The sequence below is a fragment of the Ctenopharyngodon idella genome, chromosome 18, assembly GCF_019924925.1.
Source record: "Ctenopharyngodon idella isolate HZGC_01 chromosome 18, HZGC01, whole genome shotgun sequence".
In the NCBI taxonomy this organism is placed as follows: domain Eukaryota; kingdom Metazoa; phylum Chordata; class Actinopteri; order Cypriniformes; family Xenocyprididae; genus Ctenopharyngodon; species Ctenopharyngodon idella.
This window is the reverse complement of record NC_067237.1, coordinates 9,531,672-9,655,837: the sequence shown is the minus strand read 5'-3', so window position 1 is coordinate 9,655,837 and position 124,166 is coordinate 9,531,672. Positions and strand designations below refer to the sequence as shown.

Here is a 124,166-nt window from a genome sequence, read left to right as displayed (position 1 = left end):
CATTTTTGTCAAAAATTAAATATGACACTATAGCCTGATATGGTCTATTGCCGAAATTCAAAAGCAGTCTGCAGATTTGGGTTGACGGATTTCACAGAAAATAGTGGGCACAGACTAGAATTTTTAACTTCAGACTCTGATTCCAGTCCAAGAATATCAAACATGTATGGTATTTTGAGACGATTTTAGAACACATTGTTTTAATTTGTCATGTCTCCTTGCAATGAGGCTCTGTTTCTGCGTCTGTTTGTTGTGTTCAATAACTCAAAAGTCTGGTGATCCTCAGTAGTTTATTATGTTCAGTTTTTTATATGTAAGCATATCAAAAAGCAGATGTTTTAGCCGTTATGTCCTGGATTTTAGCACATACCCACTGTGGTTTGTGATTTATTTTCATGAATAATAATAATAAAGAAAACCTTATTTATCCATGCGTGTGTGTATGTGTACGTATATGGGCTAAAGCAGCAGAAGACCACACTGAGTGCCACTTCTATCAGCTAAGAACAGTAAACAGGCTACAATTCACATGGGCTCACCAAAATTAGGCAATTATTAGCATTTTATATATATATATATATATATATATATATATATATATAAAAAGGCATTACTGGTGGGTATTTTTCAGTCATTTTGAGTCATTGAATCATTCATATATATAGTCATGCTCAAAAGTTTACATACCTCTTGCAGAATATGCAAAATGTTAAAGGGGTCATATAATGCCACTTTTACAAGATGTAAAATAAGTCTCCGATGTCCCCAGACTGTGTATGTGAAGTTTTAGCTCAAAATACTCCACAGATCATTTTTTATAACATGTTAAATTGGTCACTTTTTGAGGGTAGGCAAAAACGCTCCATTTTTGGGTGTGTCCCTTTAAATGCAAATTAGCTGCAGCTCCCAAGAAGAGGGCGGAGTTTCAAGAGCTAGTGTTAGCAGCTCCGATTACCTCATGAAAACTCAGTGAAAATGTCAGAAACTGTTCAGCCTTTTATGTTCAAACCGGAGTCGAACAATGATGGAGAGACTCAAGAAGAAGTGACAACATGTAGAACGCAACAGGATGTTTCTGAATGGTTAGTTGATGAATTTATGTAGCTGATGTGGAGTTAACTATCTTAAAGTCATTGATTAGCATATTCTAAATCGCTCTTGTGGGAACTGTTGTAAGATCCTACAGAGCCAGAGAATATATGCTGCATGAAGATAGAACAGGTATAGTTTAGTATAATTACGGTAATAACTTGTCATATTGTCATCTTGCTTTTATGACATGCTATGGCATTTGTGTTACGTACTGTATTGCAGTAACATGGCCTCGTTGCGTGTTCTCGGGGACAGGGTTTATGTAAATTTTAGGGTTAGTGATGTCACTAACCTGGAAAGAAGCTTGTTGTAGTCCCTACCAGCTGCTTGTTGTAGCCCTTAAACAGAGAATTCTTTAAAATAAAGTATCTCGCTTTGCTTTGAACTTTGAGCATCGTAACTTTGCAGATAGTGTTTAATGTTGCTGTTAGAGCATAAACAACAACTAAAGTTAAAAAAGTAAAATCATAATCAACCACCCCTTTAACTGGTTTAACAAAATAAGAGGGATAATACAAAATGCATCTTATTTTTTTACTTAGTACTTTCCTGGATATTTTACAGATGTTTACATATAGTACACAAGACAAAAAAAAAAAAAAGCCAAATTTATAAAAAGTATTTTCTGTAGCTTCCGTAGGGCAGTACTAAATGGGGAAAAAAAAATACTTAAAATTGTACACATCTTCATCCTGTTCAAAAGTTTACACCTTGTGGACTATATGTAAACATCTGCAAAATATCTTATTCAGGACAGTACTTAAAAAAAAAAAAAAAAAAAAAAAAAAAAAAAAAAAATATGCAATTTGTATGATCCCTCTTATTTTGTTAAAAATAATTAACATTTTGCAGATTCTGCAAGGAGTATGTAAAATTCTAAGCACAAATTATTCAGACACTAGATACAATTTTTTATATTTTTTTTTTTACTAGTGGGTGGAGGACACTATAGTTCATTTATGTAAGTGAGGATAGCAAAATAAAGTAAACTTTGACATATTATACCCAAAAATTCTTCTACAGTGGACTACCATTAAACTTTGGGACCAAAAATTATCCAGACACTTTGACCTGACCATGTTTTCTTAAGTGTTATCTGACATAATTAAGATTATTTTTTTCTGACACAGTTTAACTATGAGATCTTGTCATATATTATTACCATTTTTTTAAACTATAGTGAATAAACTGTAATAATGAATGAAATGTTTAAGGTGTCTGAATAAATCTTGGTTTGACTGTATATATCCAGTCTGTACACTCAACAGCCACTTTGTTTAAGTACACCTTGCTAGTCCTGGGTTGGAACCCCTTTTTGCCTTCAGAACTGCCTTAATTCTTCATTGCATAGATTCAACAAGGCACTGGAAACATTCCTCAGAGATTTTGGTCCATATTGTCATGATAGCATCAGGCAGTTGCTGCACATCCATTATGCGTCTCTTATTCCACCACGTCCCAAAAGTGCTCTACTGGATTGAGATCTGATGAAATGGAGGCCATTTGATTAATTAAACTAAACTATACATGTTCTATCTTCATGCAGCATATATTCTCTGGCTCTGTAGGATCTTACAACAGTTCCCACAAGAGTGATTTATATATTATCATGACAGAATATGCTATTCAATGACTTTAAGATAGTTAACTCCACATCAGCTACATAAAATCATCAACTAACCATTCAGAAACGTCTTGTTGCATTGTACATATTGACACTTTATCTTAAGTCTCTCCATCTTGGTTCGACTCCGGTTTGAACATAAAAGTCTGAACAGTTTCTGACATTTTCAGTGAGTATGCATAAGGTAATCGGAGCTGCTAACACTAGCTCTTGAAACTCTGCCCTCTTCTTGGGAGCAGCAGCTCATTTGCATTTAAAGGGACACACACTAAAAGCGTTTTTGCTCACCCTCAAAAAAAAATTTAACATGCTATATAAAATGTTCTGTTGAGTATTTTGAGCTACAACTTCACATACACATACTCATTTTAAATCTTATAAAAGTGGCATTATATGACCCCTTTAACATTTTGCATATTCTGCAAGGGGTATGCAAACTTTTGAGCATGACTATAATATATATATATATATATATATATATATATATATATATATAAATGACTCAATGACTCTCAAAAATACTTGTCACCTACTGTAACAATATAACCAACAAAAAGGGTCCACCAGTAATGCCTAATGTGACTTTTTTTTTTTTTTTAATAATAATGCTAATAACAAAAATAGTAATTGAATACAGACATATTACAGAGGGGTACAAAGGAGTTGTGCACTATTGCCTTCCCTTCATTCAACTTCCTATATATTGTAATGCGTAAAAAAGTAAAATAAGTAGAAAAAAATGATTCCACTGATCCTGCTTATATAATGATTTTTTAAAAAGATGAACATGTCACGCTGTCTGAGTTTTAAAGATACCAACCATATTTTGGTTCTAAGTAATACAATTAGAAAAGGGTTGCAACAATAGATTTTTTTTTCTTTACTTTATTTTTCTTTTGTATTCAAAGTGAATCTTGACAAAACACCATGAAGTTTTATTCACTCACCAAAAGTCACCTGGAAATTCAGTTTAATGTGACTAAGTAGAGAAGGCTTGGTCACATCTTTATTCACTGAGAACTAGAGAGGAAACATCAATTACACTCTGTAAAGACATTATATCCAAAGGGTTACATTTCCCCAGTCCTCATACTGTTAAATATTGCACAGTGCAAGTGCTACGTGACAAACTAGTGTAGCATCAAACCAGATAAGCAAATGAAACGAAACGCTAAACAAAAAGCGACAAAAGTATACACATATCAAAACAGTGAATAACAATTTAATTTGATCAACTCTTAATTAACCAAGTAACTGAAACATGAAATCCATAACTTGCAGTGTGAAGTAACTTCTTTGACAAATGATAAAAATGATATAAACCGTGGATCTGCTTATACACAGATTGAAAATCATCATATTGGGAAGTGAATTTCAGGTTGAATGGTAAATAATTTAGACAAAACAATTTTATAAATAGACCCAGATGTAATTTTGCCAACACAGTTTCTAAAATAAAAATGGTGGTGTTAACGTTTACTGAATACTGTTATTAGAAAAGAGTTCAGCAGAAATCATCCATATCCATTAATTTGTTTAAATATGAACACAATAAATATTGAAAGTGTTGAGTACAGTCTTTTCTATATTGACACATGATGTATTCAGGCTAAATGCTGGTGAATGCCATTTCACAGGGATCGAAACATATGCACAGGGTGCAACATTAACATTCTTAATGAATCAAAATGAAAGGCTTTTAATATTTAAAATTAGCTGGCTAAGATTAACTAGAAATATATTAGTGATTGATAAGTCTAATTAATATTATTTATGATATATATATATATATATAAAAAAAAAAAAAAAAAAAAAAAAAAAAAAAAACCTCGATCCCTGGAATGGTACTTATACTGTTTGTTCTTTCTCATATTTGGTCTGGTCAGTGGGTGAGCTGAACACTTGTTTTTGCAAAGTGAATGTGTCATTACCAATATCTCAATCAAGGCACACACAGTGTTGCTTACACTGATCAAAGAAAGGAAAAAAGAAAGAAAGAAAAAAAAAAAGACATGACCAAACATGAATATAACACATCAGCTGACATCAGTGATCATTTGTTTAAAAACATGTTTTCAATTTTCAAATGACAAACATTAATAAAAATCACAATTCAGTTGGACACTAAATTCATTTAATCACAACACTGTACTCTCATATCAAAGAATGGCCATGTGGTTACTGCACACTAGCCTTTTAATAAGTGCTCAGTGGCATGAGGTTATGGGGCTGCTTATATTAACCGAAAAGTCCTTGACAAATATACTAATGTTTGTATTTCTGAAACACAGCAGAATATTTGGATAAAGTTAAATCAGTCCTGCAAGCTATTACAAGTCAAAAACATAGATAAACAGGTAAACATACACAAATTAAGTTACACATATACATCCATTAATATGCAGTGATGAGCCAGAACCGTTATGAAGATACAATACTGATTTGAAAAAAGAAAAAAAAAAATTCTAAATGTCCATTATCAGCAATACAGTAGTTACAATAACACTCCAAACATTGAAGCAAAATGTACTCAAAATCAAAATCCACTTCTAGTTTAGGCAATCAGAGAGACTCGTACAAATAAACAAATGCAGATATGAACTAGTCTAATCTAATTTCACAGCTATCTGAAGTGGCAATCAATATATAGCAGCTTGTCTATGATACATTCAAGATAGATGATACGACTTATTACTTGTTCAAAAAGCTAAACATAACCTCACGGTGCATTCACACGGAGCATCGGCATTAACGTTTCTCTTTTACTTTGAATGGGTGATGTCATGCATTGCCGAACTGAATTGTGGGTTTCGTTGCGTCGCTTCACTCGCGTTGCTCGCGGCAGAAGTTGAAAATTTCTCAACTTTTCAAGTGCCAACGCAGGTGTCAGCCAATCAGATCGCCTTATGCAAATACCCTAGCACAGACGCTAGCCAATTGCGTTCATGCAGCACCTGAAAGTAATGTGATTGGCTGTTGTCACTATGATGGTCGCGTCAACACTAAGCTTCAGACACGTACTCCATCAAGTGTTGATGCCAACGCTCTGTGTGAATGCAGCGTCAGCCTTTTTTTTTTTTTTAAATACAATTTTTGAAATTTACCCCATGACTATAATTACTACAGTATACGTGAGGTCTATGCGGACAGAGTAGCTACCTTGCTAAGAGAAACGGTTCTGTTCCAAAACCTAACGAGCTGCCTTGAGTTCTACTGACTTCATACGCAGCCAATACAGAACGTTCTACATAAGCAGTAAGTCATACAAATAGCCACCTTCTCACTAAGAGGCTCAACCCACAATTGATTGCAAAACTCTGAAGTTAGCATGTTGCTAAGCTAACAGCTCTTACTCTTGTAAGCACAAAAAATTGGCTAATCTTCAACATGTTCTCCACTAAAGATTCATTTTGGATTGATCGAGTTCAAAATTTTAATTGTCAATTTTGTGATAGGGTAGGATTCCGTTTATGGCACTTCTCATGCTGTATCCGCAAAAACGTTTGACCGTTGTACAGGGTTGCCAGGTCTGCGTAACAAAACTAGCCCAATGGCCAATCAAAAATAGCCCAAAAGTAGCCAAATGATATCCCAAATATCAAAACACAAAATGTGCCATCCCCATACTTAAAATTTATATTTTACAGTTACTGTTATGCAAATTGAAAATCACTATATCATAGTGATCATAAACACAGCTCAAAGGCTCTCTCCCAGTGGCCCTCCTTCAACCCACAGCAACAGTTTAAAAGTAGCCCAATTCTGCTGGAAAACTGAAGACTTGGCAACCCTGCCAGCGACTCAATGACGTCAAGGCTATAATATGATTGGGTTTATGAGGCACCCGTGATGCAAGTTGACAGTTAGGATTTTTTTTTCCAATGGTAGAGCCAGGGAGGATGATTCTTTCTATTTAAGAGAATCTCTGACAGCTTTTGCATCAGGAGTTTAAGTATGATGCCTTGAAATATCGCTAGGTTCTGGAACAGAGCCTTCAAATTACAGTCTTTGGTGGTGCACAAGCAAACTTCATTTGAGAGGCAAAAACACAAACCAAGCAGAACAAACTGAAAACAAAAATGCACACTACACACACACACAATATATTTATTCTCCCTGACGGAATGTATAAAATGCAGTTGACACCAACAAGCTTTCAAAATATGATATAATTGTATAATAATTAAGAAAAAAATCAATTCACACATGCATAAATGAGAATTGCACACCTTAAACCGTGTCAAGCTTCAGCACTAAAAAAAAACTAGATCTATTATATATATATATATATATATATATATATATATATATATATAGTATTTGGTGTCTATACATCAAATACTGCATGGTCTGCTCAGGCTAAGATGAATCCATGACCCTGAATCAAAGACCGATAGTTGCATTTGTGTCTTCATCTAGTCGAAGCCATGCCCACCACACAAAACAAACACACACACACACAAACAAACCCAAAGAACTAAATACACAGACAAAAAGAAAAACAAACCTTTAACTATATAGATTGTATTGCAGTTTTACTAAACAGTACAAATACTGTTAGATTTTTAGATTTTTCTGGATAGAAATTCAAAGAATTCTCTACACAACTAGTGAATTCAAGATAAAAAAAAAAGAAGAAGAAAAAAAAAAAAAAAGATTAAAACAAAATCAACAGCAAGCATTCGCAGCAGCAAAAGCATGCCGTTCTCCAATGAAGTAACGAAAAGTAATTCACTACATCTCAAATATACACTGGATCCAAAAATAAGCACTGCAGTTTGTGCAATGCAGTACATTGATGCCTATCTATGCATGAAATAATACACCAGTGTGTATATACATCACACACACACACACGCACACACACACACCACACACACACACACACACACACACACACAAAAAGAATGCACGGACTGATTTGAATTGCAAGTGCTGCAGTCCAGGACACATACACACACAAACACATTGTATATACACAGAGAGAGAGTGTAGTAGAACACAAACAACTGCCGATATATATAAGGCACTATGGCTGGGGACAACAATGCAGCGAGCCTCTCGACACATAAAGAGCCCCTATAGGCTTCTCTCTGATCAACATCATGCAACACATGCAGAATGTGACGAACGACTCTTTTAGGAGACTCCATTCCAAACGACACCAACGACAGAGAAAAGTACAAATACTTGGAACGCAAGAAAACACGGCAAGTGGACACATTTTATCAGTTGTGAACAACATACTGGGCTGTCTTTACAAACAAAGATGTGTTGTATACAAGGTAAAGGCAATGTATAAAAATAAGTTGACGATCACATGATTTTGGACACCATCCTTTGTTGATATTCATTAGAGGAGCGCTCAAATCTGAAGAGCTGAAAATCTGATAAGGTGATCAAATGTGCAAAACAGTTTGTTTCTTATTTATCCAATCTCTTGCTTCTCAACCGTGCGCTTTCTTTATCTACATGCTAAACACTTTCCATTTTTACATTTCCTTTTTAAAGCTCACTTTAATTGCACTCAAGTCTATGTGATTCAGAGAAACTGCTTCCTTTCTCTTTTGTGCCATGGCTTTGGGTGCGAAAACCAGGTGGTTTGTGGTTTCTGCAGAAAGCCTGGCCTTACGCCTGCCATAGGGCTGCAGAGCGAGTGTCAGATGTACGGGTATTGGTTTAGTTTGGTGGGACTGAGGGGGAAGCCTGCGTATGCGGGTGATGCGATGAAGGAGTGTGGCGGGAACAGGGGCTTGAATTGGCCTTGAGGGTGGAGGGTGGGTGAGGGCAAGAAGCGGTTGAGCCCCACAGTGACCTGGTGCACGAGGTGGCCCGCCGGATGGGAGAGGCCATAAGCAGGTTGAAAGACGTGATTCCGTGTGGACCCAGGTGAAGCCAAGAGGTGGGCCATAGGGGCATTTGTCACCAGGGGGCCTGAAGGGGGGTAGGACAGTAAAGTTGGCTGGGTGTGAGGGTGGATGCCCAGGTGCGATTGAGGAGGGTGGGCTGTGTGGGTGGGACTACCGTGAGGCAGAGTGAAGGTGTGGCCATGTACGGTGGGCGGGATGAATGCTTGAGGGCGGCGGTGGCTATAGTTTCCGTTCCACTCCTGGTGGGCGGAGCCATAATGCTGCACCTAAAGCACAAACCAATCAGTTTATTCCAAGAAAGAACAAATTGCAAGTAAGTCATAGCTGTAAGACTGACTCAGTCGTTGTAAGTAAGGACACACCAATATGGAAGTCAATCAGACAATAATTATTTTTGTTACAGCCGAGAACAAATAAATGGCCCACCATATTTTGTTTTAAAGGGGTCATGACAGGAGAAATTAAATTTTTCTTAATCGTTTGACATAGAAGAGGTCTTTGTAACATTAGAACATCCTGCAAGTGTCAGCTTTAAAACAGCAAGTACAAAAAAAAAAAAAACATTAATGTAACCAAGCTCCAAAAATGGATAGTTTGAATTTTGTGGGATGTATGACATCATATGTGCAAGTACATTTGCATATTACTGCCTGTAGAGCAAGGCATCAACTAATCTTTTTACATTGTCACACCATTGGCCAAGGCCAAACTTTATTATTATTATTATTATTATTATTATAAGGAACATATTAAAATAATTTTTAAAAATCCATGTCATGACCCCTTTGATAAATATTAAAATTCACATTTTTTTAAAATTAAAAAATAACACTAAAATCATTTATAAAATGTACAATAAAAAAAAAAAAAAAAAAAAAAAAAAGATATTCATTTTGAGATCTGCTAAAGATTATATTTAACAATATTATTCTTTTTTTCCCTTTTTTTTTTCTTTTTTACATTGTTTTAATTGTTTTAAAATAATTATGGCTATAAAATCTGTGGAAAAATTCACGCAGGCCTCAAGAATTTTATTCAGACATCTCAGCTTATTTTTATACTTTTTTGTTATATGTATTATTTGCATTAGTACATAGCAGTAGTATCTAAATATAATATATAACTATACAACAACCAAAAAATAACAAGTGCAGCAGGTTTAGAAGCAGGGGAGGAGGAACTGACCTGTCCAAAAGAGAGCTGCTGTTGAGAGGGCTGCAGGGGCGGGAAAGCCGGTGCAGTCTTCTGTTGGCGATTCACCAGTAATGTTGAGTAGGGCGGCTGTCTGTTGGAACCACTGCGGCCTTTGGGTGGACATGATGGCTCTATAACTACAACGGAAGAAAGAGCAGGCAAACTTAGCCATCACTCCATGAAAGCTTCATGAAATAGCGCTAGATGTGTTTACACTTCTTGCAAAAGGGATTCCGAACAACAGATAGCAAAATGACTGAAGTTCATGTAGGGAAAAAAAAAAAAGAGAGAGAGAGAGAAACATTAAAAGAATCAAACTTGCCCTTTTTTTTTATATTTACATCAGAGGCATTAGCTTGGAGTGAACCTAGTATTTAAAAATAGAAGTTGAATTTGAAACTAAGCTGATAAGCCTATTTAAAGAATTGGGTCCCACCAGAAGTAAAAATGCAAAAAAAAAAAAAAAAAAAAAAAAAAAATCAACCATTTTCAGTCATTTGCATCATATACATCAGGAATTCCCAAACTGCAGGGGATCTGAAAGTTGATGAAAAGCTAACAATTAATTAAATCATAATGTACAATTTAAGTAAATAAATTAATTAAAAATAACAACAAATCAAAATAAATTACTTACTAAAAAAATCAATAATTTTATGATTGTACTTTGTTGTGACTGTTGTATGTTATTCAAACCAGGAATTTTAACTGGGTTTGTCAGTGATGTATTTTGAAAGGTTTGGTAGGATGGGTTACCTGTGCGGCCCATCGGCGCATTATTCTGAACCCGCATGGGCGGAACCACCATGGTGCGGATGGGCAGCTTGGTAGACTCAGTCTCTGTAGTTACATTGGCTTTGCAGTTCTGGTTGTTGTCATTAATATAGGTGGCCTCCAGGAAGGGGCTGTCAGCTCGACTGGAGGACACTGATGCGGGCGAGCCATCCACCGTATCACATCCACTTTCGTGCTCATCATCTGACATACTGAACACAGACCAAATCAATCACTCTCAGACACACAAAGCAAAGAATATAATTACTGATAAGCAGCGCTCAGAATGGAGCACTAAGTACTGATTTAAAAAAAAAAAAAGTATGTGAAACTATGCAGTATGCGACAGTCTATAAAATGCTACATTGTTGTCACATGGCCTCTTTACTTTACATGATTAGTGAAGCATCAAAAATAGGGATATCACGTTGCATTTAGTTCGCAATTAGTTGTAAATTTAAATAAAATCACTATTAATTTCAATTTTTTCAGAATAACCAATCTGTTAGGTAGCAGATTAAAACATTACAGGGGTATTTTTACACCTAATATTTTAAATATTTGAGGCAATTTGGTATCTTTCATTGTCATTTTTGACCGAGGCCTAGTTAATTATAAGGAAAATCCTCAAATGAAAAAAATAAAAAAATAAAATAAAATATGGCTTTTGAGTAGGTTCGGGTTAGTCAGTCAGTAATAATTATAAATCGCTTTATATAAACAGCTGAAGTTTTGTTCACAACAACACAAATGTTAGGCATGAGAATTCCATCCGATCTTTGCATGTGATTTGTCTGTTCAGTGCAATGCATAAAAAAAAAAAAAAAAAAAAAATGCAGACAGACTGAATGAAAATGCAAATTCACTATAGGTAGAAAACTACTTTTTTCTGAATTTTCTGAAAAGAAGGGAATGGTCCCTCTAGAACACAAAGCACTTAAACTTTCCATTTCTGACACCCGATTGTCATGGAGAATAAAGGAAGTTTTTAAACAGTTGTCCAGCTTTTTCAGTTTGCTATGTATGTTGTGTTTATCAGAGTACAGAGAAAGGGAGCCGGTTCCAGATTCTTCCTCTGCTATTCACTGTCACTTAGCAAAATGTCTGTTTGTGAGCACCACCAAGTTGTAGTTTTCAATAACAGCAGTTCCATGTGACCAAAGCATGTATCAAACTAGTTTTCTTTGCTGTCTGATGGAAAAGAGATTAGAATATCTCTTCTTTATATAAAAAAATCTAGCAACTTGCTTTGATGCCATGTGAATGTTCATGTTTGTCTGAACAGCCATTTGTCTTGGTGTGAAGAGGCCTTAAAGGCCCGGGTATACTTCATTTTTCACATTCCGCTCCATCTTGCATACATTTGAGTGTGCGAGACTTTGAAAGTATACTCTTTTGGCCGTAAACGTGCAAAGACAATTTGGCATGTGCACACTATCTAGCAAACTTTGTCACTCACACTTGCGCTGTTGTACGCGCATCGTCTGCACGGCCACAAAAATTGGGCTGCACGCAGGCGATGTGTGCGGATATCCACGGACCCTCCTGATGACGAAAATTACGTCACACGGACAGCGCGCGGACTGTCGCGGAATGCGGTTGGCTGAAGTATACTCTGGGCTCAAGTCCTCATTCAGACAGCTAGTAAACGTGTGTGCATGAAAGACGGACCTGATGGGTCTCTTGCAGGGGGAGGAGCTGGACTGCTCTGAAGCCGATGAACTGGTACTAAGGGTTGAATCGGGACTGCTCAGGGAACACACGCGCTCCATATTGAGTGTGCTCTGACATGCCTCACACTCCGGACTACCTTTACACCTGAAACGCAGTGTGTGCATACCCTTTAGCACTGCTTTTACAAGCCATTTAATCACATATACAGCTTATCTACATTGCAACCATGTCTCTAATGATTTGTATTGAAATCAGAAGCCTCAATTTATCAAATTCAGCACAGGTTTTCCAAATATAACATAGTTCAGCATCATAAGCCATGCTGAAATGTTTTAAAGGGAAAGATCACATGTTTCCTTCCTTCCATGGTACACTGAAAGAGATATTATGTATGGCAAGTAGTATGTGGAGAGGTTTCCAGTAATTCAGTGTGTAAAAATCTTCAAATCTTACTTCCACCATGTGCTCCATGAAAGAAAGAATTTTTCGAGCACCATAAGGGTGAGTAAATGCTGACTGAAATTTAGTCAGCGGTAAACAAACCCTGTAAAACTTCTAGACATGTATTAGACGGTCAACTCACTCTAGTGAATGTTTCTGAGTGTCCGGCCCCTCCTCATCTGTACCACTGCTGATACTGATGACGCTGCCTGCAGGGCTCGGAGAGTCAGCGATCACAATGGTCTGTCTCTGCTTCTGAGACACAGTCGAGTCCTCGTACTCTTGTTTTGCCTTACAGCATGCAGGCTCCTCCTCTGGCACCGCCTCTACTACACAATCCGCAGCCTCTTCCTCTGTGTTTTTGGCACCGTCTACCATCTTTGGGGACTGGCATGATGAGTTTTGGGAATTGGTGCTGTGCATGAAGTTGTTACTTCTGTGTGGGATGATAATGATGAATTAGATAGGCATGACAAGAATGTAATAACTGATGTTAACTACATTTGAGCTTGCTGATAACCACTTGTAGCAAACAAAGCACAGTGGCAAATGTTTGATAAATCTAATCAAGACATATATCCACCAGTGTGGAATGCAAAGTGTGTCATTTCAATTAATTAAATTATTTTGAAAATTAACAAACTGACTTTTAGGTCTGAAATCTTCACTATATTCACCAAAAGTAAATTCTCTTTAAAATGATATTTTAAAAGTTGCATGTAAAAAGATTATTTAAATAAATATTAATTTATTGATTTAATACTTTATTTAAATGAATATTTATTGATGCATTTATGTTTAATATATTGCAGGGTTCCCACTCTAAGCCAAATGTCAAATTCCCTGACTTTTCCCTGACTTTCACTGACTAAAAAGCTGAATTTCCATGACCTATAACAGTGGTCTCAAACTGCCGGCCCACGGGCCATTTAGTCGCGAGCGTCGATTTAAACCACCGAAATGCGTCCGATGCTACCAATAAACGTTACCGATGCTCAAATGGCATCTTGGACAAATGTGGCTCAGCTGTGTGAGCAGTAGCACTACCAGGTGTCTGGCAAGAAATAGAAGAGTGTACAAATGTATTTAGGGATTGCATTTGTTCAATACAGTGTTGTTCAGTGCAAGATTTATTTAAGCTAAAATAAAGCTAAATTTAAGCTAAAAATGAAGTAAGGGAAAATATTTGCACTAACTGTTAAAAACTAATACTGTATGTAACAATGATAGAGACACTGCTGTTTACATTTTTTGTTAACTATGGCAAAAAATATTTTAGTAATGAAATTTGAAGTAAATGAGAAATAATGCAAAGGAAAGTAAATTTTCAGAAATTTTGTGCTTTCTTGTGCTTCAATGTTAAAATGGCCATCCTATGAGGTGTCAATCACAGCAACGGCCCCCAGCCAATTTGAGACCCCTGACCTATAATGAACGGAAAAACTGTTGTGCTGAGCACTGAGCAGACAAAAATCAGCCACAGACAGTATTTTAAATCCATCCATTTGCAAGCTTTATTTACTTGTTCACAGACGTTTTTAGTACAAAACTAAGTTAAACACTCATACACAATACTTTTTTATAAATAAATAATAATAAATTATTATTATTTATTTATTTTTTTGCGCTTTTACCCGTTAAATGCTCTTTGATATTATTCTGTACTATTTCTACATGAATTAATTTACAGTTTTTATTCTTTCAGGGGTTAAACGCTCTAGAGGATTTTCTGTTTGTCATCAAATTCATCATTCAGACTTTTTATTTCTTCACATTTAGTTTTTGCAGACACTAGGCTATTTCCGTAAAATGGTTGTTATGATTATTTAAGTCTGAAATAATTATTTAATAATTATTAATTATTTAAGTCCTGGAAAACCCATAATATTTTTCCTTCAGAAGTAATGTTGGTAGTTTATCTAATGTGCATATATTAATTTATTCATATTTATTCATTCTACCATGCTGAATAAACGACAGTAACTGCTACGCACGACCAGTTTGAAAATTCTGTGCGACTGCCACTAGGGGGCAAAATGTGACAGTCGTATCCTAATGTCGAGTGCAGTGAAAAGGCGGCTTACGGTGTCTTTTTTTTTTTTTTTTAAGCTTACCGTGTCCTAACCAGACCTGACAAAGCTACAAGACGACAAAATCAATCATAAATCACAGCCAATGATAACAGCGTGTGGGCGGGCTCTGTTCGCAGCTAAACATGAAAACCAAACGAAATTAAACTAAACAAAAATAAAACCATTAAACATTATTCAAAATACATACTCAGTGACTGATACAATCTTTGTCATGAAATACACTTGTTTGAGCTTTGCATAATATTAAATTCTTTTTAGCTTGAATATCATTTTGCATGACTTTAATAGCCACTATGAGAGCAACAATGGATAATTTACCTCATATTTTGAAAAGATATGATAGGTAACAACAACGTTCAAACTGAATACTTTTCATTGTGCATTTATGTCCTTGTTCCCTCTGTATGACCTAAACTAATAGCTGCAAAATCCCAGAAATATAGAAACCATTTCAAAAATAGAATTCTTTGTCGTGTCACGGCTGATTAGGACAGTCTTCTAAGTGGTCATTTTGTAGCCAAAGCTCTTGAAATGTACATTTTCCTAGCATGTTTGCCTTAGCTAACAGGTACAGGTGACTGATTTAACTGATTTAAGTGATTTAAGTGATTGCCAGTTGACAAGTGGGAAGGTAATAAAAAGCTGCTGAAAAATAGCCAAACTATAACAATACGCAAAACGGGTGAAACAACGTAATTTAAAAAAAAAAAAAAAAAAAAAAAAGGTAAGAAAAATTATATTTTGATAAATGGAAACTGAAATTTAAAAGTGACAAACAAAAATCCCTGATATTCCTTGACTTGGACAAAAAAAATAAAAAATTCCCTGACTTTCAATGTCTGGAATAGACCTTTTAAAATTCCATGATATTCCAGAAATTCCATGACTCGTTACTCGTTGGTAACACTTTACAACACTGTTTACAACACTTTACAAGGTTCATTAGTTATATATATTTACATTTGAAAAATATTTCACTGTATCAGTTTGCTTTACAAATTGACCAATAAAAATATATATAATTAAAATAATGATTAATGAATATAATGCGAGTTTACTTTACAACACTTAATTTTATATGGAAGCATAACACTGACAAAGTTCAGTTTGAAATGTAATATGTAAAATAGCAATATAATCCTGTACTTTATTTATATTTGCAACATATCTTAGTGCATATCTTAGTGCAAAATTTGCATTTTCCATGTTTTTACGCTAGATTTAACATTATCAATGTCCATTTACTGACCAACTTATTTTTATTGTTTAATAAATTGATAATCATTTGTTTCTTTTTACTTGAAAAAGGAATAAATAAAAAAAAAAAACACTTTAAAAATTGACCAAAATATCGATTAAAGGTGATCATGTTTTGTCATGGGTCTTAAAAACAGTGCAATGCAACAAATAAACAATTTATAGCATTATTTTTATATTTAACTGCATATTTACACTTCAAAAAACTACATATATTGGATTTTTAATCGATTCCTTAATTGTTTGTTTTTAAGTGGCACTCCTAGCCCTCCATTCACTGATAGCATGTTCATATATGGTATGTGGACTAACCTGTTTGAAGATGGTTTATTTCTTTTATTAGCAGCTGGCTGTGGCCACACAACATGAGCTATCCCTATGCTGATAGGCTGGTGAGCTGACATGGCCATTGGGTTTGTTAACAGCGGCTGGTGGGGCATCATGGAGCTGTAATGGTTGCCATGGGAATGAACTTTCCTGCAAAAGATGGGAGAGGAAAACAAAGCTTTCAGTGTGGAGGAAAGTGTATAAAGAAAGATGACTCGCACAAGAGTCATGTTTTAACATCAGAACAAATGAGAGATAAATATAGCAGCGCAAATACAATGACAGAGAGGCTTGTTTCACCCACCCCCATTCTGCTAGTCTCTGTGGACCTGCCACTGTGTCTGAGGCCAATGCCGTTGCTGAAGGGGCCACCTGAGGCCAGGTGGGCACCAGGATTTGCTGGGCACGATTTGACCATGCTTGCTGTAAAAAAAGGTAAAACAAGAGATGCTAACTTGCTGACATGGATAAAGGAACTCAAAAGGTTCCCATGTCTCCACCCTAATGTTGCATTTAAAGATTGATACATTGACAAATATATTTTTTTTGTTTGTCCAGTAACCATGTGAACAAAATGTATACAAACAATAGGGGTGAATTCAGGTTGTTTGTTTCTTTATTAAGTTTTTAATGCCATGTTAGCATAAAGGCTATTTACATGGCAAACACAAGGGGCCTCATTCATGAAACATGAGCAGAACAAATTGTATAAATCATGTGATTATGTTTTGTGTAAAATAATGAAAATGTTCGTATTTTCAAAATGTTAGTTGGTACAAAAGAAATTTACACCTGCTCTCTACCACGTCTAAATGGTGCGTAAAACATTCGAACGTTCTGTATTCTTTTAGGCAAACTGATGACACTGCATTTTGATGCACTATGTATCATAATATTTCACAAGTCTTTAAAAACCAAAAAAAACCTGTTCAACTTTGGGTAAAACGCAGAGAGCACTCTTCACTGTCACTTTTTACCCAGCCGTTCAATCACAGTGGAGGAGGGGCGGGGCAAATACTACACCGACCAACCATCCTGCTTGTACACCGACTAAACAATAATAGAGAAGTTAATATTGCTGGTTACTATTTTTTTATATTCAGCAATATTCTTCAAAATGAGATACCAGTAACATGTTACTGCCATGGATATTCCAAATCATAGCAACCAGAGCGTCTCAGCTGGAAAAATGCTGCGCCTCCAAAGTGCTCTTAAGCGCCACCTGCTGGCCGTTTTCAGAAGAGCACCAGGCATTTTTTTCAGCAGGCTAAAAACACTTTGGTGGACACAATTTACTTGAATATTTATTGTTAGGCTTATGGCCTATTAGTCTCTTTTGCATGTATGCAATATACTGGAGCCAAACCTGAGAAGGGAGTCCAGAAGATTCCACAGCGTTCCTGCACATGTAATTTGCATAGTTGTAATTCATAGGCAGGGAGCATAATAATTGTGAATGAGTGTGCATGCACGTCCTATTTACGAATGATTGGTATTTATCAACATACACCTGTTTAACTATCAAATCGGATGTTTATAAAGCGTTTGTGAATATGGAGGAGAGTTTTTGGGAAGGTCCGTTTTATGCACAAATTACTCAGAATTTACTCATATATTTACGAAAGCTTCATGAATGAGGCCCAAGGTCAATTTCACAATCCATTAGGGATGTAATGGTATTATCAATATTGTGGTATCGCGATAGCAAAATGGTCTCGATATCAACGTGGTCAAACGATATGTCTTCCGGGCAAAAAGTGTAGTTTTTTTTCCAGCCCGGTGGAGCAGAACAGAGGGAAGTATTAAACCTTTGACAAAAATAAAATTGCGACATTCAAGTCTGTGTTCGCGCTGCCGTTGATCTAGAGAAAGTTGTCATGTGTAGATATAAGCAGCTTCACAAACAATCTTTTCAAACACACAGTATCATTATTTCTGTTACAAATATTTTAATTATCACAGAAGTATACAAAAGTTTGTTATTCAGATAAACGTTGATGTCTACGTTACCGATCAAAACAGAATAAATCACCTTTTGCCTCAAATAGACTAACTATCGATTGCATTGTTACGCCACTAGGTGGCAACAAATTACTGTTAAAACTGTATCACTGAATCATTCTTTCAGAAACTAGTGACGTCTTTAGGTTCATTTGTTAACATTAGTTAATGTATTAACTACCATGAACTAACCATGAGCAATACATTTGTTCCTGTGTTTGTTAATCTTTGTTAATGTTAATAAAAATATAGCTGTTCATATTGTTCATGTTAGTTTACAGTGCATTAAATAATGTAAACAAATACTAATATATATATATATATATATATATATATATATATATATATATATAGCAATAAATATCGTATTGTGGACTTTATATCGAGATATTGTATTATGAGATTTTGATATCGTTACATCCTATATAAAACATTTCAACCTGACATATGATAGAAACTCTAAAACACATTCAGGTGATACATTGTGAAAATTCCATGTAAACATGTTTCTGAATAAAAATGTTTTCCAGCAGTATCATAAAAATTACAGCCCAACAGAATATGTGAATTCAGGTTGATTTGGAGACTTTTTACCAGTCAATCTCAATAGCAAAAAGTATCCCAATCAACTCTATTTAATCAACAAATTCACCCTACATTAAATAAGTTACTTTTCCTGTAAGCCTGATATTAAACAACTGATTAAGTAGAAGAGTGTAAATATCGATTAAAGTTTGTTGTAACTAATTATCGGTCAATCTCTATTTGTGTTTACCTGTGTAATGACCCCTGGTCTGATCTGTAGAGGTTGGATGGCAGAGGCTTGTGTTACCAGTGGTACTGTACTTTCCATGCGCACAGAGAATCCCACTGGCTTATTTGGGTTAGGTGGGAGACCTGTGACATGAAGGCAGGGTTATTATTGCTAACTAAAACCAAAACCATAAAAAAGTTCATTATTTGACATAAAATAAACATTAAAATAAAATATTTATATTATATATATATATATACACACACACGCACTGTGCTCAGCGTAAATGAGTACACCCCCTTTGAAAAGTAACATTTTAAACAATACCTCAATGAACAAACAATTTCCAAAATGTTGACAAGACTAAGTTTACTATAACATCTGTTTAACTTATAACATGAAAGTAAGGTTAATAATATAACTTAGATTACACATTTTTCAGTTTTACTCAAATTAGGTTGATGCAAAAATGAGTACACCCCACAACCCAAAACTACTACAACTAGTACTTTGTATGGCCTCCATGATTTTTAATGTCAGCACCAAGTTTTCTAGGCATGGAATGAACAAGTTGGTGACATTTTGCAACATCTATCTTTTTCCATTCTTCAAGAATGACCTCTTTTAGAGACTGGTTGCTGGATGGAGAGTGATGCTCAACTTGTCTCAGAATTCCCCATAGGTGTTCGATTGGGTTCAGATAAGGAGCCAGTGAATCACTTTCACCCTGTTCTTCTTCAGAAATCCAACAGTACCCTTAGATGTGCAGTTCCATCTTTTTTAATTTTTGGACCACTTTTGCTACAGTATTCAGACTGATAAGTAAAGCTTTGCTGATCTTCTTGTAGCCTTCACCTTTCTAGTGTAAAGAAATTATTTTCTCTTGTGACATTTCTCTTCCATATGGTGCCATTGCTGACAGCATGAAATGGGAAGGGGTTTTAACACCCTTTTATAGTCAACTGTCTGCTGGACACCTGTGTAATGAATAATTAGACTCACCTGTGGTTGAATTCTTGTTAAATTAGACATTTGTAGTCTAAAATTTAGTTTTGCTCCAGAGACTTTCAGTGGGGTGTACTCATTTTTGCATCACGCTAATTTGAGTAAAACTGGAACTTTTGTTCTCTAAGTTATATTATTAACCTTACTTTCATGTTATAAGTTAAACAGATGTTATATAAAACTTAGTCTTTTCAACATTTGGGAAATTGTTTTTGTGTTCACTGAGATATTGTTTAAAATGTTACTTTCAAAGGGGGTGTACTCATTTATGCTGAGCACTGTATATATAAACTTAAAACAACAGCATTTCTCATTTTCATTTAGTTTAGATTGAAGTACTAAAATAAACTAAAAACTATATAGACATTATATAGACAAAAATTAATAATGGAAAGTAATATATATATAGTATCATTATACTGTTAGCAAACATTGTGATTGATCTAACACTAGCTTGAATTATATGACTAAAGGTGAAGTACCTTGTATGGTTGGGGGACAGAGAATAAGCGCCTGCTGGAAAGAGTCACCAAACTGAGCACTTCCTGTCTGGAGAGGGATTCCAGGATGCATCACTGAAGGGGCAGATGAGGCTAAAGCCTACAGAGAGAGAAGAGAAAGAAAAATCACAACATACAGTCTGAATGATAAAGACTAAATGGTTCTTACTTTACAGTCCTCTTATGCGTGTAAATACTATGTAATTACCATGTAATAACCCTAATCCTAACCTTAACCAATGTAGTCACTTTATATTTCTCAGTACATTCTTGGGTACACTGAAAGTGCACATACTATAAAATAACCAGCAACCTCATTCTATAGTTTTGTAGCGTTTTATTTATTTATTTATTTTTCTCACAATAATGTTGCAGCAAAAGATGTTTCTGTGGACACACATTAAAGTGAATTTCATTCAAATGTCCTATAGAGGGCGACATGGCATTAATACACAAAACATCAGTATTGCCCTGATGAAGCTATTTGGCATTACATAATTTTTGTATATTATACAAGAGCTAATAATATTTAAATTTACGTAAATCTTCCTGTTCAAAAGTTTACATGCTTGGTTTTTAATACCATGAGAGAATTTCAATTACAAATGGCTGCAAGCAGTTACTAATGTACAAGGAAGCAAAATACAACTTTTGAACAGGATAATTTGTTAGTATAAAGTAATTTTTTAATAATGTCTTTTTATTGTGTCATATACTTAAATCATAACACAAGAAGCAAAACCACTGTTTTTTCAAGCACTGGATAATTTTGAGATTTTGGTCTATATTGCTCCCATAACTTGTCTTCGTTCAGACTAGTGGAAAGAAAACAACTAAAATACACATTTAGGTGCTTATTTTATAACACATTTGTGTCTATAGATTTCAATTACAATACAATTTGTTTTCTCAAAATTATTATTTTTTTCTTCTGCAGAGTCAAAAATCGCCACTTTTGCACTTACATACACCAAACATTTCATTTTTCATTCCAATCTATATTGTGAAAAAAAAAAAAATACAGAGGGGTTTGTTAATATTATTCAATATATTAATTATTATTCTAGGAGTTAAAATGTTTCCTCTATTCACCTGTAGGGCCTTGCCTTAAATAAATATTTCAATATAAATTATTAAAATAAAATTTTTATCTGTCTGATTATATTATATTATATTATATTATGACCCATTCATATACACATTTACAGGCTTTGGATCAAAGTTCACATACTCCTGAGCAACACAGCCATAACTCCAGGGTACAGAATTACACAAATAGTGTGTTAGCAGTGTGAATGTGTTCAAAGAGTGTGAATGTGACCAGGGAAACTCCTTTAGTAGCTACACAGTCAATGCTCTTCTTTTCCAGCTAATTGTGAACAGCTGACTGTATTTACAAAAGTCAAGGAGGGCTACATTATGTCGTAAAAACCAAACTAACATGCTTAAAAGGTCATCAAAAATGCATTACAACAATCTGCGTCTGTTATCTTAGGTCAGTTTGGTGTGGGTAGAAAGTTTTTTTGCCGTGTCTCTCCTTGGAAACCAAATGTCCTTACCACGTTGCCATGATGTCAGCGATGTTGCCATGACAACGGCAATATGGGTTCAAATTTGTGAGATATAAGAAAGACCATAATGCAGAATTGATGAGAGTCATTTACAGGACAGCATAAATTACAACAACACATACTACCTTACAGCTTGCATCAAGTGCTTGTTTCTGACAGCTTTTTTTAACGGAGCTTATTGGTCATTTCTGGGATTCTGTAATATTTCAGTCCCCCAGACTTTTTAAAGTGGTCGTTCACCAAAATGAAATGTTAACAGCTTTCCACAATACTTTGGTATGTCCATTATAATGAATAAAAATTATTATTGCATTTAAATAACTTTTATCATAATGTCTTATTTCTATCATACACTAAGCACTTTGTTACGTCCCTAAGGCACTGAATTTGTACTTAGAAAATATTTAACAAAATGCGCACAGTGTCTGTAATTTTTTGGCAATGATGTAAGTATTTATTTGTGTTTCTTTCATATGAAAAAAATATTTTTCTAAAAAAGTCAGTCTGAACTTAACCCCGTCACGCCAATAATAATTTAGACTCCACCCATCATTCATGACATCATTCAGCTCTCTTTAACAGTGGTACAGAAGATGGTAAGTAGTATCATAGTTTTTATTCACATTTTTTGAGGTGTATTATAGTCAGGGAGGGTACTGTAAAGCTTAACAACCCCATCACATAAAATTTAGATGGAAAATGATTATTTTTCAAAATTTTATTTGAACCCATAAATATATACAATGTACTTATTTCACTGCTGCCATATATTGTCTCCTCTCCTACACTACATGAGGAGCAGTGGCCATTTTGTGCAATAAACCTCAACCCTGTCACACTCAACCCCATCACATATCTGTATATTTCGCATTGTTTTTGGGTTGGACATTTGTGACAGGTTTGAATTTTTCACTTCATTTATGAATTTTAATAAAACCATATACATGTATAGCCATGGTTTCAGATACCTACCAAAATCATGATAACTCATAAAATTTTGTTATAAATAGAATATTTGATGTAATGTGTCTAATTAAACATTGATAAGCAACCTATGTCAGAAATGGCACCCACATCAGCAGCAGAAAGACTGTGTTTTGCAAGCAAATATATTGACCCAGAAAAAAGGGCACAATATATGAGAGAGAGAGAGAGAGAGAGAGAGAGAGAGAGAGAGAGAGAGAGAGAGAGAGAGAGTATATATAAAATTGAAGGCAATGTCTCTCTTCAAACCTGTTACAGTGTTCAACCCCATCTCACATTTTCAACTATTCTTTTGGAAAAATAAATAAATAAATTTTGAAAATTAATTATATGTAGTTTAAAAAAAAAGAAAAAAAATCCAGGATGAAATATAACAGGAATCCCAGGAATCACCCTTATATTGGCCACATTCACACTGAGGCTAAATTCAGTTGTCAGTTTACATTTTAGTGCTTAATCCTGTTCTGCACACACACTGCAGTAATTTACGGAAGTAACAACCACATTCTACAACCGAATTAACTCCACAAAAATAAAGATAGTGACAAAACACGACATCTCCATCGACTGTGCTTTAGTTAAAATTGCTAAACACAACGAGTCACTTTTGTCACTGTAATATTTCTTTGGTCAGAATAGTGGATACTAAACATGTGAGACACCAGAGCATTGCAATGGTTGCCACAATGTCAATCATCGCAGTTTCGGGAGTGAGTCGTATTCCGTGCACATATGGAATGATAATTTAGGGGACTCGTTTCTCGCATTTAATTGCTGTTGTCATGCCTGAAACTTTACAGTGTGTACATGGCCATTGAGGCTTATTATAAATGTAGACAGAGGCAGCGTGTGCTGTGACAGTCCTGTTTTGACAGCCTGTCATCACCTGCGCTGAATGGAGCATGTCATGCGGAATGAGTCAACGTGACTCTCCACATGTTAACAAAATAAAAGGCAAGAAACAGAAGTCACAATAAAGAAACAAAGTGACAGGAGTGCAAGACTGAGCAAAAAGAAGAAACTAAAGGATAGATGATGTAATACTGTATTTGTCAGACAAATGATCCAGCACATGAAAATGAAAGTGTGTGCAAACCATTACAGCAACCATTAAAAAAAAAAAAATAAAAAAAAATAAGGGATTTTCTTATTTAATACAAGTTTGCTCCTGTGAAACACCAGATTCACCTACACACATTAAAAACATACTTTTGTGTTTTAACTATGAGATGTATGGAGCACTAAAGGAACCTTTGCAAAAATAAAAAAATATATACAGACTTTTGCGAGCGCACAAGAAATGTATTGAGTGCACACACGTTACAATTTCAGGTTTGTGTATACTAATTTCATTTGTGCGTCACTGCCTATGAAGAAAGTGATAGCATGGATGCACATGAATTAATGAAGATCTTGCTCAAAGTTATGAAGAAAATGAGAATATGGATGCGCATGAATTAAGATTTATTTGCACAAAATTTGGAAGAAAACGGAGTATGGTTGAGCATGAATTAATAAAGATATATGTGCTTAAAAATATGAAGAAAATTTGAGTATTGATGCGCATGAATTATTAAAGATCTTGCTCAAAATTATTAAGAAAAAGAGTATGGATGCGCATGAATCAAGCGGCAACCTCCCCTAGTTTCTGTTGAAGCCAATACGGAAGTGACTTAAACTGCAATTCATCGACTGGCTGCTAGGGACAGGCTCCAAAAGAGAGCAAGAAGTCCCATGTTAAAATGCCCAACTTTACAGCAGGAAAAAAAAAAAAAAAAACGTTTATAGCCTGGTACAAATTGTGGTTTTGATCTATATAGCTAATTTTGCCCTTCGTGACAACTCTGAGGGGGGTGAATTTTTTTAAAACTTATCCATTTAAATTACATTAAGCCTTAAAGTTCTGCATAATTAAGGGCGTGGCCACTTGAGTGACATGTGAATTGTCGCTGCTGTCTGTGAGCCGTCACTTTACCTCAGCTAATTCCAGCCGCTGAATTTGGCATATCTGCCGTGTTTGTGCTTTTTCAGGATTATTTCATATAATTATCAAATAATATGGCTTGCTGTGCTTATGGTCTGGACAGATGCATCTGTGTACATGTGCACAGGATCTCTTTCATTCTCACCGTGCACCTTCTCAGAGCAGGAGATCTGTTTAAAGGACATAAGATCATCAGGCTATTGATCATCAGTCGATTGCTCCTGTCTGCCTCGCTGCTCAGATTGGTTTGCGTCTGTAACTCCGTATAGCTTTGTTTTGAATCTCTTACTTTTATTCATTGTTGCTTATTTTTTTATTACCGTATATGTAATATTGCCTACCACACTAATCTGACGTCGCTAGCTTGTAATATTTGAATCTAAATCGCTGTTACAACGCATTTGCATTTGCAGCGCTAGCTTGTTAACTTGTTAACAGTCGCTCGCGCGCTCCTTTTTCAACGCGTTCTTCAAACAGCTGTGGTAAGTCGGATCAGTCTACAAACACGGTGAGTCATGTCATCCTCTCCCAGCATTGCTACCTGTTCCATTTGCCACATGTTTACCATAGCTCTCTCTGTCAGTGATGAGGGATTTACATGTCATAAATGTAGGGAAATAGTCAGGCTGACAGAGAGAATCTCAGAATTAGAGACACGCATCCAAACTTTAATCGAGGATAGTGAGAATGCAAGGGCTTCAGATACTGTTTTGGATGCGACTAGCTTAGTGAACTCTGTACATTGTTTGGTTCCGGCTGTAGAGCCCGTGCAGCAGGGCACTTGGGTAACGGTGAGGCGGCCTAGCCGCGAAAAACACCACTCTTCCGTTCCAATAAGAACATCAAACAGGTTCTCCCCACTCAGTGATACACCCACTGAGAATCCTGTTGAAAGTGCCCTAGTTATTGGCGATTCTATTACACGGAACGTGAAAATAGAGACACCAGCCACCATAGTCACATGTTTGCCGGGAGCCAGAGCACCTGACATCAAAGCAAATTTAAAAGTGCTGGCTAATGCTAATCGTAAATACTCTAAGATTATTATTCACGTCGGCACTAATGATGTTCGACTTCGCCAGTCGGAGATCACTAAAATTAACATTAAAGAGGTGTGTGAACTCGCAAGTACAATGTCAGGAGAAGTAATTTGCTCTGGCCCCCTTCCTGTTCGTCGGAGTGATGAGATAGTTAGCAGATTATCATCACTCAATGGCTGGCTGTCTAAGTGGTGTCCGCAAAATAATATAGGTTTCATAGATAATTGGAAAAGTTTTTGGGGCAGACCTGACCTGTTAAAAAGAGATGGTATTCATCCCTCCCGGGATGGTGCTGCTCTTCTCTCTAGTAATATGGCACATAGTCTTAGAACTGAAACATGACAAACTGGGGCCCAGGTCAGAAAGCAGCAGACAAACTGGCTAAACCGACCGTCTGCTAGCTGCCTCACGTTACAGAAGTCAGAAAATTCAGATAACTCTCAACACATAGAAACTCTTACACCTAGATATTTTCAAATAGAGACTGTGTCTGTACCCCGAATTAGTAAAAACAAAAAACTTCCAAACCCATTTAATGGTAAAAATTTAATTGATGTTCAACAAATAAAAAATAGAGATAATAATGCTAAACAAATGATAAAACTCGGGTTGTTAAATATTAGATCCCTTTCTTCAAAATCACTTATTGTTAATGATATTATCAAAGATAATAATCTAGATGTGCTGTGTTTGACAGAAACTTGGCTAAAACCGGACGATTACATTACTTTAAATGAGTCTAGTCCTCAAGGTTATGATTATCGACACAATGCCCGTCAGAAAGGCAAAGGGGGAGGTGTTGCTGTAATCTATAGTAATATTTACAGTATTAGTCAGAAGTCTTTCAAATATAATTCCTTCGAAACTATGGTACTTTACGTAACATTATGTAAGTTGACATTTGTGCTGGCTACTGTATACAGGCCACCAAGACACAATACAGACTTTATCAAAGAATTTGCTGACTTTCTATCAGAGTTAGTACTAGCTGCAGGTAAAGTCCTTGTTGTTGGTGATTTTAATATTCATGTAGATAATAAAAAAGACGCATTAGGATTGGCATTTGCAGATATTCTAAACTCTATTGGTGTTAGACAACATGTGTCAGGACCCACTCATTGTCATAATCATACTTTAGATCTAATATTGTCACATGGAATCGATATTGATGCTGTTGAAATTCTGCAGCAGAGTGACGACATCTCAGATCATTATCTAGTCTCGTGTATACTACATTTAGTCAAGGCGGCTAAACTGCCTCCATGCCATAAATATGGTAGAACCATCACTTCTACCACTAAAGATTGCTTTATAAATAATCTTCCTGATCATTTTCATCGCCTTAGCATACCAGACAGCTTAGAAGACCTCGATGTTGCAACAGAAACTATTGCCTCTGTCTTTTCCAGCACATTAGACTCAGTTGCTCCTTTGCGTTTAAAAAAGATTAAGGAAATTAATCCAATGCCATGGTACAATGACCACATTCGGGCCCTAAAGTTAGCAGCCAGAAAAATGGAGCGCAGCTGGAAGAAATCAAAACTAGAAGTATTTCGTATTTCGTGGAGAGAGAGAATGATTGAGTACAGAAAGGCCTTAAAATCTGCTAGATCTGCCTATTTTTCAAAACTCTTAGAAGAAAATAAACACAACCCTAGGTATTTATTTGATACAGTGGCTAAATTAACAAGAAATAAAGCTTCAACTTCTGATGTTTCCAAAGAGCACAGCAGTAATGACTTTATGAACTTCTTTACTTGCAAGATTGATAATATTAGAGAAAAAATAATAACCATGCAACCGTCTACTACAGTATCGTGTCAGATAGTGCATTGTAGTGTCCCTGAGGAAAAATTCAATTCATTTACTGCTTTAGGAGAGGAAGAATTGTCTAAACTTGTTAAATCATCAAAATCAACAACATGTATGTTAGACCCTATACCGACTAAGCTATTGAAAGAAATGCTTCCAGAGGTCATAGACCCTCTTCTCAATATCGTCAATTCATCTTTATCATTAGGATACGTACCAAAAACTTTTAAGCTGGCTATTATTAAACCTCTTATTAAAAAACCACAACTTGATCCTAGAGAATTAGTCAATTACAGGCCGATCTCAAATCTCACTTTTCTGTCAAAAATACTAGAAAAGGCAGTATCATCACAGCTATGTTCCTTTTTAGAAAGAAATGGTATCTGTGAGGATTTCCAGTCAGGATTTAGACCGTACCATAGTACTGAGACTGCTCTCATTAGAGTTACTAATGATTTGCTCTTATCATCAGATCGTGGTTGTATCTCTCTATTAGTGTTACTGGATCTTAGTGCAGCATTTGACACTATTGATCACAATATTCTTTTAAATAGACTCGAAAATTATGTTGGCATTAGTGGAATTGCATTGTCATGGTTCAAATCATACTTATCTGACCGTTATCAGTTTGTAGTAGTAAACGAAGACATGTCATATCGATCACAAGTTCAATATGGAGTACCACAAGGCTCAGTACTAGGACCGTTACTGTTCACTCTGTACATGCTACCCTTGGGAGATATCATTAGGAAGCATGGCGTTAGTTTTCACTGTTACGCTGATGATACTCAGCTCTATATTTCTTCGCGCCCTGACGAAACTTACCAATTCACAAAATTAACGGAGTGCATAGCTGATATAAAAAATTGGATGACCAGTAATTTCCTACTACTAAATTCAGAAAAAACAGAGATTCTAATTTTTGGACCAAAAACTTCTTCACGTAATAACCTAGAATATTGTCTAACACTTGATGGCTGCTCTGTTAAGTCTTTGTCGTCAGTTAGGAACCTAGGTGTGCTCTTTGATACCAATCTTTCATTTGAAGGCCATGTTACTAGCATCTGTAAAACCGCATTCTTCCATCTTAAAAATATATCTAAACTACGACATATGCTCTCAATGAAAAATGCAGAACAGTTAGTTCATGCGTTCATGACCTCAAGGCTAGATTACTGTAACGCTCTACTGGGTGGTTGTTCTGCTCGCCTGATAAATAAACTACAGCTCGTACAAAATGCAGCAGCTAGAGTTCTTACTAGAACCAGGAAGTATGACCATATTAGCCCAGTTCTGTCAACACTGCATTGGCTTCCTGTTAAACATCGTATAGATTTTAAAATCTTGCTAATTACTTACAAAGCACTAAATGGTTTAGCTCCCCAGTACCTGAGCGAGCTCCTAATTCATTATAGTCCTTCACGTCTATTGCGATCTCAGAATTCAGGCCAGCTGATAATACCTAGAATATCAAAATCAACTGCAGGTGGTAGATCCTTCTCCTATTTGGCACCTAAACTCTGGAACAATCTTCCTAGCATTGTTCGGGAAGCAGACACACTCTGTCAGTTTAAATCTAGACTAAAAACGCATCTCTTTAACCTGGCATACACATAACACATTACCAATTTATATTTCCAAATCCGTTAAAGGATTATTAGGCTGCATAAATTAGGTCAGCCGGAACCGGGAACACTTCCTATAACACCTGATGTACTCGTTACATCAGAAGAAGAATGGCATCTACGCTAATATTAGTCTTTCTGTTTATCCCGAGGTTCACCGTAGTCAACCGGATCCGGGCCGTATCCAGGTGAGACCAAGGACCTGCACCTTGACACGACCACAACGCAGCCCTGAAGTATCAGCAGAGATTGAGTCAACTAGATCATCCCCTGTGAAGGCCTCATCGACACGACAGCCACGACACAGTTCCTCAACAACCGTCCATACCGGCGTGATGAATACGATCCTCAATTGGATGGAACTGAAATAAATACTTTTAATGTTGCGATCCTATTGGACTTATGATAGCAACCTGAATTGTAACAAAGCACTGTTGGCCAGAGGAGAACTGGCACCCCGACTAAGCCTGGTTTCTCCCAAGGTTTTTTTCTCCATTTTAACACCAATTTGCCACTTGTCTGCCACCTGATGTCACCTGATGGAGTTTGGGTTCCTTGCCGCTGTCGCCTCTGGCTTGCTTAGTTGGGGACACTTGACTTGACATTTTGATATTCAACAGTGCTTTTGATCTGCCTGCATTGACACTATTCTTTAAGAGCTGCTGTGCAGTCAAACAATGTACCAGTTATCAATGTAAAGCTGCTTTGACACAATCTACATTGTAAAAAGCGCTATATAAATAAAGGTGACTTGACTTGACTTGACATGCAGAAGATAAACAGAACACAAGTTGTTGGATCGTCTTGGCATTGGCTAAAAGATTTGTCTGCCAGATTTACTACAATGACAATGGCTGGAGAATGTGCCTCTCAAGACACGACAAAATCCGACTTATCCGATATTATAACTAAAACTGCTGCACTATTTTGGACGTGGGCTCATTTGTTTGTGAGAGTCTAATGTATACGATCATATACAGTTTTAAAACATACACGCTGCTCAGATTGCATAACTTCTTGAATGATGATTGAGAGCAGATCATTCAGAAGAAGTATGACGCAAACAATGGGACAATATATCAATATTTCATGGATTTAACGCTTTTGTGGACAAATTTTACCATAGTGCGACGGATTGGATTCATCTCGCGATTGCTATTTCATTATAAAGGTATAGAGCCCCGTTTTGATTTTGCGTGTTGTCATTTGCACACCCGACCCAAATTATCATATTACTGTTGCTGGAGCATCTATATCGTAAAAAAGACACCACAGATTGACAGTAAACCCTTTAGAACTTTCTAATGCTATAACTTGTTATATTTATTTATTTATTTAAAATAGTATCTAAGATAGATAGATAGATAGATAGCTCCTTTGCCTGCTAACATGATCACGTCGTGCTAGGCGGGCATGGTTTCAGCAATCAGGCACCTCAGTTCCAACCGCATCCTGCCTCTTTGCCCATTTTCAGTTATCCGGGAGTGATGCGCTACGACACACTGCCAAGATGGCAGCGGCTGCTTTTTCGCTTCAAAAATCTTCAGGTGACGTCACGGACACTACGTCCATATTTTTTTTACAGTCTATGGCATGAATTAAAGATCTTGCTCAAATTTACGAAGAAAATTTGAGTATGGATGCGCATTAATTAATAAAAATCTATTTGCCCAAAATTATGAAAAAAATGTGAGTATGGAAGCGCATGAATTAATAAAGATCTTGCTCAAAATTATGAAGAAAATGAGAGTATGGATGCGCCTTAATAATAAACATTTGCTCAAAATGTGGCATTCGTTAGGGCAGTATATATCACGGCTTTATGTCCGCTTTAAAGCATTCTCTCTGAAAGCTGAGAAACCGCATCGTGAATGGGCTGATGGCGCAATACGGCTGTGTGCATTGTCCTTTTTGCCAAGTTAAAAAAAAAAGGCTGATCAGACGTCATATTTCAAGGCCTTATGTCCATTTTAACTAATTTAACTCTGTGGCAGTCAAGAAATCACGCTGCAAAATGGGCTCAGTATGCATTGTCATAGCCCTATCTCACGTTTAATGGTTCATGAAAAAGCATTGGTATAGTAAAAATGATAAAAATTTGGATTTTGTTAGGACAGTAGGCTATATTTATATTGTCCCATATAAAAATATTGGAATTGTAAAATGTACTAAAATTTTGTATTCCATAAGATCAAAATCCCCTTAAACCATTTTGTCGGATTTAAAGCATCCTTACAGGTGGCAGAGAAATGCTTATTTTCTTCATTCAATTTTAACAGCGCTTATTGCGAGCAGAGCCACAGACATAAAGGACTTTAGATATAAAGGGAGGCAAACATTTAAAAAATGACAAACGATTAAGTAGATAGATTCATCCTCGTACTAGACGTACTGGACTAACGAAAACCAAATTTTGAGCAAATACAGCTTTATTAATTCATGTCATCCACACTCTCGCTGTGATGCACAAATGAAATCGGGGTAACACTTTAGTATAGGGAACACATATAAACTATTAACTATGACTTTTCCCTCAATAAACTCCTAATTTACTGCTTATTAATAGTTAGTAAGGTAGTTGTTAAGTTTAGGCATTGGGTAGGATTAAGAATGTAGAATAGGTCATGCAGAATAAGGCATTAATATGTGCTTAATAAGTACTAATGAATAGCCAATATTCTAGTAATATGCATGCTAATAAGCAACTAGTTAAAAGACTCTAAAATAAAGTGTTACCGAAATCGGTTATAGTATACACAAACCGGAAATTGTAAACCGTGCTCACGCGATATGTTTCTCGTGTGCACACGAAAGTTTGTATATATATATTTTTTTTTTTTTTTTACTTTTGTAAAGGTCCCTTTAAGGGTTCCGTAGAGATGTACTTCCTCCTTTCCTTTCCAGCTGTTTTTTTTTTTTTTTTTTTTGAGATTTGATATTTGAGTTTCTCTCATGTGTGAGATCAAACATCTATTTGACAATTAGAAAAAGCTAACTTATTGTGAGAAAAGATAACTAATGCATTACTTTCTATAAAATGTAGCAATAAGTTACTTAGGAATAATATAATAAGGTAACCACATTTAATAAGGTATACTGCAGTTTTTTAATAAATAAATATTGATATAGTTTAAATATGATAATATTGTAAATCCATTGCCAGTATCTGGTTGTCACTCCAACACAATAGGTGGCGGTATCGCACCTTAACGCTTGTTGCCACGCAGCATGAAACAGAAATAAAGAAGTTGGCAAAGTAGCTAAGTTTACGTTCACCTAAATAATTTTTATAATTGGACTGATGGCTCAATCAGACTGAAACGTGAACACCTTGATCAATCTGATCGAGCTTGATTAAATTTTCATATTAAATTTAGACTGGACTGTGGTGGTGTAGACATGTATGTGCATGTGCATGTCTATTTATGCGTCACATCTTATAAACTGGTCAGTGGAGGACACTACATATTTAATAAATATTTGCAGGCAAATACTGCTTACTTATAAATATTTGCAGGCAAATACAGCTTACTTTTTAGATATATCATCAATGCAAAAACGACAATTATACTCACAGTGACATTATTGCGCTGGCTTTCTCTAGTTCTGAAAATGATGACTGCGCACTGCGGAATACATGTAATGCACATTTAAGCTAAACAGTTTAGATTCACGCCAAGAGACGGAAATTAGTGCATGTATACCTGTTGTGTAGCTACTACTGCCTCACAAAATCATGTCAAAGGAGATGGACGAAAGCAAAACACTCGACCCTCTACCGAGGAGAAAAAAAAAAAAAGTTTGCAAGCATGGGAGTTTATTGAATTCCGCAAAAAAAAAAAGATGGGGTGTTAGAAACTCCAGTCTGCAGGAAGTGTCAATCAACAGTATGTTCTTTTTGTACGCTTTTGTAAAGTTATGGTTACAAACTCTAGAGGAAGCAAAACTTCACGTGGCCTTCAGCACATGCGTCATGCATAGCTTTGACCTCCACATGAAGTGTTAAAGATAGCATCACAAAAGACAATTTTACAAGGTTGCTAGGAAACAATAAATCTGACAATAAGTAAACAAAGTAAGAGCTGTGAAAGCAAATGAAAATGGCCATGCCTCGGTCAAAAGAGATTTCGGAGCAGAAATATGAGGTGATTTTCATGTAAAATACAAGAAAAATTCTTAGGGGTTTCACAAACTTTCTAGCAGCATTGTAAAGGCAATGTTTTCAGTACCTGAGTGTGAATGCCAGTCACCTTGCAGAAGGGCAGGGTAAGGTTGGGTGCTGCACCAGTGCTCGGGACAGTCCTGACAAACTGAGCCTTGGTCCGGCTGAGGGACTCGTAACTGCCTGGTCGTGAGCAGCACACGTCCATAATGTGAAAACAGGATTTGACACTGTAAAGAGATAATTGAAAACACAAAACCTCTGTTAGTTAAAATGCTTTTCCTGAAGAAGGAATGAATCACAAACAAGGTTGAGGAATGAAAAGCCGCTTACTGGTTGCTGTGGGGGAAGTCTAGCAGGTGCTGCATGGTAACAAAAGGATGGCTAAGGGCGTCACTTGGGGCAATTCTTTCCTCTGCATCTATTAACAACATCTTCTTCAGCAAACCCACAAACTCTGCACGATCAACCTTCTCTGCCAACAAATCACAGCCTTCCAGATTCATCACTAAATTCACCTGAAAAAAAAAAAAAAAAAAAAAAAAAAAAAGGGACACAAAACAGCAAATGCTTAGTTACCCGCTTAGGTTACTCATATTGAGGCCTGCATAGTAATACACATTGAACCAGGGTTCCAGACTGCGACTAAAATGGCATATGCGACCTTTTTTTTTTTGAGAATGTGCGAGTTAAAATTTGATGTGGTAGCATTTGTGCGAGTGCATGGTCATGCGCTTAGTTAAATTCGCGCGTGTGCAATAGGACAGCGTTGTATCAGCAGCTGCTGCAGTCCGTAAATTTTTTTGTGTTCAAAATGAACAAAATTTATATAATGAACGAGTACATCATGAATCCATTTTCCAAACCGTGTTTTTGTCTTATCCTGAATCACTACGGTACGCCTATAATAAGTGTTTATTCAGACTATTTTAGACCGGTCGGCTCGGCTCCGCTGCGGAGTAGCACAGTACCTGGTCATATAATTAGAATATCGTGAAAAAGTTCATTTTTTTATTGTAAATTATTTTAAAAAATGAGACTTTCATATATTCTAGATTCCCTACATGTAAAGTAAAACATTTCAAAAGTTTTTTTTTTTTTTAATTTGTTGATTAGAGCGTACAGCTAATGAAAGTCCAAAATCCAGTATCTCAAAATATTAGAATATTTACATTTGAGTTTCATTAAATGACCATCCCTACAGTATAAATTCCGGGTATCTTTTGTTCTTTGAAACCACACTAATGGGGAAGACTGCTGACTTGGCAATGGTCCAGGAGACAATCATTGACACCCTCCACAAAGAGAGTAAGTCACAGAAGGTCATTACTGAATGGGGTGGCTGTTTACAGAGTGTATATCAAAGCATATTAAATGCAAAGTTGACTGGAAGGAAGAAATTGGGTAGGCAAAGGTGCACAAGCAACAGGGATGACCGCAAGCTTGAGAATACTGTCAAGTAAAGCCAATTCAAACACTTGGGAGAGCTTTACAATGAGTAGAATGAAGCCGGAGTCAGCGCATCAAGAGTCACCACACTCAGACATCTTCAGGAAAAGGACTACCAAGCCACTTCTGAACCAGAGACAACGTCAGAAGCATCTTACCTGGGCTAAGGAGAAAAAGAACTGGACAGTGAACAGTGGTCGAAAGTCCTCTTTTCAGATAAAAGTAAATTTTGCATTTCATGTTGAAATCATGGTCCCAGAGTCTGAAGGAAGACTGGAGAGGCACAGAATCCAAGCTGCTTGAAGTCTAGTGTGAAGTTTCTGAAGTCAATAATGATTTGGGGGGGCCGTGACGTCTGCTGGTGTTGGTCCATTGTGTTTTATCAAGTGCAAAGTCAATGCAGCCATCTTCCAGGAGATTTTGGAGCACTTTATGCTTCCATCTGCTGACAAGCTTTATGGAGATGCTGATTTCCTTTTCCAGCAGGACTTTAGCACCTGCCCACAGTGCAAAAACCACTTCCAAGTGGTTTGCTGAGCATGATATTACTGTGCTTTATTGGCCAGCCAACATGCCTGACCTGAATCTATGGGATATTTTCAAGAGAAAGATGAGAAACAGTCGATCCAACAATATACAGATGATCTGAAGGCTCAATAGTGCCTCAGCAGTGCCACAGGCTGATCACTTCCATGCCACACTTCACTGATGCAGTAATTTGTGCTAGGAGCAAGTCATTTGCTGTAATATGTCCTGCCGATCAAGTATTGAGTGCACAAAAGAACATACTTTAAAGAACTTGAACTTTTCTGTTTTGCAAATCCATTTTTTGATTGATCTTAGGAAATATTCTAATATTTTGAAATACTGGATTTTGGACTTTCATGAGCTGTACGCTCTAATCATCAAATTTAAAAAAAAAAACTTTTGAAATGTTTTACTTTACATGTAGGGAATCTAGAATATATGAAAGTTTCATTTTTAAAAATAATTTATAATAAAAAAAATGAACTTTTTGATGATATTCTAATTATATGACCAGCACCTGTATATTGTTGAAAATTCGTTTTTTTTTTTTTTTTTTTTTGGCGCTCAAAAATATTCTCGTCGCTTTATAATATTAAGGTAGAACTACTGAACTCGCATGAACTGTTTTAAATATGTTTTTAGCACCTTTATGGATCTTGATCATTGCTTTGAATGCAGGCCTCACTGAGCCATCGGATTTAATTAAAAATTTCTTAATTTGTGTTCCGAAGATGAATGAAGACCTTACGGGTGTGGAACGACATGAGGGTGAGTAATGCATGACATTATTTTCATTTTTGGGTGAACTAACCCTTTAACAAGAGGCCAGAGACGCAAAAGACGGATGCGAAGAAGAGAAAATTCTGTAGCAGGCAGAGCAGCTCACTGTTCACGATGCTCGAAATATAGGAAGAAAATATAGATATTGAATTGGGGGTAAGGGGTTATATGAATGTATCTCTGAATGGAACTTACTGTCTTCGGAAAAGTTTCGATGGCAGTGACATTTTATTTTCGTCTTACCTCCGAATAAAGTAGCTATTTATAAACGCAGTGCTTTGTTTACAGCAGTAACCAAGGAAACGCTGTATCACTGCTATGCGCCACCTGCTGTCAGAGAGTGAATTTGCGTCACATTCCACCTGTCTACTGCTTTTTTTTTTCATGCTTTTTTTTTTTTGTGTGTAGCATATAATTTCACAAAGATAAAGTCAGACCGTTTTTGACCGATAGTTTTTTTTTTTTTTTTTTTTTGATAGTTAAAAGATTAAAACATTTTGCCAACATGAGGTCTCATGTCACTGTCAGTCTTTTTACATCAGTGCAAAACTACGGTATGCAGATTAAGACAACTATTCATTAGCATGCAGTGATTAATCCCAGCAAAAAGTAGCAAAAAAAAAAAAAAAAGGTGCGACCAAATCATGTGCTGGTGCGGCCAATTGAGAAAGTTGGTAGCACCAGTGCAACCAGTGGAAAAGTTAGTCTGGAGTCTGTAAGTAAGTGACAGTAAAGACATGTATAATGTTACAATTATTTCTATTGCAAATAAATGCTGTTCTTTTGAAGTTTCTATTCACCAAAGAATCCTAACAAATATATCACACTTAATAATAATAAGAAGAAGAAATGTTTTTTGAGTGTCAATCAGCATATCAGAATGATTTCTGAAGTATCATGTGAAACTGACGACTGGAGTAATGGCTGTTAACAAATTCAGCTTTACTACCACAGGAATAAATTACATTTTAAAATATATTAAAATATAAGGCTATTTTTTTTTTTTTTTTTTTTTTTTTTTTTTAAATTGTAATAATATTTCACAGAAACTCGTTTACATTTTTTGATCAAATAAATGCAGCCTTGTAGAGCACAAGATCTTATGAACCCCAAATAAATCTTACCAGTAGTGTTTCACTGGTCATCATGACTTAAATCTTTCATCCCCTCAATAAAAAAGGAACTGGTTTAAAAAAATATATTTTTATATTAGGAAACATTTCATCTAAACCATTCCAGATTTGACTTACATAAAGCTTGGAACAAATTCTGTGTGGTCCTACTGAATAAAATAGAGGATTGACACACATTTACTGTCATTAGTGAATTGAAAGGTGCAGGTAAATAACATTTGCTGTCTGCTGGGAAATAGACACTGATTCGTTCATGTTACACTTTTAACTTGCACAGCACAAAATGACTTTTCTATTTGCATTTGTAAAGTAACTGCAGCTCTCCTTGATGCCCAAAGGTACGTACATGCGCTATGTCATCCAAACAGCTGAAGATGTACTTCCTGGCTTCTTTTGATTTCAGCCCCGTCTCGGTCTCGTGCTCTTCTGTGGACTGAAACAAATGTATATTAAAGAAACACAAAATCAAACAGACCCTTTTTACTTTGATACATGTCCCTGGTTTTACAATGCATTATTCATTATTGTGCACAAACTATAAAATCCAAAGATAGACATTTTTAGGGGAAAAACAAAACAAAACAAACAAAAAAAAACCTAAATAAAATGAAAACTATTTTTATGACTATAAAGATATATTGCTTGGCAATTTTTATGATCATAAATTAAATTCAGTCCAAAAAAAAATAAAATAATAATAATAATAATAATAATAATAATTACTTGCATGACATATACTGTACTTAAATTCGTTATATACCGGTAGAATTTAAATAATACATAAATGCATAAAATCTTATAAAAATGGTCTAGTATTAAATCTCAAGATTTATTATAGCTTGATATATTTGAAGGATTAGATCACCTCAGAATTCATATTTCCTGATAATTTACTCACTCCTATGTCATCCAAGATGTTTATGTCTTCCAGTTTATGTATTCCAGGATTTTTCTCCATATGGTGGACTTCAATGGCTACCAACGGGCTGAAGGTCCAAATTGCAGATTAAATGCAGCTTTAAAGGGTTCTACAAGATCCCAGCCGACGAATAAAGGTCGTATCTAGCGAAATGATCTTCATTTTCTAAAAAAAACAAAAATTATATACTTTTTAACCACAAATGCTCATCTTGCATTAGCTCTGCGATGCGCCACGCATTACATGATCACGTTGGAAAGGTCACGCATGACGTAGGCGGAAGCACCAAGCAAGTGTTTACAAAGCGAACGTGCAAAAAATAAGTCAAACGGACTTTACAAAAAAAAAAAAAAAAAAAAAGGTACAACAACGTTGACAGTACTACCGTGGTACTTCCGCCTACGACATGCGTGACCTTTCCAATGTATTACGTAATGCATGGCGCGTCGCAGAGCAGTGCAAGATGAGCATTTGTGGTTAAAAATTATATACATTTTTATTTATTTTTTTTAGAAAATGACCAATTGTGTCACTAGATAAGACCCTTATTCCTCATCTAGGATCATATAGAACCCTTTGAAGCTGCATTGAGCCCGTTGGTAGCTGCTGAAGTCCGCTATATGGAGAAGAATCCTGGAATGTTTTCCTCAAAAACCATAATTTCTCTTCGGCTGAAGAAAGAAAGACATAAACATCTTGGATGACATTGGGGTGAGTAAATTATCAGGAAATTTTAATTCTGAAGTGAAGTAATTCTTTAAGCCAAAATACTTTCTGGTCATTGTCTCTGAAACAATTTTCCATATATGATGACATAATCAAGGCCATGTGGGTGGGTAAAAATAATATTAACCATTAACTTTTCAGAATCTAAACAAATCCAGATAAATAAAATAAAGTCTAGCCTGAATATTAGGTCACATATGGGAAGTGTTCAGAATCCTGTTTCATGTTATCAGTATGCATATTTCATTAGTGAACATGATAAAGGTGTTTTGGGTGGGTGGTGTGTGTGCATGTGTCTTAGTTCTTGATCTCACTTTAAGTCTCCAGCCTGCATACGGCGAGTCTGACTCCCGGCAAAAGAAGCGAGACGTCTTCGTCCCCACATTTAACAGATGCTCTCCTGGCAGACCCTGCGTCTGAGAAATGTAGCGAATCTGAGGGGAGACAGATGGGAAAGAGTGAAACAGAGCTAGCTGAACTCAATCACTGTTAATGTTTTAACACAGTCCAATGTAAATGGATACGTCAACAAAAGGCGCCTAGAAACACCATGTGTTCTCAATAACACGTTCAGTACGCAGCACGTGTTTTGAAAAACACAGAATTGGGCAATTTATGGAGTCATGCTTGTGTGAAACCTATAGGAGGGGGTGTGTGGCTGTTTTGTGTGTCTCTTACGTCAACAGCACTGTGGTGCGAGAGAAAGACCTATTAGATGTTCAGTGTCACATGGGGACTGCAGAGGTGCAAGTACTGTGGTGGTACATCTTAAAATCAGATTACATGACCCTTTGACCTCTCAACCCAGACTAGGCCAGCATGTCTGAGACACCTTGGCAAGAAAAAAACAACAACAACATATTTCTTCTGTTCTAAACAGCCCATCATGCAGGAAAACTTTAGAGAAGGATGAAGTGATCTAAAGAAATTCAACAATAAAAGTTGAGAACATTTGCACCAAATCAGTCTGGCATTTTTATGTTTTAAGGCCATGACACACCAAGTCAGCCGTCGGTCAATGTCAGGCCATTGTTGAGAGTCCGTCAGCTCAGTTTTTGCACCGTTGGCACTTGTCAGACCCCGATGTTGGCTTTTTGTCCAATTGAGCTGTTCAGCTTAGCAAACCAGTGCATAAGAAAAAAAGGTTAGTTTATTGACATACTTATATAGTATTTACTCAAATAAGTACTGAGTAATATTAACTACATGTATTTACTATGGAGCTACAGTTAGGGTTAGGGTTAGGTTTAGGGTTAGTTACTTGTAATTATGCATAATTTACTGTTATTACTATAGTAAGTACATGTAGTAACGTGTAACTACGTCACCTTAAAATGAAGTTACTAAGAAAAAAAGAAAAAACAAAAAAAACAAAGACAAATAGATTTAGCATCTTCATGTTACCTGAGCATTCCAATATGAATATTAACTAACATGGCCGGCTGGAATGAAGACCAACATGATTCATATTCAAAATGGTAAGCAAGTGCTGCTTTGTTTGTTTTTATTTCCGCAGTCGTAGTTCTGGTTTTACTTTTTTGAACGCCAAATATAAACTACTACCACCTGTTGATATAGACAGTTATTTTCTCTCACTCAGGCGCAAAACATATGTGCTAATTGGCTGTTTTATGAGAACTAATTTTATGATACTTTATTCTTTTGGAGGTTGACAGCCCCTGGTCACTACATGCTTTTGTTGTAGGGTAAATAACGGCATACACTTCCTGCTAAACTTTTTTTTATGGTTTCACAAAACAAAGTCATATGAGTAAATAACTAAGCTTTTGGTGCACTGTATCTTTAAGAAAGTTAGCATTCCAGTACGTGAATATTATCATAATGACACAGCATAACCAACATGATTCATATTCAAAATGGTAAGCAAGCGCTGCTTTGTTTGTTTGTATTTCCGCAGTCGTAGTTCTGGTTTTACTTTTCTTGAATGATGAATATAAACTACTACCACCTACTGATATAGACAGTTATTTTCTCTCACTCAGGCCCAGAACATATGTGCTAATTGACTGTTGGCTGTAGTCTTTGTTGTGTGGCCCTGAGACAGGTGACCTCACGATTTTTGTAGTTCTTTGATGCCGATTTGGTGCGTCACACCATTTAGACTGCAACTTCACACTTAAAAGTGTAGTTTAGCCAATAATGAAAATTCTGTAATCATTTACTAACGTCTTTCTTCAGTGAGGCATAAAATATCCCCACCCCCCTAAATATGGTAGGCATCAAAATCTGAAATTCCCCTCTGTAGCAGATTATGAATGCAGAAGTGAAATTTAGGTTTGCGAGTTATGGTGTTGTGGAAGATTTTCAGTTAATGACGACTTAAACTTCAGTCTGTTCCTCACACACAAGTTATGTTTTGCTTCAGAAGGCTTGAAATAGAGTGCACAAGTCATGTAGATTAATTTTATGATACATTATTCATTTGGAGGTTGACACCTCCTAGTCACTACATGCTTTGGTTGTAGGGTAAATGACAGTATACACTTTCTGATAAACTTTAAAGGTTTAAAGGTTTAAGGTTTCACAAAGAGTCATATGAGTAAATGACTAATCTTTTGGTGCACTGTACCTTTAAGAAAGTTAACAGTCGCTACTATAAGACACTCTTTGCACACACACAAAGCAGCACACACATAGACATAGACATAGTAATCCTGAGCTTTAAGACTAAATAAACAGAGTCCATGCGGAAAACAGATGAAGAAAATTGTAAATTTCCCAGCTGCTATTCAGACGTGAACTCATAAGAAAAAGGAAGAGAAAACATGTTTAACCTCTGGGTGATGAAATGAATGGCTAGATATGGGAATAAATGAAGACATTTTGAGAGGAAGTCAACATAAGGTCAACACAATGTTGATATGACTGGGGGAAAACAGGTCTTGGATCAGCACAGAGGACAGGAAGTAAGAAGATAAACTGCTATGCAAGATCTGGTAAGACAGTTGACACATCTAATGACACATATAAGACACCTCATATAACATATCAGCCCATAATGATGAATAAAGAAATTCCAGTCATGGTAATATCTTTCAGTGGTTTGGGTTATAAGTAGTTTCCAGCTTCAGCACAGCTGACTTCCAGTATATGTAATCCATCTTTCCATCCATCCATTCTCCTGTTGCTTATCTGGGACCGGGTCGAGTTGGCAGCAGGCTAAGTAGACGTGCCCACATGTCCTTTTCACCGACAATTTCCTCCAGCTCCTCCTGGGGGTTCTCAAGGCATTCCCAGACCAGCTGGGAGATATAGTCCCTCCAGGATGTACTGGGTCTCTTCCCAATTGGACATGCGCGAAACACCTCAAACGAAAGGCGTTTGAGAGCCACCCTGACCAGATGGCTGAGCTACCTCAACTGGCTCCTTTTGATGCTATAGTAGTGATACAAGTAAAAGTATATAGAGGTATAAAATTATGTCTCTATATTTTTCCAAATTTTGGTGATACTTGTTACAAAAGCAAATTTATAACATAAAATGAATAAGGAATATTTAACCTTCAGCACTATTTTTTGGGCCAGTCTAATTTGTGACATTGACCCTGTTGACAAATGAACATTGACAAAAGGTCAGATTTTGCTTCCATTGCCAAACCTTCCATTGAAGCACGGGGTGCTCTTTGGAACATTCTCAAATAAACAAATAATGCTAAATAGCATGATCATCAGGTTTTGTCAATGCTGTCTGTCTGTCTGTGGCAAATCTCTAACACAGGAGTAACAGCAATGAAAGCTGTAACTTTTTGGCTTCCTAGATGAATTTCTCATGGTATCCTTTCAATTACAGTAAAAGTTATTATAAAAAGACATACCCAACCCTCGGATCAGATTATTATTGTTATTCTTTCATTGCCATGTAAATCATGCATAACATTTTAATTCATTTTTAAAAAAAGATTATCAGCCAACTGGCTAGTAAGTCAGTTTTATTTTTTCACACATTTGGCACTTGGTGAGTGATAATTCTGCACCCTGTGTATGTGTTCTGGGTGTTTCAGCCTCTAAGAGTAACAGCTTTATTTTCAAACAGGGATGTATCACTTTGGTACTCTAAGAATATGCCTACATGTTCAAGCCTGCACGCAGGGCCGCAGTCTAACATGCATTTTTTCTACATTCAAGAGGTCTAATAGCCACTTGCTATAACACAGCGGCAGTGTCAAACGAAAGGCTCCACATGCCTGTGAGATGAGGCCCTACGATTGGTGCCATAAGGGGGCGTTCAATTTATGCTATAATTATCTTTTGCTGTGTGAGATTAAATTGAACACCCCAGTGAAGGAGGCGCGTGGATTAGGAGTATGATACCACAAGCCATTTTAGTCCCTAGACTGGAATCACACCTTAGGCAGTTAGGTGATACCCCACATGTATAATTGTTAGAGATGATGTGGCGAAAGTCTTGTTAAACATACTTCATGTGTTCTTGAATTCCTAACCTTTGGAAGTAACAAACCCTCAGTACTCAAGGGGGTGATAGTGTCAGTGTCAAATGTCAGGTATCTAGTTATAAACATGTCAACTTTTTTTTTTTTTTTTTTTACTTTCCAGCAAAAGTCACTTTCAAACTGTTGCTCAGTCATGACAATAGTTGAGCTACCAATGCTGAGAATACTGAGTACTTTCGTTCCATTATGAATCTGTGTCCGACATATACGCTACACGCTAAATCTATGAATACATTGATCCAAGAATTTAAAGTACTTTTATGAGAAAATGTTTGAGTACAATCTTGAAAGATTTATGGCAGATGTTATTTATTGATAAGTAAACTAAAATATTGACTAATCGTAAAAATAACTGATAGATTAATCAAATAATCTAAAATAATAAAACTATCAAAATAATTGTTAATTTAAATTTCGGTCTGTTCCTCACACAAAGCTACTGTATTACATCAAATGTCCAATTAATATAAATATAGTTCACTTTGACAGCTTGTCAGTATCTTGTTTCAAACAAACAAACAAAAAACAAACAAAAAAACATATGGGTTTGGATTTCTTTCTGTGAGAAAGGGGGGACAGGATCGGGAAAAGTCCACGAGCCCGAGCTACCCACAAGGCTATCAGCGCAGATGATAGGACATTATATTCAACTTGACCGCAATGTTTTATTCTCCATCATCAACCTTTATGTTATGTCATTGCAGATTAAAACCTATAAATCCAGATATTTATTGCATTTTTGAAGAAAAGCCTCAGTACTCAAGGTTCTATCGCCTATTGCCTCAATGATGTACAGTGTCTTTGGGCGAATTGCTGAGGCGGATTGCCAGCAACAACCTTTTTTAGGATTGTTTGTGATTTGGTTTTAGTAGCGTTTACTACTAACTTTTCACAGGTTTAAGAGCTAGTTTTAGTGCTAAAATGCTTTTGTGAAACACTCCTAGAGCAAAAATGTACGAGTCATAAATTTAGGACTGACACGCCCATTATTTTTAGGAGTTTCTAGGAGTTTTTGGGAGTTTTTAGGAGTTTCTCCTAAATCAGCAAGTTAGGAGCTACTTTTAGCCTTAAAGCGTTAGTTCACACAAAAATGAAAATTCTGTCATTTGTTACTCACCCTCATGCCGTTCCACACCCATAAGACCTTCGTTAATCTTCGGAACGCAAATTGAGATATTTGTGTTGAAATCCGATGGCTCCGTGAGGCCTCCATAGCCAGCAATGACATTTTCTCTCTCAAGATCCATTAAAACATATTTAAATCAGTTCATGTGAGTACAGTGGATTTCAACAAAAATATCTTAATTTGTGATTCCGAAGATTAACGAAGGTCTTACGGGTGGGGAACGGCATGAGGGTGAGTAATTAATGACATTATTTTCATTTTTGGGTGAACTAACCCTTTAAAGGGATAGTTCACCCAAAAATGAAAATGATCCCACGAGTTACTCACCCTCAAGCCATCCTAGGTGTAGGTACACATCCTAGGTATCTACACAAGATATAAATAAGACATATTTAAAAAAATATCTTTAGTCCTCCAAGGTTTCTAATGGTTGTGAACGGCTGGTCAAATTTTGAAGACAAAAAAAAAAAAAAAAAAATGAATCCATACGACTCCAGGGGGTTAATAAAGGCCTTCTGAAGCGAATCGATGCATTTGTGTAAAACAAATATCCTTATTTAAAACTTTATAAATTCAAATAACTAGCTTCCGGCGGAAGACCATACGCTTACTGCGCACGTCAATTTGGGCGGAAGAGCAACCTCTGAGCTCCTCGCAATGACGCAATGATGAACGCAGAGGCGCAGAGGAGAGAGTAAAACAAAACACCGGTCACGAATTAGAAGTCTAATATGAGAAATTTTACAGAGAAATGTTGGAGGATTTCGATATAAGAGAAGAGGAGCTTGAGTTTGTTGCAACCATAAGAAGCTCGTTATTTTACTTTATAAAATTTTAAATAAGGATCTGTTTTACACAAATGCATCGATTCACTTCAGAAGGCCTTCATTAACCTCCTGGAGTCGTATGGATTAATTTTTTTAAATGGATGGATGCATTTTTTTGTCTTCAAAATTTGACCAGCCATTCACAACCATTGTAAACCTTGGAGGACTAAGGATATTTTTAAATATATCTCCGATTCTGTTTGTCTGAAAGAAGATTTATACACCTAGGATGGCTTGAGGGTGAGTAAGTCATTGGATAATTTTCATTTTTGGGTGAACCATCCCTTTAAGATGTTTTGAGAATATGGCCCCAGAAAAATAAAGTAATCCAAATGGAGATAGAGACGTTGAGCAGTGGAATCTGACATCAGGAATGGGTACATTCTGATCCACCATTCCTGAAAAAAAGTTCTGACTTTTCTTCTCACATGTGTTGTTGAGTTAAAGCTAGAGTGTTGTGATAGTGGAGATGAATTATGCCCAGCAGACCAAATTCTCATGGGCTTAAAAAGGTCTTCCTGGCATAATACAGGGTTATATATGAGCAGTAAGGGGCATGTAGCTTTAAGACTGACTGAAGCTCATGGCACCCGCTGGCATCTTGAGATCCATAACCCAGCTGCATTAACAGCCTGGCCAAGAGGAGGAGGAAAACCCATCAAAACCCCCAGCTACAGCAGTCAACTGCTGTGTCAAGTCAGGAGCTGCTGGGGCTCTCCTTTCCAAACCCTCCCCAGAAACAGTGTTCTAATCTGGGCTTGTTCCGGCGTATCAATCACGTATGCAGACACACAGAGACTTGGTAATGCCCCTCCTCTCAGTTTCACCCCGGGGCATTCAGGGGCCCAGCAGCAGGAGGAGTGGGGCCCGAAAACTAGAAAACACTCAGATCATAAACCATGCACACTCAGACAGAAGCAGCAGGAGCGCACACAAAAAACACCCACAAGCTGACACTTGTACGCCAACACAGCCGCTAAGAAGCGGCCGTGAAAATTCTTCTGGAGATCGTTTGGGCATGACAGCACATACCACGGCTCTGTGCTAAATAGATTACGTCAAGAGAAGGAGAAATATGGAGAACTCCCGATCATGAAGAGACATTCAGTGTATGTGTGAGTGAGTGAGTGAATGAGTATCAAAGAGACTATAAAACAAAATTTGAAACCGAGAAAGAGACATGGATATGGCCCAATCTCACGAAACCATGTCTAGGTCACCTTTCACCCCAAAATTAAAAGAAAAACTTTGAAATTATAATACGCAAATAATATTTTGCACAAAGCACACAATGCAATTACAATTTTTGCAACATTTTAAAAAGTGACCAATGACTTAAAACAGAATGACAAATACACCAAATTTCATTTTGGTGGTGAAATATGTGGCAGGTTCTGGTTCTGGGCAGGTTTCATGAGATTTGTTTAGACAGGAGAAGAGAGATACTGAAAGAAAGGTGGATGGAGGAGGAAAGAGGAGTTTTAGAAAAATTACCTGGTCAAACTCGAGGGCTCCTGGGTAGAGGGGCCAGCCCAAGAAGAGCTCAGCAATCACACATCCCAGCGACCACATGTCTATGGCTTCACAAAAAGGCAGGCCAAGAATGATCTCAGGAGCCCTGAAGATGACAAACACCAATATGAGCAACATAACACACACACACACACAATTCTACCTTCATCTTAAAATTGTTTATTTTTTATGCGTCAGTAAATCAAGCCAGTGACTAAATGGTCAACTTCACATTGTTTCTCTTAGCATGAAAATAATCCGTTATGTAAATTGTGATTAAATTATATAGAGAAAGCAAACCCTCCCTTTATAATCGCTGGAGCTATCAATCACACAGTTTGATCATTGATTATAACTCCCATTATAATCAATGATGCTGTCTACACTCTGCAATTAATCTTTTATTTACATCGTGTTAGCATTGTTAGTTATGATGAAAGCATTTGTGAGAGTGCAGAAATCGAGTAGCAATGATGAGATCACTGCATTCATGCGCTCAACAGACATGTCTGTCATCGGCTACAATGCTCGTCGCTGCAACCTTTCATGCGACGGGAGTAGATCTAAATATAATGCTGTAATCAACACCTTTCATGATTTGTTAATCTCAACAGCTGTAATGGTAAAAACGTAGTAAAATATTTAGAGAGAGTTCCACATGTAATACTTATTTCAGATGCAATGATGTTAGCTAATCATAGCAGTGGGCGTTTACACTTAAGTCTCACAGCAGACGCCCCTTCCAACAGAGCGTTTAAATCAAAGAGCTAAAATCAGGGTAGAAAATGGCCTTTCGTGTCTAAATGATGACAATTTTTTATTTTTATTTTTTTTGTTGTAAAAATCATACATAACATTATAAGTGCACCTCAGGAAACATTATAAAATAATGCAGTTCATGACCCCTTTAAAATGTGACTGGACATACAGTTATGACATTTTGATTGAAAATGGTGAGGTAAAAAAAAAATGAATTGTTCACAATAAGATCTATAACATGCATTTACAAAGTATATTACATTTTATATAACTAAACTGACTTGGTTAATTTTACAAATGTACTGTACAACACTGCAGAGAAAAAAAGTTCATAGAACTGCCCGGAAAAGGTTACAAGGGCAATTTAATTTCAGTGTGAGGGGCACACAGTCATGGAAATTAGAACACTCTTCCCCATTTGTATAGTGGCAAGCCCACAAAACTGATGCGATGAGTGACAGAGGTACATGAACCTATTTGCGACAGACTCATAAGCAGGATAGGAGCTCTCACTACAAATAATATTTTAGCAGAAATTGCCACATCAACTGTAAATAGGCATAATTTAAAAGATCAATCGCAGATCAATATCAAATCATTCAAAACATAGTTTTCTTTATATTGTCCACCCCTTTTAGGGCTGGGTAAAAAAACAAAAAAAAACAATCTTTGAGTAAACAAAACATGGCACATACAATTATATATTTAAAAACATTTTGCTTTTGTAAAGGCACAGGCAAGCAGTTATTTTAGGGTAGGATTGGTCTCACATGGGATACCAGGTCAGAGAGCTCTACTTAAAGTGTAGACATGGTGACGCAGGAAGCCCAGTGACTGCTTAGCAACGAATCACCACGGTGATCTCATTGAATGGCATTAAGGTCTCTCCGTGTGAGACCGTGATGCTGCTCCAGTCAGCACTCATCTCAGTAAGTCTATCTGACAGATTACTGTCACTCAGGCTACACAAGGACAAACAATTCTATTATTGAAATATAAGCGCTGTCTCAAAACATAGTGAGCTGCCATCATAGGCAACATTTTTAGGCATCATAGGTTCAGGTATCGTTTTTGCTTACTGGTAAAACCAAGACTTTAGCTTAGCAACATGCTAACGTCAATAAAGCTATTGTTTAAAGTCAACGTGAACTGGATGTTGTGACCGACTTCAGTATCGTGACGTATTTTACGACTGAAACGGAATAGAGTACCTCAGGGATGACGTGTTTTTGTAGGCAAAACCCGGAAGCGAGTTAGCATTTTAGGATTTCCGGTTCCATCACCCCGAAGTCAATGGGTTTTTTGAATGGGTTTTTGCTAAATCACCTGAAATAAGGTCTGTGGTTAACAAAGCCTCTAAATATTTTCACGTTTTAATCTATGACATAAAACACATCAGTTATAACTCGCTTGTGATTTTTTTTAAACCTTTATTGTGTCTTAAAAACAGCGGTTGCTAACAAATTGCTTAAAGGAACTACTTCCTTTGGCGGGGACTTTAGATGTCATCATATCAAACAGGACATTTGGACAGCATTTCTCATGAAAAAGTGGATAAGTATTCATACACAGCGCAGATCATAATCAGCGAGCATGTTTTTAGATAAAGTAGTTTTCTAAAAGTTTGAGGAAGCTTGGTGGTGGTGATGTTGATCCGTGACCATGGTGTGCTGTAGTCCGTTTATAGCCTACTGTTAGCTTTTTATATCTGACGACTTTATTTAGGATTCAAAACTTATAAATGTTGTGTTAACTTGTAAAGATTATCTTGATAGACAAAATGTTTAAGTGTCATAACCCTTTGTTAAACAGAGCTTATTTTTTGCAATTTTCCAAAAGTGTATTGGAAAAATGAATAGGCTTTCGATCGAGGGAACCCATGCGGCGCTAACTTCCGTGTTGGCCTACAAAAACACGTCATCCCTGAGGTACTCTATATTGAATGATTACTTCAGTATCGTGATGCATTTTCCGACTGAAACTGAATATTGAATGAGAAAAATAGAGGGTGTGGCTTGTTTTTCCTTCTGGGAATTGACTGGATCTAGAAAAGTGAGCATTCTATTCAGCTTGCTGCCAAAGCTCGCAGCAGACTGACAGTTGGAGAGGATGTTCTACCCAAGCCGTCAAACTGACGTCATCAGAGACTAAGTCTGATTGTAAAGATTACAAAGACTTTTTTTTTTTTAAATCAACTTGCACAGTTTACCACAAGACTAGTAATGTGTACTAACAAAGTAAATAGGGTCAATTTTGTTTTTATGCCGACTTTAAGTCTGAAATATACATCAGTTTTGACGTGAATGCTTATTTCATGTACAGCTAAGGCCTATAAATATTTCTACTGTGCAGTACTCAATTATTTAATAAAATCATAGCTTTTAGAAGTTTAATAATCACACTAGGCTGTATCGTGATTCTTGTTTTCCATCTCCAAATTTAAGACCTTTAAAATTATTAAGACAATATACCATTTAAGATATAAACCCCCAGTTTCACGGACAAGGCTTAGGCTAGTCCTAGACTAAAATGCATGCTTCAGCTGTTTTAACTGAAAGAAAGAACTGAAAGACCCTTGCGTTCACATAAAAAAGGTACACTTTGGGCAATAATTTTCTTAATTTCTTTACTTGAAATGCCATTTGTGTGGTGTGAATGAGTAGTGACCAAGAACACAGTTTCAGCATGGTCATACATGAGGTTCAATTTCGGTTTGGATGCTGCCTAGGAATGTAGCTGCCTATGTAGCATGGCATCTAACTAAAGTTTGAATTAAAAAGGAAGAACATTTTGTGAGATGTATATCATCTTTACTTTTACTGTATGTGGGGAACAAATGTGCATTAATGTGAGACATGCCTAACTCAGTTAAAAAAAAAAAAAAAACCTGCATTAAGCCTCCTACTACAAGCTCCCTTGCATCAAACAAAGGAATTCAGAGAGCTTCCTGATGTCTCCATGCATAAAGCAGCTCAATCTCCACCAGCCGCTGGGTGATGATCCACTGCAGGTCTCATATATCGTCTCTCCCTCATAAACAGGTGAGAGCCAATCTATTAACGGCATCTCCATCCATATATCTGATCTGTCTCTGAGGGGCGGCACTAAATAATCACGGTAGTGAAAATCTCTTCCCAGAGTGATTGCATACAGTAATGAAACTGGGATATTTTTGGAGGGTGGGTTGTTCCTCCATGTAGACTCATGGTTCCCAACTTTTTGTTGTCACTTTGTTTTTATTCAATAATATTTAAATATTGTATACTGAACTATTTTAGTCATAATAAATTATAATAAATTACATTTCCTGCCTTTTAACTTGTGCTTTCCTAGCCAAAGCACAATACAGGGTCATGGTGGTTTTTTGTGATATCTGGCAACCTTTCACATTTAATGAAAAGAATATGTTTGTGTGAGGAAAGAGTTCAGAAGAGAGTCGAAGTAGAGCCACACAATTATGCAGACTGAAGAGCAGCTATTTGTAATGTCGATGATGGGTTGGGAGTTATTTAATAAAGTGGTTTGAATTACACACCTTGTAACCGTGTTATTTACTTTGGAAACAAAAGTTATTTTGCAGCCATATTTGACCTTAAATCAAGTTTCTGTACACCAGTTGCAAATTCTGACACCCCTAGACCCCAGGTTGGGAATCACTGGTGTAGACAGACTCAAATTACCAAGAACAGTAGTTTGAATCCTAGGACCAGCTGGACACAGGGTTCGTATAAATTTTTAAGAATGAAATTCAAGCACTTTCCCAGCACTTTCAAGCAGTGGCAGTCAGTGTTTTTTCCAAGGGTGAGGAAGCTGTTAATAATAAAATATATAATAATTATAATTTACTTAATGAAAATCCTTATTCGTTATTGGCCACATATTGCAGTTTAAATGAACACAATGTGTCCATATACAGTGTCTAACTGCTGTCTCAACCAACCAATCAGACTCCAAGGTACCAGTCAATATAAACAATTACTAAATTAAACATTAAATGTTTTAAAATTTGAAAATGTGATGAAAAATTATGAAATTATCATTAGCAGAAAGGGAGTGTGCCATTTTTAACTATGAGCAATACTTCGTTAACAGCAACTGCATATTTAAACCAGAAATAACATAGGATAAAATTAAGAACATTAATGTCGTCATAAGAGAGAAAGCTTAAACCGAATGCTGATCTAAAATCAGCTCCATGTACTTAAAGCTACAACATAGTATGGCCTATATGATGCCATCAGTGCCCAACTATTTTTGCACTGGCATTCAAAATATCCTTTTGCCTCACAGGCTTACCGTATTGCTTAGAACACTTTTTTTTTTTTTTTTCTTGGAAATACATCTGAAAAAATGGAGTCGTCTTATATTCAGAATCTAGAATTTTACGTCGATAATACACCGACAATAGGGATCGCAAAATTATTAAATGAGTCATCATTTATTCTGAACATTACTGTAATTTTCATTAACCCAACACGGGGACATGCAAAGAAACATGCTTCTGCCCTATCATAGCTACACTGCACCTGTGGGCCTGTTCCTGGAATGTTTACTGAAGTCTGGTAATGAAAACCATAATCGAAGTAATGAGTAATAAGACTCAAAGTCCATGAAGTCTGTTAAGCGGATTAAACTCCACAATAAAGAGACTCAAAATGATTTTTTAGATGGTGGTATGTATGTTTACTGAACATCCATATGAATGGTGCTGGTGGTCAAATTGTGGGAAAAGTGGAATGCAGTGCAAGAGCCATATATTCACTGAACTTACACTTCAAAAGTGAACAGTAAGATGAATCCAATTTGATAGGCCTGGGTAAACAATATTGATTTCTCGATTTTAATCGATTCTCATTTTTACGAACCGATATCGATTCTTAAATCCCAAGAATCGATTAGTCTAGTCTGTTGATGAATGAACAGAACATGTAGCGCGCCTCCCATCCAATAAATCGCAATAATCTTTGTGCTTTGTTACTTTTGATATGAAGCAAAGTCTCAGATTTCAAATGACGTCCATCTTATTATGAGATCCAAAAAATAAATACCGTTTTGGCGCTATTTAATGTGACGTGACAGATCGCTTTAGCGCCTCAGTTAAAGAGAAGCGTCAGCACGGAGCGAATGTGAACATCCTCTCCTCCGCTTTAATACTAGTTACAGCACGAAATAAACATGACTAAACATCTGAAGGTATGTTAAAATATACAGTACAACTTACCGAAATCCGTATCATGTCTCGTGTAATAGCTCAATCAGTGTTTCAACCTCGGGAAGACATCAATAAAACAGCTTGTAAACAATGTCACATAATGTCACATTTACCTCAGAAAAACATATTCAGTGACCATAAATTCATTAGTCAGCTAGAAAAATGAACTCTAGAAAGCAGCATTCTGATAAATATAGCTATGCACTGTTACATATTCATTATAATGTTTTTCAATATTTAATCCATGTTTGAATAAATCAGTTATGACAACCACGATTTAAATGTTTATATTTAAAAAAAAGAACGAATTGGAGTAGAAATATGATTATGTAATTCTAAACTTTATTAATTATAAAAAAAAACCATAATTGAGTGTAATTAAAGTGTTTGTATATAAATAAGTTAATTTTAACCATTAATATTATAGTAAAGTAGTAGCAACTGACTCCCATGTGTAGTTTACAGCATTAGTTGAGAGATTTATTTCCTCTAGAAAATGTGCCATGTACTGTAACTGATATACTACATCCAAAATAATCGATATCGAATCAAAATCGTAATCGAACCGAATCGCAAGCATGTGAATAGAAATCGAATTGAATCGTGAAAATTGAGTCAATACCCAGCCCTACAATTTGACTACCTTTTCTTTAAGCAATCATTGGTTTGTAGAAGGAAACGCAGTTCACACTCCAGCACTGTTTTTCGGTTCTCTCGCACTAATGTGAAACCCAGTACTTTGAGGTCTTAACGTGCAATCTGTGAAACCAAACGCCCATGCGTTATTTCAACGTGATCCCTGATAACTAGCTAGGTGGCATGAACCTTTTGTGGGTGTGAAAACTTGTCCATGGTCATTCTAATGGCAAGTTTTCTCTTGGTAAAGAGCTTTTAGCTGAATTCAAGCAAAAATAAATCTATCAATGTCACCAAGGCTGACAGTAACCGGCTCTGTCGAATGAAAGATCTTTAATTGACAACCACATAAACATTATTAAAGATTACCTTTCCACAAAGCTCACGCTTTTTAAAGCAATAAGCTTATGATACTATATTTAGAGGAGAAAGCAAATGGCAAGCTAATAGAAAATCTCACATGGAGGTGTGTTACCTGAGCATAATAAACAACTTTTGAAACCAAACACCCTGATTGTCATGTATAAAGCCCTAAAAAGATAAACCTTATAACTATTATCGTAGTGAGACAGACAAAACAAATTCTTAGGGGGTTGAAAATGTTTTGTTGCAGTTACACAAAAAAATGCAATATGAAGCCTATTTCTTGATAATACGGTCTCACGGACAGGTTGGAACTAGACAACAGCCCTGCCAGGAAAATATCCCACAGAGACAGAAGGAAATTTTTGGGTACTTCGTCATGTATAGCCACTTTCAAGTCTTTCAGTGGAAGTGTACAGGACACCCTCCAGATTGTGTGAAGTTTCCAGAATGCAGGTAGATCTTTATACATCAAGATTAAGAACACCAAAGACCCAAATGGATCTAAAAACACCTGGAGATGAAGCATATCTTCAAACTCAAACCAAAGCCAGATCTACTGTGTCTGAGCAGATCCAAGACAAATGTACTTCATGTCTCCAGCATGGCTCAACATAACCCTTGTTCAACACGAACACTATTAGCAAACAGAGACAACCTGCCCAGATCAAGCAAACAGACAGAAATCCCTTCATCACAGGACAGTAATCTGAAGTCACGGTGCATCATTAAGATTTACCTTTAACATTTTGCGGTAATGTTGTCTATTCGTCTCAGAAAAAGAGTTTGGACTACAAAAGGCCTCAAATTTTATAAAACCTAAATCCATTAATTCGCATGCTCTTTATTTCCTTATTGAAGCTTACAGCTACAATGATGGAGGAAGATAACCGGGATATTTCTGAGTCACATCCTAGTTCTCTTTTGAGACTACTTCTGGGAAGTGCAACTAAACAAAGACTAATAAAGAATCTGATCCCAGAGGGAGGGGGGAGAATTCTTAACTCTGTGGCTTGTGAGAGGGATTCCCATAAAATCCTAACATCTGTGGTTTACTTTCAGTATGCTGAAATAAAGGACACTCCAAGTTCTAAACAGTTAGTCTAACAAAATGTTGCAAACTGTTCCCAGTTGAGTTGGTAGAGGTCAAACAAGTTTAGCTGAGTGAAAAGGCAAGTAGTTCCAGAGAGAAGAAAATCATATGCTTCAAATGTACAATATTAAAACACCATTCTAAGCAAACCCAAATATTTAGGGTTCTAAAATAAATAAATCGGTTCAACATCTTAGCAGACAAGTTCTCATTGCAACCCATTCCTGCAGGCAAACAAACAGAATTTTACTGCTTATGTAGTTTAATATTTAATATGATTCAATGAAGCTTTTAACATATCAAATCCAATTCTGTAGTAGTTCATAAAACAAAATGACATATGGTCAAATTCATTTATACTTTCCAACTGTGGATATGTGAAACAAACATTGGGCTAAGTCAAACTAACAATAAGTCAAGAGTGAGAAAAACAATAAAACACCTGTCAGATTAAAAGACATGACATGAGAGGAATATTACATATTACCAATCTCAGATTTATATAGTGATAAGTTGTAAGATAGGATTTCAAGCCCTAGCTCTGCTAGTTAAGCTCACTCATGTGAAGTCAAAGGCAGCCAATTATACAGGGCGTCCTTAAGGCTTGTTTAGTTCAGGCTAGTGGTACCAATACACTTTTTTTCCCTTTCTTTCTGTCTATCGCTCACTTTCAAACATATCAGGTCCATGGTACAGAGCTTTATATACAGGTAGACACGATAAACCGGTAGAAATTTGTCAACTGGTAGACATTTTGGACTACCGCCTCTACCGCGGTTAAGCTCACGTGACATTGCCGTACTGTGCCGTCACGAAAGTTCATCAATTGTGTGCATTTTTAAGCATTGCAATTTAAAAGCAAATGATTTTAAAAGGGTTAGTTCACCCAAAAATGAAAATTCTGTCATTAAAGGGATAGTTCACCCAAAAATGAAAATTCTGTCATCATTTACTCACCCTCAAGTTGTTCCAAACTTGTATACATCTTTTTGTTATGTTGAACACAAAGGAAGATGCTTTAAAGAATGTGGGAAACTAAACAGTTCTGGGGCACCACTGACTTCCATAGTATTTTTTTTTTCTACTATGGAAGTCAATGGTGCCCCAAAGCGGCCTGGTTACAAACTTTCTTCAAAATATCTTCCTTTGTGTTCAACAGAACAAAGAAATTTTTACAGGTTTGGAACAACTTGAGGGTGAGTAAATGATGACCATTTTCATTTTTGGGTGAACTATCCCTTTAATTACTCACCCTCATGTCGTTCCACACCCGCAAGACCTTCGCACATGACTTTGGTGCTCTGAACCACTGATTCGAAACAAAAGGTTCGTAAAGCTTTGAAGCTTCATGAAGCAGTGTTTTGAAATCGGCCATCACTAGATATTGTTGAATAAAGTCACTTTTTTTTTTTTTTTTGGCGCACAAAAAGTATTCTCAACACTTTATAATATTAAGGTTGAACCACTGGACTCACATGAACTGTTTTAAATATGTTTGTAGTTTGTAATGACAGAATTTTCATTTTGGGGTGAACTAACCCTTTAAGAAAGTGACCCTTATTGGGCTTGAGCGGTCAAATATACACACTGCTCAAAATGCCCATTTTTGCTAGTACCCTCCCCCCTTCCATATGTAAAGTGCTTTGAGTGCAGAGAAAAAGGGCTACATAAATGGAACAAATTATTAATTATTATTATGCTCTTAAACACTGTAATTAATGCCTTAAGTGAATGTAAACAGTTGAGAAAGTGTATGTGTATCAGTTTATTAGATCAGTGCATCCAGTCTTAAAGTAACAGTAGCTTAACAAACCTGCTGCCATTTGTATCAATGTTAATCAAACAACAAAAGACAAGAGAAAATCACTCACTGCTCTTGACTGAATAACCTTTGCTTTAATAAGAATAAATGTATATTTAATTTACACAGTGAAGATCATGAAGTATTTTTTGTACATTTAATTACTTGTACAATTTATGTAGTATTTCTTATTTCTAGTGCTTGAAGGTTTTCAGGAAGGTCTATTTCATTTGTCTGTTTTATTGTAGTTGTCCTATTGCTTGTAATTAGTTTCTTTGTTTTTATTTTAATCACCAACTGTTTACTTATCTGTAAGCTTGAGGTTTTTTCCGTTTTATTAATTTAAACCCCCCATTTTAAAACTGATGAGATTATTATTAACTATGGGTTTACAAATGCTTTAGAAGCCTTGGAAGCTGAATCTTGCGATTATGGTATGAGGCGTTGCATTTCCGACACAAGCTTGAGGTGTTTGGCTAAATCACAATTCACTTGGCCAGCTGGCAAATCAGAGCACTCTAAGCTTTTCAGAAGGAGGGGCTTTGTAGAAATCAGTGCTTTTCAGACAGACTGGGAATAGAAGAGCTACAATAATGTATAGTATGTGAAAAATAATTGAAGATTAAAGCATGTTAGCTCTTCTATTAACCCAATAATCAAAATAATGAACTTTTAAAATAGCATCATATGACCCCTTTTAAAGTAACAATGCTACCTTTGCCTCCACTGTCCTTGATGAGTCCTAATCCTTGATAACACATCTCAAACAGGCCTTGACAACACTAAGAATCCTTGATATACTACACTGGGTTTGGCACGTTTGGAACATTTTTTTTTTTCTTTTGAATTGTAAACTTTCCCAATATGACTTGTTACAACACACAGGACTAGTTGTACTTGAACAGTCATTCATGTGTTTATAAAAACCCATCCAACTTACTACTACTTCGCCTTTAAACTAATAGAGGAGAGCAGATGAGATGGAATATAAATGAAATAACAGTGAGGAGAAAAAAGAAAAAAAAAAAAAGTTTATAAGACAATTTACTTTGTTCCTCTTACGGGACACAATTTGATTGCCCTTGTTTGCCATGTTGCCAACGCTAGCAGATAAATGATTGATGAGGTAAAGTTTCCAACTCAAACAGAACATGGTCAAAGACATACCGAGTCCATGGCCATTCATGCCAAATCATCATGGAAAAATCACCAGCACAACAAGAACCTGTATCTAATAAACTGGCTGCAGAAACTGTTCGCCAACAAGATCGATGTCATATCCAAATTATAAGTCATACGGACTACATTTTTTTTTTCCTTTTTGGAACTTATTTACAAATACAGCTTAATTTAATTGTTTTGCTATTTTCATAAAATTTTGATTTTCATTTGTATTTTTAACCAAAAGTGTGGAGCTCAATTTCTGGGATTGCTGGAACACACCCCCTTTTTAAACGCCTGTCTATCTATATTCCCGCTTCTAAAAGCAACAAAACAGCTGACGCTGGAAGACAGTGACCTTGACTGAGCGCGAAAGTGATCTCTAGTATTTTGCTCTGCCTTATTTCACTTTGACTGCCAGCGTACTTCACCATCTATAGAAGTCAAACAGAGTTGGCCATCCTCCCATCAGCTAATTTTAGGCAGTAGTCTCCAGAGTGCAGCCCCCACAGTGAGTTTGAGAGAACTCTTCCTACAGCAGCAGAAACGGGGGTAAGATTAAATCACTTTCACGTGACATGGGTAGTTTAGGTTTAGAGGGTGGAGAAAATGTATTAAACAAGTGTTTTCGCAATTCTGGTCTATATTCATATTCATATTTCAAAACCAAGAGGTTCTCATTCTTGCTGGTTGTAAGCATGCAAATTTGCAAACAAAATGATTATATATATTATATTATTACACGATGCAATACTCGGGCGTTGAAAACTTTTTGAATTTGAAGATAATGGTAAATTGTATTTAATTTGTCTTCCGGGAAACATGCCTCTTCTGTTGCTTCTGAAGGGCAGTACTAAAATGAAAAAAAAAAAAAAAAAAAAAAAAGATATTTCAACAAAATAAGAAAAATTTGGACATCTTCATCCTGTTCAAAAGTTTTCACCCCCCCGGCTCTTAATGCATTGTGTTTCCTTTTGGAGCATCAGTGAATGTTTGAACCTTTTTTAATTGTTGTGTTTGAGTCCCTCAGCTGTCCTCAGTGTGAAAAGATGGATCTCAAAATCATATAGTCACTGCTGAAAAGGGTTCAAATATGCAAAAAATCCTTGAAAACTGAAGAATCCGCAGGACCTGGAGGATTTTTCTGAAGAACATTGGGCAGTTTAACTGCTCAGAACAAACAAGGGACTCATGAACAACCATCACAAAAAAAAAAAAAAAAAAAGTCGTAGATCATCCAGGTAACCACACACAGTATTAAGAACCAATGGTTCCCGAACTTTTGAACGGGGTTATTTTAATAAATTCAGTTATTTTTTTGTCTTGTGGACTATATGTAAACAAAATATCTTACTCAAGACAGTACTAAAAAAAATAACATTTTTAACAATATTTTGTTAAATTATTCACATTTTCAGATTTTGCAAGGGGTTTCCATACTTTTTCATGCAACTGTATATACATAATGCATTCCCAAGTATACATGAACTGCACAAAGATCAGTTTAATTGATCAGGAACCTTCAAACACCAGTCAATCACAAACTCTATTTAAAAAAAAAAAAAAAAAAAAAAAAAAAACTATTTTGCAAGTCACTGAGCAGTACATCCAAACTTCCCTAACAAGTTCCCTATTTTAAAAATGTAACCTTACAAGGCAACAAAAGAAAAGTCAGAGTGATACGACCAAAATCTTATTTCACTATTTTATTTCATTATTTTATCTTTATTATTAATAAAAGAACAAAGATGCAAATTAAAAATAATAGGACAAATACAATAAGATACAAATGAAATAAACCGTACTTTAATATTTTCAGCTACAGTAGGTGTATTTACTGTAACAGTATCATTCAAGTAAGAAACTGAATAAACAAATGTAATAAAACACTACATTGACTTCATAGGAATTAAATATACACTGATTCTCAAGGCTACTGAAGTTATTCAGTCAAGAGCAGTGAGTGCTTTTCTTTATGTATTTTGTTGTTTGATTAACATTAATGAAACAGACAGCAGCAGGTATATTAGGCTGCTGTCACTTTAAAACCTAATGCACAGATCTAATATACTACTGAACTGTTTACATTAACTTAAGATATAAATGACTGTTTATGTAAACCTTGTGTGTATTTGACAATTTTAGCACAATAAGGCTTTTTGTGTATGTGAAAGTTTAACCAACAAGGCTTTAAAACACATGCAAATAATACAATTTTGTGATGGTGAAGAACTGCAATGTCATGTGAGCTTAACCCTACCACCGCATTGCTAAACATGATGTGAATGTACGTCGCATTGTACAGTATTTTGGGATGGTGGAGCCAGAACTGCAACTGATAGAATGCGCACATACTATGATCTCTCTTCAAAGGCAGATTGTGGAGACATTTTAATTGTTCAGAATTTAAAATCATTAAACACATTTTACAATGTCACAGATTTCCCCCTACAAACCAAATCAATCAGTCAAGAAGTATAAACATACTGTGTTGGCCTATCTATCAATAGTTTTAGATTTAGGGTTGTCACACTTTTTGTACAATTAATCTCCATGACATTTCCATGGAAAAGTCAAAAAAATCTGGACCAACAAAGAAATACATGAAGAACACCTACAAAATGTACACATGAAATATCACACAAACGTGTGAGAGTTTAATCAAACATCTGAGATGGACATGATTTCCAGAAGCATGACCATGTTTACACTTACTTAGAGACATGGCTGAAAGTAAGATTCCAAAGATGACAACCTAAACCAAGATAGCAGAATGTGATGCAATCATAGTTTTGCTTCATACTAGCACCTGCAAATGCTATAACAGTTCAAGTCAATTTCCATTAGACATGCTACTTTTAACCCAATGTTAACAGTTATGAGCGCATAGGTACCTAAAAAGGAGGCGAAAGTGTAGGATTCACAAACTTAGCCAGCTGTAAAAGTGGGGGTGAAGTGAACTGCCTCAGACAGATTGTGACTTAAGATGTAATCCGGCGGGCAACAGCAGGGGCTTGAGTGGATTAGTTACCCACACCTATGTGATTACACCACTCCTCATGCAGGACACAGGCCGAACCGACAGCTAATCAAATGCGCATTTTCTCAAGCATTAGCTTCATTGTACTGATTAAAATGAGAATGGCTCTTCAGTCGCAAATTGTTTCTATGGGCCTGTTTACACCTCGTCACTTCATGCGTTTTTACTAATCAGATAGCCATCTGATTTATCAAAATTATTCCATTTTACACTTGGCGACATAAATGTGTCTCCGCAAAACAGTTATAAATCCGATCTTCAATTCCCGTGCTATATGCAGAATTAGCAGAGTTCACATCACCGAAAGCAACAAGTATAAGCTGCATTTTATTGATCATCAGCTAATTTCAAAATCAAAGACCGCAATAGGAGAGAGCGCGACAACAGCACTGGTAAGATCATTTAGTCTCATTACTTTTAATGAAGATGATTGTGTTAAGCATCTGCGACTTTCATTTGCGGCAGTTTGTGCGTCTTCAAGATAATAAATGCATACTACTTGCAGAATGTACTCATAGTAGAAGTAATACTTTAAAACTCTATATGAACATTCCAGCATTTGTTCTTTGCATAAAATGTAGGATAGCCGAAGGAATGAAGTGAAGAAACAAACAGATCTAATGGAGGACCATAAATCCAAATTGAAGGTGGTTTGTGACAGGACCTCAACAGGAGTTTACCCATATTATTATCAGATTTGTTACTCACCACACATTTTCAAATAGAACTGCACTTTTTTTTTTTTTTTTTTTAGTTAGACAAAGTTCATTCTAAGTCTCTTTTTTAAATTTTGGCAGTCCATCAATGTGACATTCAAGGCATTTCCTTTGATGCATTCAGGAAACAAGATGGAGCAAGATGATCTTACAATAAAAATAAACAAATTTAGCCACCATTTCAACATCCAAACTGAGGTTGAATATATTTACAAAGGATCCCTGCAATCAGAAGATATTATTTGATTATATATGCAACAGGGCTCTAAACTCATCTATTACCAGCTGTTTTTACCCTATTGTACAAAGTACTTTCAAAACATCACTTCCTTTCCCATGGTGAAGTGAGAAGAATGGTTAAGACCCTGCCTGTTGCATTGTAGGGTCAAATAGTTTTACAGGGTCAGCATAGCTTTAGAACACAAGGGAAATTGTTTTACATCAGTGGCGTTTCCTGACTGGTAATTCCACAAGGACTTTAGTTGTATAACATACACAGAGAGCTAGAGATTTTAGAATGTTTTCAATGATCTATTAGTGAGAAGGAATTATGTGCTTCAGAATATTTTTAAGAAAATACAGATTAATTCCCAAAAAGAACAACTCTGCCAAGCTCAAGTGAAGATAGTCCAACTTCAACATTCAGTATAGTGACCAAAATATTAGTAAGTGCAATTAATTGTCCATTGTGAGATAACCATAATGCTTTGGAATATCAAACCGATTTCAGCTGAGCACTAATTCAGTGTTTTATTTGTACATACCTGTAGTACCGGGACTGGAGGTACGTTGAGCAGACTGCTTTGGAGACATGACTGGCTGAGCCAAAGTCTATGACTTTCACTCGGTAGGGCTGCCGTACAGGGTCCACCAGCATGATGTTCTCAGGCTTCAGGTCCGCATGAATCAGTCCCATGGCCTTCAGTTTTTTTAGCGCTGTGGCCACCTGCTGAAGAATGGGACGGATCACCTTCAGAGGTAGCGGGCTGAATTTGTTTTGCTTGAGGAAGTCGTACAGGTTCTGCTCCAGCATCTCAAACACAAGGCAGGTGTGGCTGCGGTGCTGGAAACACTCAAAGGCTCGCACAAGATTATGCTCGTCTGCATTCTCGCTGCTGAGGCGGGCCAGGATGCCCACCTCAATCTGGCCCTGTCGTGCATATGATGGATGATTCTTCAAGATCTTCACTGCCACGATCTCACTGGTGCCTCGTTTCCAGCATTTCACAACCTGGCCGAAAGTACCACGGCCGAGGAAGTCTAATACCTCATAGGTGTTCTTCAACGAGCAAAGCAACTCATGCTGCACCAACTGGTAGTCTCCATCCCCATTTCTGGAATTTCCACCTTGCTTTGCAGGCCCTCCACCGGCCGCCGCTGGCACTGCAACCGGTGGGTTTCCCACGTTTGATTGCAACATTGCAGGTAACATTGACAGGTCCTCTACAATCTGCATTGCGCTCCCCAAGTTCTCAAGCTCCCCGCTCTTACGTTTCAGCCCGCATCTGTGGGAGCTGTCTTGCAAGTTAAAACCTCCACAGTCTTCCCGTTCACCCTCGTCCTCTCCTCCACCACCTTCACCTTCACCTCCACCCTGTCCTCCACCTCCTTCTTGACTGCTGCTTCCCTCTCCCCTACCCCTTCCAACTGCCCCTGTAGCTCCACTGCTGCAACCCCTTCCTTTGTCCTGGTGCTCTGGCCCTTTGTCCTGAGAGGAGATACCCCCTTTTTGCTGCTGTGCCGCTGTGGTGGTATGCTGACGTCGCACACCACGTACAGTAGCCGTCTGCAATGGAAAATCCTGCCCGCGGTGCCTGCCAATCACAGAATCTCGCGTCTTGAACGAAGCGGTGAGTTTTGTCGGGTAAGCAATGCCAAGGGTTCTACCATTCAAGTAAGTCTGTGGGTAGGCCCTCTCATGGTAAACACAGTTCCTGGGCTCGACTTTGAGTTTCTTCACACTACAAAAGGCACTTGTCTGAGTTTGAAAAACATGTGGTGGGTAGACCAAGACTTGTGAGGCCATACCTGTGAACACAAGAAAAACAGATACAGATCATGCTCCACTTTCGGTCAATGTTTATGTGGTATGGGGGGAAAGAAAAAAAAAAAGTCACTAATTGTAACACTTTTCATTTTCAAACAAAAATTTACATTTAGGGCTGGTACACAAGGAACACATTTTTGCTGTTAAAAATGAGATGCAGGTCAGTGGAATGAAAAAAGCGCAAGGTCTATCAACACTTTTTTTAAAAAGTTGAACTTCTTTTAACTTGAGCGCCATGTTTTTAGAATGCAGTGTCATGTGTGAGATGCTGCAAAAGACGTGAGATGCGAGCACAATGGTTAAATACGTCCATCTAGCGTGTTTACACTGACAAACAGTGATTGAACGGCATCCAAAACTGATCAACTAATCAGCCTTTATACAGTTGTGCTCAGAATTATTGGCACCCTTGGTAAATATGATCAAAGATGACCGTAAAAATAAATCTGCATTGTTTATCCTTCTGATCTTTAATTCATAAAATTAGCAAAAATCTAACCTTTCATTGAAGGAAAAGAATTGAAAGTGAAAAAAAAAAAAAAAAAAAAAAAAAAAAAAAATCACATTATGAAATAAATGTTTTTTCTCCAAAACACGCTGGCCACAGTTATTGGCACCCCAAGAATTTTTTAATGAGTAAAATATCTCTGAAGTATATTCCCATTCATATTTACATTTTTTTGTTAGCACACCAGGGTGATCATGAACATGAAATTGTCCAGCCATGAGTATAAACATGAGGAAACACAAAGGCCAAATTCTCGTAATCATTCACCACAATGGGTAAAACCAAAGAATATAGTTCTGATGTGCAGCAAAAGATTGTTGAGCTTCATAAAATAGAAAGTGGCTCTAAGAAAATAGGGAAAACCCCCATTTCCATTATCAGGGCAATAATTAAGAAGTTCCAATTAACTAAAGATGTTACAAATATGCCTGGAAGAGGACATGTGTCTATATCGTCCTACTGCACAGTGAGGAGGTGAGTTTGAGTGGCCAAAGACTCTCCAAGGATCACAGCTGGAGAATTGCAGAGATTAGTTGAGTCTTGAATCTAAGGAAGCCTAAAAAATTTTTAAAAAAAAATTATCAAACAGCACCTACATCCCCACAAGTTGTTCGGGAAGGTTTTAAGGAAAATCCTCTGCTCTCATCCAGAAACAATCTCCAGCAGACAAGACTAGAACTTTAAACAGGACCGGCTTCTATGGTCAGATGAAACTAAAAAAAAAAAAAAGAGCTTTTTGGCAGCAAACCCACCAGATGGGTTTGGTGCACACAGGGATAAAAAGTACCCCATGCCCACGGTTAAATATACTGTTGGATCTTTAATGTTGTGGGCCTATTTTTCTGCTGGAAGTCCTGGACATCTTGTTCAGATACATGGTATCATGGATTATATTAAATACCAACAGATTTAAAAAAAAAAAAAAAAAAAAAAAAAAAAACCTGACCGCTTCTGCTAGAAATGCTGTAATAGGCAGTGGTTGAAAAGTCCATCAGAACAATGACCCAAAACATCAAAACCAACACAAAAATGTGTCTCTGAGCACAAAATGAAGCTTATGCCATGGTTGTCACAGTCCCCTGACCTGAACTCTAAAGAAAATGTGTGGAGTGAACTGAAGAGAAGAAGCACCAACATGGAGCTGGGAATCTGATGGATCTGTAGAGATTCTGCATGAAGGAATGGTCTCTAATCTCTTATCAGGTGTTCTCCAAACTCATCAGGCATTATAGGTGAAGACTCAGAGCTGTTATCTTGACAAAAGGAGGTTGAAAAAAAGTATTGAATAAAAGGGTGCCAACAATGTCTCCAAGAACAGGATGGCCCACTGGATAGTGGACGCCATCGCCTTGGCTTACCAAGCACAAGGCGTGCCCTGCCCGCTCAGGTTGCATGCTCACTCTACGAGAGGTGTTGCATCCTCCTGGGCGCTGGCTTGTGGCGCCTCGCTGCGGGCTGGGCGACACCTAACATGTTTGCTAGATTCTATAGCCCCCCTCCCCCCCTCCCTCTTTTCCTTCAATGAAAGTTAGATTTTTGCTAATTTTATGAATTAAAGATCAAAGGGATAAACAATGCAGATGTATTTTTACAGTCATCTTTGATCATATTTACCAAGGGTGCCAATAATTCTGAGCACAACTGTATTTTAAAATTCCTGAAAATTGACATCCCTGATCTCTATTCAATAATCATTAATAAAATGACTAATGTCCGCAGAGGTGTTTTCACTGAATTTGTTGTGTGACATCACCGGTGTCCATGAACTTAGTGTAAACAACTTGAGACAGGTCATTGATCCTTCTGAGTGCAGTGGCTTGCATCATCAGGTTGACATCACACTTGACCTTTGCCCCTATGCTACAGCAGCGAGCAGCCAATGACAGTCAAAGAAAACGACATATTGCAGCAGAAGGTTGAGTTCCTCCTTCCAACACCCACCAACCCTCCTCCTTCCATCAATGCTGTATAGGGAAACAACTGTTCACAGGTTCAAATGACCTTTACATTTCGGTTTCCATGAATTGAGGTCTCTAGGCAACGGCTGTTTCAAAATGAGCATTACTGTGTGGGGGGGAAAAAAAGACACCAAAGGAACAGCATCATCTGTGCTTGTATGTCTTCTCTATTCTCATTAAATGTCAAATTTAGGAAGCACTGTCTATATAACAGGTAACAGTAATGTTTTCTTTAGCAAACAAACACCAATAATAAGTTAACCACATTGACTTGCAATGTCAGTGCAAAAAAGCATTAAGTAAAGCAAACTGCTGTCTTTGAGTCACAAGTTGTGGCACTACTCTAACTCAATTATTTACACTGAATTCTTCTCTGTGGTGAAATCTACCTTTGATTTGTGCACTAGAAAAAAAAATGTTAAGGAAAGGAAACAAGATAAGAGTGTACTTTTTGCAGCAGGCCAACACATGATCACAATTTTGAAAAGACTGCCAATTTCATGTTCCTTTGGCTGACATCCTGTGCAAATGTTGTGGCTTGTTCAATTCAAGTTAAAGGCTGAAGCACTCTTAAAAATCTCAAGAGCAACTTTTTCATAGGGTGCAAACTGCTAACAGGAATGTAGCAAAGTTAGAAAATGTATAATGTGGGAAATCACAACATATAAGAGAAGACAGGCCATTCCAAGCAGAGAAATTTATAAAAAAATAAATAAATAAATAAATAAATAAATAAAAAAGAATATTATCCAAAACAAATCTTGCTGCTAACACAAATGGCATGCATGATCACTGGATGTTTTTAGTTTCAGCTGTCTAATTTACACTAATACTATAATTTCTGGCTATTTGTTATCTGAATGAAGATCATCATGTGGTTGACTCATTTTCACTTTTATTCAACAAAAGTACAAGAAATTTATGCTGGCTAACTTTATGCAACTATCCTTGTAATTACAGAATTATGAAATGATCAGGAAGCTGGTTTAGATTTATCAAACAGGATAAGGATATTTTGGATATTTTTGAAGTGTCATGAAATTGCAGGATCTGTAGGATTCATACCCCTAGTGAACATATCTGCTACAGGATGCGAATAAGCAAGTTACATACATATAAACAAACAGAACAGACCCAAATCCAAACATGTCTACTCAGGAACAGTCTCTTATCTCAACTGATGGGCCTCAGATAACTTCTCTCTGTTGTCCTTATATAACATGAAAAGTTATATGTAGCTTAGTGTTCCTCATTTAAGAAAATATGTTTGCATGCAAATAAGTTTTAGTTAACTATATCAAAATACAGTCAAACCAAAATTTATTCAGACACCTTGAACATGTCATTCATTAATACATTTTATTTACTAGTTAAAAAAAAAAAAAATGTTATATAATATGACAAGATCTCAGAGTTAAACTGTGTCAGAAAAAAATAATCTTAATTAGGTCAGATAACACTTAAGCAAAACATGGTCAGGTCAAAGTGTCTGAATAATTTCAGGTTCCAAATTTTTATCAATTTTACTGGTAGTCTACTGCATGAAGAATTTTTGGGTATAATATGTCACAGTTTACTTTATTTTGCTATCCTCACTTACATAAATGAACTACAGTGTCCTGCACCCACTAGTAAAAATATATCAAAAATATCTAAAATGTCTGAATAATTTTTGGTTTGACTATAAATTAACTTAAGTTTAACACTCTTTAAACTGCAACTTAAAGTAATTTATGGGTGTGTAACCTTTGAATTAACACGAAAAACAAACTAAAACAACATCTGTCACAGGCCAAAAGTTGTAAATTAGTGAATAAAAAGCAACACACCTCCAAGGAGCAGTAGAAGTGGAAAAGTAAATATCACAAGCAAACCAACTACTAAAAAAAATAACTGCAGGCTCCAATGTTTCTAGTGTAAAGCTTTAAAACTGTAGTTTGCCAAAACTCTATTTAAAGTAGTTGAATTACCGTCAAGCACTTCATTTAACTTGCTTAAATTTTTAATTACAAAACATTTGTATGTGGGGGGCCTCAAAAACCTTCTAACCACCACCAACAGTCTCATGTTGCCGGATCTCAACAACTCTCGAAAATTAATGATGTCCATTCACTTTGTCAATGCAAATGGCTGTCAGTGTGAAAAGTGTGACTTTCCCCCAAATAAGTTAAGTGCAAATCTGGCCCCCACAGTTGATTCTAAAGTTTTCATGTGGGCTAAATGCCTTTCAACTTTCTTGACTTGTGACTGCACTGTTGAGTTGACCAATGAAATCGGTATGTGCTTAACTGGATTGGGGGAATTAAAAAATAATAATAATGATAAAGTATGTGATGTGTTAGTGACAGCAGTCAAGTGCATAATCAGTGCTTTAGTAAGGACATGCATCTCAATTGCTGATGGCCTTTCAGCATTTGGGGAAAAAATGTTTTGTCCTCCTTGAGAAAAAAATAAATGCAACAGAAAGGGGAAAAGGAAAGAGGAAGTTATATTCAACAAAGTCCCCGGTTTTTAAGGAAATCCAAAAATGCAGTCACAAAATTCCACAATCCAAGTAAACAAATTATTTGAGAAAAATAAGTGAGGTGGCCAAATGTATGCAACAGGGCAGGGTGACACACATACACGCGCGAGCACACAGCTACGAGATGCAGCAAAATCAATCAAAATCACAGACAATCAGAAGAGAGTGTGGACAGGCATTCTCTGCAAGCGCACTGCGGTCTCGCACTCTCAGCAAAATGGATGAGTACTAAATAGTCAAATAAATAAAACAAACAATTATCTTCACTTGACACTAGTGATCGACCGATATTGATTTTTTAGAACCGATACTGATAATTTGTGTGTTTATGTGCCCGATAACCGATATGCAGAACCGATATTTATTTACTGTTATACTTCTGTTTTCGACACGATTACAACACCACTGAACTGAACAAACCATTTTATTTATAACAATCACTCCCTCCTTGGTTACTAAACTGTTTTTGTTGAAAATTAGTAGTCTTTCATGTTAATTTTAACAAAGCGCTGTTTATCTATGCATTTACACAGAACTATACTCAAACTGCGATCGCTTGTGGAGATAATCTCTATTTCTTAGAGACAAGCTGCATAAACTAGCTACATTTCAGGCATTTATGTAACATCTAATTTGTGCATTAATGGCTGTTATGTTAAATAAATTTTACTAATTACAGCAAAGCAGGTAAGTATACTTTATTTGTGCACGCCGTTGTCTCGTCTCCCCTCAGATGCACTGTAACGGCGATCCTGCGCGCAATTCTCAAAACACCCACAAGATGGTGGCGTTTATCGGTAAATCCGATATTACAAAACCAATATCCGATTATGGTAAAATGCTTAAATATCGGGGAAAATATCGGTAAATCGATATATCGTCGATCTTTACTTGACACGATTCGATTACAATTCAGCAGGTAACGATTCGCAATGAAATAACATGACTGTCTGTTCGAGTGCACAATTTTTTGTATTTGAATATGGATTTTTATTTTAAAATTCGACAAATAGGCCTATTCAAAATTCAAAATTTAATTTGACAGCCCTAGTGTGGGAGTGGCATAGGTTAGTTGTCACCATCAGTGCATTTACATGGACCCTCATAATGCGATTTTAATGGGATTTTGACAATATTGCGATCAAACTTTACCTCATGTAAACGCAACACTTCGATTAAAGTAATGCGATTAAGCTCATAATTGTAGTAAGCATAATCGCATTAAACTAGGTGCTGTACGGTGATTTTAAATTGCAATAAACAGGCATGTAAGCACTTTAATCGCATTATTCCAGCTCTGACCAATATGCGCATGTGCTCGGACGTACACGGATGCCATGTGTTGTTCACACAACTTCATGAATGAAGCTGAAGACATTGTTCTGAAGTTTTCTCTTCACCAAATTGCTAAACTCTGTCAACACAACTTGCTGCGCAGTCTCTGCTCCGTATCTTCATCCAGATGGCGCGAAGAACATGACGGCAGCGTAGGTAAATCTGGCATTGCGATGTTCATCACGGCGTCAAATAATATCCAGAACATCCATAAAAATGTATTTTGAATTTGATGTGAGTAGACTAAAACAATGGCTGGTAACATGCATACTGTATGCATGATAAATCTCGAACCTCCAGGGGAATCACCCATTAAAAAATAAATAAATAAATAAATAAATAAAAATACACCGAACAGAGAACACAACAGTCAGAGCTAATAATAAAACAAGAATCAACATTGGCTTGGCTTTTCGGAGATGCAGGGAAGTGAGGGATATGAAATGTTGAGGGATGAGAATGAGAAGTGAGGGATATGAGGGATGAGAATGAGAAGTGAGGGATATGAAATGCGGAGATGACATTTTTATTACTCAACAGGCGAGTAAGGCATTTTATTGAACCGATAAATTGGCATATGTAGCTCTCTAACAAAGTTTATTGTAAATCATTATCTATTGTGAAAGGTCATGGTTGTTGTAGTACTGTGCTGGAATTGATTTTCCAGGAAGTACTACGTCTATTAATGGGTATAGATACAGTAACATCTTCAGCTAGTCAGCTTGAGATCCTTTCCATCTAAACTGGTTATGCATATGCATATTATATATAGTGAATATAGCGAATTTCTTATGAGCAGTAGGATATTCATCCATACAGTCGGTAATACCAATTTTTATAAAAAAAAAATAAATAAATAAAAAAAATCACTTCTGACATACATTTAAATTGACACACACCATAGTGTTTTTTTTTTGTTGTCTCTGATTCAGATGTGTCTTCAGCCGATGCACCGTACCATAGGTGAAGCATATAGTTTCTGCGTCATTAGTGCCACCTAGCGGAATTACAAAAATACAGTATATTTTGCAAACGGCCCTTTCGCGCATCTCGCCTAACTCAACTTAAAAACCCCACACAACAGCTTTTACGGGTGCTTGTGAAGGCATCAACAGGTAAATATCGCCTACTTTCGATAAAAGGTCAAATAAGCAATACTTTCAGCTGTGTTGCTATGTGTCATGAGAATAAGCAACTAAGCAGCTATAACACTGTCCATCAAATGTATCTGCACCAGGTGCATTTTTGACATAACGCGCCACCCAGCATACCCGGTTAAAAAAAAAAAGTCACAGCTCACCACTGGTGTATATGTACAGTGCACAGCATAAATGAGTACACCCCCTCTGAAACTTCTGAAAGTCAGCAATTACTCAATTACTTAGAAGACATGTTAGGGTTCTTTAGGAGATATAATGTTCCAGCAAGTCTGCTTAATTAATTACCAAAGAAGCATGTCAAAATTATTCAGGAAAATAAGATTTTCTTATCAAGGTGATAAAATGTTGTGTAGCAAAAATGAGTACACCCTCCGAAAAGTTACTAAATAAAACTAAATAAAAATTTTCTGGTGTACGTTTAAGGCAATGTTTAAGCAGGTAGGCATGTTGAACCAAAACATTTAAAGAGAAGTAATTTCTTGACAATTAAAAGTGTTATATAGCCCACTGAATCATTCTCAGACTTAATGCTGTCAACAATGGAACCACTTGGGAGAGAACTGTCAAGAGACTTATTTCTTAGCACAAAAGAGGACAGTGGTACAAGAGGATTACCAAATTATTGTTTTAAGTGTGAAAATATAGCAAAAGTAACACAGGAATTCAAAAACAATGGACTTGTGACAAGGCCCCTGAAATAATCAGGCCTTCATTTTAAGCTTTCATTTAGTGATGAGGGATTTTTTTTGCTAGACAAAAAGTAGGAGAAATACCAAGCGAGTGTCTCAGAGCCAGCAAAAGCTCTGAAAGAGTGACTGTTTATCTCACAGAGTAAGATGGAGCCTGCAGAAATGACATGCACGGTTGTTGTTCTCACTGGAACTACCTACTGTAGCCAAAGCACAATAAAGTCAGTTAGCCATTTCCAAAGCCCATATTTACAAAATATAGATTCTGGGAATCAATACTCTAGACTCATGAGACCAAATCAATCATTTTGGATCTAACAGCATCCAAAATGTTATGGTGTTGCTAGAGGAGGAGTACAGTAAGAAGTGCCTGGTTCCCACAGTAAAGTTCAGTGGTAGTAAAGCTCTTATATAGGGATGTATGAGTGCTGAAGGTGTGAGGGAGTTGTGCTTTATCAATGCTGTCATGAATTCCCACACCACTGTGTAATTTAATACACAAACTTTAAACAGAAGATTTTACCCTTTCCTCATTCCCTGCATTGCTGGGCATTTTTTCAACATGACAGTGGGGATATGCATTCTCCCAAGGTGGAAAAACCTTCTGTGGACATGTATTGCACTCAATCTTAACACTCTTGAGCACCTGTGGGGGATTCTGTAGAGACAAGTTGAGCAACACTCCCCATTAAAGATCAGGGCATTTAAGGAGCTTATCATCCAGGAGTTAAACAGGACAGATGTGACAATTTGTCAAGAACTTGTACACTCTGTGCCAAGAAGGGTCAGAGCAGTATATTCAAAATTATGGAGAGCATACTAAGTGCTAGAATATTATACATTTGTTGAATTAAATCTAGGGTGTACTCATTTCTGCAATCTTTAAACAAAATTGGCTAATTTACTTATTTTATGGCTATTAATGACATATATTTCTCAGTTTTTATTATGTATATGTTTAATACATTTTAGTTTTGCCATCTTTCCATGAATTGAATTAGTGATCATAAAGAAAATACATCTTTTGTATTTGTTCAGAGGGGGTGTACTCATTTATGCTGTGCACTGTATCTACAATCAATAAAATCTTTGTCAGGGAATACACTTGTTTGTTTAAATAGAGTTCACAGTTTGAATGCTCTCATTTTTTTTTTTTTTTTTTCTTCAAGATTTATCCATTGTTGCTTTGACACATTATGGCTATTAAAGTCATGCACATTGATACAATGTTATCATTGATCAAAAATAAACCCTTTTAACAGTATACAAAGCAATAATCAGAACCTGAGATTATCAGTGACATTGGACACATGGTTTGTATGTTCGTGAACAGAAATCATTCTAAAAATAGAATCCCCTGGCGCACATCACTTATCGCTGCCATGGCTGTTTAGGACAAAAACTCTGATTAGCATGGGAAAAACATCTTTCATCTTGTGTCACAGTGCGCCTGGTTAGGACAATGTTTAACCAATCACTATTTCTTCATTTGACAATAATTTACAATTTCAACCTGTACAGTACTTCAAGAGACTGTTTTAAACACTTGCAAAACAATAAACAACTAAATGGTTACAATTTAACTTGACACGTGATTAACTCCTTGCGTGAGGATTTTTTTTTATTTTTTTTTATTAGAGTTCGGAGAATACTGAGGAACACCACGATTGTGGAGGCCAGGCTTTAAAATTAATACTTGACATAAATGTTAAAGAACGTTTTTGTACTCAACATCATGATTTCAGATTTGCAGGTGTAAAAAATTTAGATCTCAAGAAATGTAACTTGACAATTTAAAAGGGTCACCCCAAAATTTACATTCTGGCATCATTTCCCTATACTCATGATGTTCCAAACCTATGTGACTTTCTTTTTCTGTGGAATATAAAAAGATATTTTGAGAAATATCCCAGACAGCTTTTATATTTTTGTTCTTTTCAGGTGAACTTCCCCTTTAAGCTATCTTTCTTAAATCACCTTTTTTGCATTCACTAGTTAATTTTAAATGGTCCTACAGGGGGAAAAATTAATTTTTAAAACGTGTAAATATTTGTTGTATCGCCCGTCAAGAGAATTATCTACATCTATTGGTTAGAAGAAGAAAAAAAAAAAAAAAAAACATGTCTCTCCTCAGCTTCATGGATTTTTTTTCCCACAATAATCACTGATGTCCACTGCAAAACTTGTTTACCTATAAGTTTAATATTTGGGTTCAGGGCTTTCTTCAAATTCCTAACCCCAAGAATAAGCAATATTAACAGTGACACTTGGCAAAAAACAATAATAAAGCAACTCAAGAAACTGTATGAAAGTTTTCAGAGCTAGGACTTCAAGGTAGTCCTGTGGAATACAGATATCTGAATATGAAAAAATGTTTAAGTGCTTCTTTTTCTTTTTCAATACCATTAAAGTCAGTGGGGTCCAATCATGTTGCACCCCACTGAAATCATTGTATGAGCGAGAAAAAAAAAAAAAAAAAAAGTTGAAACACTCTTCAAAATAATTTTTTATATGCGTGTTCCACAGGGAAAAAAAAGTAATGCAGGTTTGGATCAACATGAGGGTGTGTACATGATGAAAGAATTGTAACTTGTGTGAACTATCCCTTTAATATCTGACAAGACTTGTGTTACTTTACAGTGGGAGGGGCTGAATCTCAAGGGTCAAAAAGCAAGGTAATCAGTGATCTGAACTGAATGCACGTACAAGAATGCAAGGCCATAAAGCAAGAAAAATATAAAAAACAAGTTTAGATTTGCATCTTTCCCCATACTTCAAATAAAAAAAAAAACAATATAGTGCTGATAGGGCTACAGACAAACAACAAAGGAGGACATTTCTGAGCCATCCCTTAAAATGTAAATTCCATGGAGTCATAGCAGGTCTATTTTGGTCGCAAGCCTCACCACAGTGAGTAACACAGGCCGGAGTGGGCTGTTGGTGTGGACATGTCTCTGCACTCAGCAGAACTCAAATGGCAGCCAGGCTATCGTGTGACTCCTCTATTGAACTTCCCCCGCCACTAAATGAACTCATTCTTCAGAAAAAGCAAAGCCCCGTTGATGTAAACTGGCTTACCCACCATACAACAAGGAACATACAACACTTCCTATGGGGTTACCTTAAAACAAAAACTAGCTGATTACAAAAACTCACAGACATAGTTCACCCCTAAAACATTATCATTTATTCATTGTCATGTCGTTTCAAACAGATATTACTTTCATTCTTCTGTGGAACAAGTAGAGTTTGTGAAGAATATCCTGGTCAAGCGCACAAACACTGATGTTGTCAAGCACCATGTATTAAGTTATTATTCACTGATAAGTGGGCTGTTAAACACACAAAAATGAAAATTCTATCAGTTATGCACCCTCATGTTGTTCCAAACCGGTATGAATTTTTCTTTCATATGTCGGACACAAAAGAAGATATTTTAAGATTTTTTTTTTTTTTTTTTTTGGTCAACTGTTTACTTGCCAGTAATCTTCAAAATATCTCCTTTTGTGTTACACAGAAGAAAGTTAAAACTTGTGAACAGTTTGATTTGAAAACCAATCAATCACACGCCGTACTGGATCAACACGTTCATTGAAAAGATCTTACAATTTTGATGTCTTGACTTTTCTAATGGACCCCGCTGACTTCCATTGTAGGGAAAAAATAACAATGGATGTCAATGGGGCTCATCAACTGTTTGGTTACCGACATTCTTCAAAATATCTTCTTTTGTGTTCGGCAGAAGAAAGAAATTCATGCAGGTTTGGAACAACTTGAGGGTGAGTAAATAACAGAACTTTCATTTTAGGGTGAACTATCCATCTAACTTCCCCAGTTCTTACTTTCAAAAAACAAAACAAAAAAAAAATTTCAAATAGGCCTCCTTAACGTTTGTGTTAGAGGAGTGTCATTTGGTTATGGTATGACATGAAATACATAAGATTTTTCTTTTAGGGTGAACTACTGCTTTAATTTCTACTGCCAAAATAATCAACATCATAGTGCTTCATTTTATTTTGGCAAGACAAACAGCCCTCAGATCTTAAAAGTATCTGGCAAAGCACTGTGGGTAATGTTAACACCCCACATGAGTTTTTCTCATGCATAGTAAATGAGTCTATTTTTATTTAACACTTGACCTATTCCACTGCAGATGCATGCTGCCTCAAAACAACCTTAATTAGCACTTTTAAAAAAGTATCCTAATGCCTTCTGTTGTTGGCTTTATCTCAGGAACTCAATTATCTTCTTACCTTATTTAGTTTTATTTAAATGTATTTATTTATTTCCCATATTATGTACAATTTATATATTAAGTAAATCACGTTGTCAACACTAACTATATGACTTTCTCTAAACTCGGTGCAGACTTGTTTGGATAGTTTTGGTCAACAACGCGTGTTGTTAAAGACTAAAGGTTTCTTTAAAACCGCTAGAACAGTTGCTCTCTACTGGAACTTTCATTACATACATAACACAGCAATGTTTTCTCTAAGTTATAATTGTTTACCATCTGCAAATGCACAATTTAAACAGTTTCAAAATGACAAGCAAGGGATTTATACATCCACATTTATCTATCGACCATCTCTCTCTCAAACGTACACAAATCCATTTCTCTTCCAGTAAGTTTATCCAACTTACTAACTTCATTGAAGGTTTTACTTATTCAATGACGTAGAGAACCAGATCATTCTATTTACCATCAATAATTAAAGCAAGAGATAAATGAGTTTGGATTAACTTCCTATTTTACTGGTTACATACAAGAGTTAGAGCGAACCTCGGATGACTCTGTGTTAAATCCTAGTGAGCTGACACTTGAATGATACCCATAATTCAAATCGAATTAAAAAACGTTCGTATTATCACAGGCAATGTGCCATTATAATTGAGAAATCGCAAAGCGCCTATGATGCCCAAAATGCTGTCTATGTAGGCAACTCACTAGGATTTGACACACAACGATGAGATCATCCGTTTTGTTTGACTGTGTTCCATAAACAACCCGAGTTAGTTTACTATCAACAGTAAGAAAAGAAAAAAGAAAAAAACACTCAGATTAAAAAGACTCACCTTTCACACGAAGTAACAGTAGATATAATCCAGGTCTTCTCCGATCATTTTACACACTTCAACTGAACTCACAACATATAGATGTATGTCTCATACTGCTGCCATCTTGTCCACAGCACCATCACCCACATTTTACATCTCAAAAATCTCAAAAATACACGCGATCCACGACACAGAACCGAGTCCGGGGCATTGCAGTGATGCTCGAGCTCTGGTTTTGATGGTATGGGCGGTGGAGCCCATGTTGTGTGCGGGGAAGAGCAGCACTGACAGCCGATATCATGTCCCTCTACACTCACTCACTCTCAGCTGCGCGAGGAATGTTTGCTGCTTATGACACTGCGTCAGGCCGAACTAATCGAGTGAGGAAAGACATAAAACACTCGATGCAGACATGACGGCAACCCTGTTTAAACAAAATTAAGAAAAGAAAAAAAAAAATACCACTGTAACCTTAGTTACAGCCATTCACGATACAGATAGCTTTTTGTTGCTAATGTAAAATTATAATACATGAGCTCTCCTTAAAACACTATTTATGATGAATGTTTAACGTCATTTTTATCTATATCACTTTTATCCTTCTGAAAAAAGAAGTGTGCTTAATTATATTGGATGTGTACTTGTAGTGTACTTCAAATCTTAAAAGTAGGCCTATAATTAAAAAATGTACTTGCAGATAATATAATAGCCTAATACTGAAATTAATTTAGGCCACTTAAGTGCAATTAATGATAGTAGGTCAATCCTTTAATTCACACTTAAGTACACTTTTAAAAAGTGCATTTTGTAATGTCAAATTAAAAGTTTTACTATAAAGTACATTGTTTTAATAATCTTTTGTGATGTTTTAAAGACGTACACTTATTTTAATGTGTTGACTAACATACTAAAGCACTTGTGAAGTACTTGGTTAATTTTAACTGTGTTGTTTATTTGACACATTTTAAAGTTCATATATTTTAAATGTATTAAATTGGAACATCATCACCACAAAGTTGTAATAACAAATAAACATATTAAATACATGACACAAGTTTCAATATAAATGACATATAGTATATTTTAGTTTAACATGCTTGGCAGTACATTCGGCAGTACACTTTAACCTTATTTTTAAAGAAATATTATGTTTATGAAGATTATAAAATTACATTTAAAGATGTACTTAAGTCCTATTTAAGTGGGTCAAAAATTTAAGTTTGACTAATTGCATTTAATATAAATTTATACTATAATATTTTATTTACTTGTAAATAACATGCAGTTATCTGAAAACATTACATTCAGTTCACACTTAAGTATATTCTTTTAAAGTATCATTATTTCTGCAATAATTACTCTAGTAAATTAACTCTAGAGTAAAGTTTTTTGTCTAATATTTATAAATGCATAGATTTGTTTATTTATTTATTTTGTGGTGGTAAATTATGACTGCGGTTAAGTTCAAATTTCAATAAAATGCCTTTCTGAAACATGTTGAACACAGATAATAAATCAATACTTTAAATATTATCCTGAGCTGTGACATAAAAGGCAGCAGGCAATTCATGTTGAATTCTGCAGTCTATTGGAGATTTTAAAATTATTATCTTTAAAAAGAAAAACACTGTAACCTATGTTAAGTGGCTGGTGCTGAATTAACCTCATGCCTTCCAGCTGTCTGCCTGAATGCTTGTGTTTGTTGTCTCAAAATGTCAGCCGCCCAATGTTGTTTGCATGATTGTTAATGTCCTAAAATTATGAACTAAACTGGATAGTGTTTTAATGCTCTAACCACTAATTGGTTTAAACCTGTTGCTGACACAGTATTTGTATATTTAAAGCAGCTGAAAAGAAACAGAGCAGCTGAAACCTCTTACTGTAGCTGTTCAAATGAGGTAGGCTACTTCAATTTGCTTTTAGTATCAGTGAGATGACATAAGCAACTCTCTCTCTCTCCCTCTCTCCCTCTCTCTCTCTCTCTCTCTGTCTGTGTGTGTGTGTGTACGCGTTTTTGTGACATATCAGGACACAAATTTGTATAATGGCATGGGTATGACATAGGTATTACAAGGAGAGGGTGACTTATGAAGACATTACCCCATGTCCCCATTTTTCAAAAGGCTTATAAATCATACAGAATGAGTTTTTGTGAGAAAGTAAAAATGTGCACAGTTTTCTGTGATGGGTAGGTTTAGGGGTAGGGGTAGTGTAGGGCGATAAAAAATACGGTTTGTACAGTATAAAAACCATTATGCCTATGGAATGTCCCCACAATTCACAAAAACAAACGTGTGTGTGTGTGTATGTGTGTGTAGGAACACATCTCAAGCCATTTGGTCAGTCATGTTTGATCAGCTGGCTACGGGGTAATCTTTACCTCCTATAGTGCTAGCTTGTTTCTGCTAACAGGATGTAACTGGATGGAGGTGTCTCTAAATCACTCAGTGGAAATTGTACCATACTGTCATATGCATTGAACGAACTGTTTATATTATCATTATAATTAACAGTCATAATGTTTTGCTTTTGAAAAAAAAAGTACACTTTTAAAAATAGTACTTATTACGGAAATAATATACTTAAAAATATTATACTTGAATTGAATGTAATGTTTTCGTACACTTACAAATAAATTAATGATGTTAAATAGTTTCATAATTTCTTCTGTTGTCTTTGAAATATGGCTAAAGTGTACTGTTGAATATACAGATAAGCTAAAAATGTACTATTGAAACTTGTATGTCATGTATTGAAATACATTTGTAATTACACATTTGTAATAAGAAAATTGCAATTTAGTACATCTAAAATATATATATTATGTAGGTTAAGTCAAATGACACACTGTAGTTAAAATTATAAGTACTTGCATGTGCTTTAGTATGTTCGTCAACACATCAAAATAAGCGTTAACATTCTTGACATTATTAGAAAGTGCACTTAAAAGTGAACGTGTTTTAATAAAAAGTAATGAAAGTACACTTAATTGTTTTTTATTTTATTATATTACCTTCAAGTACAGTTTATATATATATATATATATATATATATATACATATATTGGTCATACTTTTAAATTTACAAGGGCCAAATGTACAGTTAAGCACATTTCTTTTTTCACAAGGATTAAAAAAATGGTGTTTTATATTGTTTCGCATGTAGTTAAATATTTATTGTTTACTGAGAATTGTCATTTCTCAGCTTGTTACATTTAGTCACAGTGCTTGCAAGGCAGCACTGTATAGAGTACCTCAGAGATGACGTGTTTTTGTATGCAAAACCCGGAAGCGAGTTAACATTTTAGGACTTTAGGACATTTTAGGTTCCATCGCCCTAAAGTCTATGGGTTTTTTGAATGGGTTTTTTGCTAAATCGCCTGAAATAAGGTCTGCGGTTAACAAAGCCTCTAAATATTTTCACGTTTTGATCTATGACATAAAACACACCAGTTATAACCTTTATTGTGTCTTAAAAACGGCAGTTGCTAACAAGTTGCTAAAAGGGACTACTTCCTTTGGCGGGGACTTTAGACATCATCATGACAAACAGGACATTTGGACAGCATTCTCATGAAAAAGTGGATAAGTATTCATACACTAAGTATTAGATCACAATCAGCGAGCATGTTTTTAAATAAAGTTATTTTTTAAATAAAGTTTGAGGAAGCTTGGTGGTGGTGATGTTGATCCACGACCATGGTGTGCTGTAGTCCGTTTATAGCCTACTGTTAGGTTATCTGATGACTTTATAGGCTTCAAAATGTATAAATGTTGTGTTAACTTGTAAAAATTATCTTGATAGACAAAACGTGTAAGTGTCATAACCCTTTGTTAAACACAGAGCTTATATTTTGTGATTTTCCAAAAGTCTACTAAGTCTACTAACTTCCGGGTTGGCCTACAAAAACACATAATCTCTGAGGTACCCTATTGCTATTCCCACACTCTCTTCATGGGTAATTCTAACCCCCTAACTCTTAAACTTCTGCAATGAAACTAATAGTCACGGGATTCTCATAGTTCACCTTTAGCCTGATGCTGTTAACCTGGTTTCCTAGTTAATAACAGGCATCTGTTTGCCCTGAATGTGGCGAGAAAAGGGATATAGCTGCTTTTGACAGCTGTGGGTGTAAACCTTTACCATATAAATATCCTGCTGGTTTGTTATTCGTTCTGGCAGCTTTGCAAATGGTAAAGACATTTGTGAGAGGCATTTGCAATTGAAGAGACACAATAACATGAGTAAGAGTGCTGTTCAATATCAGCACAGCTGTGATTCAGCCGTGGCCTGCAAGTAGGAAGTCTAGCTTGTCAGGGAACATGAACATGATGATAACACAATCAAATTAGACGACATTTTTAAGATTTGGAAAAAAGTAATCCATTCAACATGTTTTAGAGAGCTCCACTTGCTTTACAGTACACGTGTTTTCATCCATTTAATTGGTGTGCAGTATTCAATGAATACTGCACACCAATTAAATGGAACCAGCCACACATGCTCGTCTTCTGAGAAACTCTGGGTTCTTTTAGTACAGTCTGACATGCGCGGCCCTTTATTGCGCGATCTGCTGCCCTCTGCTGTTCGAAACAGCAACAGTCATGAAAGCCACTGTTCTGATAATGTCAAAGCTATTTGCAATACAGTCCCCTTTTTGTTTGGGTTAAGGTAAATGAGGTTTAGATGATCTTAGTATTGAATGTTTATACAACATTGGTAATGGAGAGTGCAGAAATGATGGAAATGAGAACGAGAAAATTAAATAAATTATAGATAAAAGAAAAAAAATAGAATACTAAAAGTTTTAAAGGTTGTACAGTGGTCTTTACATGAAATCATACAATACAAAGAAGAACTGAAAAAAAGGCAAGAACAACAACAGGCTAATAATACATAGACATTTAAAAAGAAAGATAGCATGATATAATAGATTCGTACGTCAATTCGGCTATATACAATTAACATAAATTACATATAATGCAGTTTTAAATAATGTTAAATGTCTTTTATAATGTAAATTTTAACTAATAAAAAGACTCATCAATGACGTGACGTTATGACGTTACCTGTGAGAGAAACATTAGCTTACATGAGTTCAGTTTTTACACTGCGAATAGACAATAAAACGTTATATAGTAGTACAAATATGCTGTGCATTAACGCAAAAGTTAGGCCTAATTAAATTCGGTGTAAAAAAAAAAAAAAAAAAAAAAGCCCGCAGATCTGAGCGGATCTGTGTACAAGACGTGCTGTTATGACAACGGACGCCGTTGCTACGGCAGCACCTGTAAAGGTCTTTTCTTCACGGTCGAGTTGTCTGTTTGTTTAGGATGATATTAAGGAACCCGTTGGATCCAAAGTTACTTATTATTTTCTATACTTTCCCATTTGTTTAGTCAGAATAAGCAGTATGATGTCTGTGGATGTGCTCATAGCGTGTGCTGTGCTGCAGGACCACGCTGATCAGCTGTCAGTGTTAGGAAACATCATACGCCCGGAGACGGAGACTGTGAGTAACATCATAACACTTACATCAATCTCAGAATTGTTTTCTGTTGACAGAACAGCAATTTGTAATGTAACTACTGTGTACACAGCGGTCCAGAAGGTTCTGTTATGTTTACCTGCACTCTCAGAAAAAAAAAAAAAAAAGCAACTTGTAACCTACTTTTAGGGATACAACAGCTTGTCGCTGAGGCGGTACCCTTAAAGGGTTAGTTCACCCAAAAATGAAATTTCTGATTTGATTTCTGATTTGATTTGAACTGTTGTCATACGCAGTTGACGTAGTGAATGCAGTTCAGTGCTTCAGTGTTTATGTCCGAACGCCAGCTCAGTATTGGCCAACGCTGTATACGTAAGCAGCACGACGCATGCGTGTGATGCTGATGCAAGAGCCGGCCAATAATGAGTCGGCGTTCTGGCGTAGAACACGAAAGCGCTGAACTGCAATCACTATGTCAACTGCGTATGAAAAGTTCAAATTGTTAAATAAAGTCGTTATTTTTGTTTTGTTTTAGCACACAAAAAGTATTCTCGTGGCTTCATAACATTAAGGTTGAACCACTGTAGTCATGTTGATTATTTTAAAGGGTTAGTTCACCCAAAAATGAAAATTCTGTCATTAATTACTCACCCTCATGACGTTCCACATCCGTAAGACCTTCATTCATCTTTGGAACACAAATTAGGATATTTTTGATGAAATCCGAGAGGTATATGACTCATCCATAGACAGCAACTTAACCACCACTTTCAAGGTCCAGAAAGGTACTAAAGACATTGTTAAAGGGAAGTTCACCACAAAATGAAAATTATCCCATGATTTACTCACCCTCAAGCCATCCTAGGTGTATCTTCTTTCAGACGAACACAATTGGAGATATTTAAAAATATCCGTAGTCCTTAAAGGTTTATGGTTGTGAATGGGGGGGCACGTTTTGAAGTCAAAAATAATGCATCCATCCATAAAAAAAAGTAATCCATATGACTCCTGGGTGTTAATAAAGGCCTTCTGAAGTGAAGCGATTCGTTTTTGTAAGATAAATATCCATATTTAAAACTTTATAAATTTAAATAACTAGCTTTCGACGGATGACCGTATGCAGAATGCGCAAGTCGACTTGCGCCAAATAAGTAATCCTCTAATGCGATGTATCACGCAGGATATAGGAGTATTGTAAGCTTAGACTCCTCTCGCAGTTCAAAGAAATATGGTTGTGCAACAAATTTAAGCTCCAGCATTTCTTTTTAAAATTTCTTGTTTTAGACTTTTGTTTTGCTCTATCCTCTAAGCCTCCGCGTTCGTCATTGCATCTGGGTCAAAGGTTGCTCTTCCGCCCAAATCGACTTGCGCATTCTGCGTATGGTCGTCCGCCAGAAGTTAGTTATTTGAGTTTATAAAGTTACAAAACACATTGCTTTGCTTCAGAAGGCCTTTATTAACCCACTGGAGTCGTATGGATTACTTTTTTTTATGGATGCATACTTTTTTCGTAGTCCTGCTGGGAGCCTACTCCTCCTGGGCATCATGAGCCCGTGGCTCCACCTCCAGCCTCATCGTGCTCTGTCCTGCCTCGACCCGTCGACCAGGCTCCTGCGCCTACACTCCTCCTCCCCTCGACTCCGGCATCGACCATCGAGCATTCGGACTTGCCGGGCTCCCTCGGACTATCGGCTCCCCCTGGGTCAGACGTCGCTAAGCCTCCACTGTGGACTTGCTGGCCGTCCGCTGCTCTCCGGCCCTCCACCCCTTCGGCTTCGGCAAGCTCCGCCCTCCCTCAGGCTCCACCTCCGCCACCTCGGTCGTACCAGCTCATCCTCTGCTCTTCGGATCTCCACCTCTGCCTCAGAGAGTCATCGCTGCAGCTCCGTTGCGGCCGCCCAGGTCATCGGCACTCCATCACCGCCTTGGACTTCCGTCTGCACCTCCCAAGGTTCTGTCGCCGTCGGTCATCCCCTGCCGTCGGTCCATCTCCATCATGGCTCCTACCACCATCGACTCCACCTTTGGGAATCGCCTTGACTGAGCTCTGGGTCGCATCCACCTGGCCACTCCTACCTTCGCCTCTTTGAATGCTACCTCCTTCAGTCGAGCCCTGGTCGTCGTCCTCCGTCTGTCTGCCTGCCTCTGGTTCCGTCCTCGTCCTCCTCCCAAGCCGCTCCATTTTCCCTCCACAGTGTGAGGCCACGCCTTCTTGGGAGGGGTGTAATGTCACAGTCTGTTTAGTTTCAGTTTAAGGACTTTCGGTTTGTTTTCATTAGTCACATGTTCCTTTGTCACATGTTCCTTTGTTCAGTTTCCCGCCATCATCTGTTACCGTCATCATTAGTTCATTTGTATCACTTGTAATTACCCTGGTTAAGTCAGCTACTTAAGTTCCTCCCGTTCACGCAGGTCCGTTCACTGTCCGATTATGTTGTGTTGCACCTGACTGCCTGTCTCCCTGTTGGATTATTCATTAAACCAGTATTTTGGATTGATTCTCTTCATTTGTGTTTCCCTTCCTGCAACCCAGTGTGACAGATGAACGGACCGCCCTACCTTGATGGACGGGCAATGTTCATCACCGTGGCCCAGGAGAGCCACGATTTTTTTTCATATGTGGCTAACTTCTGTTTTTTGGCCAGCAACAGCGTTCTGGAGGACGACGCCCTTAACACCCTGTTCTGGATCGGGGCCAACTTCCACAACGTCACCCATCTTCCAGACACCACCGGACTTGATTGGAGGGAAGCCGTATTAAGGTGTCTGGAATGCGTGCGGTCCCGATCCAGAACCCGGCCAGACCCAGAGCCCAGCTCGTCACCACCGCGATCGACGACGCCTGAGCCCCCCGCAGACTGGAAGCTTCCGCCTGCCGCGACGTTAGAGCCTACGCCCGAGGATGGAAGGGTGGAACTATACATCGCCCCGGAGCCGAAGCACCGCAGTGAGTCTAACCAGGGGTGTGAGCTGACGTCATCGTCCATCGCCGTGGGAGTCCTCGTGGAGTTCGAGGGGATGGATGCGAGCCCCGCCCACCCCTCCGCCACTGAGAGCGAGCACCAGATGGACTTACTGGACAGTTTCAATGAGTGTGGTGAGATAAATTCCCTATGTCCATGGAATTCTTATGAATCTGAATCTGCTTCGCCAGTTCTGTTATCCCCACCCAACCTCCCTCTCCCACCACCTCTACTAACTGCCATTAAGGACACTTTAATTTTTTTGGGTTCCTGTGCCACTCTTCACGTCCAGACCTCCGCCAAGCCTGTCACCCAGTAATCATCTCATCCTCTGCTCTCCGGATCTCCACCTCTGCCTCAGAGAGTCATCGCTGCAGCTCCGTCGCGGCCGCCCAGGTCATCGGCACTCCATCGCCGCCTCGGACTTCCATCTGCACGGTGGGCTTCACCTCCCAAGGTTCTGTCGCCGTCGGTCATCCCCTGCCGTCGGTCCATCTCCATCATGGCTCCTACCACCATCGACTTCACCTTTGGGAATCGCCTTGACTGAGCTCTGGGTCGCATCCACCTGGCCACTCCTACCTTCGCCTCTTTGAATGCTACCTCCTTCAGTCCAGCCCTGGTCGTCGTCCTCCGTCCGTCTGCCTGCCTCTGGTTCCTGCCCCTGGCCACGTCCTCGTCCTCCTCCCAAGCCACTCCATTTTCCCTCCACAGTGTGAGCTCATGCAGAATAGGGCATTAATATGTGCTTAATAATTACTAATAAACAGCCAATATTCTAGTAATATACATGCTAATAAGCGACTAGTTAAAAGACCCCAAAATAAAGTATTACCGAAAAATTAATCTTCAATCTGACTGGATAAATTTTACAAGAATATGTCCAGGTCACATTTTACCCCATAAATAAAATAATTTATGTAATATATCACAATTACAGCAAACAATACTGCAAGTATTGATGGTAAAATGTGCTAAATTGTCATGAAAATTATTTCTTTCGTATGATTTTGACCTAGACATGTTCTTGACGTGTTGCATGAGATTTACCCAATTTATTGCACACTTATTAGACAGTTCTCCTGGTGTAATTTGAGGTAAAGTGTCTTGATCAAGGAGAAAATGTGAAGGTCCTTGTATTCCTTGTATTGAGTTTATCTCCCAGTCATGTTTTTCTCTGTACCACATTCTGTATCACTCTCTTTATTTAGCAGCAAAGGACCGAACTGCATCTGAAAACAGCTCAACTGATGGCTAGGAGCAGTTTGTCTGATTTCACAGGAGAATTACACAAATCCCAAAAGCAAATAAGTATTCAAGAGAGTCTACTTACTCCTGACAACCTAGCCAAAGTGCAGAGAGCACAGGTATGAGTGCACACGTCTCTATACTATAATGTTACTACATTATATATAATTAACAGTTTTAGCTATTGTTTTTAATTGAAAATTGGAATTTATTTCATTGTATTTTTATTTATTAATTTGAACATTTCATAATGTTTCATAAACCATTTCAACATCATCTATGATCCCATAGGCAGTTTTTGTCAGACGTGATAAATGGGCTAATGGTCGAGCTCCAGAAGGAAAACACTTTTCAAAGTCTCTTTTCAGCAGTAGGAGAGGACCGGAAGAAGAAAGTCCAACTTCTGGACATAATAAACAGGTCTTAACATAAACCGACAAATTATTTACACCAAAATATCATGTACTATACTAAGTAGCCTCAAATAGTGAACATACACCATATTGTACATGAACTATAGGGAGGAAGAAGGTTGTCTCAGGATTAAAGCACTGCAAAAACAATTACTTGACATTCGCAAGCAAAAAACAGAGGAGTGTGAGGTAATCATCTGTCAATTATTATTTTATTTGACTGGAACACTGTTTGCATAATGTTCCTGATTTTACTGTGCATAATTCACTGGTGTTTGGAAAGCATGAAGTGTGCTTAACTGTCATGACAACAATGTCACAATGCAAAGAATCTTAATTGTTAACAAAAGCTGATACACAAAAGTACTGCATCATCTTTACTTTTGAACTTTGGTCTAAAATGTTGGACAAATAATCATGTGTCTTGCACTCTGGCTGAAAAGTCTGTTTTCTTCCCAGAGGCTTGAGGAGTTGGCGGCCTACCTTAGGGAGCAGGTACAGAACATGAGGGTGAGGACAAACCGACAAGAGAAATTTGTGAAGAGCTGTGCCGAACAGCTAGTCTGCCAAGGACTGAAACTCAGCAGTCACAAAGAGAATGAACTGGAAGATGAAGTTGGGGTGGGTATTTGATAACTTGTTCTCCACCTCTATGTAGCTGCATAGTTTTGTGTCCTAGAAACCACAGAACACTATAGTAGGCAACTGCTTATCAATCTTAGTGACCACACAGAAAATTTATCCAAAATTTAAACCTGTAACACAAAAGAAGAATGTTGGTGTCCAGACAATATCTTTAACTTTTTTTTTTTTTTTATGGACAAAAAACATTTATCAGAATATCTTAATTTTTAATCAAGCTATACTTTTAGAATATAAAATGTAACTTTTTAAACTTTCAGACAAATATTTCAGATAAGCCAACATTTTCATTTTTATGCAGGGTTGTGTGTAGCTGAGTATGTGTGGTTAAATGTAACTCAGTTGGTAGTGCATTTTGAGCTACACCTCCTTATGTTCTTGTTAAATACTGAATAACAAATAAAGTCCATTAAGGAACAATGGCATATTGGGTAGATGTTGCTACCCAACTACTTTAACTGCCACTGCAATTTTGGTCATTTTTACATCAATATGGTCAAGTGACAAAAGTCAAAACTTTCATAAATTCAGAGTTTCCAAATAACAAGTTTATAATTACAGTAATTCCAATAATTCTGGCATACACTGTACCATCATATTTTGATTTTCAACTTCCACTTTTGGTTGCACACTCAGATGCTGCAAGAGAGAATTGAGGAGGAAAAGAATGTTCACATGGAGACAGAGATCTTCCTAAAAAGACAACATGCAGTGAGTGAAGCACAACTTTCTTTTATGTAACATAATTCATAAAGCTTTGTAAAACAAACTAGATTTGTGCTTGCAGGAATGTGCACCTCTAAGAACTGATTGTACCCCAATTGGTATAGGGTAGGGGTGCCCAGTCCTGCTCCTGGAGGGCTACTGTCCTGCAGAGTTTAGCTCCAAACCTGAACAAGCTGATCAAGGTCTTCAGGATTACTGGGTGCTTCTCAATTAGAAGGCTGCATCCTAGCAAAGCTGTTTCATGAAACAGTAGTGTCTAATTAGCTGCATTTACATTACATGGTTACATGGATTCTGATATTCCCAGATCGGTTTCAGGCCTCGTTCATATGTAGAAATAAATCTGATATGAACTGGATAGGTGCATTTGCATCTGCCAAGTAAGTGGACAGACAGGATATTCCCCTGTAAATGTGAGTCGTACAACAATGAAACGGTGGCAAATGACATCAACTCAAGTGGACATCATCTGCGATCACATGACTCTTTTCAATGGCGCAATGGAGGACAAAGGCTCAACTTAATGTTTTGCTGACCTTTTAAGTGGAAAGCAAAAGCTTGTATTATCATTTCCTCTGCGTCCATTGTAAATCACACCGTTTTTACTGTACTTCCTTCTTGGCCTAAGCTTTTGCAGGTCAGTACATCTACTTTGGGTTGTTTCGCCAAGTGTAAAGTGTAAATGCAAGTATCGGATATGGGTCACTTTTAAAAGAAGATGTAAGCTGGTCATCAAAAAAATCGGATATAGTCAACAAATCACAATTGGGCATCAAGACCTACAGTGTAAATGCGGCCTTGGTAATAGTGTCGTTTGAGCCATGTTGGTTCAACATTATAGGACTGCTGTTAATGACGTCATGCACAGGTGATGGAATAATAACTTCTGCTAGTTAAATCAATAGTGCAATTATTGTCCTTTTCTGTCCCCTTTCCCCTCTTTGATAAGGCCTCCTGAAATCATCCTAACCTTCCCCTTGTTATTGTGCTCCTGCTAATCAGTAACTATGCTTCTAACCACAGGTCGAGAGCTGTTGTTCCAACCACACAACTTTGCAATGCTAAATGGAACTATCCCTGCGTCCGAACATGTATACTTCCCTACTTTATAGTATGTGAGACGAGTAGTACGTTCGTATTCATAATATTCATAAAACAGTAGGTTAAAGTATCCAGATGACCTATTACTTGACTTCCGATGAGATTCTGAAATGCACATTTGATGAACACTGTACTATGCCATGAAGCCACGCAACTGACGCTGGTAGTTAAAGGATTAGTTCACTTCAGAATTCAAATTTCTTGATAATTTACTCACCCCCATGTCATCCAAGATGTTAATGTCTTCCTTCAGTCGAAAAGAAATTACAGTTTTTGAGGAAAACATTCCAAGATTTTTCTCCATATAGTGGACCTCCACGGCTACCAACAGGTTAAAGGTCCAAATTGCAGTTTAAATGCAGCTTCAAAGGGCTCTACATGATCCCAGCCGAGGAATAATGGTCTTATCTAGCGAAACAATCGGTCATTTTCTAAAAAAAAAAAAAAAAAAAAAAATTATACGTTTTAACCACAAATGCTCCTCTTGCACTAGTTATGCAATGTGCCACATGTACGTAATCACGTTGGAAAGGTCACGTGTGATGTAGGCGTAAGTATCAAACAGGTGTTTACAAAGTGAATATGCAAAGACTAACGTCCTTTACAAAAAAAAAAAAGGTAAAATAACAATTTTGAAGTTGGAGGAGAAAATGAGATTTGAGTTTTTCGCCCTACCGCGGTACTTTCGCCTACGACACGCGTGATCTTTCTAACGTGATTATGTAATGCATGGCACATCGCAGAGCTAGTGCAAGATGAGCATTTGTGGTTAAAAAGCATATAAATTTTAATTTTTTTTTTGAAAATGACCGATTGTTTCGCTAGATAAGACTCTTATTCCTCGTCTGGGATCGTGTAGAACCCTTTGAAGCTGCATTGAAACTGCAATTTGGACCTTCAACCCATTGGTAGTCGTTGAAGTCCACTATATGGAGAAAAATCCTGGAATGTTTTACTTGAAAACCTTCATTTTTTTTTAACTGAAGAAAGAAAGACATGAACTTCTGGGATGACATGGGGGTGAGTAAATTTTCAGGAAATTTGAATTCTGAAGGGAACGAATCCTTTAATGTCACAGTAAAAACATGGTGAATGTACAGTAGCAAGTTTGAATTTCATTCATACTAGCCATATTCATACTACGTAGAATGTATTTTATTAATGGCCATGAAGTAAGTTTCAAAACAAATATACCTAATAGACAGTATGCAATTTTGGACGCAGCTTATGGTAAACGGTAAATCATTGAAACATGTTGCTAACGATGAAACTTGCGACCATTGTTGGCTAATGATGCTTTTGGGAAATGCACCACAGAATGTTGCAGTCAGAATTGCCATGCTGCTCACCACTGAAACTTTGGTAATGAAGCTGACTGACAAAAGTGTCTTGTTGGTTATGCTTGGAGTTCTGTTAGTAAGCCCTTTAATTATGCCTATTCTGATGCAAATCCAGTAGGATTAACTGCTGTCACTGAACTGTTTGTGCCTAAAAGAACTTACGTGAAAAGCTCCAGTTTTGGATCCAGCGGTATGAGAAAGACATGGAGGAGAAGGAGCAAGAGATCACTGCTCTAAAGAATAAGAGAAACAACAGCCATGCACGAATTCAAGAGCTGTCCAAAAAGGTTTTTATATGAAACGCATCTGCATTACATGTGTACTCTCACCTGATTTTCATTCCTTTCAAAATTCCTTTTGAGAGAGTCAGTATCAATAAGTGGCAAAATGTAAAATAACTTTCTATACCTCAGTGCAGAGACATGCAAGAGGTTATCATTGAGGACAGGATGGAGAAGGAACATTTGCGTGCACAGCTGGAGAAAGAACAGAGGGAGAGAGGTGCAGCAACTAAGGTAACATTATAGCTTTCTTCTAGGAAAAGTGGGTAAATGGATAATGGCTATGAGAAGATAGATCATTTTATTACTTCATTACATTTGAAAGAGATGATGTTGTTATCAATTTTGGTATTTTCTGGGCTTTATGGAACTGATACCTGTATGCAGAAGCATTGCAGAGATACAGACTCAGTTTGTGTTTGGTGTTTTTTTTCAGCAACTTTAAATTGTTTGTGGAGAACAGAGTCAATTTTGTGCAACTTGCATGAGTATCATTCAGAATTTAACTGAGAATTCCAATTTAATCACTGAATTTGAATTGAATTTGAATTTAGGTAGTAAATAGTAATTGCAGGTACAGGCATATAAGAAAGAACAGACACAAATGAATGAAATTCAAAAAATAAATATACAGTACTGGTCAAAAGTTTCTTTAACTATTTTTTTTATAAACTATTTTTAATGTTTTTGAAAGAAGTCTCTTATGCTTATCAAGCCTGCATTTATTTGATAAAAAAATACAGGAAAAAAACCCCCAGTAATATTGTGAAATATTATTACAATTTAAAATAATGGTATTCTATTTTAATATTCTTTAAAATGCAATTTATTTATGTAATTCAGCAAAGCTGAATTTTTATCAATGATTACTTCAGTCTTCAGTGTCACATGATCCTTTAGAAATCATTCTAATATGCTGATTTATTATCAGTGTTGGAAACAGCTGTGCTGCTTAATATTTTTTATAACCTGTGATACTTAAGCATATTAAGCAGCACAACTGTTTCCAAAATTGATAATAACTGAGTATCAAATCAGCATATGAGAATGAATTCTGAAGGATCATGCAACACTAAAGTGACTGAGTGAGAGAGTGACTGAATGAGAGAGAAAGAGAGAGAGAGAGAGAGAGAGAGAGAGAGAGAGAGAGGAGAGGAGAGAGAGTTGGTGGAATTTATTATTTTTATGTAAATATATTATTTTCCAGAATGCACTAATTTATCTGAAAATTATCTGGAAAAGAATGTGGTAGATATTTTGTGGTGCTTTATGTCAAAATTAAAATTTGTTTTGATAGCTGTGTATTTTAACAGCATTGAAAACAGAAAGAAAAATGCATTTTACATAGATTAATAAATAGGAATAAATAGGCATAAATAGTCTAAATTAATTATGTTATTACTTGTCTTGTCTTAAACTTGTGTTAAGGCCTGTTCACACCAAGAACATGTTTGTCTACACATAGATAATGATGATAACCAACAGGGAACTGAACAAAACAGGGAGTATACAGTATCTCACAAAAGTGAGTACACTCCTCACATTTCAGCAACCATTTTGTTATATGTTCTCAAGGGACAATACTATAGAAATGAAAATTGGATATACTTTAGAGTAGACAATGTGCAGCTTGTATAGCAGTAGAGATTTACTGTCCTCTGAAAATAACTCAACATACAGCCATTATTGTCTAAATAACTGGCAACAAAAGTAAGTACACCCTAAGTGAACATGTCAAAACTGTGTCCAAAGTGTCAATATTTTGTGTGAGCACCATTGTTATTTAGCACTGCCTTAATCTTCCTAGGCACTGAATTCACCAGAGCTGCACAGGTTGTTGCTGGGATCCTCTTCCACTTTTCCATAATGACATCACAGAGCTGCTGGATGTTAGACACATGGCGCTTCTCCACCTTCCGCTTGAGGATGCCCCACATGCCGTTCAGCCCAGTTTCTGAAGGGAGGGCATCATGTTCTGCTTCAGAATGTCACAGTACGTGTTGGAATCCATGTTTTCCTCAATGAAGCAGAGCTCCCCAGTACCAGCAGCAATCATGCAACCCCAGACCATGATGCTACCACCACCATGCTTGACTGTAGGCAAGACACAATTTTCTTGGTACTCCTCACCAGGGCATCGCCACACATGCTGGACACCATCTGAGCCAAACAAGTTTATCTTAGTCTCATCAGACCACAGGATATGGTTCCAGTAATTCATGCTCTTGGACAGGTTGTCTTCAGCAAACTGTTTGCAGGCTTTCTTGTGAGCCAGCTTCAGAAGAGGCTTCCTTCTGGGATGACGGCCGTGCAAACTGACTTGTTGCAGTGTGCGGCATATGGTCTGAGCACTGACAAGCTGACCTTCCTCATCTGCAACCTCTAAAGCAATGCTGGCAGCACTCATGCATCTGTTTTTTGAAGCCAGCTTCTGCACCTGATGCACAGCACGAGGACTCAACTTCTTTGATTCAACTTCTTTGGCCTGTTCCAAGTGGAACCCGTCTTGGAAAACCTCTCTCTATGACCCTGGCCACTGTGCTGTAACTCAGTTTCATGGTGTTACCGATCTTCTTATAGCCTAGGCCATCTTTGTGGAGAGCAACAATTCTAATTCTCAAATCCTCAGAGAGTTCTTTGCCATGAGGTGCCATGTTGAACATCCAGTGATCAGTATGAGAGAATTGTACTCAAAGCACCAAATTTTAACTGCTCTAATACAAGATCCACACATTTGTATGGGCCTGTCAAGCAGACAAAAACATGAACATGATGAATAGGACATGTGGCTTTGCATGGTCAAACAACATACAACTGTTATCACTTAGGGTGTACTCACTTTTGTTGCCAGCTATTTTGACAATAATGGCTGTGTGTTAAGTTATTTTCAGAGGACAGTAAATCTGTACTGCTATACAAGCAGCACATTGACTACTCTAAAATATATCCAAGTTTCATTTCTATAGTATTGTTCTTTGAGAAGATATACTAAAATGGTTGTTGAAATGTGAGGAATGTACTCACTTTTGTGAGATACTGTATATACATGGTTAACATAAGACACAGATGATAATCATTATGTTACAATGGTAACAAACAAGAACATGAGTAACCAAGGAAACCGCAAGTATGAGCGGGGAAGCAGGAACAAATGGAAACGCAACAGAATTTCAGAATAAAAGACAACATAACAGGACTTATTCGTAACAGTACTCCACCCTTCCCGGAAGGTGCGTCCTTGTGCCGTAACATAATAGTTTAACAGTAGGGGGTTTTGGAGGTGGGTGTGGAACTGTGATGGACAGGACCCTGGAAGAGATCACAGAGAGTGATTCCATGGCGGAGCTGATGGAGGGAGGGGCCAAGGTGGAGCACTGATGGATGGTCTGGGCAGAACCTGGTAACCGACTGACAGAGAATGAGCCGAAAGAGATGGAGACCCATGCGGAGCTGAGAGGACGATGTACAAGGGTGACATTGATGGCCTAGAAGCCCAAGGCAGAGCCCCAAGCTTGCAGGACCGAGGTGGAGCCGGGGGCTTGGCAGACTGAGACAACGCCTGAGGGAGCAAGGTCAAAGACAGAGCCAGAGGGAGGGAGGAGCCTGGTGGAGTCAAAGGTGTGGAAGGCTGAAGTGCAGCCAGAGGCCCTGAAATCCACAATGAAACCATGTTGGACCCTAGGGAGCGCAGAAAGCAGATTCATGGGCCTGGAGGCCCAAGGTGAAGCCGATGAATCCGCATCATCGTGCCGAGCTGATCAGGAAGCTTGAGGTGGTGCCGGAGAGCTAGAGAGCTTGCGGGGAGGGCGAAGCCGAGGAGCTGGACGACACCAGTGGAGACAGCAGATCCAGGAGACTGGAAGGAGCCAGCGGAGGTGTTGAGACCAGGAAGTCGGGTGAGACTGACTGGGACACAGGAGCTAGGAGATTAGGCAGGGACATCAGAGGAGGAAGGACTCTGGATGAAACCAGAAGATCTAAACAGCCGGATGGGACCAGCAGTGTTTATGGATGGGGATTAGGGTGGGACCTGGATCTTTGAACTATGCAGAATTTCAAAATAAAAGACAACATAATAGAACCTAACCTTAACACCTTAACCTTAATAATTGCAGCACGCATTTTAAAGTAGGAAGAATTTTGATTGGCTTTTAATATTTTTATCATTTATCAGCTGGAAAAAAGTATTTTATTCTCTTAGAGATAGAATGATTTTTAAAACTTTATGGTTGTAATTATCATTATAGTTATTGTTATTGGTGTAAACAGGCCTTTAGACTAATGAAATTATTTTTGTTTTATTGTGTTGAAATTCCTTACTTCAGTAAATTATTATTTTTGTCATTCCATTCCAGCTCATTGTATGCCTTTATTATTATTATTATTACACTTCCTGAGTTTTGCCCAATTCTGTTGTGGCAAGTATAGACAGTACATTTAATGACAGCACATTTGTCATGCACACAGAAGAGGACAGACGAGGTGAGTACAAACAATGAGTCTTTATTGAATGGATATGGGAGAACAGAGTGGGAATGCAACAGGTGAGGATATAACAGTTGATAGTTGCTTGAAGACTGATTGTGACACAGTTTACCTGGTGCAGGTGATGAAGACTGATGAACAGAGGATCCAGGAAGATGACAATGGGGACAACAGGTAGGTAACTCAAGTGAGTAGACAGGTAACACTCTGATGAGCAAACAGGTAGCACTCAGGTGAGTCACAGGATAGGTTCTGTGGTGCTTCTCATTGACGTTGACGAGACCAGACAAGGATGTGATGGGATCGGTGGCAGATATAAAGGGTGAGTAAACGAGGACGTGCAGGTGCAGGGAATCAGTGTTCAGGTAATGGCTGACTGAGTGCAGGTGTGGATCAGGAGGGATGTTGGGAAATGTAGTGCGGAGAGAGTGACTGAGCTGGTGACTGAGTGTGACTGTGACAGTACTCCCTCCTCCCGGTAGGCGCATCCTCGCACCGTAGATGGTTCAGCCAGGGAAGGATGGAGGATGTGGAGTTGTGACAGGTAACCAGGGTGATGAGGGCAGTTCGTCTCCAGGACGGTACTGGTAGTTCAGGGAACCAGGGTGGCACCGTTATTTCAGGGAGCCAGGGCGGTGCTGGCAGTTCGGGAGGCCATGGCGGTGCTGGCAGCTCAGGAAGCCAGGGTGGTGCTGAAAGCCATGGCGGTGCTGGAAGCCATGGCGGTACTGGCAGCTCAGAGACCCAGGGCGGTGCAGGCGGCTCAGGGGCCCATGGCGGTGCAGGCGTTTTGGGATATTGAGGGGCATGGCAGCCCCCCACACCCCCCAAAATTTTCTTGGGGATTTCTTGGTTCATAGCAGGCATTTTGTTGAGTTCTGGAGCTGAAGCTGGTTCATGGGCTAAAGAGGACTCTGAAGCAGTTTCAAGGGCTGAAGAGAGCTCTGAAGCGTTCTCCTGGACTGAAGAGAACTCTAAAATGGGCATGTGGGTTGGAGAGGACTCAGGGAAAAGTTCTGGAACTGAAACGGGCCCTGGGCTAGGCTCTGGGGCTGATTCAAGGGCTGGAGAGGTCTCTGAAGAAGTCTTTTGGGCTGAAGAGAATTCTGAAACGGGCCTATGGGTTGAAGAGGCCTCTGAAGCGATTTAATGGACTGGAGCCACGGTGTGTGCGTGGCCCAGACACACACAAATGCTAGTGCCAATATGGGCACTGCAATGTTCTCTGGGATGGGAGCGAGCACTGGGCTGAGTTCTGGGACTGGGATCAGCACAGGGACTGGAGCGGACTCAGGGACTGGAGCAGACTCAAAGACTGGAGGTATCATTAGATTTTAATCAGGGGCTGGAGCCTGTACTGGACTCTGGTCAGGGGCTGGAGCCTGCGCTGGACTCTGGTCAGGGGCTGGAGCCTGCGCTGGACTCGGGATGAGGAAGGGGGTTATTTCAGGATCCTGGATGAGGAAAGGAGTTAGAGTCATAGGCACAGTGGAAGCAGTTTTGGTCGAGGACTCAGATTTCGCGGCCATCTTGGCTGAGGGCTCAAGTGTGGCGGCCATTTTGGTTGAGGGTTCAGACGCGGTGGCCATCTTGGCTGAGGGCTCAGGTGTGCTGGCCATTTTGGCTGAGGGTTCAGACATGGTGGCCATCTTGGCTGAGGGCTCAGGTGTGGCGGCCATTTTGGCTGAGGGCTCAGACTTGGCAGCCATGGCGGGACGAGACTCTGGAATGGTGGCCATGACGGGATGAGACTCTGGAAGGGTGGCCATGATGGGATGAGACTCGGGAAGGGCGGCCATGATGGGACGAGACTCTGGAACGGCGGCCATGATGGGACGAGACTCTGGAACGGTGGCCATGATGCGACGAGACTCTGAAACAGCAGCCATGATGGTACGAGACTCTGGAACAGCAGCCATGATGGGACGAGATTCTGGAATGGCAGCCATCTTAGGACGAGACTCTGGAATGGACAAGGGTGACTGTGCCTGAGTGGTGGTGTCTCCATCAACTTCACCGACTGTGAGGGAAGAACCACTCAATCATAACACACAATCAATAAAATGAGCCAGGGAACAGGTGGTAGCTGCCGCTGGAGACTGTTGATAGAGCTGATCATCCAAACCACACCAAAAGATAGTCTTAAGGGTATCATCATATGGGAAAGCTTGAGGAACTCCTCCACATAGTCCTTGATCGAGCGGCCATCTTGGAAAAGAGTGATCAGGTGGTCAGCGGGTTTGATAGGGGTGTGGAGAATGCCTATCTTAGTTTTTGTGGTCTGGTCTTCTGTCATGCATACAGAAGAGGACAGACAAGGTGAGTACAAACAATTCAAAACGAGTCTTTATTGAATGGATATGGGAGAACAGAGTGGGAATGCAACAGGTGAGGATATAAACAGTTGATAGTTGCTTGCAGACTTAGCTGATTGTGACACAGTGTTTCTGGTGCAGGTGACGAGGTGATGAAGACTGATGAACAGAGGATCCAGGAAGATGACAATGGGGAACAGAAGACGCAAGACAGAAGACTAATCAGGAACAACAGGTAGGTAACTCAGGTGAGTAGACAGGTAACACTCCGATGAGCAAACAGGTAGCACTCAGGTGAGTCATAGGATAGGGTCTGTGGTGCTTCTCATTGACGTTGACGAGACCAGACAAGGATGTGATGAGATCGGTGGCAGATAAAGGGTGAGTAAACTAGGAAGTGCAGGTGCAGGGCATCAGTGTTCAGGTAATGGCTGACTGAGTGCAGGTGTGGATCAGGAGGGATGCTGGGAAATGTAGTGCGGAGAGAGCGACTGAGCTGGTAACTGAGTGTGACTGTGACAACATTAAGCTGTTGAAAAAATAAATAAATAAATAATAAAAATAATTAATAAAAAACTTACTACAATACAATAGTTGCCTATACACTTTCGTGCTTGGCCCCCACAAAAACAGAATAATCCATACATTTGCAATATGGGAAAGAAAATTAAAAACCATAGATATGTCTAATCCCTGATATACTTAATTCTCTTTTGTTTCATGTATCTCTTTTCAGATACAGGCCTGGTGGCGGGGGACTCTCGTACGCAGAGGACTGCATTCTCCTAAGAAAGCAGACAAATCCAAGTCTAAAGATGGCAAAAAAGGCAAAAAGAAGAAGAAATGATGACTGTCACAATAGACTTCTTTAGTGACTGCAAAAAAACAAAAAACAAAAAAAAATATATATATATATATATAAAATAAAATAAAATAAAATAATAAAAGGGAAGCAAGTCATTGCCAGAGCATCAGCAGAGTGACAGTTTTATGACAGGACTGACAAGGATTTACTCAAGTAGTACTTAATATTTTAAAGGATAGAAATGACTACATCTTTTGTAATTTTATGTTGGGAAATACTAACCAGATTATAGATGAAAACTAACACTAAAAGGTCACACATGTTAGTTCAACCACTAAGAGAGATATGGGTTTAGATTAAAAAAAAAAAAAACTTTATTAAAAAGACAAACACAATGAAAATAAAACTGATGAAATGATCTGGAACTGGTAAAATTGTGTGAGATGGCCTTCTTTCTAGAAAAGAAAAAGAGGATCAAATCAGGATTACCATGATAATGGCAGATTAGTTAAGGACACAAAGCATGCAGAATGATGTCCATGATAGTACTTCAAGGCCAGCCTTATTATGAGCTTGGCCCACCCTAGCAAACAAACCCTGCCTCACATCACCCTAACAGTGCTATGGCCAACCTTTTGTTTTTAGGTAGCATACAGTATGCTTAGTTATATCACCTACTGTTACATCTCATGGTCACATCACATGGTCTAAGTAAAATACTCTTAAAAGTATTGTAAATATTGCGCATGCAGACTGACCTGATATTTAGTGTTTGGGGGATTGCTGTCTGAATGGTGACATCTGGTGGTCAGAATATGTCATGCGTCAACAACATTTGGCTCTGGTGCTTTTTAGGCAGCCGCCACAATCAAATACAGCAAGATATTTGCGGAAAACTTGAAAAAAGAAAAGTATAGACTATTGAGTTTTCATATTTTATCAACATCATTATTATTATTATTATCAACCTTTTTATAAATATAAAAATACTTGAGATTTGGACATTATACTTAAGTATTTATATTTAGACAGGCATATGACAGAAAACATTAGGCTAACCCTCTTCATGAATTAGAGATAGAGCACTAAACTCACAGTTTATAAACACTTCAGTTTGGTCATGGTTTATGATTTATTTCATTATATTGAATGTTTGGATCAAAAAAACAACACAAGGATTCTTCAAATCTGTTAAAACTCATTTAATAATAGAAGTTCCCCTTCGAGTCGGTCTCTTAACACTGCGTCATCGATATATGTTGCTTTGGGGTTATCCCCTCCTTCCTTGAATCTACTGAAGCCTTATGAAATCTCGCATGCAAGAATTTGCCCAGATTTCTTGCCTGCTGGACTTTATGGACTCTGGTGATGAGCTCGTGCCAAATAAGCGTCAGCATTCCTCTCACTCAACCCTTCAGGACATCAGCCCGGCTCCTCATGCTCTCCTCCGTTCATCGCTTTCTATGATAAGCACTGGCTGTGCTGCTGCTTTTATGAGGAAGTGCATGGCTTACGCTACTGCTAATTACGTTGGTGATTAGCAGATTAACTACTCTTTGCCTTCTAATTTAAACACCAGCTGGCCGTTGTTTTTCATGAAGAGGTGTAGTGCCACTTACACTAGTCACTGTACACTCTGGCGCTGACTCCCGCCATAGCCCTCAAATATGATGATGCACTGGCCATACCACTGTTCAATGCTATGTCTCTCTGCACTCGCTCTGCAGAGAGTGCATTATCAGAACGCTCCCCTGGACTGCTTGCGCTGAAACAGATCCTCTTGTAGGGTGGCTGGAGGACTGTTATTTCAGTGCATCTGTAGAATGCCTGCCTCTATGTTCAGAGCATCATGAGTGTTTCTGAGGTTGCTTCATAGAGTCGTCTGCCCGAAAGAGATTCGTCTCCACTACATGAGGAGTCTGGCATCATCTTGGACTTGAACTAAGGCATGTCTATAGGATATTTGGCAGGTTGGTCCTTGCAAAATGCTTTTGCCAGGTTTTACAGTGGGTACGGAAAGTATTCAGACCCCCTTAAATTTTGTACTCTTTGTTATATTGCAGCCATTTGCTAAAATCATTTAAGTTCATTTTTTTCCTCATTAATGTACACACAGCACCCCATATTGACAGAAAAACACAGAATTGTTGACATTTTTGCAGATTTATTAAAAAAGAAAAACTGAAATATCACATGGTCCTAAGTATTCAGACCCTTTGCTCAGTATTTAGTAGAAGCACCCTTTTGATCTAATACAGCCATGAGTCTTTTTGGGAAAGATGCAACAAGTTTTTCACACCTGGATTTGGGGATCCTCTGCCATTCCTCCTTGCAGATCCTCTCCAGTTCTGTCAGGTTGGATGGTAAACGTTGGTGGACAGCCATTTTTAGGTCTCTCCAGAGATGCTTAATTGGGTTTAAGTCAGGGCTCTGGCTGGGCCATTCAAGAACAGTCACGGAGTTGTTGTGAAGCCACTCCTTCGTTATTTTAGCTGTGTGCTTAGGGTCATTGTCTTGTTGGAAGGTAAACCTTCGGCCCAGCCTGAGGTCCTGAGCACTCTGGAGAAGGTTTTCATCCAGGATATCCCTGTACTTGGCTGCATTCATCTTTCCCTCGATTGCAACCAGTCGTCCTGTCCCTGCAGCTGAAAAACACCCACACAGCATGATGCTGCCACCACCATGCTTCACTGTTGGGACTGTATTGGACAGGTGATGAGCAGTGCCTTATTTCTCACCATCTTGGAGTCCTCCATGCGGGCTTTCATGTGTCTTTCACTGAGGAGAGGCTTCCGTCAGGCCACTCTGCCATAAAGCCCCGACTGGTGGAGGGCTGCAGTGATGGTTGACTTTCTACAACTTTCTCCCATCTCCCGACTGCATCTCTGGAGCTCAGCCACAGTGATCTTTGGGTTCTTCTTTACCTCTCTCACCAAGGCTCTTCTCCCCCGATAGCTCAGTTTGGCCGGACGGCCAGCTCTAGGAAGGGTTCTGGTCGTCCCAAACGTCTTCCATTTAAGGATTATGGAGGCCACCGTGCTCTTAGGAACCTTAAGTGCAGCAGAATTTTTTTTGTAACCTTGGCCAGATCTGTGCCTTGCCACAATTCTGTCTCTGAGCTCTTCAGGCAGTTCCTTTGACCTCATGATTCTCATTTGCTCTGACATGCACTGTGAGCTGTAAGGTCTTATATAGACAGGTGTGTGGCTTTCCTAATCAAGTCCGATCAGTATAATCAAACACAGCTGGACTCAAATGAAGGTGTAGAACCATCTCAAGGATGATCAGAAGAAATGGACAGCACCTGAGTTAAATATATGAGTGTCACAGCAAAGGGTCTGAATACTTAGGACCATGTGATATTTCAGTTTTTCTTTTTTAATAAATCTGCAAAAATGTCAACAATTCTGTGTTTTTCTGTCAATATGGGGTGCTGTGTGTACATTAATGAGGAAAAAAAATGAACTTAAATGATTTTAGCAAATGGCTGCAATATAACAAAGAGTGAAAAATGTAAGGGGGTCTGAATACTTTCCGTACCCACTGTATATTCTGAAAATTCCCCTTTTTGCACTGCATGTTCTGTCTGTGCAGGGGAAGATGGCTGAGCAGCCATTGGATGGCTGAGTGATTTCGTGGCCATGCCCCTCTCTGGTGCATGTTTCAACTAGGTCATATAGGCAGATGTGCAGTGCCATGCTTACACTAATAGCTACTGCATGTGCAAAACTGATGCATTCATGACACAGCCTTCTGTGTTCTATTGTTTCAGTTGTATTCAGGCACTGCAGCTGTAGCTATCTGCCCTGTTTTTGTGCTTATGAACTTGGTTCTTCCCGCAGATTTATGCTGAATGCTGTGAATATATGTCACTCGTAAGAGCTGGTTTAATGTTGTATGTACCAATACGATGGTTGCTTATTATTACCACGGTCTGCATTTCATCAGTCCAGCAGTGCTTGACTGTGTGTAGGACGGTGTTGAAGACGGCGTCTCAGCCCCCTACCAACTAGATGTCTGGGTGTTTCAACTAGGTCCGGTACCTGAAGTGAGGTGGCACTACAGGCCCTTCAGTGAACAAACTATGTGTACATTGATGCAATGTTTAACGCAGCTCTCTCCCCTCTAAATGAGTGGATCTTGCATGCTGAATGAATCTGGATGTTGACTGATCATAGTCCATTCAGAGAGTGTATTAAAACATCACAGACTTCTGCTTCTCAACCACTCAGAGTGAACTGGGCTTTGTTGTGATGCGAGCTCGCATTTCACTGGGGCGCTCACAGTTTGTAACTTATACCTCCATTCATTCAAGCCGAGAAGTTTCTGCCTTTAACCCTTAAACAGGCAAGACTGAAAAATTATCAGCAAAAAAAAAATAATAATAATAATTTCATGTCACTTTTTATATCCTCTGAATTAAATTTTTTTAAATATTTGATGTAGTTTGTATTTTATGAGTTGTAGCTCCCTATTAGGGTATAAAAAAAGGATTATCCACAGTATTGACAATGAATGGTGTCTTAAGGTAAACTGGGCCCCCTGTACTGGTCATTGCATTATTGTGCATTCCGGGGAGACGAGTGGGAGGTGGGAGGGCCAGTAGAAATCTTGTTCCATGACCGGGGCACCCAGGGAAGACCCTTATAGGCCCTCCCCCCTCTACACAGTCCCCCTTCTCAATCTACAGTATCTCACAAAAGTGAGTACACCCCTCACATTTCAACAACCATTTTAGTATATCTTCTCAAGGGACAATACTATAGAAATGGAACTTGGATATATTTTAGAGTAGTCAATGTGCTGCTTGTGTAGCAGTATAGATTTACTGTCCTCTGAAAATAACTTAGCATACAGCCATTATTGTCAAAATAGCTGGCAACAAAAGTGAGTACACCCTAAATGATAACAGCTGTATGTCGTTTAACCATGCAAAGCCACATGTCCTATTCATCATGTTCATGTTTTTGTCTGCTTGACATGACCATACAAATGTGTGTATCTTGTATTAGAGCAGTTAAAATTTGGTGCTTTGAGTACAATTCTCTCATACTGATCACTGGATGTTCAACATGGCACCTCATGGCAAAGAACTCTCTGAGGATTTGAGAATTAGAATTGTTGCTCTCCACAACTGTCAGCAGATAGACGAAGGACACAGAGGTAAGTGTTACAAATAACAGCAGGTTTGTTGACAACGAGGAAGACAACACAGGCGTGAGAACTGTCCAGGTAAGCGGGCGGTGAGTGGGAAAGTCTTGAGCGGCTTATCTGAGTCTGATCGTGTTCTTGTGTTTTCCAGGTGATCCGAGGGGAACTGTGGAGTGTGGAGTCAGTGGTGAGCAGCAACGAGGGAGAACTGGAAGGTATCACAGGAAAAACAGGTAAGTAATCAACAGGTAAGTGGGTCAAGCGAAACAACATGGTATAGTTTAGACCAGACAGTAAGTAAACAGGAGGAGTGCGTATTTATAGTGCTGGCTGATGATCGCTGACAGGTGAATGTGATCAGTACTCAGGTGATTGGGATCTGGTGACAGTAGTGGGTGGTGACTGTGGTGACTGTGGTGACTCCCTGACAACAACCATGGCCTAGGCTATAAGATCGGTAACACCATGAAACTGAGTTACAGCACAGTGGCCAGGGTCATAGAGACAGGTTTTCCAAGACGGGTCGGAACAGGCCAAAGAAGTTGAATCAAAGAAGTTGAGACCTTGTACTGTGCGTCAGGTGCAGAAGCTGGCTTCAAAAAACAGACGCATGAGTGCTGCCAGCATTGCTTTAGAGGTTGCAGAAGCAGAAGGTCAGCTTGTTAGTGCTCAGACCATACGCCGCACACTGCAACAAGTCGGATTGCATGGCCGTCATCCCAGAAGGAAGCCTCTTTTGAAGCTGGCTCACAAGAAAGCCCACAAACAGTTTGCTGAAGACAACCTGTCCAAGAGCATGAATTACTGGAACCATGTCCTGTGGTCTGATGAGACTAAGATAAACTTGTTTGGCTCAGATGGTGTCCAGCATGTGTGGCCACGCCCTGGTGAGGAGTACCAAGAAAACTGTGTCTTGGCTACAGTCAAGCATGGTGGTGGTAGCATCATGGTCTGGGGCAGCATGATTGCTGCTGGTACTGGGGAGCTCTGCTTCATTGAGGGAAACATGGATTCCAACATGTACTGTGACATTCTGAAGCAGAACATGATGCCATCCCCTCAGAAACTGGGCCGAACGGCATGATAATGACCCCAAACACACCACCAAGATGACAACTGCCTTGCTGAGGAAGCTGAAGGTGAAGGTGATGGAGTGGCCAAGTATGTCTCCAGACCTGAACCCTATTGAGCACCTGTGGGGCATCCTCAAGCGGAAGGTGGAGAAGTGCCATGTGTCTAACATCCAGCAGCTCCGTGATGTCATTATGGAGGAGTGGAAGAGGATCCCAGCAACAACCTGTGCAGCTCTGGTGAATTCCATGCCCAGGAGGATTAAGGCAGTGCTAGATAACAGTGGTGCTCACACAAAATATTGACACTTTGGACACAGTTTTGACATGTTCACTTAGGGTGTACTCACTTTTGTTGCCAGTTATTTAGACAATAATGGCTGTATGTTGAGTTATTATTTTTAGAGGACAGTAAATCTGTACTGCTATACAAGCTGCACATTGTCTATTCTAAAGTATATCCAATTTCCATTTCTATAGAATTGTCCCTTGAGAACATATAATAAAATGGTTGCTGAAATGTGAGCGGTGTACTCACTTTTGTGAGATACTGTATGTATTTTGAGTTAAAAAAAATTTCAAATGTTAGTATTCACTTGTAAAACTGATATTATGTTTAGTTAACTACATCTTTGCATTTTTAACTAGATATTTTCTTGCAGAGTTTTACACAGCTCATTTTATAGTATAACAGGGGTGTTCACCCTAGGTTTTATAGATCCCCAAAGTGACATCTATCGATGGCGCAGTGTCGAGGGACTGACTCAAAAGGGAACGTCTCCGGTTACCTAGCATAACCTAGATTCCCTGAGAGGAGGGAACAAGACACTGCTTATGCTGCCATGTTACATAGATCAGTCTTTGTCAGCTGCGCTCTGCTTCAGTTCACGATTCTTAGCCTTATAGTGCGGGGGAGCCCGCCTCTATTTCACGCCTTTAACGCCATTGGCAGGCAAATTCTCGCCCGCAAAATTTCATAAGGCTTCAGTAGATTCAAGGAAGGGGATAACCCCAAAGCGACATCTATCAATGACGCAGTGTCTCGTTCCCGCCTCTCATGAAACTGAGGTTATGCTAAGTAACAGGAGATGTTTTGTAGAGTTTTGTATTAGCACCTGAGAGTGTTACTTTAAAGTACAATTTTAAGAGTATTTGTAAAAGTCTTGGTGGTAACACTTTAGAATACTGTTCCGTCATTAATGAATAACTACTCAGGAACAAATGAGTAACACAATATTAAAATTCTAGTTACTACTATTAACTTAACAAGACACTCTGATGAACTAATTAGTAAGTAATTTCACTCAGTTGAATAGTAGTTCCCTATTAGCTAATCAGTAACTACTATTTTTTTTTTTCATATCTCCCAGAGGACTACTAAGAAGTATACAGTATATAGGTTCATAATTAATGAGAGTAATGCACAATGTTGAATTCATTCTAAAGTAAAGATCATGTAACCCACTAGTGATGATTCAAGTATTAGGCCCCGATCAGACAGAATGCGATGTGCACCGCACTGCCTTTTTTTGGTTGATTTTAGAAAAAAAGAGCAGTGTGCTGCGTTTTTTTATGCTGCTAGACAACCACTGAATCAGCTGTCCTGTCAGTGTAGTGCAAGCGCATTTTGGTTTGCTGTTAAACTGTCATATTATTTACTTGCGGTTTGTGAAGTCATACAGCTCCGGGTAACCCGCGACAGCCACAAGTTTCTCCTCCATCATTGCAGTGTCCAAGCAACTGTAAACTTTCGTCAGCACAATGGAAGGCCCGCCTCTCCATTCATTCGATTGGACAATGGAAAAAAACGCGAATGACTTTGGGCGCTTTTCTACTCAGAGTTGCTTTTTTTTTTCAACTTCAGGTGCTCAGAGCGTTCCTGCAAAAACACGAGGCGCAGCAGACGGCTAAAACGCAAAGCACCCGGGGTGCATAAACAGTGCGCGAAACGCTCACTGCCAATAGAAAACGATTTTAAAAAGGCACCTCTCACTGCAAAAAAAACACGTTCTGTCTGATAGGGGCCTTACCAGATCCTTCATAAGGAATTACTAATTATTTAGAACAGTATTCCACAGTAAAAAGCATGATAACACTACTAATGACTAATGTCATTGTAAGCTTTTGAGGTTTTTGTAAGGTTTTGGATACTTAAGTGTTACTACAGTCCATCCTTCTGAAGGAATTACTGGCCATTTGGAACAGTGTTCTAAAGTGAACATAGTTATGACTCAAGTGTTCTTCTAAAGGAATTACTAATTATTTGGAACAGTATTTTAGTGTAGATCATGGTAACCCACTAATAATGACTCAAATCCATCAGAAGCAATTATTATCCAAAACCATACAAAAACCTCAAAAGCTTAGTGACTTTAGTCAATACTAGAGTTATCATGCTTTTCACATTAGAATAATGCAGAGGTTCTGCAGTGACTTCTAAGGAGATGGTGAGAAACCCAATTGGTTTTAATGTGGAAGTGGACTCCAACGAGATCAGATGGTTCATCATGGACATATTTTTTCAGTTGGTAGTGCCTAATTGTTTCCGCAAGCAAATTTTGAGTTTAGCAAATGGTAGTGTAGCTGGACATTACAGCCTTTCTAAAACATATTATAGAATACGTCATTTCTTTTGGCCTTGCATTAAGTCAGTCACACGTCAGATGGTAGGACATGTGTCATTTTGGATTGTGTTGGGCCATTGCAGCAAACAAAATCTGGTCATGTGCACATTGACCCGATATCTGGAGGTGTGTTGCCTCGCTCATTGAAAGTGAAAGCTGTTGTAAAAGATGTTATGTTCTTCTCTAGCTTTGGTTTCCCGAAGGTCGTTCAGATGGACCAAGGAACCAACTTTATGTCTTGATAGTTTTGTCCCAGGTATTGTCCCAGCTGAGTCATTTAGAGTGCTTACCATCCTGAATCTCAGGGTGATTTGGAACTCTGAAATCCATGTTGAGTAAGTACTGTACAGAGTCAGGGAAAGAGTGCCATTACTTATGTTTGCTGTCTGTAAGACCGTTCAGGAGTCACTGGGTTTTAGCCCAGCAGAGACGGTTGTGGACATACTCTAAGAGTCCCTCTTACAGTGTTCAAAGACAACTGGTTGTCTGAATCAAAGTCGGAATGTAACCTTTTGGATTATGTTAGTTTAATTTGTGAGTGGTGCAATCAGAAATGAAAGAGCAGTTTGATTAAAAAAAAAAAAAAAAGCTTTGATTTTTTTCAGTTGTTCGCTGAGGGAGATAAAGTTTTAGTTCTGTTGCAAAATTCCTGGTGCTGCTAAATTCCAGGCTAATTTTCTGGACCCTGTCATTGATAGGAGATTGAGTGATAATGTCATACGAACTATGTAGTTTGTAGCCTACTCCTGATCATCGTTGGAAAACTCATGTGTGCTACATTAACATGTTGAAGCTGTATGATATAGTCAAAAAGCTCTACTATTACTTCCTTAGCTTCTGTTATGGTTACAGCCAAAAGTGGTCCTGTTGATTTTGGTTTAACTTGATTTTTGAGTGGCAGACTAAATAACTCCAAGAGTTTGCCAGAATTGGACTCCCATCTGTTGCACCTATCTGACTGTCAAAGAGCTGACATTGTGGAGTTTATTAACTCTTTTCCCTGTCAAAAGATTATGGAAGCACAGGCGAAGTATTTAGTTGAAAATCTTGCAGTTCCTAGCTCTTGCGCCTGGAGCTCTCCGTGTTTGCTGGATCTGAAGCTCGATGTACCCAGAGGTTCTGTACAGGTTTAGAGTTGGTTGGTTGTCATCTTGCATATATATATATATGTATGTATATTTATAGTCTTTAAGTGATACATGTCCCATTTTCCAACAATCTCAATATGTAAATGTTTGTATACCTCAACAAAATACAAGCAATCATCACTAACACAACTGTAATACCTAATGCTAAAGTGTCTGCTGGGTTTGCTTTTGTGTCACTAGGTGGCACACAAACACCATTCTACATCACAGATTTCAAATACCTTGATTTATTTCACACTGCTGTTGTAAAATACAATAGACTCTAAAGCAAGATGTAGAGTGTTTATCAGACAGAAAAAAATGCAATATTATTATGTGCAATAAATAGTATATTATTCAATATGGAAGAGGGAGTGAGACAAAAGAGGAAATTGAGAAATATGCGAGACATCCAAACTCTGTATTCTGCCTGAAACAATTGATCCTATACTCGGGCTCTCACTGGGACTCAGAACCACCATGTTCACAGTAGTAATGACAGACAATGTATGATTTATTACACATTGTAAGCCAGTGTCGGGGGACGGGGGAAAAAATGTATTTTTTTTCCTATCTATTTCACAACGGCATTACAATACCTCAGACTGTTGTTGCCATTTAGGCTTCTTCACTAAAGCCAAACTGTTAATTAGTTCCATTATGTCAGGCATGTGCCAGAGTGCTGTAATGGGAACATGTGACCTGTGTTCTATTCTGTGATTCAGTGTTCCCTGACCGCAGGAAGCAAAACCATCTGTTCTCCTTCTATTTTATTTCTCCACATGCTCACCACCACCCCATCTGCAAGTGAGCACACATATCTCTGAATAAATTTGACACGATGTTAGCTTTCTTATTTAAAGGAATTTTCTAAGCTAATTGGCATCATGTTGATTACAGAACATAATTTGTCCCTTATTTTTTTTGTGTGTGTGTGTGTTTTTTTTAGTACTTAATTATCCAGAAAATTATTTTTAATAAAGTCATCTAAATACTCCTTGATGCAGTGGGGCTACTTTTCTAGCCAAATGAACTGGTTATAAGTTGCGATACAAAAGAATGACTCACTGCTACTCAGACATAGCATGTTTGCAGCTTATTATTCTGTATCAGCACAATGAGCAACCAGTTTACTGTTCTGGAGACCCTTAAACATTCAATTGAGTCACCAAGTGCTTAGGTGCATGGGGCATAAAAGTTTGGTGCTGTGTAAATCATGAATGCTCTGCTGATTCTAATTGCTGAAGAGTTCCAAACTTCCACTGGCAGTAATATCAGCACAAAAACTGTGAGGCGGGAGCTTCATGGAATGAGTTTCCATGGCTGAGCAGATGTATGCACATCACCAAGCCTCACATCACTAAGTACAATGCCAAACATTGGATGGTGTGGTATAAAGCACACCACAACTGGACTCTGGAGCAGTGGAAATGTGTTCTGTGGAGTGACGAATCACGCTTCTCTGTTTGGCACCTCAGTTGCGGGTAATGAGAGTGGGTAATGTGCATTCACTCCCTCTACCTACATTTTCTGCCAGTACTGAGACTCGAACCCACGACCTTTGGCTTACAAGGCCGACTCTCTAACCAGTAGAGAGTCTGCCCCATTCAGATTATGTGCCCCAGTGCATAAAGCAAGGTCCTTAAATACATATTTAGATGAGTTTGGTGTGGAGCCCTGACCTCAACCCCATCGAATCCTTTGGGTTGAACTGAAACAGAGATTGCGAATCAGGCATCCTCATCCAACATCAGTGCCTGACCTCACACATGCTCTACTGCAGGGGTGCAAAACTCAGTTCCTGGAGGGCCACATCCATGCAGAGTTAAGCTTCAACCCTAATTAAATGCACCTGATCCATCTAACCAAGTCCTTCAGGCTTATATTGAAACCTAAAGGTATGTGTGTTAGAGCATGGTTGGAACTAAATTCTGCAGGGCTGTGGCCCTCCAGGAACCCACCCCTGCTCTTTTAGATAAAAGGCCAAAAATTCCCACAGAAACACTCCAAAAACTGTTGGAAAGCCTTCCCAGAAGAATGGCCACTGTTATAGCTGCAAAGGGGGGAACAACTCCATATTAATGTCTTTGTATTTAGAATGCAATGTCATTGCAGTAGACAGGTATCCCAATACTTTTGTCCATATAGTGTATTTTTTGCATTCACATTTGCTCTAGTAGCAAAAGAAAAAAAAATCCATGATAGCATTTCTGTGACTTTCTAAAATAGGAAAAAAAATATTGAGAGATTGATTACATTGGTCAGAAGAAAGAAATATGCCAAACTTTCTCAGCTGTTATGTTAGAAACACCCACAAAGTGGTGTTAACTAGTTTTCTGAAATTTCCAGGGTACTATACCACAAAGTACAGAGTTGTAAATTCACATTATTTTTTTAAAAGCGAAAATTTAAAAAACAGCTATATTTAACTGTGAAAACGTGTCATCACAGTCTGTGAAAAGGGTCCATATAATGCCACTCATTCTAAAGGAATTCCATTCCAAGTTGTGTTCACAAGGGTCTTTTGAGCAGAATCTCAGTGCCATGCACTAATCAATAAAAGTGTCAGACCCAAACACAAACACAAGGTCAGTGAGAACCTAAACAAGGCCTTCAGCAGAATATATCTGCACCTCTTGCCATCCGTCCCTCTTGGTGACAGATTCTCAGGTCACGCTGTCCTGGTCTGGACTCCTAATTTACGAGCCGCTGTCACCAGGTCTCCTTCTCGCTGTTCCATTCATTTATTTTTGATGAAACTGACCCCAGACGGTGAAAATGTGCATGTGATCTTCTCTCATCCAATGCACTTATAAAATGTAAAGAACATGGACTAAACTAGACATTGGAAGTGAGATTATTGTGCTTAATCTATCATGTAAATGAAACTAAGAGCAAATGGTAATTCAATAATAAAAAAATAAAATACAAAAAAGTATTCTGAAAATGATGTTTATTTATTTTAGGCCTTTTTTTTTATTGACAGTAGATAATGGACAGAAAATGATATGGAGAAGAATGACATGAGCTGTAATCTAACCCACATGAGACAGCCCAATAGCTCCATTCACACCACTTTTGGAAAAGCATCTTCATTCTACTACAGACTCAGTGTGTCAATGCAACGCTGAAGTACTGCTGATCATTTACTGTCCCTATTAAGGTGCCACTAAGCTGTAATGATAAGGCCACTATGAGCTTGTTGACATAGTGCTCATGCTTTATGCCTGTTATCTCAAGGCTTGGTGAACATAACCTGGAAATGTTAATATGATAAGCACTAAATGAAGCAAGCCTATTAAGCGTGAAGGAGCCCCTGAGAGCCCCTAATGGTTAATATATGTGTTTGTAAGGATCATTTGCTAAATAACACAGTACGGCCACTTGTTTGCAGAGATTTCATATCAGTCCCATACTGAGCACACCAGCTGTTGTACTGTGTGTGTGTGTGTGTGCTTAGCTCTAAAGTAGCGTGCCTTAAGGTGTGTGCCAGTATAAACTCTCGCTATTGTGGGCTCTAGTTATAACATGAATGTTTTAGTGTATTCTTGACAGATTACACAATAACTTTTAAAACCCATGTGACAAACATTACTACTAGAATTATAAATATACTCTGCAACAAAAAAAGAAAAAAAGAAATGTCCTCTCACATTCAACTGCTTCATAACGTGTAGACATTTGATGAACAGAAATGGAATAATGAGTCCCTGAACAGTCAGTAAGTAGCAGTCAGTTTTTGGTGTGGCCACCAGCTGCTTTAATTTCTGCAGTGCATCTCATCCTCATGGACTGCAACAGTTTTCCCAGTTCTTGCTGTGAGATGTTACTCCACTCTTCCACCAAGGCAAGTTCTGGAACATGTCTGGGGGGACATATGATTACATATGGTTTGGCACTGCAAGGACTATCAGCTGTCCTTCCTGTCTCACTGTAGCACTGTTTTAGGACACTGTCTTACATTACAGACATTGCAGTGTATTGCTCTGGTCACATCTGCAGTCCTCATGCTTCCCTGCATCCAGGCCATGGCATGTTCATGCAAGGGATCAGCGACACCGGGTATCTTTCTCCTGGTGTTTTTCAGAGTCAGTAGAAAAGTCTATTTAATGTACTAAGTTATTGAATCTGTGACTTTAATTGTCTACTGCTTGTAAACTTAGGAATTTCCCACAGGTGCATGTGGGAAATAATTGTTTTTGGTTCATTGAACAAGCATGAAAAACTCTGTTTAAACCCTTTCCAATAAAGATATGTAAAGGTTATTTGAATTTTTTCATGCAATGTAAATGGAGTTTACAGATAAGTGTACCTTCCCTGCATTTGGATACTTCTAAGGATCTACTATCAATTTATTTCTATGTTTATTATGCCCAGTTATATGTTTCTTACGCATTACTGGTAGAATATATATAGCTCTTTTTAAGGTAAGCATAACTGTTACCGTTGCTCACATTTGGGATTAGTGATTTGAACAAATCCTTAACCCTGAGTATTAAACTTCAGCACATACCTTAGAAACTTAAAAATACTTAAATTATGTGGTAAGGCAAAGAAAGTGATTTAGTCCAACCAACATGCAGAAACACACAGGGAGAAAATGGAGAAAAAAAATCTGAGATCCAGGAGACAACAAAGGTTTTTCTCTCCATTTAATCTAATTGCAGTAGGAGTTACAATTGAAATATTAAAGCGCTCATTTTTATTATTTATTTATTTTTATACGGGTTTAAACAGTGTTTGACCAAAAGTTTATCCTTACCAACAGAATTGTTTTTACAATGTTTGTAAAATGTATCTCCTTGTCCAGTAAATGGCCACATCTCTGTTGCTCTTTGCTTAAGGCAAAGAAACCATGTGGACAGAAGCAAGTTGTTCTGAATTGATTCTTTCCTTTTCTTGCTACTGAAACAGTACAAACAGAAAAGGCAGAGAAATATTTGCTTTGACAAATTGATGGTAATATAGTAATCTACATGCTGTTTAATCACTGGGTAATCACTGATGACAGATTCAGAATATTTGCTCTGTACAGTTTCTTTATGGAAGTAACTGCTTTAATCAGATTGATATCAAACACACACAGTTAAAACATGACATTTACAACATCAGGCCATAAAGCAGCTAAGACTGATCAATACATGAGGATGATTTACTGATGTACACTACTGCATCAGAGCCATGAGGAGAGCAAACACTCACAAATTCAGCTCACTCTCTGTGTGTGGTTTAAATCAAATAATGCCACTAAAAACATGTAAACCTCTAATTACATTTTAACATTTGTATATTTTAGTTTGATTTTGACATTGATGGGGACATAAAAGCAACAACAACAAAAAGGGGGATTGACAATAAGGTTTTTAATCTATATTGACTTCAGTTAATCAGTTCTGTAATGTTATAAGTTAAAGGTAATGATGACAAGCAGGCAGTTTAACAGAGTTTTAACTTTACCTTTACTCTGTCCATAATGCAGTCATCAACATCTCTCATCAGCATCTGAGTACATATACATAACATTGCCTATGTTTTAAACACTTACCTTACTCTGCATGCACTAAATCAGGGGTGGGGAACGTTGATCCTGGAGGGCCATTGTCCTGCAGAGTTTAGCTCCAACCCTGAAAAAAACACTCACCTGCCTGTAACTTTAGTAATCCTGAAGACCTTGATTAGCTTCAGGTGTGTTTAATTAGGGTTGGAGCTAAACTCTGCAGGACAATGGCCCTCCAGGATCAACGTTCCCCACCCCTGATCTAAATGCACGTCCTTAAAAGAGTTAAGTTTTCTTACGTATTTACTTCTCGGGAAATGTCAATGTTATGACCCATTTCAGATGCATCCAAATTTACTACAATAGTGGTTACATAAATATATTTACATTTTTTTTATCAAAATTATTGCAGACCAGGTGGAGAGAATCCATCAGATTTGGTTCTACCAGATTTGGTTCCTCCATGTAGCCCTCAGGAAATTGTTCTACCAGATTTGGTTCCCCTCCTCAGAGGGGGCGAACATCCCAGTACCACAATGATACTGGGCGGAATCTGAGATATGTGTTCGCTGGAAAACGCTATACCCCGAAAAGCCAATGGCGGTGGAGTAAACAGATCGATTTCCTGTTGGCTCAGTGGAGGAGTAGGTGCACACAAGCTTGTGTGAAGTGCTACCCACTCTCTCCCAGGAGGGCTTGCCCTCAGAGGCCTGAGTCTGGCATCAGGTCCTCTTCCCTGAAGCCTTCCTCAAGAGAATGATGGTCCTACTCCACGGAGCCCTCAGGAAATCTATCTGCTAACTCTGCTGCCATCTGACTGGTTCCTTTTGTATACTGTTTAGCAGTGTGGAAACTTCTGCCAAATGTGTCTCAATGGGTCCTGCATACAGTAGAAAAGGGGTACAGGCTCCAGTTCGGTTCTCAACCACCAAGATTCAACAGGGTGTTATCTATGGTAGTGGGCGCCGAGCAGGTTCAGGCACTGGAACAGGAAGTTCAGTCTCTCTTGGCGAAGTAGGCCATAGAGCTTATCCCTCCTCCCAAAAGAGATTCTGGGTTCTGCAGCCGGTACTTCATAGTTCCAAAGTAGGATGGGGGGTGTCGTCCCATCATAGATCTATGTCAGTTAAACCATACTCTGAGGAGATACAGGTTCAGGATGTTGACATTTCCTCTTATTGTGACTCAAATCAGATCCGAGGACTGGTTTGTCACGACAGGAGGTTAAGGTTTGCTCTCAGGGGGCAAAGCCTACCAGTATCATGTTCTTCCATTTCGGCCTAGCATTGTCTCCCCACACCTTCACCTTCAAAGTGCATGGATGCAGCTCTGGTTCTATTGAGACTCCAGTCAATTACATCAATGAAATTCTAGCTCAGTTGCAAAAGATGGCGCTTGGGGCTAAGACTAAACTCCAAGAAGAGTATGCTTTCTCCAGTTCAAAGGACAACTTTTCTAGGAGTAGTTTGGGATTTGGTTACCATGCAGGCATGTCTGTCTCCTGCTCGTATCGAGTCAATTTTCTCAGCAGTGTGCAGAGTCAGGCTAGGCCAGGCTGTCACTGTGAAACAGTTTCAAAAGCTGGTGGAACTCATGGCAGCTGTGTCCAACGTGATTCCTTTTGAGCTTTTGTACATAAGACCATTGCAGTGGCTCAAGGCCAAGGGGTTTTCCCAGAGGGGCAACCTGTTTTGCATGATCAAGGTAATGCGCGGATGCCTTAGTTCCTTGGTGATGTGGAAGAAACCTTGGTTTCTGTCACAGGGACCTGTGTTTGTGGCTTCTTGTCATCGCAAGACAGGCACTTCCCTCACAGGGTGGGACGCGGCCCTCAAGGGCTACTCGACTCAAGGTCTGTGGAGAGGGTATCTCTTGGCACATCTCTTGGTATTTCGCTCCCCATAGTGTTTACGTCAGATGCAGCGTGGAGTTCCCTCGAAAGGGAACATCTCAGGTTATAACTGTAACCATGGTTCCCTGAGAAGGGATCAAGACATTGCATTGCCCTGCCATACTCCCCGCATGCCTGTGAGCAGCTTGCTTCAGCCAATCAGAAGCTGACACTGCTTTGTTCCAGGTATCTTTTATAGCTTCTGCCGTTACGCGTCGCGGGGTGACGTTGTGCCAGTCAGGATTGGAATAGTTGCACACGTAGTGCCAACGTCAGATGCAGCGTCTCATTCCCTTCTGAGGGAACCATGATTACAGTCGTAACCTGAGATGTTCTTTTGGTTGCGACCAACCAATAACCACTGGCTAAAAATGAAAAGGGCACATTTACTACTGTTTTGATAACTGTAAGAAATTATAAGCAGTGAAATTTGTTCTCTGACACAATAAGCTGTTCATGAAGTTGATATGACTTTCAACCTTCAATTTTTTTAGAAAATATATATTTTAAGCTGTGGCACTGAAAATCGGTGAAAAAACCCTCTGTTTTGTAAAAATGATGCAACAGGACTGTAAGATTTGCAACCACCCAGAACTACAGCAGATCTCTGGTGTACTCCACTGTTCTGTCAGGTTTCTGTAATGGGACGTCAGTTATCAGGACCACAGCGATCAGTGCCCAACACAGAAGACTGCAAAGGCTTGACCACACTGAGAGAATATCCACCCCTGTCTACTTCTTGCTTTTTCCTTTTTTAGAGAAGTAACGAGTGGAATCATCTCCTATTCCTAACAATTACAGGAAAAGAAGTGACTTGTTTTATTTATCCAGCTCAAGTTAAAAAAAAAAAGATGAATGTTGAAAAATCCAACCGTGTTCCACTAATCGAGAAGATGATTAAATAATTTCTCCAGAACCATCAGAATTCCTTTAGCTATATGTAATTAATTGGGTGCTTGCTACGCTATGATGTATCATTCATACATGAATGAGCATCACCATAAATTTTGAAAATATCATAAGTGTCCTGAGTAGCTAGATATTGATCTCATTCACGATCAATCAATGCCCAGGGATCAAAACAATAAAGTGAGAAAGGAGAATGAACTTATGGAGAGAAGAAATATAAGAAAAGAAAAATAATTACAAATAAAAATAAATACACTGAGAAATGTAAACTTTTTTATTGTTTTGTTTGTGTATCCTCAAGAATATAATTTTAATACATAAACATTTTGTAAGTATTTCCCGTGTCTTCATCTTCACTTTTTATCTTGTAACTGTTTTGTCAAATCCCATTAACTAACAAATACCAGGTCTTTATTGGTCATATTTCAGGAAGTGTCATAATTTCGACGTAACAGCAGAAACATCAGTAAGCATTAGCAACAAATTTTATATATTCTGTGAGAGTTTACATATTCTGTGAGAGGTGGTAGTTTGTCTCACCTTAAAAAAATTGGTGTCAACATTTCACACTTTCATTTTCATCCTGTAAGGCATTTAGTTTGTATTATGATTATTATCATTAATTTGTTTTGTTTTTTTGCCATTGTTTGTGACCAAGCTGTAATTAATAAAGTGGCTGAGCTTGAACAGAGTCTGGTCACAATTGAAAAAAAAAAAAAAAAAAATACAACAGCTGTAATTTAAATTTTTCACTTTTAAAAAATTACAGAGTTAAAAAGTGTATAACAATGGCTAACATTGTATTTATGGCTGAAGTGAATGGCTAAAAAAGAAAAGAAAAAGAAAAAAAGTAGAAGTAGAAGAGAGAAGAAGACTATAGAAGAAGACTGGGATGCTGAGAATGCCACTCTTACTTGTGCTGCATTATGAATTGCATTTTAATTTTTTTTTTTTTTGCACTTTTTTTAATGTTATAATCATGCAAGCTTGTGTGTGTGTGTGTGTGTGTGTGTGAAGTTTCATTGTCATTGTCTTAAGTAGGCCTACACCCTCTTCATTTTCCCTTCACCACACCACAGAATCACAAAGACGCATTGATCCCATCCTTGTGTCAATGAAACCACAGAGTGATGAAACCTGTGTGTGGCTGAACGAATGGTGACCAAAACAAGGCCTGATCAATCAAAGGCTGGGCTAATTGATTGGTGGGCTCACACCATTATACTGAAAGAGAGCGAAGCAGAGAAACAGAGCCAATATGCGGGAGATTGTGGCGACAGGAACAATCACACAGCTCCAGTCTACAGTCTCAGGTAAGAATGCTGGAAATTTATTCTTCTGTGTGTGGTGTACAAGCCTGAAGAAATCATATTAAATACATTCTAAGCATGTAGCATGCACACCAAATCAAAACAACTTACATCTACATGTGAATCAGCTAGAATTTGCAGGTGCGATATGCAGTCGATGTGTGTGTGTATGTGTGTGTCTGAGATAAACATACTGTGATGCTGTTGAGAGGGGAGGAGCCAAATGTGCAGCTTATGTGCAGATCAATGAACTGCCTAGTGTGTGTGTATTCACTGTTAGTTCATAGCACAGTGATACTGTATTCTAATACAGCATTTTCATGTACTAAAATGAGAACCTATTTTAGGATACAACATAAATATTTTCAGTATTTACCCTTAAAGTTGATTGGTTTTTAATACTGATTATGCTTTTCTATGAAATTAGAAGAACTAAATAAAATACATGAGACATTTTGTTCAGTGAAAGACATTCAGGAATCATGAATATTATTACAAGAAAATAATTTAAAAAAGTAAATAAATAGATATAATATCTGTCTGTTTCTTTATACAACGATATAATGACTGCACTATTAAAACACAATTACAACAGTTTGAGATTCTATAATCACATCTAACAAATTTACAAGAAGCATCAACAATAAACTCTGTAGATGTCTAGATCAATAACAAACACTCAGCTAGTTCACAATACATAAAGAGCTAATGAAGAGGAGCTGTTTATTTTAATTAAATCTATACTTTAGCAGACAACAGAAGGAAAGAAATAAAGAAATGTTTTAAAATAAATAATGATCACAGAATCTGAGAGATTAAAATACATAAACAGGTGTTATTTATGCAGTAATTCACTAAAATATTCACATTTTTTAAATTATTAAATTATTCAAAATAGTAAAAAGTAGTAGAAATTAGTCAAAAAAATTAAATACAAAAAGTAGAAATATTAAATTAATTCATCAAAAGAATTTATTCTTTGTTAAGAATTACAGAAAAAACATGTATCTTCTACACACACAAGCAGAAAAAATGTAATTGATTAAAATAGCATAAATTGTTTAATAATAATAATAATAATAATAATAATAATAAAGCGGAACAATTAAAATGGATAAGAATTAAGGACAAGGGAATAACCAGGTTTACTGGTCTTAGATTATTATTACTGAAAAATAAATAAATAAATTATTTCCAAAGTAAAGATTTAATAACTAAAGATAGATATATTTATTTTTATATATGTTGAACTATTACATGGCTGTATATTTCAAATAATTAACTATATGTAACTAGTTTAGCTGTACATGTTATATAATGCATTGTGATTAATTTAGTAATACACCTGAATTTGTGTTTAAAAGAGTTGTGTGTGTGTGTGTGTGTGTGTGTCCATGACAATGACCTCCACCACCCCACCACCCCCTGTGTGTGTGTGTGTATGTGTGTGTGTAAAAGTGGTGCCTCTCTTCAGAATAAATCACACACACAATGGACGAGTGCTGGGATTTCACACTCAACGCCTTCTTCCGTGTGTCCTATTCTCCTCACACGTGTCAGGGAAGAATAAGGAGCCCCTTCACGCAGTGTGACAAATCTCTCCTCCTCACACATATCCTTTTGTGTAAAGTTTCGGAGCATCTGACACACACACACACACACACACGGCCCGGGAATTTGCTCGGCCTGGCACGTGTGTGGGTGTGGGTTGCTATCTTATTTTTGTATAATATTAAGTGATACACTTGTTTAGAAGAAAGTTGGAGCAAAATCTTTTGTACTACGTGCTTTTCTGTCAGATCTTCTGGATTGTCTGCCAGGATGCCGTTTGAAAGGGCTTATTGTTCGAATGCTTGCAGTCCACTCCACAAGGGCTCTTGCTGTAAATACGGCAATTTGACTCCGGCTAGTGGAAAGTAGCTTTGACAGCAGCTAAATAGGACTGCACCACAAAAAGAAATCAATACTGGACTCCTGTTCATGGCAGCCTGCGTCTCTCCCCTCCCCTGATTTATACAAGAAAACCTTTGGGCTTTCCATTGGAAAGAATGCAGCCGCTCACATTTGTGTGAAGAAAGGTTTAAACGCTTTTAAAAAATGAGTTCTCGGAAACCTTCTGCCTAAATTTCTGGAAAACAACATAGACTTGCGTTAAAGGGTTTTGCAGTGAAAGAGTATGAATACAATGTATTTGTACAATTTTCAAAATTGTGCGTGTCTCATTATTGATTTCACCCACCAGCACCTCAAAAAACTGAGTAAATGCAGTTTGTCTCCTACATTAGTCCAAGCTTTTTCTTCCCAACAACCACACACGAGATGCTTAAAACTTTAGGAGTTGACACACTTTTAGAGAATTATTATTTAAAAAAAGAGCTGCTGCATTAAGAAGTCTTCAGATTGTTTGTGCATGAAATGCGCATTAAGAATATGAATCCAATATCAAAAGAAATGCTGAAAAAAATAGGAAATAACCCAAAATTATTCAGAAGCAGTTCAATCTTTTGCTTACTAACCTGATGCTCTTTCAGATTTTGAGTTATGTAAAAAATATGTAGCTTTATATTTTTAACTATGTATCTTAAACATTAATATTTATTTTCCTCACACGTATCTGCTTCAAATTACAGTAGTTTAGAAATCTATAATTTAGTGATTATAATTTATAATCACTAAACTATGTGAATAAATTCTGTGCATTAATTTACTGTGTTAATCAAATTTACTTGAAAATGATAAACATGATATATTTTCATTTTAAAAAAAGCAGTTTAACTTATTTAGAAATAAATAAAACATAGGATAACAATTTTAGAAAACCATTTTTCTTTTTTTTTGTGGTAGTCACTCTAAATAATTGTATTATTATTATTATTATTATTATTGTAGGCATGCATGGATATTATGTATCAAAATAAACAAGAGAATCTGCTGATTCATATGACGCCAGTTTTGTCATTTAGTATTAACATGTTCTGAAATTTTAATTTCTTAGCTTAAAATTGTTTTTTATTCTTTATATTTTTACACAGAAGTTTATAACTTCTACTGTCACATTGATCTACATTTTCCTCGGTTTCTGTAATAAAAATTATTTAAACTATTGAACTAATTCTTTTTTCAATTACTGTGCATGCAGCTTTTATGTCCTCATATTAACTGTGAGACTACATAGAATATTTGTAGTTTAAAAAAAAAAATGTCACATTTCAGGAACATTTAAAATGAACTTAAAAAAGGAGATAACTGAAAAACAGACATTGTGAGCAGTTACATGACCTAAGGTATACACTTTTCATCAAACATTGATATAAATTTGAAATTATAATCTTAATGTTGATAAAAAGTGCAACTATTATCAATTATAATCTTAATGTTGATAAAAAAAAAAAGTGTCAACTACTATCAATATATCCTGTAATTTAATAACTAGGCACAAAATGATCATGACCAGATAATCCAAACGAGAAAAAAAAAAAAGACATTTTTGTGTCAAAATGGGAATAGGATAAACTTTAGACAATGAGGTTTTGTAGATGAAGAAAGATAAGCTGAACAATGATACAAAGGTTGCAAGTTATTAAATGAAGAGAGAGATGAAGGAGTGGAACAGTATTGATTTTGAACTGTTCCCTGAGGCTTTACAATGGCTATCAGGCCAGGGGGATGGTGTATACACACACACACACACACACGCACACACACACACACACACACACACACACACACACACACACACACACACACACACTGCAAGCGGGTTAAAAGTGAGAGGATAATGACCCTACTGGTTAAATTGTCACTTATACTATAGTTTTGTCTTGCACACTCCACTAATAACAGAGTGAAAGACTCACAGCTCTCATACAGTATTTCTACGATGGCTGTCTGTGACGGTGCACAAACACACAAACCAAGCTCATATTCGTGCTATTAAGATCTTTATCTTCAAAATGAATTGTTACTATTATATGAAGCATATGAAATGCTTGCCTCGTATATTTATGTGAGTTTTAGTGTTAAGAAAGCTGAATATGGTGAGTTTTGTGCAGAAGTTTTTTATTATTATTATTACCATCATCATTATTATTAATGTAATACACAATAATTACTATAAATTTTGAGATTAGATAAAGCATATAAAATATTTAATAAATCAGAAGGTACCAAAACATTCAACACACACTCTCTGAATTAATCATATCAACAATATGCAGAGACTAGAAAATAATAAAATTGATTTATTTAATACTATATTATTGATTAAATAATGATATTGTTTCCAAATATACAATCTCAGAAAAAAAAAACTGTATATATATATATATATTTTTAATTTTAGTTTCATAAAATTTTGCTGCATGCACATTTAAAAACAGAGTTTTACCTGCTTAATATAATGTGTAGCTATTTTTTCACCATAATACATTTCTTTTTATCCTGTTCATTATTTTAGAAATAAAGGCAGTTATAGTCATGTTATAGTTCAAGAAACATGGTTTGGATTTATATATTTTCTGGGTTAAATGTGCTATAATATTTAAAAAAAAAAAAAATTATTGATGCCTTGTGTTTGTACATGTATATGGTCATACATATTTGAGTACAAATCTACAGTGTAATAAAATATAATATCATAGTGGCCCATATCTTGAATCAGGCATATATCGATATTATATGAACTTTGAAGTTAGCTTTATGGAGCATGTTTTACAAGAGGTCTTTATTTTTCTATTTACAATATTGTTCCTGCTGTACAACTTTATGAAATCAGATGCTAGATGAGCAAAGCTTCATTTGTGTTGGTTTTTAAGTGGGGTGGGGTATTTTGAGGGGGAAAGAGGGAGTCGTTCTATCCATCTGTTCCCCCAGATATGGCACTAAAGCAGTGACCACGCTGATCATCCTAACTGACAAAGGTCAGAATGACCCTTGACCTTATGGCCGCTAGTTGAGTGCAGTGGACATCTGGGCACAGCCATCACTAATACACATACACAATATGGTCTGCCACGTGCTGAGGATATTTTTTCTGCTTTTTTTTTTTTTTTTTGGCAAGATAAAAAAGAGACTCATTTGAAAGTGTAGTGTCATATTTTTATGAGCAATATGTCCTTGGCAGGGTAATGGACTGTAACTATAGACGTGATTCTTATCTTTTAACCATTACACCTATTTTAATTGTAGATCTGATAATTTGATACGTGCAACACATAGTATAATGCAACTGCTTTACCATTACATTTTCAAATATCTATAACAGAAATGATGTAATGTGATTTTAATTGTCATTTATATGCCTTGATGTTAGATTTTCATCGGATCATAGTTACAGTATAAAAAATGTTCACAGTATTTTTTTTCTACCATGATAACCAGTTTTCATAAAAATACTTAGGTACTACAGTTCTTGTTCCTACTGTAAAACAATAACAAATTGCTATGTTACTATGAGATCTCCTTCA

At 37.6% G+C, this 124,166-nt stretch overlaps 2 protein-coding genes across 4 annotated transcripts; one reads left to right on the top strand and one right to left on the bottom strand.

Moving 5' to 3' along the window:
- Positions 1 to 3,583: 3,583 nt before the first annotated feature.
- hipk3b (homeodomain interacting protein kinase 3b) lies at positions 3,584 to 77,677 on the bottom strand. Of its 3 annotated transcripts, XM_051871011.1 has the most exons (17): positions 77,334 to 77,676; positions 62,801 to 64,064; positions 47,238 to 47,361; positions 39,634 to 39,753; positions 38,021 to 38,107; positions 34,118 to 34,302; positions 33,852 to 34,014; positions 33,198 to 33,248; positions 20,589 to 20,706; positions 19,123 to 19,244; positions 16,651 to 16,769; positions 16,332 to 16,496; positions 12,812 to 13,105; positions 12,226 to 12,372; positions 10,537 to 10,766; positions 9,772 to 9,917; positions 3,584 to 8,852 (listed from the first exon to the last, which is right to left on the bottom strand). In XM_051871011.1, exons 2-17 carry the CDS (start codon positions 64,060 to 64,062, stop codon positions 8,376 to 8,378), a joined length of 3,810 nt encoding a protein of 1,269 aa, XP_051726971.1. In that variant the 5' UTR covers positions 64,063 to 64,064; positions 77,334 to 77,676; the 3' UTR covers positions 3,584 to 8,375. The 3 variants fall into 3 exon arrangements, with proteins under 3 accessions (XP_051726971.1, XP_051726973.1, XP_051726972.1); XM_051871013.1 differs by lacking the exon at positions 12,226 to 12,372 and having other exon boundaries at positions 77,334 to 77,677; XM_051871012.1 differs by lacking the exon at positions 33,198 to 33,248.
- Positions 77,678 to 82,001: 4,324 nt separating this feature from the next.
- On the top strand, positions 82,002 to 101,716 carry iqcg (IQ motif containing G). The gene is made up of 9 exons (XM_051871063.1): positions 82,002 to 82,827; positions 86,978 to 87,128; positions 87,302 to 87,434; positions 87,535 to 87,616; positions 87,887 to 88,048; positions 88,706 to 88,780; positions 91,392 to 91,523; positions 91,650 to 91,751; positions 99,054 to 101,716. The coding sequence occupies exons 1-9, from the start codon at positions 82,729 to 82,731 to the stop codon at positions 99,162 to 99,164; spliced, it is 1,047 nt and encodes a 348-aa protein (XP_051727023.1). The 5' UTR covers positions 82,002 to 82,728; the 3' UTR covers positions 99,165 to 101,716.
- The last annotated feature ends 22,450 nt before the right edge of the window (positions 101,717 to 124,166 follow it).

Excerpts from the sequence above, each read along its gene's own strand:
- hipk3b (XM_051871011.1), bottom strand. The coding sequence starts at position 64,062 with ATGGCCTCACAAGTCTTGGTCTACCCACCACATGTTTTTCAAACTCAG. Across the intron at positions 33,249-33,851 it reads TGACTGGCATTCACACTCAG|TGCGCAGTCATCATTTTCAG; the intron begins GTACTGAAAACA and ends TGTATTCCGCAG. Across the intron at positions 13,106-16,331 it reads AATAAACCATCTTCAAACAG|AAGTAACAACTTCATGCACA; the intron begins GTTAGTCCACAT and ends CATCCCACACAG.
- iqcg (XM_051871063.1), top strand. The coding sequence starts at position 82,729 with ATGATGTCTGTGGATGTGCTCATAGCGTGTGCTGTGCTGCAGGACCAC. Across the intron at positions 88,049-88,705 it reads AACTGGAAGATGAAGTTGGG|ATGCTGCAAGAGAGAATTGA; the intron begins GTGGGTATTTGA and ends TTGCACACTCAG. Across the intron at positions 91,524-91,649 it reads TTCAAGAGCTGTCCAAAAAG|TGCAGAGACATGCAAGAGGT; the intron begins GTTTTTATATGA and ends TCTATACCTCAG.